The sequence below is a fragment of the Neovison vison genome, chromosome 12, assembly GCF_020171115.1.
Source record: "Neovison vison isolate M4711 chromosome 12, ASM_NN_V1, whole genome shotgun sequence".
NCBI classification, from domain to species: Eukaryota; Metazoa; Chordata; class Mammalia; order Carnivora; family Mustelidae; genus Neogale; species Neogale vison.
Window position 1 is genome coordinate 62,689,515 of NC_058102.1, and position 144,179 is coordinate 62,833,693.

General features: G+C 37.3%; 1 long non-coding RNA gene across 2 annotated transcripts; it reads left to right on the forward strand.

Moving 5' to 3' along the window:
- The first annotated feature begins 59,983 nt into the window (after nucleotides 1–59,983).
- On the forward strand, nucleotides 59,984–120,889 carry LOC122891686. Of its 2 annotated transcripts, none has more exons than XR_006381307.1 (3): nucleotides 59,984–60,018; nucleotides 116,648–116,801; nucleotides 120,850–120,889. It is a non-coding gene; the product is annotated as an uncharacterized LOC122891686 (long non-coding RNA). The 2 variants fall into 2 exon arrangements; XR_006381308.1 differs by lacking the exon at nucleotides 120,850–120,889 and adding an exon at nucleotides 117,546–117,587.
- Nucleotides 120,890–144,179: the final 23,290 nt, after the last annotated feature.

Consider the following 144,179-nt stretch of genomic DNA (forward strand, 5'->3'; position numbering starts at 1 on the left):
ACATAAGAGTATCCTGAAGTTAATCAGTATTCCATTTGGCAAAAGAGAAGCAGAATTGTGAACTACTCAAGGCCAAAAAGTACATAACAAATGTTGGAGATTTTTATCTTGAGATTCCTCTATTTAGTCCTGTGTACAATGCATATTTCTGCTGGTGATTACTCTCACTTGCGACATTGTAATTTACAGAATTGGGTATAAATTATGAAATAGGGAGAAAGAAAGAACTCAAAACTGTTAGGATCGCTTGAATTTTAATGATTTATTAGCATAAACACAAAGCTTGAATGTTAAATATGGCAAGCAAGTTGATTGATTTGAGGCACACTTCCAAAGGGGGAAAAATGTTACTTTTTCTCTCTCCCTCAGTTAACATCTGTTATATAGTAGAGATTCCGGGGAAGAAATGAGAGGGTCTGAGTGTGCACCATCCCTATGGAGGAAATAAGCTACGAGGGAATCAAGAACAGAGGTGCAAGGCTGACTCCAACATGGTGAGCAGAGCACAGATTTCGGCCCTTTTGAAGGAGAAAGTGGGGTGATTTTCTATGGCCCCTGCACTTGTTGTTGGTGGTGAGGTGTTGGAACTGGGAAGAATCTCCTTGGAGCCCAACAATGTGGAAGGAGAGAAGTGGTGAAAACCCTACATCTGAGAAGATGTCAGGAAAGGATCATCTGAAGGGTGAAAGATCAAGGCCTTGGTAGCAAACGTGGGGGCAGCTCAGGAAATGGCAGGGGATAAGCATGTTTGGCAGGACTAGTCAGAGGAAAATGTGTGAGTGGAGGGATCAGCAGTTAGAGAATCTCAGGCCTAAGCTGCATGTGGTGGTGTTTGGGGCCATTGACGTCAAAATTAAAGAAAACTTGTAAGTCTTGAGGTTCTTGAGGATCTGTCTGGGAACAGGAAACCCTGAGGAGAGGAGGAATAACAGGGGAGACCTATAGCTGGTTTACCAACAGCTTGCAGGTAGCACTGGATTGCTTACGGGGTGCCCGTAGACAAACCAGAACAAACATTACAAAAACAAGAGAGCAATAATTCTCCCATCAGTGTTCTCAAAGAAGTGTCCCCAACTCCATTATCATTCAAGCATCTCCATTACCATCACTTCATTCCTCACATCTGTCCTTATCACGAGCCTGTTTTTTGTCAATTCCTTCTGCCAAGCTCAGATTTAGGCCACAACCTCCCTTAACAGGGTTATTGCCACGCCTTCCAGTTGATACTCTTTAACTTGTTCTCTAACCTGCAGCCCAAGTAATCTTGTGAGAAAGCAAAACAGAGCCTACCATCCTCATTCATAATGTGCTTTGGTGGCTTCTGTTTTTTTCTATGGTTAAAGACGAAGGCCTCACCATGGCCTCCAAGCCCTGATGTGATCTGGCATCTCTGATCTTTTGTGCTTAGTGCTTTTCTCTCTTACCTCTCTGCCTCCTGCAATGTGTGCATTAATTGCTGTGGAACTGGCACAGGTTGGACTCAACTAGAGGACATGGAGAGCTTTGGCAAGAGGGAAGACCTTATAGAAATGCAGAGGGGAGCCTGGGTGGTTCAGTGGGTTAAGCCTCTGTCTTTAGCTCAGGTCATGATCTCAGGGTCCTGGGATTGAGCCCCACATCAGGCTCTCTGCTCAGTGGGGAGACTTCACCCCCACCCCTGCCTGCCTCTCTGCCTACTTGTGATCTCTCTCTGTCAAATAAATAAATAAAATATTAAAAAAGAAGAAGAAGAAGAAGAGGAGAGAAGAAAGAGGAGGAGGAGAGGAAGAGGAAGAAAGAAGAAGAGGAGGAGGAGGAGGAAGGAGAAGGAGAAGAAGAAGAAGAAGAAGAAGAAGAAGAAGAAGGGGAGGGGGAGGGGGAGGAGGAAGAGGAGGAGGAGGAGGAAGGAGAAGGAGAAGAAGAAGAAACAAGAAGAAAGAACAAGAACAAGAAGAGGAGTAGTGGCTGGCAGTACAACTGCCATGAGACCTGGGATCCCTGAGAGTGTGGCTCTTCACTGAAGCCCCATTTCCATGTCAGTTGTGATTGCCCGAGTTAGAGGCTGAAAATTCTGTGAGGCCCTTTGCCTGTTCCTAAAGATCATGGGATTCCTTTTTTTTTGACCCTGGTGATACTCTGCAGAGTAAAGGGTTGATCAGAGGTAGGGTCTGAGGTCCCTGGTGAATATTCATCAAAATTTGTTTTTCAGAAACCAGAGCTGCTCATGGCAGCATTCAGGTAAACGATGACCATTCAGCATTCTTTTTGGAGAGTTTGTGGGTGAACAAGTTTAATTCATCTGAACTTGGAAAGAAAGTGTAGTGTTTGAGGATTATCTGTCAAAGGTAATTGGATGGATTTCTTTATTGATTAAAATAACATGAGCTCGGGGTACCTGGGTGGCTCAGTGATTTAAGCCGCTGCCTTTGGCTCAGGTCATGATCTCAGGGTCCTGGGATTGAGTCCCGCATTGGGCTCTGTGCTCAGCAGGGAGCCTGCTTCCCTCTCACTCTCTCTGCCTGCCTCTCTGCCTACTTGTGATCTCTGTCAAATAAATAAATAAAATCTTAAAAAAAAAATAACATGAGCTGCTGTAATAGGAAAATATCTGTGGTTTAATACAATAGGAATATTTCTTGCTCACACAAAGAACTAATTGAATGTTTTTAGGTGGCTTTCCATGCAGTACCTCAGTGACTCAGGCCTATGGCTCTTCCATCCCCTCTAGACCTTGGAGTCTTGCAATTTCAGCCAGAAAATGGAGAGTGGTAGGAAGGCCTATTTGCAATTTAACCACTTCAGCCTGGAATTGACTCACCTTGGCCCACGTTCTATGGGTGAGGACCAGCCACATGGCCATATCTCAATACAAAGGGCCCTCGTTAATTGGATGTTTTCCATAAACAATGGAAAGGAGAACATTGGGAAAGGAGAACATGCATCTTTGGTAGAAAGCTGGCCATCTCTGCCACAGGCAGGGAGTGAAAGATTATGTCTCATATGTTGCTTTCTGTCCATAACCTTGCATATTGTTTTGTTTATCAGCACTTAGTACTAATATACTGGTGTATTTGTTGAATGGATCTAAAAACAGCTGAACTCTAACTGGAGGGGAGAGGTTTTAGGGTTTCCTTTATGACAAAGTTGGCTCCATACAGTCTTTAGCTACTGGAATGTTGAGCCTTTCCATTTTTCTCATTGTGATGATTGATGAGAATCTCATTGGCTTGGTATCTGCTTTGTCCTCCCATATTGACCCAAGTTCATTGACTCACAATATTTTGTAATCATCACACACATAGTTCAGGGGCATGGTAGAGATATTGTTTACAGATATGGATTTATCATGTGTGTGAATATTTTATAGGAGGAAGTAATGTTATTGAGTATATAGTCATATTTTCTCTTCTACATGGAAAAAGACAAGTTTATTTCTGTAATCCACCTCAGATACACAGAAAGAGTGTTAGCTAAAATGTTTCAGGTTGAAGTATAAGGGTATATAAGGGAAAATTCTCTATCCTACTAAGGAACAACTGTCTCCCAATGTGGGAGGCAGATCACAGAGTGTGACTGCAGTGTTTCTACGGGGAAGATTAGGAGAGCTGCTCTTGGTGGATGCAAAACCTGTTAGTTTATCCTCTGACTTTCATTGTTCCCCTTTCTCCAAAACATCCAGTTAGGTAGACAAAAACCTGGAGAAAGCACCTCTTTTGACACTAGTGTCAAGATGGACCAGCTCAAAGAACCATTTGCCTGTCTTTCTCTGACATTATTTTAGCTCTTCATATTTGAGCTATTGGAAGGACAGAGAAAAGCAATAAATCCCCTTAAGAAAAGCAGATAGATTTTTCTGTGACTCATGTTTGGGGACAGGGGAGGAGGAGGGAACAGAGTGTCTCCTATGAAGGAAAGTTAAGAAATACCAATTTGTGAATTGAAATTTTATTCAATCCTATATACCTGTCTAGAGTGGTAGTTTATTTTTTATTTTTTTAATTTGAATTCAATTAATTAACATATAGTATATTATTGGTTTCAGAGGTAGAGTTCAGTAATTCATCAGTTGTATATAACACCCAGTGTTCATTACATCATGGGCCCTCCTTAATGTCCATCACCCAGTTACCCCAGCCCCCCACCCACCTGCCCTCCAGCAACCTTCAGTTTCTTTCCTATACTTAAGAGTCTCTTTATGGTTTATCTCCCTCTCTGATTTCATCTTGTTTTGTTTTTCCCTTCCTTCCCCTATGATCCTTTGTTTTGTTTCTTAAATTCCACATATAAGTAAAATCATATAATTGTCTTTCTCTGATTGACTTATTTTGCTTAGCATAATGCCCTCCAGTCCATCCACGTCATTGCAATGTTTATAAAAGCAATATCCACAATAGCCAAACTATGGAAGGAGCCCAGATGTCCATCGACAAATGAATGGATAAAGAACACACACACACACACACATATGCACGCACGCACAGGAATATTACTCAGCCATCAAAAAAATTAAATCTTAAAAATGAAACAAAGTGGGATCAGGAGGGAGAAAAACTATAAGAGAATCCTAATCTCACAAAACGATCTGAGGGTTGCCGGGGGGAGGGAGGTAGGGAGAGGGTGGTGGGGTTATGGACACTGGGGAGGGTATGTGCTATGGTGAGTGCTGTGAAGTGTATAAGCCTGGTGATTCACAGACCTGTACCCCTGGGGCTAATAATACATTGTATGTTAATAAAAAATTAAAAATTTAAAAAATAAAAAATTAAAATAAATTAAATCTTACCATTTGCAATGATGTGGATGGAAGCAGGGACACATTTTAATGGCTGGTGCAGTTTCCAATAATGTTTTTCTGAGATATTTTTCTCAACCTAGAAACAGGTAAAAGGATCTTATCCTGATGTTGGGATCTGCTTTCACATTTAGCCCAGTCTTGCAGAGGTAGTATATTTGCTCTAAAATATATGGGCGAGCAGAACAAAAGATTATCCCTGAGATATAAAAATAGCAATATTAGGCTGTAAAGAAGAATGATTCTAAAAAAAAAAAAAAAAAGAAGAATGATTCTATGTGAACTCAAAGGCTAGATTTCTTGTGTGTGTGTGTGTGTGTGTTTTTAAAAATTTTATTTATTTGAGAAAAAGTGTACACATAAGCAGAGGTGGGGAGGAGTAGAAGGAGAGGGAGGAGCAGGTTCCCCATTAAGCAGGGAGCCCTAGGTAGGGCTCTCTTCGAGGACTCTGAGATCATGACCTGAGCTGAAGGTAGATACTCCACCTACTGAGCCACACAGAGCCCCCTCAAAGGCTATATTTTTCTACAAAGTGTAGGAAGTGTACTCTCTCCTGAGAGTAGGCCATTGGAGTGTTGTATGTACTCTGAGGATCTTATTATTCTATGGAACACAGAACTAGAGCCAAGTAGTAGGAATTAGCAATAGGCACATGTTTGTATTTAGTAATGGTTAAAAAATTGAGACATTGAACGTTGTCTCAGAATGGAATGGATTATCTTATGTTTTAGAGTTTTCCGCTATGCTGTACAATGGACAGGAATCAAATATTTGTGTTGGGATTTAAACTATATGACTTCTGAGAGGCTGAATATGCAAGCAGACAGTGGCCAGGCTACATGTAAAAACTGAATTCTGATTCATAGCCTGCAGCAACCAGCCCAGTAAACCAATCCATTATCTATAATGATGAACCCAGGAAGAAAGTCTGCTATCTGAAGGTCAATTTGTAGGAAATCAGACCACTCACTATCTTAAGCAATAATAACTCCTATAACAATCAATCCTCAAAAGCCAGGACTTGGTTAGTAATTGACAGCCTCCCTAAGTTTTGTCCCCTCTTCCATCTTAGGACCAACCAGAGAAAACAAACTGCGTACCCCTATCTAATCACATAGAATACTCAACTTCTAGTTAGCTCACTTATGGCTTCCCCAGGCCAACAGTTTCCAATCAGGGCCTATCTAGAAGTCTTCTCTTTTTTCTGTCAAGAAATTCTGCTACCCCTTTGACTGCATTTGGGTCTCTGCCAAAACACAAGTGATGATGGCTGTCTCCCTTGCTAGAGTAAGCTGAGAGATAGCTTTTTCTTGTTCTCATTTGGGTGGTCTTCATTTATTTTCAACCTTCTCATGATTTTCTGACATTTAGATTCTAAAAATGTAAATAAAGGAATCCCAGTGACAAATCAATGCACCAGGCTCTTTCCAACTTCTCAGTATTAGCATCACCGTTTTCAGGTTTTCAGGCTCACGGCCCAATTGCCCTTCTTATCCAATTCTAAATTTGTGCCCCCAAATCATCTAATAATTGCAACTAAAAAGCATTGCTTGTTTATTATGTTTTAGGCTTTGTGCTAAGCACATTATATAAATGAATTTATTCAGTATCCACTGAGTAGGTGCTGTTAGGAGTCCCACGTATCAGATGAGGACATTGAGACCAGAAGAGGCCAGATAATGAAATACTGGCTCGTGGACTTAGAACAAGTCTTTAAAATCTCAGAGTCCAGGCTCCTCACTTCTATGTTCTTTTCCCTCATTGTCATTTATTTGCCTTCTGTTGATTAAGTTTGTGTCAAGCTACTTATTTTATTCCCCATTCCACTCAGGTTAGGATGCATTATGTTTCATTCTTGAGTTCCTTCTTCTCAATCAAATCCAACCCTCGACTCCAAAATGGGCCTCTCCACTCAGCTGTTTTGTGAAAGAACTCTTCCCAGGGCAATACTTTGCCTCTATGTTCAGTGTTGTTGGGATGCATTCTTTTGCAGTGCTTGGTTGTTTAATTTACACTTGGTCCTCCTGCAGGCCCTCTGTTTCTCCTCTTTGTTGTCTCTTTTCATTAATTTGTGCTACATAGAAAGTAATAATAAAATAGGAAACCCTTTGTCAAGCATGGGGAATATTTTCATGAATCTACATTCAAAATTCTACATTCTAAATTCAGGCCTATTCCTGACAGTCAGCAATTGAGAACTTTGTATAACAGGTGCTGTGAAAGCATTTTACTAGCTCCTTTACCTGTGTGGGAGGAAAACAAAAAGTTGGCTTCCCTGTTAGCCAAGTTCATGTCTTTATCTTACTCATTGCCTGCGCTTAAACATTTTGGTACTCAACCAGGAAAAGAGTACACCGTGATGTACTCCGGCAGTCATAGCCTATTTTTTTTAATCTGGCATTTGCCCTTCCCATATATTCTAATCATAGTGTTTACATAAGCTGCACAGTCACATGTATTTATACATGGCCTCATATTCACCAAAATATCTGATTTATTTGTATATAGTTCTGTGAAACACAGAACTGCTCTCACAGATCCATGGATGCACACAGTCCTTGGAATGTAGGAGGAGGAGTGGCTAGTAAGTTGAGAGGATGCATGGTTTAGTAAAGGAAAAAGAGTGAGAGTGGGTCCAAAAAGCCTACTTCCCTTTCTTCTTTTAGAATTGAGCCCTCCTTTGGCTCGCATGTTTCATTGTCTTAACTTAATATCACATTCATTCTAGTCTATTTTGTATCAGCGTTCTCTGTATATCTCTTTCTCATTTATAGTTTTATAGGTCTCTGCTGTCCACCGTGATCACTGAGTGGTCACTGACCACTTGGAATGTGGCTTCTTGAACTGAATGTGTTGTAAGCCTCAGATACACTGGAAAACTTGATAAGAAAAATGTAAAATATCTCATTAATAATTTTTATAATTGAGCATATTGATAATACTTTTGATATGTGTATTTTAAAAATATATTATTCAAAATTTCACCTATTTCTATTTACATTTTAAATATAGCCACTAGATATATTAAAAGTCCATATTTGCTCTTAAGAACACATTAAAATCATTTGGAAGGGCTCTTTGAGGGCTTTCCAGAGGATGTGTTCTACTGACAGGGTGACACCATCATTAAGACCAACCCCCTAATTAATTAAAAAAAAAAGGAGTCCACATTTGCTTTCACTTGTGGCTGTCCATATATTTTGATTGGGTAGTGCTGTTACAGATGGCAGCGACTGTACAATTTTCAAACACAAAATGTTGCATCGTATTTCCAGGCAGTTGAAGGGAAATATTTGTTGAAATTGAGAAAGTAGATTGGGAGCTTGACAAAAATGAATGCCTGGGTGGCTCAGTGGGTTAAGCCTCTGCCTTCGGCTCAGGTCATGATCTCAGGACGCTGGGATCAAGCCCCGCATGGGGCTCTCTGCTCAGCAGGGAGCCTGCTTCCTCCTCTCTCTCTGCCTGCCTCTCTGCCTACTTGTGATCTCTCTCTCTCTCTGTCAAATAAGTAAATAAAATATTAAAAAAAAAAGAGTTTGGTTAATTCAGAGGGCTAAAATTTGCTGCCAGATGCTCAAAAATGTAGGTGTTATTAGACATACTGAAAACACAGAGGCAGGAGCCTCATTATAAACACATGTATGTGCTGCTGGAGGCATTCTTTTGATATTCAGTGCACATTTTTTGAGGCCCATTAGATGCCAGCTCCAGTTTAAACATTGATGATGCAAAATGATTCTGATAGTATACAGCAACAACCCTCCAGGAACTAGAGTGAGGGTAGAAATGCATCTAGGAGTACCTGGGTGGCTCAGTTGGTTAAGCATCTACCTCTGGCTCAGGTCATGATCCCGGGGTCCTGGGATTGAATCCTACATTGGGCTCCCTGCTCAGTGGGGAGCTTACTTCTCCCTTTCCCTCTGTAGCTCCCCCTGCTTGTGATCTCTCTCTCTCTCTCTGTCAAATATATAAGTAAAATCTTAAAAAAAAAAAAAAAAAGAGAAAGAGAGTGAGAGAAATGCATACAATTACTTTTCATTCGGTAAGGTACGTAGTCAGAGCAGATGATCTTTGCCATAAGGCCATATATAAAACCTAGGGCAGCCAAATGGCCATGAGATGAACATTCAGTCATGTGATTGGGAAGTGAGACCCCCGCAGAAGTTGTCCTGAAGTTCTTATCATTTGTTTGTCTTGGCACAGTTCCATGGGTAAAAGGCTTCAACAGAAGGGAGCTCTGAAAGCATTATCTACGCGAGTCTGTAACTAACTGTTTATCAGTAGCACTTCTGGCAACAGAAAATGTGTTAAGTGTGGATGACTGTGCAATTTCAGCATTGGCTAAACTGCTCCCTGCCTAACAACAGGAAAACAAGTACCGCTAAGATATACGAGGCATTCCCTCTGTATTCGTTACTGGGTTTATACTGCTTTGTTTGGGAGAAGAACCAGTTTCCAGGTTAAAGCAGGCAGGTCGGTGTCTGGTGAGTGATTGCTGTGCATGTAGGTAACCATACTTAGTGCCCCCTGTTGCATTTCCCAGTAGCGAAGATGATGTCCTCAGTTGTGTCCCAGGCAATGACTTTACCATTATCTCATTCATTGCTTGGGACACAACTGCCCTTTCTAAATGTAATCTTCCATTTGGTAACATTTCCAAAGTAGTGTGTAGGGAGCTTGTTCATGTGATACTCACTAAAGTCACACGGCTAACATTTCTCCCCACTTCATTTGGGAGAACTAGATAGAGACAAACACTTTGCTTTCTTTCAGAAGAGACATAAGACTGGCATCTGGACCACTTGTGGCTATTGAAGAGCCTCTATGGTCTCATGCTAAGGGTGCTGGCCCTCTGTGGTCTCATGTTATTGGCTGCATTGTCCCAGCAAATCAAACATTGCCTAAATTATGCTCACAAAGAGTTTTTCTTTGAATTCGTAGTCTGGAATTCTATAAAAATGTACTGTTATCCCTGTTTAACAAAAGAAGCAACTGAGACCCAGACACATGAGATAATGGTTTGTTTTTGCCCAGATAAATTGTGAATTTCTAATTTGATCTCTGGATTCTGACTATTAAAGCTAATGCCTTTATTTTATGCCATGCAACCACTCACTAATTGCAGGTGTAGGAGGGCTTGTTAGATGAAATCTTGACTCAAGTCAGTCAACCCTGACATTCATTTTCTTAGTGGCTGAGTATGTCATTTAACTTTCCGCAACTCCTTAAAACAGAGAAAATAAGTTGCTCCTTACAGTGAAGAATGCAACATTTAAAATAATTTCCTATTTTTAAAATAGAGAATATAATGGCTATATTATGTCCCTGAAAAAACTCAGATTTTCCTTTTTTTCAAGAAAACACACAAGCACACACACATCCTGCTATTTTAAACCTCCTAAAGATAGAATCTATATACTAGCAGGTTTTAAAAAACTAAAATGTTTACGTGTACCTACATAAATTATTCTGAAATAGTATATGAAGCACATGAGATTTCTCTAGAAAGCAAGCTATAAAACCTCTACAGAATTCTCATTCACCTTAAATGAGAATGGTTCCAAATAGTGAACTCTTGTCTCTGGTACCTTTCTAGTTTCTATTTTGGCTCCTTACTCTAGCTAGAATTTCTGTCCCAAACAACTCATAACTGTCTGACTCCGTCTTAGTAGAAAAGTAATGTACAACTCAGGTATCTTTAGTTAATAAGGCTTTATAATTAGAGTTTGCAATTAAATGAAATAATCACTAGATCAAAGATCTGGCCAAATAATCCATAAACATTTATTAAATTTTTAAAAATTTAAGGTCTGAGGTGATTAGCCTCTGGGAAACAAGGACATCTACATCATGGATCCTGCCCTCAAGTGGGTCAATGTGTTGTAGATGGAGAAAGACATGAAAACAAATACTATATGGTCAACATAAAAGGCATAGCTGAGAGGAAAGGTAGAAAATTGTGAAAGGAAGGTTGGGAGGGTTCATCATAGACTTCACAGGAATATCATGTAAACCATATTTTGAAAGATGATTATAAGAATGTCAAATAGGAAAAAAAATTGACAAAAGCACCAAGATTGAATATAATGTTTAGATTCAAAGGTATAAATTCTGTGAAGGACTTCTATTTGGGTAGGCTCAGTTTTTGCTTTTCTTCAAGTCTCCTCAATCTGTTTTTGATTAACAAATTGATAGTACAAAATATTTTGCAATATTTGACTGGAATTTTATATTGCTAAATTTGTTCCTATATTATCAATATAGGCTCATTATCATTTATTTGAGTTCATGTGATGTATAGCATTCCAAAACAGGGATTAGCTTTAATTAGGCATTCTTTATGATATTGCTGTTGAATTCGACAAAATACCTCCAGACAACCTCTTAAAAAGTAAATTTACTAGCAATACTTCAGTTAGAATGAATACCATCTTGGCACGTCTTAGGGTCTCTGAAGGAGGAGTATGCAAGGGGATATTTTGTAGGGTGTTTGAGGTCTGGTCTCATGTTCTTTTTTTTTTTTTAATTATTTATTAATTTTTTTAAGATTGTATTTTTTTTTATTTTGTTAGAGAGAGAGAGAGTGATAGATAGGCAGGGGGTGGGGGCAGGGAGATAAAGAGAAGCAGGCTCACCACTCAGTGGATCCCAGTATCATGACTTGAGCTGAAGGCAGACACTTCATGTGTACCCGACTGAACCACCCACCTACACACTCCTGGTCTCATGTTCTTTAAAGAAGAATCCTTTGAGACTGGAATCTGGTTGGGATTGGAAGAAGTCTGTCATATAATAGGCTGTATGAAAGATAGAAAAAGCTAAAGGAAAATGTCCAAACTCACCAAATCATAAGAAAATATGGAGTTTTTTCAGCAATGTACATGATCTTCCTTATGTACCACAAGTACAAGTAACTTGGAATAGTGTTCTGAAAATATCTTGGAATTCCTTATCATTAGAAACTGGTGAAATTTTTGGCTAGCTGAGCTAAAGAAATTGCAGTGATCCCGTCTTTTATAGATTTTTGGTTTTGTTTTTTCTTTTGTTACACAGGTTTTTCTTATTCTGCTTTGTTTATTCCTTGCTGTTTTAGTTTCAACATGGTCTGGCTGACATAGTCACTCCTTGAATCAGGGAACATATTAATATTACAGACAATTCTCAGGGTATAATTGCTTAAAGATCAAATTTTCATTGTGGGGTCTTAATCTGTGTTGAAATGCACCCATTACTCACAAATGGACGGATTTCCTTCCTGGGAAGTATTACAGCTCTGTTCCAGTTGATATTTCTAGTTTTGTTGTCTTTGTTCATTAAGGAAGGGATGTGTTTCATACTACTGTATTGGTATTTGAAGATATTTAAATATTGACAGTATGAAATACAGAGGACATTATCTATCTCTTCAAGTTAGCTAAATAGCATTGAAAACACCTATTCAGGAATATACACTGCTGCTAATTAGGCTAGATCGGAAGGTTCTAATCTAGTGGTCCTCAACTTTATCTGTAAATTAGAATCACCTTGGGAGGTCTGGAAGAAATCAGTGATTGCATCCCACCCCCTAAAGACTGATTTTTTTGGTCTGGGATGTGGCCTGGGCATTGGGATTTAAAAGCTCTCCAGGGGTGATTCTAACATGTAGCCATAGCTGAGGACCATGCTCTAACCAGACCCCAATACTCACTGGTTGTGAAACTACAACTGTTTTTACCTGAGGTCAGCACTGGAGTATTTACATACTCGGGTATAACTTGTTCTTCATTGATGAAATGAATGATATTCAAGACATGCTGATTGGCTAGAAATGTATAGCTGTCTCAGCCTTGCTCCAACAGGACTCAAGAATCTACTGGCCTGAGCTACCTGTACCCTGATTCTAAACTCCATCAACTCCATGTCCTAAGATCTTTGGAAGGTTGATCCAAACTAGAATACTAAATGACTTCTTCTGCCAGAGCATCTGTTTCTACCTAAATCTCTATGCAAGGGCTTGCTATCAAGTGTCAAAAAGGACAGAGGGCTGGGACTTTGTTGAGCATACAGAACAGTTTATATGATTGTGTTCATAGTTGCTTGCTAATAAATGTTGGTATGTGTTACCAGAGTTCAGTCTAAGACCCGCTTTCATTCTGACATACCTCCCAGTGGTGAGACGGCTAGGGAAAAACACAGTTCTCACCTCTGACCTTTGGAAATCTTTAAATCAGGTATGTATCCCCCGCAAAATCCTAATGGCTGTAAACAAGCAAATTAATTTAGGGAAGTTTGTAATATGTGTGTCTTTTTGATGGGAGTATTTCCAGGTCAATTTCCATCTACAACAGAATTCTTCATAAGCAATGAAGACACCACTGAACTAGAACTTCTCATGGGAGATATTAAAATCTACTTCAGCTGAGCTTTTATCAGATGTCATTTACACTATATACTAATGTTACCCAGTGATGTGATTATTAGGAAAAGTGTCTTATAAGTCTAACATAGAATCCTAGGCCTTCCATTTTGTTTACATAAGTTTATTAAGACATCATCTACATTGAGTGAATGCACACATTTTAATGGTACAATTCAACCAATATTGAAAAAATGAACACATCTGTGTAATTCACACCCTTATCAACATATATAGATAATTTCTATCACTCCAGAAGGTGTACTTGTGTCCCTTTCTATTTAATACCCTCCCCCCTACACACACCAAACAATCACTAATTCGTTAGTTTGACCTCATCTAGTACTTTATGTCAGTGGAATCATAAGGACACATTCTTTTGAGTCTCACTCCTTTTCCTTAGCATAAGGTTTTGGCAATTCATCCCATGTTCTTTTTTTTTTTTTTTTTTTTTTCCAATTTATTTATTTTCAGAAAAACAGTATTCATTATTTTTTCACCACACCCAGTGCTCCATGCAAGCTGTGCCCTCTATAATACCCACCACCTGGTACCCCAACCTCCCACCCCCCCACCACTTCAAACCCCTCAGATTGTTTTTCAGAGTCCATAGTCTCTCATGGTTCATCTCCCCTTCCAATTTACCCAAAAGCACATACCCTCCCCAATGTCCATAACCCTACCCCCCTTCTCCCAACCCCCCTCCCCCCAGCAACCCACAGTTTGTTTCGTGAGATTAAGAGTCACTTATGGTTTGTCTCCCTCCCTATCCCATCTTGTTTCATGGATTCTTCTCCTAGTTCTTTTTTTATTGTTGAGAGATTTATTGTTTTATTGTTGAGAAATATACCATAGAATAAATACCGCAGTTTGTTTATCTGTTCTCCTGCTGATGGATACTGAACTGTTTCCAGTTTGGGGCTATTATGACTAAAACTGCTATAAACATTCTTTATACAAGACTTTCCAAGGACATATGTTTTCGTTTCTCTTGAATAAATATCTATGAGCAGAATTGATGTGTCAGAGGGTGAATGTGTGTTTGTACCATTTAAACTTCCACTAGCAGTGTATGAGAGTACTAGTTGCTCCACATCCTTGTCCATATTTGTATTCCTTCTTTCGCCTTTTAGCCATTTTAATGGGTGAATAGTGGCCTGTCATTTGTCATTGTGGTTTTAATTTACATCTCCCTGATGACTTTTAGTGTTGGACACTGTTTTATGTGCTTATTGGACATTCGTGTACCTTCTTTTATGAGATGCCCTTTGCCTATTTTAAAATTGGGTTGTCTACCATTGTGTTATGAATCTTAGAAGTTTTTTATGCATTTTGAGTTCAAATCATTTGTCATTTGAGTTGTGAAAGTTTTTCCCAATCTGTGGCTTGATTATTTCTTTTCTTTTTCTTTTTTTTCAGGTTTCATGAAGATTTTTTTTTGTTATTGGATCTACAGATCAGTTTGAGAAGAACTGATATCTTGAACATATTGAATGCTTTTATCCAGTAATATAGCTCTCTATTTAGGTCATGTTTTTGTTGTTGTTTTGTTTTTACTGAAGTCGAGTTGACATATGATATCCTATTAGTTTCAGGTATATATTATAATGATTCAATATTTTTATACATTATGAAATGATCAAATGATAACTATTTTCTTAGGAGAGTTTTTTTTTATGAAAACAAGTTTTCAATTTTGATAACTAAGATTTAGCAATTTTTTTGTCTTATAGTTAGTGTTTTCTCAATCTTATATAAGAAATCTTTGCCTATCTCAAGGTTGGGAGATGTTCTCTTATATTTCTTCCAGAGTGTCTTAGTCTTAGATTCTACATTTGTGTCTATGAGCCCTTCTTGAAATAATTTTTGCATATGGCAACTTTCTTTTTCCCATTGTGTTAGTTTGGTGTTCTTGTTGAAAGTTATTTGATGGTATAGTTTGGGCTAGCCCTTCTCTTTTGCAAAGCAAGTTTAACAGTCATAAATTAATACAAGTCACCCCCTATTGTATTATTTTTTGATAATTCCTCCTCAGCAACAATTTACTGTTCTTCTTCTGAGTGATTCTGTAAGTTGTATTAAATATCTCCTAGAGCAATCCTCATTATTATATTTTCTCTTCTATTAAATCTGATTGCCTTTTTTTGCTTTACTTTATATTTTCAGAACATTATTAGTTAAATCTTTGATTTTTTTCTATTGCAAAAATCCTACTTTAAAACTTAAAGAGCTCTTTTTCTCAATTTTCCTCTTGAAAATCATGCTCATCTCCTATTTCACTGACCTAATAACTTCTTTTATTTCTCAGATGATGTCATGATTATTATTACCTGCATTGTTACCTTCATTATCAGTTTCCTACTAGCTACTTTAATTCCTGTTTTTTCATTTTCTTCACTATATTTATGTTGAATTTTCCCCTCAAATATTCAGTAATCCCAGGCTGTCTGTTAATTTGCATGAGACACTAAAAAGCTTAGTGGATGATTTCTGGGGAGGAGTAGGCTTGTATACTGGTCAGTTGGCTAGTTAGGTAAGTCATTAGAGGATCCCAAGTGTTAGGACCTGTAGGTCTTTATCTTTTTGTTTTCTTTGGGAAAGGACATTGCATTCTCCTGCCTGGAGACATCAGCCTAACTGTTGCCATTCTGGAGCCAGGTAGGAAGGGCTGGGGGAGTGATCCAGTGGTTGGGTATGCAGACTTAATTACCTATTTGTAGTATGGCCTCTCCTACAGACCCTTCTCTGCTGGAGCATAGGCTCTAGTTGTTGGATTATCCACAGAGCAAACCTTTGGTCTCTTGCTTTTCTTCTAGAAATTTTACATGTTTGGTTGCAGATCTAACTGCTGCTTATACAGATTTTGGAAAAATCACCCTGCTTTGTGCCATTTGCTTTTCCTTGCTTCCTATGGTATCTCATTATTGAGACATTCAGATTGTCACCTGAATTGTTCTGAGGTTCTGCAGGGACAGTCACTTGGCTTTTCATCAGTTTACACCTTTTATAGTCACTTAGGTTTGACTCTTCCTTGCTAAACCGTCTTTATATAAATGGTTTTATTATACATGTCTCCTTTGCATTGAAGATGGAACTAGTTTTATGTTTCCTGTTCTCATTATTTGGGAGCTAATTATTTGAGAGGAGAAAAAAATGTTTTTACTCTTCATTTTGAAACTGCACATCTAATTGGGTTTAAAAAGAAGAAAAAACACCCTCTCAAACAACAAAGATAATTACAAAAGAAGAGATGAAGACATACATTCCATTACATCATCTTTGTCAAGCAGCAGTACCACTAAAATATTTGCATCACATCTTACATGAAGGAAGAAGACTGTAACCCATCCACAGATGTCTGTATCCTCACCACAGAGGTGAGGATAAATAGGACTGCCATGTTTCTGATGTCATTGAATGACTGATTCATACAGTGAGCGTACTATGTTAAGGTCCTAACACAATAGAAGACAGTCGTACTCCTTTCTCTTTCTTGCATCAGATATTTTGTATCCCTGTTGCCACTTTTTTTTAAAGATTTTATTTATTTATTTGACAGAGAGAGATCACAAGTAGGCAGAGAGGCAGGCAGAGAGAGAGAGAGAGGGAAGCAGGCTCCCTGCTGAGCAGAGGGCCCGATGCGGGACTCGATCCTGGGAACTCGAGATCATGACCTGAGCCGAAGGCAGCGGCTCAACCCATTGAGCCACCCAGGTGCCCCCCCTGTTGCCATTTTTGTACTGTACCTTACATAGACAAACATTCATATCACCCTTACTTCCACAGCAGTAAGTAAGGTGTCAGGAAGGGCATTTCTTCTTGTACCTGTGTGCACTGAGGCAACCACTAGGGGAAATGCCTGGTGGCTTCCGAGATTTACTTTCTAACCCGGATTCCTTATTATGCCACATAGTGAAGTAATTCTGGAACTACTTCAGATATTTTTCTACTCTATTGGAGCCTTAGTATGTATTATCTTTCAACTATGCTATAAATCAGCTTAAATTAAAACTACTTTTATACTAGCAGTTAGATTTCACAATTTATAAAAGGGAAAGTATTTTATTTTACTTAAAGACTGCATTTATTTATTTACTTCCTTACTTATTTAAGTCTATTTATATGTCACAGAGAGCACGCAAGCAGGGGGAGCAGCAGGCAGAGGGAAAAGCAGCCTCCTCACTGAGCAAGCATTTCCCCCCCCCCATGCAGAACTCCATCTGAGGACCCTGGGGTCATGACCTCAGCTGAAGACAGAAGCTTAACCAATTGAGCCACCCAGGCACCCCTTAAAGACTGTATTTAAATGCTAGTTGGAAACTTGATGCAGTAACTTCTTATGAGAATAATAAGGATAACATTTTTATTTAGCAGTTGGCTCTATCCTTATCAGGTTGTTCACTAAAGAAATTCTGACTTCCAGAATTTCTTGAGATACCAACCTTGTCTCCGGCAAATGACAACAGGAACTGGGAGGAGGGCGGTGGGAGGGTAAGCCGATTGTCATTGGATACTTTCTGAAATGCTATCAAAGAGATGCAGCTGCAATCCTTTAGCATTGCTGCAAGCTTATGCTATATCATCAAGCTCTAATCAATCAAGACAGGAGATAAGGGACGCCTGGGTGGCTCAGTTGGTTGGACGACTGCCTTTGGCTCAGGGCGTGATCCTGGAGTCCTGGGATCGAGTCCCGCATCGGGCTCCCAGCTCCATGGGGAGTCTGCTTCGTTCTCTGACCTTCTCCTCGCTCGTGCTCTCTCTCACTGTCTCTCTCTCTCTCAAATAAATAAATAAAATCTTAAAAAAAAAAAAAAAAGACAGGAGATAAGCCTGGCATCGTGGGAAAAAAAAAACTAACGCAAAACCAAAAACTAACAAGACCAGTACCTTGTACAGCATTAAATGGTTTATTTCCGCCTGTCCCCCTCAAATGCATCTCCCTTCAATGCATCTCCCTTAAAACATTAGAAAGCAGAGTAGGGAGAACACCAGCATTTTCAAGGAGACATTGCAAATATGACTGTGAAGAGCCTATGCTCCAAAAAACAATTAGGTCAACCTAATTTTTCTTGCATGATGTAGGTTTTTAAAAAAAGACTCCTGCCAAAGAATGATTGAACTCACCTTAAAAAGCATATGAAATGGATCATTAATACACTATGTTTCTATAACCATAAACAAAAAAAAGGAATTAAGATTAGAAGTTGGATGATTTAAGATGAGGAAAAGCTACAACTAAAAGTAATTAAAATTAAGCTTGGTATGTCGTTAAAACCCACTGCCTACTATTTTAGATGATTTTTATGATAGATCATAAGAGTGATAAATGTATTTTGGAAAGAAAAATGACTCAATGATCATGATGCAGTTATAAAAACTTAGGAAACTTTTAGTTTAAGATGTTAGTATACCTAGCAGTTACTCAACAGTTCATGTGAAGTAACTGATTCAGTTTTCTAAGATTTAAAAAAAATTTTTTGAAAAATTTTGTTATAGTGTTAAGAGAAATTCAGTTATGGGATGTGGGGTAGCTCATTTGGTTGAGCGACTGCCTTCAGCTCAGGTCATGATCCCAGGATCCTGGGATCGAATCCTGCATCAGGCTCCCTCTCCTTCTGCAGCTCCCCCTGCTTGTGCTCTCTCTCTCTCTCAAATTAATAAATAAATATCTTTTTTTAAAAAAAGAGAATTTCAATTATCTTAATGTTTTGCTGTAAATTTTATGAAGGTTTTTGTATGTGACAGTACTTTAAGATACCAAATGATCTGTGTGGGGGAGTCATCATTCTGGTTCGTTAAAGGAATAAGAAATGCATATTGACTTGAAATCAAGTTTTAATTAAAGTATGACAAATTCATTTAATAGTTTTCCAATGTAGTATGCCCAGCCATTGAATTTTGAGGAATGAAAAATACACAGTAGCAAGAAATCAATACTAGCTATTATTAATACTATTATTTAACTGTGATATTTTTCTCTCCTTGGAAGTAATTCAGAGCTGTGACATGTAGTGTGTCCATCAGCATTGTTCATGACAGCAAATAAGAAAGAACAACTTTTTCATCTCCTCTGACACTGAAAATGGTCAAGAGCAGTGATTTAGAAGATATGTACAAAGAAATGAAGAATTCCATGAAAATTTAGAGACCATCTCTCAGTCAGTAATGTCTAAAATACTATAGTCTTGGGATGCTCAGTTGGTTAAGCATCTCCCTTTGGCTCAGGGCATAATCCCAGGGTCCTGGCATCGAGTGCTGTATCTGGCTCCTTCCTCAATGGGGAGCCTGCTTCTCCCTCTGCCTCTGCCTGCAGCTCCCCCTGCTTGTGCTAGCTCTGTCTCTTTGATAGATAGATAGAGAGAGAGAGAGATAGATAAAAATAATGCATTAAAAATAAAAACAGTAAAATTCTATAATCTTTATCCATTTAAGTGCTAAATAAAATACAACTAAATGCTTTCCAATGCTGAAATTTACCCTTATCATGTGCATTCTAATAAAGATACCCTAAAGAAGCATAACATGCTGGCTCTTTTATAAACTTGATCCCTAAGGAGAAATATCCTTCCTCCTTTTGAAGTTTTACCTTTCTACCAGTATGATTTTTTTTCATCTGTTTTGTAACATTGCCTCCATTAATTAGCTTCTTTTCCTGGTCATAGTCACATGTTCAGTCTTCTCTCATCCACTTTGAATTCTGATCCCTTATTTTCTTTTATTATGAAAATTCTTATAATGATATATTTGTTTTTGCTCCTGTTTTATTTCCACTCATTGTGAAACTCCTACATTCTTTTTTAAAAGATTTATGTATTTATTTTAGAGAGAGAGAGAGAGAGCAAGAGAGCAAGCACAAGCAGTGGGAGGTACAGAGGGGGAGAGAGGATCTCAAGCAGATTCCTCACTGAGCACAGAGCCTGATGTGGGGCTCGATCTCACGACCCTGAGATTGTGACCTGAACTGAAAGCAAGAGTTGGATGCTCAACTGACTGAGCCACCTGGGCAACCCAGAAACTCCTACATTCTTGATTTCTCCCCTCCATTATCCAGCAAAAACAGTCTCCTAAAAACTCCTACTTTTCTTTTCACCAAATCCAGTGACCACTCTGTGCCCTAATCATATTCTGATGTTTTGCAGAAGGCTGTATTTCCAAACAAAATTGAAATCCTACCCATGGAAAATCCCTTTCACAACCTACCTTCAAGCTTCTTTCTTGCACTGTCCCTGCACCATTTCAAAATCCTCCACTCTTCTGTGGTCTAGTCACTCCAGTCACCCCCTTGTACCCACACAGTCATGCCTTGCTATGCTACACCAGCCGTCTCTGACACTACCTTTTCTTCTTTCTTTCTCTCATATAATCCTGAAATTTTATTTTATTCATCTTTCAACTCCAATACCATTTTCCCCCAAAACCTAACTTTCTATCCTTCAATTCAGAATTTATGGGCTCTTCTTATACATATTAAATATTGTATTTTATTATAGTTCATCATGCATTTATTTATTCATCATGCTGGGTCAATAAGATATATAATGTCAAGAGCCCATACTTTGCTGGAGAAACAAAGCAAAGCAAAACACAACAAATGCTCCAAAAAGATTTTAAAATGCAGCCACGTACTCTTGTAAGGATAGTCACATTTGCTCTGGGAGCATGAAGGAGGGGATGACAAAATTTTCTGGTGAAACTGAGAAATGCTTTTTCAAAGAAGGAAGCATAAATTGAAGTTTGCCCAGCAGAAATATGTGAAAGTTTTTCCGGGGATTCCTTCATTTATTCAAAAAACACATAGCACTCAGGGTGCCTGGGTGGCTCAGTGGGTTAAGCCTCTGCCTTCGGCTCGGGTCATGATCTCAGGGTCTTGGGATCAAGTCCCGCATCGGGCTCTCTGCTGAGTGGGGAGCCTGCTTCCTCCTCTCTCTCTCTCTCTCTGCCTGCCTTTCTGCCTACTTGTGATCTCTCTCTGTCAAATAAATAAATAAATAAAATCTTTAAAAACAAAACAAAACAAAAAACACATAGCACTTAATATGTGTCAGGAATGGTGCTGAACACTTAAGATAAAACAAACAACAACAATAAACTCCACTATTGGTCTTTTCTTTTTTCTCCTGAACAAGACAAAAAACATCAACACCAAGAAAATGTTCTCCCATGCCTCAGTCAGGATAAATATATTTAGTGTCTGCTATAATGCTTTCATGTGCTAGAGTCCATGTGTTGGCATGTGGCAGTAGGCACTCAAAAATATCTGTTAAAGAATTGAGAAAATGAATAAATAATCTTTAGCCATAGCAGTGAATAGTCCAGTGGTGACTTTAGCCATATATTTGAACAATAAATATTTTGTAGAAAAAAAATAATAGCATGAACACAGCAAGTCTTAATCTAAGAACCTAAAAGTCCTAACCATAAGGATCAAGTAACCAAGCCTTGGTCTAGCCAGAAAAGGCCAAAAGAGGCAGGAGGGATCAAACAGAGTCCTAAAGAAAAAGCATGTGTTTATCATGTAAAGTGTAAAGAGTTCATTTAGAACCTAAGAATCACAAAAACTGTAGTATATTTTGGAAAAGGTTAAAAACTTGGCATGACTGGAGCATGGGTGGAATGTGTATGAAGATTTACTGAAGGTGAAATCTTGGTTGACATTGCTGTTGCCTATGGAGTCTGATTTCATATATGTGTGTGTGTGTGTATTTTTTTTTTAAAGAATTCATTTATTTATTTGACAAAGAGAGATCACAAGTAGGCAGAGAGGCAGGCAGAGAGAGAGAGAGAGGAGGAAGCAGGCTCCCTGCTGAGCAGAGAGCCTGATGCAGGGCTCGATCTCAGATCATGACCTGAGCCAAAAGGCAGAGACTTAACCCACTGAGCCACCAGGCACCCTGGAGTCTGACTTCTGAGCAGTTTTCTTTGTCCTCTTGCCTTAGAGCCCCAGATGCTAGTGAGTAAAGGTTTTAAGGATGGTATGAGATGCGTATTTAGAAAAGGTATGACTCTACTGTGCAGACTAGGTTGTAGACTGGAAAAGGAAAGGGATTCGGGGAAAAGAGGAGACTATTTTGCACTATTTATGGAAGAGGTATATGTAGCACAGCCTGGGGTGAAACCATTGCAAATGTATTTAGGAGATAAAATCAACAGGGCTGGCGTGGTTGGATGTGTGTGCTGAGGGCAAGGGAAATGACAAAAATGCCTTAATTATATGGATTATGGACCTGAATAGATGTTGGTACCACTATTGACATGGCATATAGGGAAAGGAATTGGTTGGAAAAGAGGATCTTGGGTTTTGTATTAGACATGTTGGTTTTGAGGTGGGGTTTTGTTTTTGTATTCTCAGAAAGAAGTCTGTAATTATCAAACTTCTTGATGGCAATATTTTAGGCTTAGAGTCTAGCATATAGTAGAGGCTCATAATACAAGCGTTCCCCTCCGTGCAATTTTTTGCACTGAGAGAACATTTCTTAGCCCTGGTGCTGAATTATGGTTACTCTACGTTGGGACTTAAATATTTCTTCTATTTTAAAATATCTTATTTTTATTATAAAATATTGGTACTTACAAGGGAATTTTCCTTTTGATTTTATTCTTGTTTTCCGTTTGTTTTGAGTGGTAAAAATAAGAAAATTAATTACCAAAACCTGTTATAATTAAGTTTAATCCAAAATTATGATTTAATGAAGTCCAATTAGTGAGGAAAAGAGAACCTTTTAGAAGTTGGGGTATGCTAATTAGGTATTTCATCTAGAGCTATTTTTACCACTTTCAATCTCTTTACTTATACCACAAATTCAGTAAGTGAGAAACAGAAATAATGTTGACTAAACAGCAAGATATTGTTCCTCTAAAGTAAGGCAGCAGAAGTTTCTCACATTATTGATTGTCTCTCTGGCAAGAATGCTAATATTTTACAGATCCAGAGCCCATAGCTTCCAGTGACGCAGTTTGAGGATACACAAATAAATCCATACTAAAGTCCAGGAAATAAGTGGCACAGAGGTATCTCCTGGTTGGCAAACAGCAAGGACGTTCTAATATTTGTTGCCAACAGTTAGTCACCTGACCCCTTTTATGGGCGGCTACCTGGTGACTGATGTCATGGCAATTGTGCATTACTGTTATTGACCATGTGTTTGGGAGCCACAGGACACAGAAACTGTACAGAATGCGGGAGGACTAAGTAAGACAGGTGGAGTGCTGGGCATGAGAAGAGGGACACGGGGTAGGATCGTCACATGGTTATATCTGAGGAAAGACTTGGACTGAGTATGTCAATTTCAGGAGCCATTGTTTAATAATACCATCTATGTGCATTCCATCCCTCATCTACTGTCCTGTAAAACGTTTTCTCATACTTTGGAGCAAGTCTGTCTGGCACAATTACCATTTCTTTCTCTAATGCCACAGGGAAAGGATTTTTTCCCTGTGCTGTGTGGAAGTATGTATATTGCCCATCCTCTTCTGCTTTCCCTTGTATTCTGGTGCTACACCACCCTGCTGCTCTTTATCAGAGGGAGAGATAGCTTTGACAAAGACAACCAGGATGATGAATGGAATTTAATTTATGCAACATTCGTGGAGGGTGAGTCCTCTGGGTAAATCACCATGGTAGCACTTCCTCCTTCCCCTCCATGATATGTTCTGCTTGGCTGACTCAACTGCCTCTGAGAAGCTTGGCACTTAAGGTTATATAAGCATGCACTGATGTTCAAATATTTATCACAGGAATGACCACATGAAAAGAGAAGGAAAACAAAAATGGAGTCTGAGGTAAATAGCTCCCAGATCAGCCAGAAGAAGCTGAAGAACTGAAAGGGATGTGGAGACCTAATTTGGAATTAGGGATTTACTCCCTGAGGTGATTAATAAAATGGATTTGAGCCCTGTGTTGAGTGCTGGGAGTGCTATTGATTGGCCTTTAGCCCAAATTGATTTCAGCCCCTTTCCTTTGCTACTCAATATAACGAGAGACAATTATTTTGTTTCATCTTAGAAAAAATATTAGTTTCTTCTCCTCAGAAAAAATTAGCTAGTTATTGCCACTTGACCTATATTTTTCTTTCTTACTGACATTTCCACTCATTCATATTGTAAATTGCTAACTATCTAGGAAGGTTTTACCAGTGATCAGAATCAGGGCAGGCAGCAAATGCCAACTAAAGAATTATTGAATCATTTGGGCCTTTCTGTGAGGTGAGTTAGGATAAAGAATCTGTTTTACTCATTTTATAAGAAGGAAATATTCTAGCTGTGTGACCAAACCCTTTGAAACCAACAAATAAATTAGCAAGGGGCTTTACTTTGAAATGAAAAATTTTAGTCTGTCTCATACTGTGTGCATTAATTTCCTTTATAAATAACATCACCAAAGAACCATCAATTCAGTGAAGAATTATAAATGTCTAAGTATGCTAATTTTCCTACGTTAACTGATTGGAAAGTATAGTGAACTTTATCATAATGCTCCAAACTACTTAGGCATATCAGCATTGATATTTGCACTGATAGAGAGGGGGAATAGTGCTTAGTAAACTTTAAATTTGGGAAACAACTTCAAGTCCTAGTTTAACTTTTAAATTCAGATCAGGTTTGTCCTGTCGATTTGGAGCCATTTTGCCTATTCATATAAAATGATATTTAGTTCACAAGACAAGAACGGGTATAAATAGATTACATTTTTGTATGAATTAAAATGATTAGGGGCACCTGGGTGGCTCAGTGGGTTAAGCCTCTGCCTTCAGCTCAGGTCATGATCTCAGGGTCCTGGGATGGAGCCCAGTATAGGGCTCTCTGCTCAGTCGGAAGCCTGCTTCTCTCTCTCTCTCTCTGCCTGCCTCTCTGCCTACTTGTGATCTCTGTCAAATAAATAAATAAAATAGTAAAAAAAAAATGATTATTCGCTCACTATACAAAATAATTTGACTGTTTTCAATTCATGGAAGATAAATGTTGGCTATCGTTTTACCGTTCTTTTCAATTTCTCATAAACACTCCTTATAAAGATGACATTTTCAGGGGGAGGCAGAAAAACGTCCACTTGCAAATAAATGAAAACAGGATGGTTATCATATACTTGACATCTTTTCACATGGTTAAAGAACTATGAGCAAAAAACAGGGACAAAACAGAAGACCGTTTCACTAAAAACAGAATTAGATACACGCAGGTTTAAATGGAGCAGGGTGTGTCTATTGTCGCCTGGTTCAGGCTGGTTTGTATCTCTTGCCTAGCCTACGATAATAAATTCCTTTTCTTTGGGCGGCGTGGCGGGGATCTGTATTTTATTTGTTTGTTTGTTTCAAGCTTTTATTTAAATTCCAGTTAACATGCAGTGGAATACTAGTTTCAGGTGTAGAGTTGAGTTGATTCATCCCTTACAACCAACACCAGGTGCTCATCAAGACAAGTGCCCCCCTCAGTCCCCATCGCGGGTTAGCCCACCCCCCATCCACCTCTCTGCAGCAACCCTCAGTTTGCTCTCTAGAGTGAAGAGTCTGTTTTATGGTCGGACTCTCTCTCCCTCTTTCTTCTTTTCCCCCTATGTTCATCGGTTTCATTTCTTAAATTCCAGTCTCTCCTTTCTCCCATCCACTCTCTCCCACAAGCTGGTGATTTTTTTTTTTTTTTGAACTGTAAATCAGATCTAATCGTGTTAATCCCCACTTTTCACTCCTTCAGTGACTCTCCATGGCACTTAGGATACAATTCAAACTTCATCCCTGCAGCTCTCTTCTTGGTAGAGGTATAACTGCTTCTCCACTTTTCTCTCTGGCCTCTCTCCTCTCTGGGCTCCAGCTGCCCTGATCTTCTCCACTCAGGGGAACACCCTATGCTCCATTCTCCTTAAGGCCTCATACAGCTGTTGGTTCCTTTGCTTGCTGTGATTCTGGAAGTCAGCCTGTCTTCCAAAGTTACCTTCTCCAAGAAGCCTTATGTGACCACCATTTCTTTTTTTTTTTTCTTTTTCTTTTTTTTTTTTATTTGACAGAGAGAGATCACAAGTAGGCAGAGAGGCAAGCAGAGAGAGGAGGAAGCAGGCTCCCTGCTGAGTAGAGAGCCCGATGCGGGACTCGATCCCAGGACCCTGAGATCATGACCTGAGCCAAAGGCAGCGGCTTAACCCACTGAGCCACCCAGGCGCCCGTGACCACCATTTCTGAGGCAAATTCATGCCTCCTTGTCCTTTCCATCCTTCCACTGCTATTACTTGGTACCAAGTAAGATTTTATAGCTCTTATTACAATTTTGTAATAATTACATGTATCTGTGTTTTTTTCTTTTCCACTAAACTGTACAATCTTAGAGGGCCTTGTACTGTCTTGATAGTGAGTGCTGAGGAAAAAAAGAGGAGATCAAGAGAGAGAGAGAAGTGGTAGAGCAGACAGGAAGCAAAGAGGAACCCACACAAAATAATTGGCCATATTTTTTGTGATATGTCTGATTCACTCAGGTATCAAAGTTTGCCGACAGAATACATCACAGATTTAAAGATAGCTTTAAAAGCCATCGAATGTATGTTCTTTGAATATCTTCTTAGCAATGGAAATATCAGAAATTAAAACAAGGGAAAAAAGATAAATAATGGTGGAAGGCACATTGAAACAGTTTGAAAGAATCCAACATTATGTATGCTTATCTGATTTAAATGTGCAAACGCTCAGGGTTCAGTCATCACTCACAATTCGGCTGACAGCAGAGTTCCCAAACATTGTCTGACCACCATCTGGATCCACACTTTCAATCACTCCCTGGAATTTCATTTAGTGCTTCTAGGCATTTCAGTGGGTTACTTACTCATTTCTGCAATTCCGATTTGAAATAAATTGTGGAATCTGATGAGCAGATCCTTTTAAAGGAATTTTCTCAGGGCAAACTAAGGGAAACGGTTGTGCCCTTTCTTCTTTTTTAAAACTCATGTGATAAATGCCCCATTGAATTTAGCATTATCATGTAACTATTTTGGCAAATGTATGCTGCGTTCTCAGACTCCACACAAATAACTCTTGGTTTAATGCCAATTCAGTGGATTTTTCATGGTAAGAAAGTTTAAAATGGAACTTGCTAATAAATATGCAGGCAGTTGCCCCTTTGGTTCTCACACTAAAATTTATCGTTATGAAACATCTAAAATAAGGGAGCAGATAACCATCTTACTTGATGAGAATATCTTACTTAATACTAAGTAGAAGATGTTGAATAATTTGATGGTGTTTGAATTCTTAAGTTATGACTTTAAAAAATCTTTTACTTGATTTAAAAATTTTTCTTTTTTGCAGTGCTAGAATCATTAGTCTTTAAGATCCTTTAAAAAGTTGGCCAAAATGACTTATGTATGTCCAAAGGGGAACTTCTGTTTTCTTACAAAGGATTATCTTTTCCACAGAAACCTCCTTCATTGTTCGCTCTTAAATTAGTAATTTTAAGTTTAGTTTGGTTGAATAATATGTTCTCCAGTGCTTGATTATGTTCTCAAAATGGGTCTTATTATTTTTTTTCTGGGATTCTCTCTTCCTCTATCCATCCTCTATTGCCATACTTGCCCCATAACAATACTGGGTTTAAATATATTTCTCATTTTAGTAACGTGTTGTATTTATGTCCTTGTGTTACCAATTTCCCACCCTCTTCAAACCTACTTGGCCACCAGTCTCTCAGCGAGAGTTGATAGTCAAACTCAGCTAACATTTAAGATCTTCAGTTTCTTTCATTGATTTGGCCTTTAGCTATACCTATCCACAAACCCCCAACTTTAGATCAATATAAGCAATCCCTTCTGCTTCTAAGATGCAGCTGGCAGCATTAGTGGAGAAAAGTCATGCAACTGTATGAACTGATGCCACTACAAATTTATGGCTTCCAATCTGAGTTGGCCCTGTACCGCAGGTCGATAATCCTTTTAACAACCTCTGGTCAGTTCCCAGGCTCATTACCTCAGCTAGCATTCCAAACTTGAACCACTCTTCTCATGCTTTTTCAGATCTCCTCAGCCATGACAAATGACCTTGCCTAACCACCTTAAAAGAAAAAAAAAAAAAAAAAAGATCAGTCCACAAACTTCTGGTTTTTTAAATTTTTCTGTCCTTAAGTACAATTTCTGTTTTGTGTCTGTCTTCTACAAAGGTGATAAAAACAAATCTCTGAGCAAAACAGCAAGTCCCACTGCCCTCCTTATTTTCTCCCTGGGTTGTGCCTATCTTGCGGGGGAGGGATGTGTATGAAAAAAAGAAGGGGTTCTGGTCACAGAGACATCTTCCTAGCTGTCTATCCCCCATTTGTTGACAAGTCATTGACACTGGTTTTTATACAGACATTCATTTCTTTGGAGTTAGAGGATCACACCACGGCTGCACAAATCTGACTCTTTTCCTTCCCCTTAGCCCAGATAAGCCTTTCTTCTCTTGGAGAGAGAGGATGAGGAGAAGGGCTATCACCCTTACTCTTTGCCAAAGTGTTTTAGTATCAGCCATGAATGCTTCCTTGCAGTTCTCCCGAAGAAGTAGGATTTTGACATTCAAAAGCCAGGCAGAAGCTCTCTCCTCTGCCATCCCTCCACTTTCTGCATTCACAGCAGAAACTCAAGTGTGCAGGATATTTAGTTTTTTAAAACTTGGATGTGTTTCAGTTAAAAAGTCATTCATTTATTCATTCATTCCTTCATTCATTTTTTAATTAACATGTAATGTATTATTTGCTTCAGGGGTACAGAATCATCAGTCTGTGAATCATCATCTGTGAATCATCAGTCTTACACAGTTCACAGCACTCACCATAGCACACACCCTCCCCATTGTCCACAACCCAGCCACCTTATCCCTCTCCTCAACTAGCAACCCTCAGTTTGTTTCCTGAGATTAAGCGTCTCTTATGGTTTGTCTCCCTCCAGATCCCATTTTGTTTCATTTTTTTCCCTACCCCCACGACCCTCTGCCCTGCCTCTCACTTCATATCAGAGAGATCATATGGTAATTGTCTTTCTCTGATTGACGTATTTCGCATAATACCCTCTAGTTCCAGCCATACTGTTGCAAATGGCAAGATTTCAAATTTTTGATGGCTACATAGTATTCCATTGTACATATATACCACATCTTCATTATTCATTCATCTGTTGATGGACATCTAGGTTCTTTCCATAATCTGGCTATTATGGACATTGCTGCTATAAATATTCAGGTGCACATGCCCCTTCAGATCACTACATTTGTATCTTTAGGGTAAATACCCAGTAGTGCGATTGGGTATAGGAAGAGCCACTGAAATTGAAATATATTAAGTTTCTGTGACTCTTCCTAGACTCTAGAGCTTGAATTATTAAATTTGGGTAAGTAAGGGAAAGGTGAAGAAAATTATATCACCTGGGTTAGTGGGCTGATGTGTATTTGTGCTATACCTCTCTGCAATTGTCTTTATATCGTGCTAATTTTTTAGAGTATCAGTACAATAATTTGTTTTGAAAGAACTTCAAATTTCTAGAGTAGTTGAAAGTATATAAGAACTCTTAGCTACCCCTCATGAGATTCCCCAAATGTTAACATTTAATATATTTGTTTCATTGCCCCCTTTTCAAAGAATACCTCCATTACCATTAGTCTTTTTTTTTTTTTAAGTATTTGAAAGCAAGTTGGAGACTTTACTCCTGAATATTACGATGTATTGTTTTTTCAAACATGGGCAGCCTCCTGTATAACCTCTGTGAAACCCTTCAAATGAAGAAGTCGTTGGTACAGTACTAACATGTGTCTAACCCATATGTCCCATTCATATTTCTCCAGCTGTTTCCTCACAGCATCCCATTCAGAAATGTATGTTGCATGAAGTTATTACATATCTTTAGGTTCCTCCAATTTTATAGGCATTTCTTTTTCTCCCATCTTTCCTACCCAGGAACTATGTTCTATCTATCACATGACATTCAGTTTGGGTCTCTCCAATGTTTCTTCATGACCAGACTAAGGGCAGTCTCTCTTGGCAGGAATATCACAGAAATGAGGCCTTGCTCCTCTCTTTGTATCACATCTGGAGGTACACGTGGGTGATGTTAACTTTCATTTGATCATGCTGGTGACTACCGGGTTTCTCCACTTCATATATTGATAGTAATCATAGTATTTCATGGGGGAAATATCCCAAGATTATGCCCATATCTTGTTGACATCGAAACTTCCCTGTCACCATTAAGCCTCTGTTGAAAAATTCTGTCCACATCAACAACCCAGTATCTAAATGTTGATTTTCCCTACCGTCTACATTTATTTGTTGGCATTCTAGAATAATTTCTCTTGGGATACCTGGGTGGCTCAGTTGGATAAGCTCCTGCCTTTGGCTTGGGTCATGATCCCAAGTCCCACATGGGGCTCCTTGTTTGGCGGGGAGCCTGCTTCTCCCTTTGCCTGCTCTGCCTACTGCTCCCTCTGCTTGTGCTGTCTCTCTGACAAGAGAATAAATAAAATCTTTTAAAAAACTAGGATAATTTCTCTTCTTATTTTTTTTAAATTTAATCAGCCTCATAATCTCATAGATTCCTGTTTGATTCACTAGTTTGTGATCTGTTACTGTCTTTATTCATGTTGACATTCAAATATATTCCAAATATGGTTCCTGTACAAGGTGACTCCTATGGCTTTTTGTTTGTTTTTTTGTTTGTTTTTGTTTTGGCATGCCTTGTTATTCTTTGAGAACTCTTTACTTTTTGTTCCAAAAAGATACTCCTGCCTTATCTTGTACATTCCCTGGCTGGATCCTGGAATCATTATTTCTCTGGAAGTACTGGTTCTAAGATCTGGGCTTGCAGTGTTTTCATTGCTAGTGGGTTACTATTGCTTCTCAGCCCTCTTAGCATATAAAGCTAGGGAATACAAGTATATAAGTGTGTGTGTGTGTGTGTGTATGTATGTGTATGTGTGTGTACATGTATGTGTATATATATGTATATATGTGTGTATATATATATATATATATATACTATTTCTCTGTCTCTAAATATGAGTTCATATGGGTACCTTTAATTTCCAGACAGCACTTAAGAGTTCCTTCTAGATTTCTTCCCTTATATGGAATTACATTTGTCATTTAGAAACCTCATTTTCCTTAATAATTCATTCAGTTTAATACATTTACCAAATCCTCCTGTCCTTTCCACCTCTAGGCATCCACTCCACATCCCCTGCCTCCTGAGATGTCAGCAGGCATACCGCCTCTGATGGAGACAGATCTGTCTTCTGCTTGGGTCCTCCTTTCCCATTTATCACTTCACATTGCCACAAGTCTTGATGAGTTCCTCTCTACCTTCCATGATGTTATGCAGCTAGCCTGCTTTGGGGAAGGGGAGGAAAGGGAAAGTGATAAGGAAAAGGCTCTTGTGGTAAACAAAATAAGACAATCAGAGAAAGACAATTATAAGATCTCACTGATATGTAGAATTTAAGAAACAAGACAAAGAATCATAGGGGAAGAGAGGAAAAAATGAAACAAGATAAAACCAGAGAGGGAGACAAACCATAAAAGACTTAGTCTTAGGGAACAAACTGAGAGTTGTTGGAGAGGGAGGGGATGAGGGAATGGGTAACTGGGTGATGGACATTGGGGAGGGATGTATTGTAATGAGCACGAGGTATTATATAAGACTGATGAATCACAGACCTGTACCCCTGAAAACAAATAATACATTATATGTTAATTAATTGAAATTAAATTTAAAAAGAAGGGAAGGTGCAGATGTATTTCAATTATTTTCTGGCAAGTTGTTTCCTGCCTTTTGAGACCTGAGGTTCTTGAAATTGAGGACAGAAGTTGGAATTATATCAACTATGTATTCCCTGTCTCTTATAAACTGCTTTACTTGTAGTAGATATCAGTAAATTATTGATGAATTCCTCTGAACTCATGCTCTTGGCTTACTGTAGATATTTCCATTAATTGCATTCATGATCGTCATCTAGAATATCTTGCTGATGACTGTCTTCTTTTGAATGTTGAGTTGATGAGCAAATCTTGGATCCAGATGTCTAGAGGAGCAAGGAAGACCATTATGGCAAAATGGAAGGATGGATGCTTCATATGGACTCCAAGCTCCTTTCATGTTTTCTTTGGTAAGAGTTACTTTTAGAGTCCCTTTGGGTCTCCTCCAATGAGGCATAAATGGCCAGCTTTAGTATAATCACATTCCTGATTCACTGATTTAGTTTGAAGACAGAGCCCCATTGTGTTCATTTTAAAGTACATCACAATAACTCTTTTACTTCTGCCTAATACTTAGGCTAGTGCTTGATAAGGAATAGATACCCAATAAATACTTATTGAAATAAATAAGTTATGCTGGTGTGTTCTAGAGTATTACTGATTTTTATCTATCTCACTATGAAAACTTGTGTTAAAGAACTTTAGTCAACATTTAATAAAGTGGCTGATTATCTCATTTGTATTATTCATACCCTTAGGATCCATTCTTTATTATAAATTCTAGATGTTTCTGTCTTGGGTAATTGATAAATGAACTTCTGTTTTTTGTTTCTTACCTCAAGTAGAGCAGTGCATTGGGGGAAGTTACTATGGATAATTGTCAGAGGAATAAATAAATCAGATGTTTTGGAAAGTGGTGGTGTTGAGGGGAAAAAAGAGCTCCAGCACTTGTGGTAAAGTAGATTGAAAAAAAAAAACCCTAAAATATTTACATTTTTTAAAAACTTTATTTGTTTGGCTTTAGTAAGTGAAAAAGAAGTTAGTTTTTATATGCAAATTATAGTCAATTTCAATAACTTGTATCATTAGTAGGATGATTATATTTTATACATGCTCTACCTACTTCTATCCATGGCAGGTATTACTAATCAATTGCGGCATTCTTCCTTTTTGATTTTGGACTATACCTCCAAAGTTTTCTTAATATAATGTTCCAGATAAAGACTAGCGATCCATTAGAACTGATACTTGAAAACTTTTGGTATGCCAGAAACAAGTAACACCTTGTTTCTGCCCACCAGGCTTGAATTTTTTCCCCATCGGATCTAGAATAAGTGTCACTAAAATCCCTGTATCCACCACATCTCATTCTCCTAAAATAGTTAAGTCTGCACTAATGTCAACTTTTTAATTTCTGAAGCTTCAAGGCTTGGAATGTTCTAGATAGCACAGCTTTGGTGTGTTAAAATATATATATATAATATATATACTTATATATGTTCTTTTTTATCATTGTCCATTCTTTTAATACCATCTGCAAAAACCCTACCATCCTGATTCAATATAAGGCTTTTCATATTTAATCATTCCAAATGTTGAGTTCTAATAGATCTTGACTAATGGTATTCATAGTAAATCTTATTTGTAAATGTGTCTTCTGACCATTGAGTTGATTATGCAGGTATAAATAAAAAAGATGTTTAAACATGCTATGTGGTTTCACTTTTTGCTTTGCCTTTCACTAGCATCTGGGAGCAATCAAACCAGCATGTGGCTGTGTAGAGGTAAAATGGGTTATGCATAGTCTCCCATTTTGCAATATTGTATAGGAATGATTCTTTCATTATTTATCATCTTGATCCAAGAGAAAACCAACTTCTCAGAAGTGACATTACTGCCTCTTGGACCATAATAAAAGTAGGTAATGTCACAAAAGATTTGTCCATTAAGGTCAGGCTGACCAATCATGAGTTAAAATCAGTTAGCTAAATTGTGTTACATGTTTGCTCAATTGAGCTTTTAGAACTTTTCATGTAGTAAGAGTTATTTTTTCCAACTAGAGGCCAGTTGTAATTAATAGCCAGAACACTGCTCCATATTAGAGTGATGAAGTAAATATAATGCCCTTCATCTACTTTAATCAAGGTTCATGGTGCTATGGAGGAGAGAGTTCCTCACAAGAACATCTGGCAGCCAGAGGGGTAATGTAGGTCGGCTTCAGATGTGAATGCTTGGAATTACTTAGTTGGAACAACACAATGTGTCAGCGTGAACCCACATAGAATCTGAACAGTTCCTGTTATGTGCAGGGAAACCAAATGACTGAGAACCACACGTTAGCCTCCATTTTATGGCTGGAATCCCAGAAATGCCAATGGTAACTGTCGGACGTTGACTGGAAAGATATGACCTATCCATTATGTTTGGGTTCCAAAGCCTCACTTGGTAGGTCTGGCACACTTAAAAATGTAATTTATGTATTGATGGGATTTTTTTTCTTTAAAACTAGGATAATACTGATGTTCAATTCGTTCTTGCTTTTATGAAAAACCAAGTAGTGAATATGGCTTTATATGTTTTTTTTTCATATACCAAAAGTAATTTGCCACAATAAGATTTTAATGATACTTGTTTTGATAGGTATTTTTCTAGCTAGCAGTTTAAGAGGAAAATGATGGCTTAGGATGCCATGCAGACCTTCTAAACACTCTGGGTATTTATTTGTTTGTGATTTCAGGTTACAGCAGAGGTCACCCATAACTGCCAGGCCTGGTTTACTCCTAATCCTGCATTGATCTGAGGAAATTAAAGAAAAAAAAAAATGTGAGGTGGAACAGGAAGAATTAGGTCATGGGTTTAAACTTTTAAAAAGTCAATATATGAGATTGATAAAGGCAGAGCTTATGGCTTTTGGGGACAGAAGTCTCAATAAAAACTTAGAGGGTCTCTTTGGATTCATTTTTTGTGTTGAACAAGATTGTCTTTGCTTATTTGCTGTTTAGTGTTTTCTTTTTGCTTTTTTTTCTCTTTTTCTGTTTCTTTTGGTTGTTTTTAGATTTTTTTTTTTGTCCTCACTGTTACCCATAAATTTTCCTTTGTTGCTGAGTCAGTATCGTTTTTAGCTATATAGAATAGAAATCTGATTATAGGGCCTTGCCAAGTAGAACTCATTTTTTTACATTTCAAAAGCAATCTGGAGTTAGGCGGCTCAGGATGGTAGGATAGCTTGAAGGACCCAGGTTCCTTTTTTTTCCATGCTACCATCCCTTGTGTGTGGCTTTATTCTGATATTCACAGATGCTTGCTCCTCCTCTAGGTATCACGTTCATGTTTCAGGCAGAAAGAAGGGGTAAGGTTGAGTAGAAAAGCCTGTGTTAACTGTGTATCTTCCTTTTAAAGGAGGAAAACAGCAGATCTTACAGAAGCCTTCCTGCTAGACTTCCTCTATGGGACAGGACTATGGTCCTAAGGCTGTCTTTGAAGGATGAACAGTTTTAATTTAGCACATTGCCATCCCAAAAAATATTATAATTCTATAGGTGGTGATGAAAGGGAAAAGAGAGATTACACAGGCAAGTAGCACCATCTGCCACGGTTGTTAACTACAGTCAGCTTCAGAACTCTCTTGTTTTTTTTTCCATCAAGGAAGTGGCTTATATGATGTTCCAAATTATAATAATCTCTTAGCCCAACCAAGTCATTCTGGATGCTTCCACAAGTTCTCTCTCTGAACCACAGATCTGATGAGGTCACCCTCATCGCCTTCAGGAAGCAATCTAGATTTCTTTAATGTAGGTTGCATGCTCTGACTCTGCTTCTCTTCCCACATACTTGCCCTGCTCCTCGCCTGTATGAACTCTGTGCACCAGGCCTTCTATACCCTGTGAACTGCTCTTCTGTGTTTCCTTGTATTTTCAAATGCTGCTTATTTGCTTGCATTATTTGTCCTTTGTGAGTCTATTGTTCATTAGGTACTTTTTTTTTTTTTTTTTCTTTTTGGGAAAGCCCTGCACCATTGTCGCCCCTGACATGTGGGCCTAGTTGGTTACGGCTTCCTCTGTCAGCCTACAGTGCTTTGAACATGAATCTGTTATGCTTTCTCTCACTCTTTTATAGTTGTTGGTCACTGCCACTCTACTGTGAGTTGAAAAGGGAACATCTCTTATTTACTCACCTCTTACTGGTATGATTAATGTAGTACCTGGCACAAGGTAAGCCCTCAATAACTACATCTCAGATGGTTGAATGAATCAACTAGTCAGCCATGCACAACAACGTTTTAAGGATCTCTGACTCCATTAAAAACCTTCTATCTGGGGCGCCTGGGTGGCTCAGTGGGCCTCTGCCTTTGGCTCAGTTCATGATCCCAGGGTCCTGGGATCGAGCCCCATGTCAGGCTCTCTGCTTGGCAGGGAGTCTGCTTTCTCCTCTCTCTGTCTGCCTCTCTGCCTACTTGTCATCTCTGTCTGTCAAATAAATAAATAAAATCTTAAAAAAAAAAAACAACAACCTTCTATCTCCATAGTTAAGATCAGAGTAGAATCTATTGTAAGTACTCTTCATGAATATGTTCACTTCCATGTAATTGTAATTCCTTACTATAATTTTTTTTCTACAGAGAAAACATTTTATATAAATACCATGTAATACTTTCAAGACTTATCCTTTAATTTTTTTTTCTAGCACATGTTTAGTGATGTAAGATAATATTAGGACCTGCATGTAGAACACGGAGAAGGCAGTCCAAGGCTGACCTCACTAATGCCTACAGAAATCCCAGGTTCACACACTACTAGGCTGGAGAACTGCATGGGTATTTGGTTTGCTTGCAGGAATTCTGAAATGAAGCCACAGAGATTGAGTAGAAATTCTGAAGTTGACTGTTCTATTTAGAGAAAGTCAAGTGTTTATTGGGTTTTCAGTAGGTAGCTGTTATTTACACACATTTTTAGATATTGATGTGAATTATGTTTTTAAGGAAGCATGCCCAGAATTATTAAAGTCTACCATGTCAGATACTGCTTTGAAATATTTTTACCTTCACTGTTCTGGAGAGCAGCTCATATGGGTTTTCTTCTTTATTTTTTATGTTCATTTCTAAAATTGCCTCTCAAAATATTTATCTCCATGTGCATTCATTTGTGTTTAGTTTGAGAAGTCCCATCTGTGTTTTCATTTACGGAATTGTATCTCTTATATTAGTTTAGGTAAGACAGTAATAATAATGAGTTCAGAGTTTCCGATTTTACCATTGGAGGCCGTGTTTGTGAGGAAGGAAGGAAGGCTGTATTCAGAGGAAGGAAACTACAAGGATTTGTTTCAAGGGAAGAAAATTCTGTATTGCAGATTCTCCAGTTTCTGGTGACCCTGGATGCATATGTGTCACACAGACTTTGAGATGTTTCCTGAGGAATGAAGTTTTGGTATGATGTGTTATTACTCAGTGTTCAAGTGTCTGTGAGTGGGATAATACTTCTGTCTGTGGCACTGAGCATAAACTTGACTTCAGAAGAGAATGTTGGGGGTGGGGCAGATAGAAACGTTCTCTTTCCTTCTCCGCACATGAGCAGTAAGTAGGACATGAGACTTGGAAAGGAAGAAGTAAGCAAAATGTGTTACGTTACTGCGACATAGCTTTGCCAGGCTTTGCAGTTGCTTTTTATTTCTTCTTTTAATACTTCAGTTCAGGTCACTCCAGTCAAATTGATCTTCTTTCCTCTAAACTCCTGTAGTCCTTGGTTTGTATCACAAATCTAATCCTTCTAATGGATTGCTTTATGTTGTTTTCTAGTTGTTTCAAACTTTGTCTTCTTGATGATATTGAATGTCAAAGACCGAACAAGGCTGGTTTCACAGTGGACCTCTTTTTTTGAATATATCCATTCATGGGAATGAGACAGAAATTATGTAATGATCTTTTTTTTTTTTTTTTTTTTTTTCCCAATTTATTTATTTTCAGAAAAACAGTATTCATTATTTTTTCACCACACCCAGTGCTCCATGCAAGCTGTGCCCTCTATAATACCCACCACCTGGTACCCCAACCTCCCACCCCCCGCCACTTCAAACCCCTCAGACTGTTTTTCAGAGTCCATAGTCTCTCATGGTTCACCTCCCCTTCCAATTTACCCAAATTCCCTACTCCTCTCTAATGCATAGTATTTCTGTAATTCTCACTTTCAAAATTTCCAAATGCTCATATATTTTACAGAAATAAAGATTGCGTTTCTTTTACAAACTTTATTATTTTTAAAGATTTTCTTTATTTATTTGACACAGAGAGAGAGAGAGAATGAGCTAGGGGGAGAAGCAGAGGCAGAGGGAGCTGAGCAGGGAACCTGATGTGGGGCTCGATCCAGAAACCCTGTGATCGTGACCTAAGCTGAAGGCAGACACTTAACTGACTGAGTCACCCAGGCTCAGCTTAACAAACTTTATCTTAAAGTTTAACAAACTTTATTGTTAACCGTTTTTGACAGAGGAACAGAAATTAGAGCTATTTGTCTTGGATTGTACAGCTAGTGTTAGAAATGCTGGAAGCTTCATTTTTCTTGACTTTCTAAGCTAACCCAAAACTAACATCAGCTTTGAGAGTTACATGAGTTCTCTTGAGTAGGTTTCAGACCAGCTATGGTGTCAATTCACTGCCAGGATTGACAGACATAGAAACCCCGTTGTGGTTGCTGCCAGACATGGTAGGATGAATACTTCCTGGTGAGAGGTTAAGGATGGCTGAGTGACATTCCATTTGTAAACAGATTTTTGGTGCTTGACTTATAAGTACACACATACACACACAACTTGAAAAGTAAACTAAATAAAATAATTCTCAAGTCAACAAATTACAAGAGAAACAATTGTTTTTTTCTAGTTTTCCTATCATGATACTCCACAAGAGGTATCCTGGCTTTCTGTAAAGTTCTGAGATTAAGGCTTTCTCTAGTCATTTATAAAACATGTAGTTGCAGTATTCATGGAAATACTAACAATTATCAATGCTATTGAAACACAGTACCAACAATTAGCTTACCACATATCATGATTTCAAACTAACAGGATTAAGAGTCCAAGGTAGAAAGACAAAAGCACTCAAAAATGTGTACTTGGTGACACCTTGAGTGGCTCAGTTGGTTAGGCGTCTCCCTTCAGCTCAGGTCATAATCCCAAAGTCCTGGGATCAAGCCCTATGTTGAGCTCCCTGCTCCGCAGGGAGCCTGCTTCTCCCTCTCCCTCTGCTCATCCCCCTGCTATTGCTTTCTCTCTCTTTTGAATAAATAAATAAATCTTAAAAAAAAATGTATACTGGGACGCCTGGGTGGCTCAGTTGGTTGGGCGGCTGCCTTCGGCTCGGGTCATGATCCCGGTGTTCTGGGATCGAGTCCCGCATCGGGCTCCTTGCTTGGCAGGGAGCCTGCTTCTCCCTCTGCCTCTGTCTGCCTGTGCTCGCGCTCTCTCTCCCTCTCTCTCTGACAAATAAATAAATAAAACCTTTAAAAAAAAATGTATACTTGGCCTTAAGAAATTACCAAACAGATAATAGTCATTCTAAGTTGAGTAATCTTGAAATAATCATTATTATTTGTGCACAATTATGGTCCTTTCTGAACATACACAGTATGACTTAATTATTTCTGACTTCTGGACTTCATAGCTTGAAGAGAATTTCTACAGATATTTTCATTTGCTTTGATCCTTACAGACTTGGGGAAGAGGTAGATCAAGTATTACTATCTCTATGTATGGATGGGGGAAAGACTTTCTCAAGATCAAGTAAGTGGAATTATTTTGTTTGTTTACTCTGAGATTTGCTCAATTTCCATCCTTCCACCTTCCTTAGTTTTCTATTCCGGATAGGAAGATTCCTCTTGTAGGTGAAGGTAGACATGTTTACATGTCTGTAATGTAAAGACATGTCTGTACATGTCTCTGCCTGTTATGTGTCTGTTCCATTGTTTATACTTTGATTATCGAATGCACATTTCCTATTTATGTCTTAATTTCCTCATTTGCCAAATGCGGATGATAAGAGTGCTTACCTCAGAGGTTTTCAGAAGAGGGTGTAACAGAAAATAACTTTTTGTCTCAGAATGCTTTCACAGGTTTAAAAGGCGTTGAAATTCCCCAGCTTGATTTGGGGTGGGGGGGGGATACTATCTATCAATATTCTATATTAAATATTAGAAGTTAAAACAGAAACTTTTTGAATGTCTATTTATATTTATTTAAAAATCACAATCATAAACCTACTAGTTAATGTAGACAACTTAAAAAATACTATATTTTTTGAAACAAAAGAATTTTATGTGAAGATCTGGCTGAGACTTGGTGAAATCTGTGGGAGGAGGCAGGGAGGCCTTGCCTTGGCTGTGATACTTTTAAACCTGCAAAGACAGAGATATCACCTACCAATTTGTCCATGTGATTCGGTGCACATCCAACTATACACATAAAGCAGGTGAAACCTGTAAATGGCATTTTATGACCTATTCACTCTACCAGTAAATCACGGGGAGGCCTTCCTTCCACACACTTCTGCTTTAATATCCTTTAACTGAATTTTAAATTATAATGGTGATTATAAATAAAAAAAATTACTGAGAAATGGTGCTTCTACAAATCCATAACACAAGGACTATGATAAGAATATTGAAATGAAAAACATTTTACTATAGTAAATTATACTTTAAAGAAGCTGACATAGGTACTGGTCTTTTCAGGACCTAATAAGAATGGCTTGTATTTATTTACTACGTGCCAAGTGCTGTTTTAAATACTTTTTGTGTTTGGCCTGCCTAGGTGACATAGTCAGTTAAGTGTTGGATTGGGCTCAGGTCTGAACTCAGGGTCCTGAGATGGAGCCTGTCTGGCTCTGTGCTCAGTGTGGAGTCTGTTCGCGTTTCTCTCTCCCTTTCTCTCTGCCACTCGCCACCGCCCCCCCAAATAAATAGATAAATCTTTAAAAACGAATAATTAAATACTTTTCATGTTTTAACCCATTTTAATCCTCATAGTAGCCCAATGAATTTGCTTTATAATTACCTTTATAATTCCTTTAATCTTTCTGTGGATCCTATGAGTTCCCTACTTCACAGGGTAACAAATATAAATAGTCTAGCAGATGTTCTAGCACAAAATAGATTCTTAACCAATGGTAATTAATATTATTCCCTGTTCCTTCCCTGTTTTTCAGTATAGAGCTCTCCAGACAGTAAGAGCTCATGAAAGCAATGCTTTGATAAACTCACGTTGAAACAGACTAGAAAAGAAGAGAAAATAATGTGCAGATTTTTTTCCCAACCTCTTTTTTTTTTTCCCCCTGCTTAGCTCTTGATTTCTTTTGGGTCCGTGTCCCTAGCATTGTGCTTATTTTCCCAACTCTTAGTGTAAACATATCTTGACATCTGTGTTGCACAATCACAAGTACTACAAAAAAAAAAAAAAATCCCTGCATTTATTTCATTTATAGAGACTAATCTTTCCTTTGAGAACATAATTGCTAACGTTTGGAATAATTCTTGAGAATTTCCGCAAAGCTGCTTATATTTAAAATATTTTTCAAAAACATATGTGCATGTTTGCTTAAGCATATGCTGTATTTTTCTTTATCAAAAGCTGTTGATTAATATTTACATAAATGTATCATGCAAAAAGATCACTCATTTTTCTGTGCTTCAGATATGCCTGGAAAAGATCATTTTGTTTTCCTTTGAGCATGTTAGCTATTGGCAGAAGGAAGGAAAAATCTGTTTGACTTCTGTGGATTTAGGGGCACATATTAGGGGGCAGCATACACCACTATCAGACTTAATTTAGGATGAGTTGATGTTGTTAAAAATACAAATCCTCAAAGAGTTTGTTTGGTATTTTGAGCTTTTTGAATGGCCAAAAATTGCACGCAGTTCTATTATCCATGCAAGAATGAAATATTGGGAGGATGCCTGGTGGCTCAGTTGGTTAAGCGTCTGCCTTTGGCTCAGGTTCTGATCCCAGGGTTCTGGGATCAAGCCTTGCGTTGGGCTTCCGGCTCGGAGGGGAGCCTGCTTCTCCCTCTCCTGCTCTTCCTGATTGTGCTCTCTCCCTCTCTGTCAAATAAATCAAATCTTTTAAAAGAAAAGAAATTACATATTAAAAAGTAGATGGATAGATGGGTAGATAGAATTAAATGAAGGATTTGGTTTGGTTTTAAGAGCTGGTATCTGATATTTTTCAGGTTCGGACCCCATTATCACTCATTCTTTCTCACTCATATAGTGGATATTATGTTTGTGCCTTTGCATTTTTTTGGTTCCCATCAAAATTAGAACCTTTGGAAAGTCTGTCTTAGATGAAATGCATTCTTTAAAGCTTTTCCCTACTCCTTTCACCTGATGTAATTACTCCTTTCTCTAAACTCCTAGATCTATTTCGGTACAATACTTTCATGACACTTCTTATATTATGTCTTACCACGCAATTATTTACTTGTTTGGTCCTTCCAGAATATGAGCCAAGTGTCTTCTCATCTTTAAATTAGCTACAGGGCCCAATGCAAAACTGTGCTTGTTGTAGAACATGAAAAAGATTTGCCCAATTCTTGGCTAATAATCTGGTAAAATTCAGATTGGTAAAAATTCAGATTCTTAAGCAATTCCCTGAGTAATTCTGATTCATTAAATATAGGTACAGGACCAGGAATCTGCCCTTTTAAAAGCTTTCCAAATGATTCTGATGATTAACTAAACCTGGGAAACATTTGAGAAACTAAATTAACCAAACAATTGGTTAAAAATTCATTTGTGTCTCCTGATTACTATTTGAAAAGGAATACTTCTCAGAAAGCCTAGGTCCTTTTTTTGTTTTAAGTTTTTATTTAAATAGGCTAGATTCTTAATGCGTTTGTTTATGAAGGAAAGCTTATTGAGAAGTTCTATGTAGGTAAATAGGATTTATAAGATGCTAACATCTTCACTATGAAGCTCTCTAAAACAAATGGTCTTTGTTTTGTTTTGTTTCTTGTGATGTTTATGAGATGGCATTTTTCCAGGATGGCATTTGACTAGTTTGTTGTCAGGGTCTGACTTGTGAAGGCAAAACTTCAAGGAGGAATGTTGAGGCTTGGGAGGAATGAGAACCAGCTTCGGTGGGGAGTGCGTGAAGACTGTTTCTCCGGGATCACACTTGCCCTGTGGAGCAGTGTGCACTCTGGAGTGAACTCTTATTTGGCAGAAAGGCCCACGGCCCTAGCTCTCTCCCTGACCTCCACATGGCAGTTTTAGGCTGCTGGCATGGGCTTTGCAGGGAGGGCCCATGATGTCCTGCCCTCAAAGTGATTACTGCGGGTTTTCTCTTGATGCTGCAGCCAGCTCTGGGAGGATGCTGAAAGCTCATACCTGCTGAGTGGGGTCCTGGCCCTGGCTTTCTTGGCTAATGGCATGAAGAAGAGGAATTTTTTTCTTTCATGTACAAATAAAAGTGTCCAGTAATTTAGGGCAACAATGGGAATTTCCTTTATAGACAAAGATTGCAAAAGAAAGCTCTAGGATTAATGAGTGTAAATGGTCTCCTAGCAGTAAATTTTCTGAGTATAACTTGTGTAATGTGTTTGGAACCAAATCTGTTGAGGAGAAGAGGCCATTTTAATTTAATTGGCCCTACTGTTAAGGATACTATTAATGAAACAGATGTCTTTTCCTCTGCTTTCCTGAATGTTTTGATAGCAAACAAAATTTCTTTTCTTTAATCAGAAATAAGGTAGTTAATATATGTTCAGGAATTGCCTGGCTCAATTTTCTAACAGTGTTACACTGATTATTTTTGTTAGACTTATCTTGTGTATGTGAAAAGGGGTTTCTGTTGGCGTGCTGTGATCTGAGCAGGATAGATCTCATCCTCCTCAAAGACTCCTAAGGAAAGGTAAATGGTCTGGAACCTATGGAAGTGTCTCCCGATTTAAGCTTGTATTTGGATATCCACAATATGCCCTCAGTAGTGATGAACTGACGTGGGGGAGGGGGAAAGGGCAGGAGCTTTAGTGGACAGTGGACCTGGGCTCATATCCTGAGTGACTTTGGGCAAGTCATTTCACTTGACTGGGACATAGTGCAGAAAGATGGTACTTAATTTTGGGGGTTATTTTGAAAATTCAACCCTATAATATTTGCAAAAATGTCTGACATATATTTTGAACCAAATGATAATACATAGCCCCTGTGCTAAGAAACTCACAAGAATGTGGGAAGATCAAGATGGAAAAATCCAACATGGGGTCGAGAGAAGACACTATGTGCTCAGAGTTATCAAGAATGGTAACAAGCAAGCTCATTTGATATAAGCAGAAAATAATCCTGGAACATCCAGGGTTCTGTATAAGTAAGGTATAGTGCTTTAACCCAGCTAAGAATTTAGAGCAAATAATCCTAACTTTCAAATGAAACATTTCTAGTACTTAAGTCAAAAGTAAAGTAGAAATAACAAGAGTCAGATTTTTAGAATAATAGAATATGTTATTTACTACAGAGGGGAAAAAAACCTCACTAATGCTTTAGATTTAGAGATGAGTTTTAGCTTCTCAGCAAATTCCAAATACTGAAACAAATTGTTTATCAAGCTTGTTTTACAATTTTTTGATAGCTTTGTCTAGTAACACCTCTGGAGTTTATAAGGGTATTTTGAATAGAGGGCTACCAATTCAGAAAACCCAGGACTCAAATGACCACATTTTGTCAATTAACAATGTGGCAGGGCCAGGACTAGGCTGTGGAGAGTGAGGCGAGGTCGTGCAAGTGCAGGGTTAGACCTTGTCTGTATTAAGCAAAAATCCCTCCAAGGGTTTCTAAGACCCAATTCCTGGAAGCTGTGAGTATGTTACCTTATATAGCAAAAGGGACTGCAAATGTAATTAGGTAAAGGACCTTGCTATGGGGAGAATTTATTGGCTTATCTGGGTGGGTCCAGTGTAATCAGAAGAGTCCTTAAAAGTGGAAGAGGGAGACAGGGTGCAGTACTGTATTATAAGAAGGTCTCAACCTACTCTTGCTGGTTTCAAAAATGGAGGAAAGGGCCATGTGTGAAAGAAACCAGGCAACCTCTGGAAGCTGGGAAAGGCAGAGAAGTTGATTCTCCCCTAGAACCTCCAGAAGGAATACATCCCTGTTGACACGTAATTTTTAGCCTAGTGAGATGTACTTCAGACTTCTAGTATACAGAAATGTAAGATAATTAATTGGTGGTGTTTTAAGCAACCAATATCAAGTTCCAGATAATATGTACAGAAGTCATAGAAAACTCATTCACTGATTTTATATAAGGTTTTGATATTTGGGCCAGCATGGGGTTTTTTGGCATTAGTTTGATTAAAGAAAAACCTTTATTTTTTTTTCTTACCTGAATTGTTGGTATTTTTGCACCCAAGGTGAGTGCCTCACTTGCTTCCCCCTCGTCTACTGGGACCAAGGATGCATCATTACTACATTATGAGTAATGTTAGTGCTGGCCTCATGTAGAAAAATGATCTGAAAATTTGCAGATCATGTCTCTTTTCATTTTGTCCAGCCTGAAGTATGTCTTCTCTTACCTGAGACTATGGTGAGGGTTTAACTTTGACTTTGACATGCTATCATAGAGGACTATTCGCAGCAACTGGCAGAGTATATATTGAAGAACTGTTCGTCTGTCTTTGTTTTCACTGGCGGTCTTAAAACCAAATAATCTGTGTTTTTTTTTTTTTTTTTTTTTTAAAGATTTTATTTATTTATTTGACAGAGAGAGATCACAAGTAGGCAGAGAGGCAGGCAGAGAGAGAGAGAGGAGGAAGCAGGCTCCCCGCTGAGCAGAGAGCCCTATGTGGGGCTCGATCCCAGGACCCTGAGATCATGACCCGAGCTGAAGGCAGAGGCTTAACCCACTGAGCCACCCAGGCGCCCCAATAATCTGTGTTTTTGACATTGAATTTTACAGCTCTATTCTGTCCCCTGTCTGAAGGTCTTTTTTTTTTTTTAAGATTTTATTTATTTATTTGACATACACAGAGAGATCACAAGTAGGCAAAGAAGCAGGCAGTGGGGAGCGAGGGGAGAAGCAGGCCCCCTGCTGAGCAGAGAGCCCAATGTGGGCCTCAATCCCAGGACTCTGGGATCATAACCTGAGCTGAAGGCAGGGGCTGAATCCCCTGAGCCCCCCAGGTACCCCTGAAGGTCTTTTAAAATGTAAGTCAGTTTCAATGATTTACTTACTTTATCTGGAAACAGTATCTTCTATTAGGGTGACCCTAACGTTCAATTCTAGACTTGTGTCATAAGCTGTTATCCTACAATTAGAGAAAGATCAAGCTCAGCTTTTTGTTGTTGTCTTTTTCCCCCTCCTGTTAGCGTAAGAGTATGTGGTACCACCGTCCAACACAAAAAGCAGCCTGCCTGGAGAACAACAGTGGAGCAGCAGTTTAACAACACGGACAATAATGGTACTGTTTATACAGTTAAGCATTACGCTTTTACATAGTCCTCAAAACAACTCTGCATGCATGTTTTATTATCCCTATTTCACACATGAGGAAACCAAGGCTCAGAGACATATTCATATATTAGAGCGGCTAACACTTAAATAGGACTTAATGGGTACCAGGCAATCTTTGAAGGGCTTATACATATATTGACACATGTACCCTCCTGTAACCCCAAAAGGCATTATTCCATTTTACAGATGATGAAGTAGAGGCATGAAAGGTCAAACAACTTTCCTAAGGGCATATGCCTTTTTTTTTTTTTTTAAAGATTTTGTTATTTATTTGACAGAGAGAAATCACAAGTAGGCAGAGAAAGGCAGACAAAGAAAGGCGGGGGAGGCAGGCTGACTGGAACTCAAAGTCGAGGCTTAGCCCACTGAGCCACCCAGGGGCCCTGGGCATATGCCTTTTAAATAGAGAAGATAACATGCTTAAAGTCATGCTGGTGGCAAAGAAATTGAAGAACAGAAAATCAAACAGATTCCTCTGATTTAAAAATGCTGTGCTCTTTTAACTATGCGAGTTGCCCCCTAGAACCTTAAACCAAACTGATCTAACTGGTCTTCTAACCTTGATGGGGGTCTTCCCCTTCTCTGCAGGAAATCCGAGATGGGGCTGGAGACAGCTCCCAGGGAGGGGTTTCCCACCCGGGACTCACAGCGAGGGATACGAGCTCCATACCTAGCAGGGCCCTCTGCCTGGGCCTCTCTTGTTTGCTCCTACTCCTAGCAATACACTCGCAAAGGGTAAACTGCTTTTCTCAGAGAGGATTTACAGTCCTGACATCGTGGCTTAGGCAAATCTTTATTGCCCTAGAACCTTGGGAAAGGTATTATCTGACCGGGGTGGGTAGTTGATAATGCTTTTACATCAATAGAACCTATCATAGTGTTAAAGTACAGTCTGTGGGATTTGTTTTATTCCACTTAGCAACATCTAGGAATAGCTTTAAAGGGACACTTCAAAATGAAGGTCCTTTTAAAAATTCAGGTATTGGGAATCTGAGGGGCTCAGTTGGTTAAGTGTCTGCTTTCGGCTGAGGTCATGATCCTGGAGTCCAGGGATTCAGTCCGGCATTCGGGCTCTCTGCTTGGTGGGGAGTCTGCTTCTCCCTCTGACCCTCCCCCCTCTCATACTCTCTTTCATTCTCTCTTAAATAAATAAATAAAATCTTAAAAAAAATCAGATATCTGCGGATATCTTCTACAGGTTGCATTCAAATACAAAAGGCTCTTTGAGTCTTAAGAAAAGAACTGAGGGGCACCTGGGTGGCTCAGTGGGTTAAGCCTCTGCCTTCAGCTCAGGTCATGGATCAAGTCCTGCATCGGACTCTCTGCTTGGCAGGGAGCCTGCTTTCCCCTCTCCCTCTCTGCCTACTTGTGATCTCTGTCAAATAAATAAATAAAATCTTAAAAAGAAAAGAAAAGAACTGATTAAATTTAGGTACTTTATTTCATGAGGTATTTTTAATCTTTCTATTCCTAGTTGGTTGTAACCTTAAGTTTATTTTGAAGGGTGCCTTGGAGGATTAAAACTTGTGTTGATATATATTGTAAATTCATATAAAGCTAACAATGACCATGACCTTTTCTCTGAAGGCAAACTCATCAATAACATAATCTGAGGCTGCATCCTTAAATTTACATATGTATCAAAAATTCACTCATTTGAATGGTTCTGTTTTTACACATTTAACATGAATTAATGAAGGGCAGAGAAGTATCAGTTTTATAGCTGAAAACCGTCATAATTCAAAGACTGAAGAAAACTCCTGAGCAGGCTTCCAAGGACCTGGTTTTTGTCTCTCCCATCACTAGCTATGAAATTGTATTTCTCTGGGTTTCAATTTCTTCTTTAAAATGCAGTTAATAAGATATAGCCTTCCTGCTTTACAGAGTAGTTTGAAGAATAAAGTGAGATTGTATAAAGACAATTTGAAGACAAAAAGTAAAGCATATTTACATAATTTAAACCAGTGATAGTGATAACTTTTTAAGATAACTATTTTCTAGGGACTAAATACAGTAGTTTCTTATTCACATTTAGTTGTGTCATAGTATGTATCATGGACTGTGCCACTGTATTTTTGATATATACTGAACAAGTGACTATAAAATGAAGAGCATCCGGCATCAGAATTGTTTGTTTTAAGAAGTGTTCTGAACTGACCTTCGTGGCCCTGGGTTTCTCCACACTCTGCAATGTCTCTTGGCTGTATTCTAGCCCCCTTATTCTTAGAGGTCCTTTTACCTCTCAAGGCTTTAGTTTTCTCATAAGTGAAAGAAATGGAGATAATACAAAATAATATCCAAAGCCCATTCTCGATCTATTCAGTCTTTTCTACTGCCTTAGATTTTAAAATTCTAACATCACTTTTGGTTATCAAGGAGCATATTAAAGAGTGAATGCATTATTATCTCTATAATTTTACTTAAAAATATAACAGGAAGATTGACTTGAACTCATGCATTTGAATGCACTGTTTCAGAAGACTCATGCACATATTTTAAATTTAGCATTACCAGTCTCATTAAACTCATGTTTAGTATTATTGCTTAAAAACTTTGAGTAAGGCACTTTGATAAATACTTTTTATACATTGTATTATATAACCCTAAAAATAGTCCTAAACGGAAAGTGTGACCATTACCTCTATTTTAGAGATGAGAAGATTGAAGCGGAGAAAAGTTAAATAAATTGTCAAGGTCATACAGTTGCTAAAGGTCATTTAGAGTTTGAATCCAGACCTTTGCTTTATATTCTGTCATGTAAGAGAATAAATTCCAGTTGGAGGTATTCTGTGAATTATCTAATGAAAGAGGCTTTCTTAGGTTAAGCAAATAGAACCCCTCTGTTTTAAGATACGAAGAGCTATCTTTGAACACCTGGATCTAAATTCCTCACCCAAAGATATGACTAATGAATGAATTTGGAAATCCTGACTTTGAAGTAGCAATGATGCCTTTTTTTCCCCCATAGTAGTCTTAGATCTTCCATATTAGCTTGAAAAAATTTTAACTGAATAGTTATAGTCAGATATTATTGTATGCAAGATAAAAAACTCTATTGTTGCTTTATATGCCGCGCTCAGCATGGGCTAGAAAAAAGCAGTTATGTAGCAAAGTTAGTAAAGTAGAAAAATCATGTGACATTTTCTTCTATGGCAAAATTAAGGATGAGGACAGGATATTAGGTTAATTCATTAAGTAAGGGCTCCATGTCACTTCACCCTGTAAGTTAAGGTAGATATACCAGAGTGAGTTATTCATACTAGTCAGTAGAGGAAGATGGTATAATAGTTATTATATTGCCATTTTTAATTTCATATTTTTCATAATTTCCTACAGTATTCTGATAGATAGAATCTGGTATAAGTAAATGTTTGTGACTTAAAAACTATAGAAGTGATATGAACTTAATTGTTATGGGGAGTTAAATGTAACATTTGAGTGGAATAAAAACAAAGTATTTCATGTGTAATTACAGATACGATTATAGAGAGCTAAAATAATTTCACAAGGAAGTTACAAAAAGATCCCCTTAATGTACAGTGTGATTACTGCAGCTAACAGTACTGTATTGTAGAACTGAAAGTTACTAAGAGTAGATCTTAAAGTTCTCATCACACATGCACACACACACAAAAGGGAACTGTGTGAGGTGATAAATTTGACAGTTAACCTTATTGTGGTAATCATTCTGCAATATATATGTACATTAAATATGTATACATATATAATTGTATCTCAATAAATCTAGAAAAAAGGTGTTTTGGGAAAAAGATTGCATTCAGAAGTACATTTTTTTCTTTATTCTGGTGTGGGTTCTGGCAATATGTGAGGGCTTTTCATACATAATCTGGACTTACCGGCTTTTTCTTTGAGGGTTACAAAGATTCATTTTATAGATGTGTGTGTGATCAGTATTAAAGTTTCAAGTTTCAGTAAACTTCAAGATGTATTGAAAAAGCAAAAGAAAAATATCCCTTTGCTACTTAATAACTTAAAAAAATAACCACATTCATCTTATGTTATCATAAGCTATTGACTACAAAGTACAGTGGCTATGGGGTGCTTGGTGACTAGCATGAGTTCCTTTCCCAATCTGGAAAATGGTTGCCCTTCTTTGTCCTTGAAATCAGTGATTAAATATATTTCAAATGGTAGGTCTTAGGCTATTAGTAGTATTTGTTTACTTTCTTTCTGTAAAGTGGGTGGCTGAGTGGCTCCATCAGTTAAGCATCTGACTCTTGATATCCACTCAGGTTGAGATCTTGGGGTCGTGGGATGGAGCTCTGTGCTGGTCTCCATGGTAAGCCTGGAGCCTGTTTGAGATTCTCTTTCTCCCTTTTCCTCTTTTCCTCTGCACTTGCATGCTCTCGCTCTCTAAAAAACCAACCAAACCAAACAAAAAAAAAATCCAAATTTCTTATGAAAATTGTAATTATTCTTGAAACAAATATTTAAGTGGAAGTGCCAGAATTTAGAGATGTACAAAAAGACATCAATTTGTTAAAGATGAAAGAAGAAGAAAGAACTAAAAAGTTTGAAACTATCCCTAAACAGGAGTTGGAAAAAGTTTTGAAAGTTTTGATGAAGTGAAAATGCTGCAGGTAGATTCCTTGATATGAAGAAGTTCATAATTTTTTTAACCAGTTGAAGAATTGTTCTCATTTTTATTATTTTCTTATTGTCTTATTTAATAAGATATTTTTAATATAATGTCCAGATAAATAATTTAAATGTGTTCTTGAATAACAGTGAAAATATAATTGTCATTTAAGAAACTCTAAACCTAAGTAACACAATTGCAACCATTTAAGCATTTGATTAACTGTTTGAAATAAATTTAAATTCTCCTCAGTCATCCTCTCTTCTCTTTAGTAAAGTTCCCTGATACCTTCTTCAACCCCCAAATGCAGCAAAACCGGTACTGTTAATGAACAACCCTTAGTGATGGTCAACAATGGACAATGACTCAGATTGCAGATTGTCTTGAAAAGAGGACTTTGTGACTTCTAGAACATCCTACAAAAATGTTGCGGGTTTTGGTTCTGGGAGATACCTGTGAAAGACACTCAAAGCAAGGACTAACAAATTTACCATATCCCAGTTTATACTACAACTTGAGCATTTTATTTTTCTTGAGTTTGTGCTTCTGTACAAAGCTATATGAGAGCAGTGATTCTCTAAATGAGGTCCAGGCCCCCAGAATTTCACTAAGATACTAAAATGCTATTAACGTGATCTTTCCCTTCCTCAACTGATTCTACTTCAGCTTTGAGTTAACTAAAAGTGGCATCCACAAAAGATGGTGTGTTAGGATGTTTTTAGTTTTAATGAAAATTTTTGAATCACTGGAAGTTTTTATGTCATGCAGAAGATAGGATTTTACTCAAGCATGCTTTTCAAATATAATTTTTCCAGAGTTTTTTTTTCCTCTTTTATTTCAACAAACAGAAACTCCCTTTCATATCTTTCTCCCCCAAGAGAGCTTCTTTGTATCAAGGATAAATTAATCCATTTCTTTCCTCTTGAAAAGTTGTTACAGTTTTTATGCTGCTCATTAACTTTTCATTAAGTCTATGCTTTTCATTCTGTTCAGTGTTTCTCATACTTCCTGGTTTTTATCAATACTCCAGGATGAAATATATGAGTAAATATATAAGTAAAATCTGCTTAGCTTTTCATTTACTGGATTAATCTAAGGATGACTAGAAATTAAGTACTGGAAGGTTTTAAGTCAGTATCCAAACAAAAGAAAACAAAACCCTCTAGTTTGGATGTTCATTCTCTTTGTAAGACTAGCTATCTCCCCCCATGTAAATTTCAATTATTTCTCCAGTTTCTATTAAACTGTGTGTTTTGCAAATCATGTCTTAAATTATGTTACTCTGCCAGTTTAAAAATGAGTTAGAATTTTTAAAACTCAACAATGCATATTATAGTATTAGCAAATTTGATTTATGACATGTAACAGAAAAAATGTTTGGAATATTATCTAGATCATGCTGCAAGATAATCTGTAACAAAGAAATTGGCATAGGCAAGGGACTTCTGAGAATGCTGAGGCATAGTCCTGCTCACACTTTGATTAAATCTCTTGGTCATACATGTTTTTTAGTCTTTTCATTAGTTATGAATTCCTCCTCTTTCTTATTTCATACTTTTTTATAAATTCACATTGTATCATATAGCACATAGCTCTTTTCATACAGTGCTTATTAATTCATACAGTGCTTATTGAATGAATGAATGAAGCTCTCAGTGGATATTTCAGGTTGATTTGTAGTGCTCCTCCCAACTTTTTTTTCCCCAAAGCAATCATGGAGCAAAGTCGTAGGAGCTTCCTCTGATCATTCATAAACATGTGCTTCCCTAAAATGTACTTAGTCAAGCAAGTACCTGGAACTCAAAAAAGACTCGAGCTCCAGGCTTTATTCCACTGAACACCGTGCCTCTCTGAGATTCCATTTCCTTTTCTGTAAAATGAGAAAAATAGTGCTGGGCCTGCTCTCCAAAGCTAAGCTCAAATGGAAAAGTTTGTTGTAAATTCTAAATTTCTTTATTATAAGTTTGAATTAAGGGAAGCATAATTTTCATGCTTGTTTGATCATCAGGAAAGGCTCACACAATAATTTCACACTCTTGATAAAAACCACAGTTTTCACCCTGTATACCTGTAACAATTTTCTATGAGCTATTGATTTTTAACAATTTAAGAAGTTTGAGCATCCTGTCCATCATGAAAGCAACATAGTGTTTTCAGATTTGCAAGGGAACATGCCCTATTTCAAATCCTGGTTTCAACAATTACTAGGCATAAGACCCTGGACAGGTTTCTTCATCTTGCTAAGCCTCTGTTTTCTTTAGAAAGGGGATGATAGTACTTAATTCTTAAGGTCCTTAGAGAATTAAATGAGCTGTATTTTTTTTAAAGATTTTATTCATTTATTTGACAGACAGAGATTACAAGTAGGCAGAGAGGCAGGCAGAGAGAGAGGGAGGAAGCAGGCTCCCCGCTGAGCAGAGAGCCCGATGTGGGACTCGATCCCAGGATCCTGAGACCATGACCTGAGCCGAAGGCAGAGGCCTCCAGTATACGGAAGACTGCTGGTGTCCGATGATGATGATGGTAACGCACAGTAAGAAGGAAGGCTACTGATTGTTAACACCTAACTCGGGCAATATAGTTATTAGGTTGATGTGAACAAATCAGTGAGATGTGGTGGAAAGATTTTACATGCCAAGTACACATAAATTAAGCAATGTATTCTTCTCAGAAAGACAACTTTCAACTTGAGCAAAAACATGAACAGAACTTTTTTTAATTTCTTTATAAATGATTTTGAAAATGTTAAGATTTTGTTCTTAATAATATAATATATAATGCTTAAGACATCTGTTTCAGATGCAGGTCAATACCACTTGTAGTCATTCCCAAATAAAATTAACCTAGAGAGGAAGGTGTTAATCTTTAAAAAATTGCAGTAACTGGGGAGTGACATCATGAACAGAGTATCTCATTCCTATGGTCAAAGGTTATCTTTTTTTTTCCCTCTCTGGAGATTTTCATAATGCTTAAACATTTATAAACTAACCCAATATAATTTTTCTCAAATATGGGCAACATTTACTCATTTGGGAACAAGCAATCTTCTGGCTCTTGTCTTTGTTTTCTTATTTGCCGGTCTTTGGGAGGATTTTAACAGTCATTAGTGTGACAGTGACAGGGTAGAAAGGAAACATGAGATCAAAACTAAAATCAGTTTGATAGTCTCGTATATCAACCTTACAATGTGAGTTACCAGAAGGTTCTTGTAAGAAAGTATAGAAACCCCAAAACGTTTCTGGCAAATTCCACAGCTGTGAAGGAGGTATTTTCACAGGGGGTGTGTTGGGAAAAGAAATAGATTAGGGGGGCTTATGAAACTCTGGGGGTGATTTTCCAGATTATATCATCCTCTCCAATACTGAGAACCTCAGGGTTAGAAAGAGAAAGAAACAGAGAGAACAAGAGAGCAAGTGAGAAAGAGACAGACTTGTGGGTTCTGGGGGCATGATTTTCCTGCAAGCACCCTCTTATGAAGTCAGTCTCTTCCATAATAAACCACAGGATTTTCTGAAGCAGAACCATGCTAAGCCCGAGCAAGTGGTGAAAAAGCGCTCCAGAGGAATGAACGGGGGAAAGCAGGAGACAATCCACAGTGTAACGCAACCCACGGAGCCGGCCAACTGTGCTCCATAGATGTGTGCCGATAGTGCTGAATGACGGATCTGCAGCTTGAAGGAGAAGAGAGAGAGAGACTAGAGAAGAGGAACTAACACATTTTGGAGGGAAGGGACACGGAGCCAGGGAGGCATACAAATTGGTGATATAACCATAAAAGTGTAGTAACGCAGCATTGTAGGAAAGCAGTGGGAGGAGGGAATCCATAAATCTCTGGCAAAGGCATACCAGCAAACATGGGGCGGAAAAAAAGGCAAACTGATGGAAACAGATTGAGATTCAGATTTAGCCATCTGGGATCAAAAAATGATCTGGAGCATATTATGAAAGGAGGTGTAGGTCATAGTTTAGGGCACAATTACTAGAAGGCAATTGGAATTAGTTGTAATTCTTGGTTTCAGTGTTTAGTAAGTTTATGTATTGTTTTTCCACAAAACATAATTAAATAGTAAGTCCTTTTTCTTACAGTTAAAAAGTTTAATATTAAAGTTAACAATTCTGTCAGGCAGCAGAGTACCCTCTATTTTCCTCTCTGTATCTACGTCCTGTTGTAGTGTTTCTGAATCCAGGATTTCAACGAATGTTTGCTGAATTGAACTACACGGAAAAAAGAATTTCTAAGCTTTTCCCCCCTCTCTACCTTCGGGATCTCTGTGACTTTTAATATTCCCAGATGCTGGCTAGCTCACTCAGCGCTGGGGGTCAGACGCTGGGTCAGATGCTCAATGTGGGAAGTTACATAGTTTGGAACCTTGGAATGTGTTGTTTATGCTAATGAACACACAGCTATCTTCTCCCACACAGTGAGATTGCCTTTCAACCTTCAATTAGCGCTCGTCCCAGCCCTGCTTTTTACGTTTTTCAAGTCTCTGGATACACCCTGAGCTCAACTTTGGAGGCCTCGGGAGCCCTAAGTAGGAGTCAGTGAAGTTTGTTTTTTGTTTTAAACTCTGTTCTCCATTTTCTACTTATCTAAAACCAAGCACAATGTTTTCTCTAGTCCCTATCTCTTAGATAGGTTCACCTGCTTGCCAACAATAAATTATCGGAGCCGGTAAACAATATCCCTATTTAGCTTCCTCTCATGTGTTTGTCTGTTTTCTATCAGTCAAAGAGGCGTCATGTTGCAGACAGGTGGACATTGTCACACGGCGCTTTTACCTTTTAATGCTAGGGGGGCTGCTATAGGAACATTGAAGAGATTGTGCTTGTAAAATTATTTACACAAATAATTTAGAAGAATTTTAAGAGTCTGTTAACAAAGGCTATGAATTAAACTAGCAAATATTAAGTGTACTTATGTTTGGCAGGGTGGGTCTTCACTATTACATTCTTTCTTGGGGAGTAGGATTGTTTTTATTATAGTCTCTCAAGAGACGTTTAGGTAGCAACTGTGCACTAAGTTCTGAGCTAAGGAGTAGAGATTAAAAAATGAAAAGAGTAATTCAGAAGATCTCTTCCACAGGCTCCCTCATCCAAGTAAAGCCATCTTAGTTTTATATAAGTATTTTACTTTTCTTTCAGTTACAAGGAATAAATTGTATATACTTCTATCCATGGATGTCTAGATCCAATTCTCTACTCAGGAACTTTGTTCCTGTTTTTGCCTGATTCTTGCCTCATAAATTTCCCTTCTTTGTTGCATATCTATTAGCTAACATGCTGTAATATCTCACTTTTAGAAAACTTGTTTTAGACTACTCGTCTTGTTCGACTTTATGTATTGTGGAAAGGTGATTTTTCAAAAAAAAGTAAAAGCGTGGTTCTCCTACAAATACAAACAGAATAAACATTAAAGGTTTTAGTGAACTTATTTTTAATTTAATTTTAAGAATTGGTAAGCTACTACAAGCAGTTAAAGAAGAATCCAACCACCTCATACCCATTAGGATGATTACTTTAAAAAAGAAAGAAAGAAAAAAAGAAAGAAAGAAAGTGAGAAAAGAAAAAAGAAAACCCAGTGTTGGTGAGGATGGAGGGAAATTGGAATCACTGTGCTCTGTTGGTAAGGATGTAAATGGTGCAGCCTCTACATGAAACAGTTAGGTGATTCCTCAAGAAAATAAAAATAGAATTACCATATGATCCAGCAATCTTACTTCTGGGTCTATTCCCAAAAGGACTGAAGTCAGAGTCTTGAGGAGATATCTGTACATATATTTTATAGCAGCATTATTATAATAGCCAAAAGGTAGAAGCAACTCAAATAACCTTTGATGGATGAATGAATAAACAAAATGTGGTATATACCTACAATGCACTATTATTCAGCCTTAAAAAGGAAGGAAGCCCTGACACCGGCTACCACATGGATGCACCTTGAAGACATTATGCCAAGTGAAAGAAGGCAGTCATGAAAAGACAAATACTGTGTTGTTCCACTTATATGAGGTAAATCATAGCAACAGAAGGTGGGAGGGTTGTTGCCAGGGCTGGAGGTGGTGATAGGAGAGGAATAGGGCATTCTTGTTTAAGGGGTGCAGAGTTTCAGTTTTGCAAGAGGAAGGCAGTTTTGGAGACCGATGGTGGTGACTCACAGAAGTGTGAAGGTACTTATTAACACTACTGAACTCTACACTTGAAAATGATTCAGATGGCAAATTTTTGTCTTCTGTGCATTTTACCACAATTAAGAATACATTTTAAAATATTAAGAAAGAACTCAAAGAACAAACTATTTATAGATTAGAAACGTTTTAATGTGCAAATGGAGGCAGAGAGGGAGGGAAGTTGATAGAGCCCGTAGGGGACAGAATTCCTTTGCATGTCCACAGACAAGGATCACTTTGCCTTGCCATCAGTTGGCTACAGTTTACAAGGTTATAAAATAGCCCCCATAGAATCAGAAGTAGACAGCCTAGAAGAGTATGCTCTAAGCATCGCACGGTTTTCCACTGAAGCACCATAGTCTTCTCTACAAACTAAAGTCTTAGAATCAAAGACAGTTGCTGTCTTTCCTATCTATGGTGGACTAAAAATGACCATGAATTAGTTTCAACTCCTTCCTTCAAGAGATGGAGCCTGTTTCTCCAGCCCCTTTAATCTGACCTGTCCTTGTCTTTTGTTTTGAACTAATATGTGGCAGAAGTGACATCATGCCACTTCTGGATATGAATCCCTGAAAGGCCTAACAGCTATTCCTCTTGCTGTCTTGGAAAGCTGCTGCCATGTGAGTAAGCCTGAGCAAGGTTTCCAGAGAGGCCCCATGGACTACACAGAACAGCCAGCCCACAGAGTTGTGAACTAACAAATCACTTTTAAACCACCAAGTTTCGGAGAGGTTGTTACAAAGCAAATGTTAACTATCATTTCAGTAAATAGCACCTCATTTTTTCCAGTTGTTCATGTTCCAAACCTTAGACTTGCCCTTACTATTCTTTCTTTTTTCAAGTTTTTATTTAAATTTCCAGTTAGTTAACATATAGTGTAATATTAGTTTTAGCTGTACAATTTAGTGATTCAACACTTCCATACATCACCTGGTGCTCATCACAAGTGACCTCCTTAACCCCCATCAACTATTTAGCCCATCCCCCCACCCGCCTCCTCTCTGGTAGCCATCAGTATGTCCTGTAGAGTTAAGAATCTGTTTCTTGACAGTTTACGTCTCTCTTTTATCCCCTGTAATCATTTGTTTTATTTTTTAAATTCCACATATGAGTGAAATCACAAGGTATTTGTCTATCTCTGACTGACTTATTTCACTTAGCATAATGCTCTCTAGCTCCATCCAAGTCATTGCAAATGGCTAGATATCATTCTTTTTGACAGTTGAGTAATATTCCAGTGTGTGTGTGTGTGTATACACATATGGAATATATAAATATATAATATATCTAAATTGCAGGCATGTATATTTATCACATCTTCTTTATTCATTAGTAGATGGATATTTTGGCTCTTTCCATAATTTGGCTGTTATTGATAATGCTGCTGTAAACATAGAGGTGTATGAATCCCTTCAAATTAGTATTTCTGTATTCTTTGGGTGAAAAGCCTAGTAGATCTACTCTTTTAGCAACTTTCAAATGTACAGTTATAGTATTACTAACTATAGTCACCAGGCTGTATATTATATCCCCAGAACTTATTTATTTTATAGCTGAAAATTGGTACTTTTTGGCTCTTTTCACCCCTTTTCCTAACGCTATCCCACCTCACTTCTGCCTCTGACAACAACCAGTCTGTTCTCTGTATCTGTGAGTTCAGTTTTTACTTTATTTTATGTATTATTTTATTTTAGAGGTTCCACATGTAAGTGAGATTATACAGTATTTGTCTTTCTCTGTCTGACTTATTTCACTTAGTGTAATGCCCTTCAGGTCCATCCAGATTTTTGCAAATGGCAAAGATTTTTCTTTCTCTTTTATGTCCAAGTAGTATTGTACTGTATATGTGTGTGTATGTGTATCACATTTTTTTTACCTATTTATTTATTCATCCATCAGTGGACACTTAGGATGATTCTGTATCTTGGCTATTGTAAATTATACTGCAGTGAACATGGGGTGTAGATATTTTTTCAAGTAGGAGAAATACTGAGAAGTGAAATCGATGGATTGTATCGTAGTCCTATTTTTAGATTTTTGAGGAACCCCCATGCAATTTTCCACAGTAGCTGCACCAGTTTACATTCCCACCACAGCATATGAAGATTCCCCTTTCCCCACATCCTTGCCAACCCTTGTTATTTCTTATCTTTTTGATAATAGTCCTATTCTGACAGGTATGAGATGGTAGCGCATTGTGACTTTGATTTGCATTTCCCTGATGATTAGTGATAGTAAGCACATTTTCATATACCTGTTGGTTGTCTGTATGTCTTCTTTGGAAAATTGTGTATTTAGTTCCTCTACTGTTTTTAAATCGGTTTTGTTGTCATTGCTGTTGAGCTGTATGAATTCTTTATATATTTCGGATACTAACCCCTTATCGGATATATGATTTGCAAATATTTTCTCTCATTCAGTAGGTTGCCTTTTCATTTTATTGATGGCTTTATTTGCTATGCAGGAACCTTTTGGTTTGATGCAGTCCCACTTGTTTATTTTTACCTTTGTTGCCTTTGCTTTTAGTATCAAATCTAAACAATCACCCCGAAGATCAGTGTTGTGAAGCTTACTGCCTATGTTTTCCACAAGGAGTTTTATGGTTTCAGGTCTTTTATCCAAGCTTTTAATCTATTTGGAGTTAATTTTTATATATGTTGTTAGGAGAGTGGTCTAAATGTAGTCTTTTGTACATCGCTGTCCAATTGTCTCAACACCATTTTTTGAAGGGATTGTCCTTCTTGCCTCCTTTGTCATAAATTTGTTGACCATATCTGTGTGGATTTATTTCTGGGCTCTCTACTCAGTTCCATTGATCTATGTATCTGTTTTTTTGCCAGTAACTACCCTGTACCCCTGGAAGCCTGCAGAAGCTTTTCCAAGGGCTATGCTAACATGGAGTTTAAAGGTAATCAATATCCTCATTCTCAACTTACAAATGGACTCTTTGCAGAAATTCGTGAAAAAGCCTGTGAGTTCTTTCATGACAGAGTACAAGCTTTCTCCTCTGACCTCCTTCCCATTCACAGCCTCCTTTCTCCTTTCTTATAAAGACATACCACTCACACATCCTCAATTAGTGTGTTGTCCTGGGATATAAAACCCAACTCAGGAACAAAACGCTATTAGACTTATTGGGGTGTAAATGACTCTGGTGACAGGTACATGCAGCTCCTTTTGCAAGATGTGGCAGTTTCTAATTCTTTGCTTTCCCCAGTCCTGCCCTCCACCAAAACCTTTAAACAAATAAGCAAAGAATAAATGGAGATCCTACTCAAAGTGTTATTAACTGATAGATCTATATGATTTTTGTCATTTTACTCATAGAGCGCTCAAACACTTGACATGGCTCTTAAAAAATTCTTCCATCCCCAACTACTTTTTTTTACTGTAACATATTTAAGATGTATAATGTAATTTACTTATTACCAAAATATCAATATTAATTTGGAGAACAATCATGTCCTTTGTTATTTCTTTTTTTTTAAGATTTTATTTATTTATTTGACAGATAGAGATTACAAGTAGGCAGAGAGGCAGATAGAGAGGAGGAAGCAGGCTCCCCACAGAGCAGAGAGCCCAAAGTGAGGCTCAATCCCAAGACCCTAGGATCATGACCTGAGCTGAAAGCAGAGGCTTTAACCCACTGAGCCACCTAGGTGCCCCTCCTTTGTTATTTCTTTAAACTACAGTGCTTGGCAGTACTCAAGAAATGAGATTAAGAGAAATCAGTTTTTCCCTGTAGCAATCAGGGAACTCAAGACTAATAGTGTGGGAATATTTTATTTTAGGAAATTAATGGGAAGGGAAGAAGGACAATTGACAGGATAATCAAATTTAGCCAGTTTTCTTTGTAAAATAGTTATATATAGAATGATACATAGAAAATTGATAGCTAATTAAAAAATCAGTATCTAAATGACAGTTTTAAATTTTTTTTATTGAAAAACTACTTATGAAATGATTAGAATAAAATGTATGAGCTTCTGGAACTCTAAAGGACAGGGCCTCTATAACTATCTATCATACAAGATAAAAGGAGACATTGGCTATAAATATTCCACATAAGTTGAATGCAAAACTATTAGCTTCCATCACTGAACAATTCTATTTTAATATATCTTATTGGTATCAAGGGCATTCACAAGCCTTGGTTATTTGTGTCAGGGATGGCATGTGAGGTGATTCTCAGTGGAATAGTGATGGTTGCCAAACTTGGGGTCTTGGAAAAATTGTAAATGAGCGATATTTATTTTCAATATTCTCAACATTCCTTTTAAATACCTTTCCTCAGGCAAAGCAGGGCAATTACTTCTTGTCCCTCAAACTCCCCTTTACTCCGTGCAATTGATTTCTGGTTAGATGTTGAGGTAAGGAAACTGATTATTGAAAATTCATCAGGCTATCTTAACTTATCCTCCGAAGAAAAGTATTTTAGCTTGGAGCCAATGGATGCTACTAGTGAGTTTATAAAACTTCTTTATGATCTTTCTCTGTATTAATTTTGTGAAACCAAGTCAATAGCTTTCATTTAATACTGTGATACAATATATTTTAAGGGTCACTGATCTGAATTGTTGCACTTGTGTATTTCTTCTTTGTAGTCATCTTTACTGCACTATACATGTAATAAAATTCATTAATGAGAGTTGTGCTCTAATTTACATGTAATAAAATTCATCAGTGAGAGTTAACAAGTATAATGACCACCAAAATAAGATGGGGAACATTTATATTGCCCCAAAAAGTTCCTTCATGCCCTTTTGCAGTCAGTCTCCTCTCTCTCTTCTGTCCCTTGGAAACAATGATCTACTTTCTGATGCTGTGGTTTTGTCTTTTGTTGATGGTTATGTAAATGGAAACATATTGACTGCAGTCTTTTGTGTCTGGCTTCTTTCACTCAACTTTTTGGAGATTCATCTGTGTTGTTACATATATCAGTAGTAGTTTGGTTATTCTTATTGCTGAGTAGTATTCTATTCTGTGGATATTTGCCTATTAATGGACTTTTGGGTTGTTTCCAATTTGTAGCTATTATGAATAAAACTGCTATGAACACTTGTATGCAGGTCTTTGCATGGATATGTGTTTCCATTTTTCTGAAGTGAAATTGTAAGTGTATGTGTAACTTTATAAGAAACTTTCAAATCGCTTTTCTTTATTTTTTTTTTTTCATTTAAAAGGAGGACTTTCTTAGACTAAGAGAAGCTTTTTAAAGAATGTATGATAGAGAAATTGGGGGGAGGGGATCTTTACCTCATCGCTTCCACTGAGCAAACTTCCTCTACCAAGGTCATGATCTAAACAAACATGCAAATGTAGACAATAGGGAACCTGGTACCCTACCAATAGAGGCTGCCAATACAATTTTGAAGGGTTGCCAACAGGCGTCTCTGGAGATAAAATTAGTGAGATTCCATGTATGGAAGACTAGCCAGAAAGCAATAGAAGGGAATTAGTTATATAAGATTTGCTTAGGAATAACAGAACATTGGGAAGAAGTGAGGATTTATTGTTCAAGGAAATATAATTTTATTATAATATCTAATCTTTCTATTTATAGCCAAATAGAAATATTCATGTCTTAGTCCAAAATTTGGCAAAATGAACTGAAGAACACAGCATAGTAAATTTTAACAAATAATTCACCTATCAGATAAAAGATATTGGTAATGAAATAATTATCCACTTAGTTGGTCTCTTCAATATTTTAATGTTGTTGAGATTTTGAAGGAGACTTATCATAAAGCATGTTCTCTGACAAGCTGCTATTTTTACTTTTTTTTTTTTAAGATTTTATTTATTTATTTGACAGAGAGAGATCACAAGGAGGCAGAGAGAGAGAGAGAGGAAAGCAGTCCCAATGCGGGACTCGATCCCAGGACCCTGAGATCATGACCTGAGCCGAAGGCAGCGGCTTAACCCACTAAGCCACCCAGGCACCCCTATTTTTACTTTTTTAATCATTTGAAGTGAGTCCTTTGGCTGCTTCACCATAAACCATCTTCAATCACCTGTTCAATCTTTTAAAACATGATTAAGGAAGGAGCATATAGAATGGAATGTTTTTCTGAAGCCTTGAAATAGTAAAGAATATCAATCTATACAGTAATTATTTCTCTGTTTAAATTTGCTACTTATTCCCTGAATTATTCTTACCACTAAGGAGTACTAATGAGAGGCTAGCAGTCCATAGAAGAAAATGGTCATGATCTAGTTAGGCATATTCCTGGGGTTTTCCCTAGGTGGATTTGCCCCTGATTTTATTTTTTAAAACTCCACATATGTTTATTTTAGGCTTCATGAATCTGATGGGAGTGGTCAGACGGCATTTGGCAGCAGGAAAATGTTTTGGCTTAAGCAAGCTACTGCTCTGGTCTACCTCTATGCAGTTTCTCTTCTTAGGGACTCTGGAGGCCTATTCCAAGTTTCTTTCCATTGAGTCTGTCCTGGCGCCATCAGGATGAGTTAATGCTGTGGATCATGGCCTTCCGTATGAGAATGAGATGTTGTGCCTCGCAGAATCCTCAGCTCCTTCATCTATTTAACATTTACACTTTGGTTCTCATCTCAAGTTCATGCAACTACTATACATAAGTGAATCTCCTAGGAAGATGTGCATATACATACATGTATATATAAAGCCTTTCCAAGGGGCTGTGCTCCCAAGGGTTGCAAGTTACCTTAGGAGTAGGAGTAGTTATAACGTTAATGTAAATAAGAGTTATTTTAGCCTCCCCTGGGTCCTGTGTTCCTCACCCCCATAGGAATAATATCTAAGGTTGGTAGCTGTGTGAATCTTAGAAATATGTGAGTACGGCTATTGGAAATAAATATCTACAAAAGATGTTTTTCAAGGTTGCTATTCAAAGCCTCATGCTGTTCCCCTTGCACAAATTTGCTACTGCTCCAAAGCTAAAACTTGAGACTCCTTTCAGTTTAAAGCCAATATGTGAAACCTAGCTGGTTCTACATCTTTTCCCTTGCCTTCAGGAAGGCCAACAACACCTGCTTCCCTCTTCCCATGGAAGAAATAACTAAATGAAAGAAAGCACAGCTAATGTACATACTTAAGTCTTCTAAACAGGTCACCTGAAATGATGTCCCATTTCACCTCAACATAATGAGACAGCAGAGGAGGCCCTGTTGATGTTTGTTTAGAGATTTCCTTTGTTGGCTGTATAACTAAGATTTTCTTTAAATAAAGGGTCACAGAGGGACAGTGGGTCATAAACTACGTGCATTTCTTGAACTACATAATGTTTTACCGATTGAATTACATGTAGAGATTTATTGAAACTGTGGTTTAACACTCCTTTTAAAGTCTTTTATCACTGGGATATATCAATGAAACAAATGAGCTAAAACACTTTTAGAGTTTGATCGTTTACCTATGTAATGGGGTAGGGGCAAATGAGAGCAGTGGGGAGGGCTGGAGCATTAATGGACGGTATGCCATGTAGAGGGGAGGATTGACTAATAGCATCCTTACTATTTTGATTAACAGGCTGGCATGAAGAGTCACTGCATAATTCTAGGCAGGCACCGTTCACATTTTGGTCATTATGGATTTCTATATTTATAATGGCATTTTTCTAGCAGATGTGAGTACATTGTCTTGAGACAGTGTCAGCATCGTCTAATTTTTGCGAAGATGCTTTTGGGTCAGTGGAAAGATTGCCTGATTATTATTAGAGAATCCTGCTACAACTACACTAGGTAACTTGGACAAAATACAATATTCCCGAACCTTAGATTCCTCATTCATAAAATGTTTAAAAAAAATACACTTAAATGTAAGAATTGCTTTGGTACATGAGAGTATGTATGGAAAGTGCCCAGCCCAGCAGCTATAAATGGAAAGTATTATTATTATATATAATACTGTAACACTCTGATATTTTTTTTTTAGCTTATGAACTGGTATTTTTTATGCTGACTTTACAGAGTTTTAGAAGATAAGCCTGTTTGTGATTTGCACACAACTACTAATTGAAATCTAATGAAAAACACTAATGGTAGTTTAGAAGAGAATTTTTCCAATGTGGACTTTTCCTTTCCATTATGAGATACTGAATTTCCAAATATAATTATTAAATCCATGCCTGAGTTTCAGATATGTTCTTCTATACTCAGCTAATTAAAAATTCTATAATGGGGGTGCCTGTGTGGCTCAATGGGTTAAGTGCCTGCCTTCAGCTCAGGTCATGATCCCCAAGTCCCAGAATCAAGCCCCGCGTCTGACTCCCTGCTCAGTGGGGAGTCTGCTTCTCCCTCTGCCACTCATCCCTCTCTCATGCTCTCTAGTACTCTCTCTCTAAAATAAATAAATAAAACCTTTTAAAAAATGCTATAATGTTATAACAGTTACATGTTGTCTTTATTGTATTAGGAAGGATACTTTCATATCAATATTACTATGATCACTAGCATCTTGGGGTTAGAGCACATTTATATAATCTGTAGAAATTAATTTTCTCTAAATTGAACATGTTTTTTTACTGATACAGATTGCCTATAAAAGATTGCTTGGTTGGTAGGACAATAAAGGAAATAGTTTCTTCAGTTATCCCAGCCCTACCCAGCCTTGTGGCATTTGCGTACCAGGTGATTCCCCCCGCACCCCGCCCCCCAGCCCTCATTCCTGGCCACACATGATGGGGCCACAGTGAAATGTGATGCAGCTAAGACAACCAGATTCATTCTCTTGGTCAATTAAACTCAGAGCCCCAGAGACTGAATTAGACAGCAATGGACCTTCAACCTCTAAATTAAAGAGATAGGGACACTTGAAGGCTGTTTTGATGGAGAAACCAAAATAACTGCATTGTAGAAGTTAGTCTAAAAGTAGAGAAGTTGCAAGAAGGATGGAAAACTGTCTTAAGAGTTTTTCATTTTTAATCAAAATGTAAATATATTTCTTCATTTGGGTACTCTCCAGATACCCTTGAATCTCTCTCCTAAATTCTCCTTTCCCTTGAGCTGATTTGAGTGGATTTCTATTAGTTTCAGCTAAAAGATCCTTAAAACTCTTGCCTTGTCGCTCAAAGGAGTTCAGGTGGTATGACAAGATTTTGTCTTTTGTGAGCCACGGCCCTTCTAATGAAACACACACATGCATCTTCCCAGATCAATTTCAAGAGATTCATTGGAGGTGAGAATCACTCTTCTCTTATTTTGTTTATTAATGACACAGATTACATTTTCTAGATGAAAACTCAGTAAAAAATTTTCTAGTCCTTTCTGGATCTTCATAATGTGGAAATTGGAAGACCATTAATAACCATTTTTAGACATTTTATTTTTTATATTTAAAATTTATTTATTTATTTATTTATTTATTTATTTGACAGACAGAGATCACAGGTAGGCAGAGACGCTGGCAGAGAGAGAGGATGCGGGACTCAATCCCAGAACCCTGGGATCATGACCTGAGCCAAAAGCAGAGGCTTTAACCCACTGAGCCACCCAGGCGCCCCCATTTTTAGCCATTTTAAACACTTGATTCTAATTTCTACTGGATAAGGGACTGGAGAATAGGTTGCTGGTGCCATTTGTCTGAAATCACTAGAATGGTGATTTAATGTGGCAATCATTTTTTTTTTTAAGATTTATTTATTTTAGAGAGAGAAAGAGTTCAGGGAAAGGGGTAAGGGAGAGGGAAAGAGAGAATCTCAAGCAGACTCTGCACTGAGCAAGGAGCCCAACATGGGGCTTAATCTCAGGATCCCAAAGTTGTCACCTGAGCCTAAATCAAGAGTTGGGTGCTCAACTGACTGAGCCACCCAGGCACCCCATGTAGCAATCTTTGTAAGGTACATGATAAAGCTTCATAACTTTGCTGAGTAGGAATACTAGAAAAAAGAATATCTATATCATTTCCCTAGGAACTGAACTTTAAGAAATAATAATTCTCTTCTGGCTTACATTATATTTTGTGGGATTCAGTATAATTTTTTTCTTTAATAATTAATGAAGCAACTGGTCAGTAATTTAACAAAGAACATTCCATCCCCATATGGACCTTACATTACTATCCTTGCAGGAAATTTTCTAAGGTTAAAAACCTCTAAGGAATAATAAATAATAAATATTAATAAAATGAGAGGCCTCTTTTTATAACAAAATCTTAGACAGTGGAAGGAAGCCATAGCCTGGAAATATAGAACAGATCTTGCCATTTGAAATTCAAACTGAAAACTACAGGCTACCATAAATAGTGTAAGATGGTCCTTTTATTGTGTACTGTTTTTGATCAAATTCATATATGATAAGGCCGTCCACTGGATGATCTTTTGATTATACCCTGCCTGTTGATCTCATTTATCCCCTGCAAAAAGAATTACAAATTGTGCATGTGGCGGTCATTCAATCTATGACTAAATGCAGCTACTTCTAGGGAAGAGAGCAGTTGCTTGACATCGCCACACAAATTTGCGGTGGCAAGGAGAAGCCTCAGATTATCCAACTGAAAGAGCCAAATAGTGGATTCTTGTGGTTTGGGATATTTAGTATGCACTAACTTTATCTCTACAGAACAGCCTCATCTGGTTGGGGTCATTTTCCTATCATTTTCTAGTCACCCTTATGGTAATGGGATTTTACGGACTTCAGGACACCAGTCAAAGTTCATAAATTATATTTTAAGACTTAGAATTTTCTTGCCTTCACAAAAAAAGGAAAATGGGAATTTGAAGGAAAAAAAGCAAAGTTTTCTCGTTACAAAGATTAGTGAAAGATGAATAAATGTATAGAATGCTTTGGGGAGGTAAAAATATAACCGATTCAGCAATATTATAAAGGGGAATACATTGAAGACAGAAACAAGCATGATACAATTAAAAGGAGAGGGATTCTGTGTGCTTCATCAAATTGTATTCTGTCACATACAATTGTATCCCATTATCACATAGTATCATTGGATTAATTAAAAGTATTTCAGTAACCTAGACTTGTTAATTTACCCTGCAATGTATTACCATTTTAGTCACTTGAGAATTAAACATTAACCTTATAGAGGGATTTTAATGAAAGGCAATGCTCTGTTTTCTGAAAGTAGAGGAACTCCCACTTCTGTAACGAGAACCCTGTCATCTGGAAGTCCTGGCTAACCTTCAATAAAGACCAGGAAAAAGATCAGCTACAGTGAACCCAGTACTTGTTTATGGGCAATGCTTCTTCAAGCTATTGGTTTCAGTTTGTCTATTTGAGCAGCTTAATCAACACTCTCAACTCTTGTTTGAAACTGTAATAGCAAAACATTGTACAGAGTGTAAAAGAAAGCATAAGTTTATATTATATGTAGTTTCAGTGAGCAAAGGTAAATTATCCAGGCATGACTTTAGTCTACTAGTCCAAACCAACAGGCAGAAAAAGCAATAATTGTCAAGGTGAAAGAAAAAGATAAGTTGTTGATTTATTCAAGGTCATTGAGTAGGTTTGTAGTTAAGGTTATTCTTTTATCTCTGCCTCTGCTTCTCCAAGATTTCTACTCTGATTACTCATCACCATAAAGCCACCCCCTACTGGACCTCACCCTACAGTTGAGCAATCTTTGTCCTTTCCGTCATTATAGGACATTATAATTTGCTACTCGATGTATTAAGAGGTCAGTTTAGTTTTTCTAGATGTACAGATGTATTTAATTAATTAAATTTTCTAGATGTACAGGTGTATTTCATAAGTAAGTGCCTTCTTTGTGATAATTACTGGAATGGAAAATATATTGAATTACAATGATAAAAGATGTAGATTTATAAAAGTTGGTAAGGATAAGGGGAAGAGAATATAATTCTGATTTTTAAAAATCTGAGAAATAAGGAAAGAAAGGAGAGAAAGCAGGAGAGCAGCAAAGCAAGCACAAAGTCATGCAAAAGAGTGAAAACAAATTTATCTTGCTGGCTAAAAATTAACAGGTATCATAAACCCACTGACAATTTTTTTTTGATAATGTATCAGCTCAAGCCCAATAAAAGTAGTTGGTCATGTCATGCTTCTGCTTTATTTTTCCTTTTTTATCCTTTTATGTAATGCCATTCTTCATTGTGATGGTGTTACCTATAGTTAAAAAAATTTATGGCTAAATAAACTAATTGATGTTAACAACCATTTTGTCATGGGAAGGCTGAGGACTGTAAATAAACATCAAAAGAGGCAATTGTTCTTTAGATGACGTCTGTTTATAATAGGCAAGAATTATGCAATGCATTTCAAATAGAAAATGTTTTATTACCATCATTCCATGTTACCTGAGTTACATACATTAGTAGTATAAAGTTAGATATTTGGGGAGTAGTCTGAGCTTTGAATAAAAGAAAAACACAATTGTTAATCTGGTTTTTTAAAAGAGTTTATTTATTTATTTGACAGAGAGAGAGAGAGATCACAAGTAGGCAGAGAGTCAGGCAGAGAGAGAAAGGAGGAAGCAGGCTCCCCGCTGAGAAGAGAGACCATGACCTGAGCTGAAGGCAGAGGCTTAACCCACTGAGCCACCCAGGTGCCTCCATTAATCTGTTTCCAAAGACATCAATCCATGTTTGACTGTTGTCAAAAAGTCAACACAAATGCAGGCATAACCAGGATTCAGAACAAAACAGTTGAAAAAAATATATATATATATAGGGTACCTGGGTGGCTCAGTCAATTAAGTATCTGCCTTTGGCTCAGGTCATGATCTCAGGGTCCTGGGATCAAGGTCCACATGGGACTCCCTATTCAGCAGGGAGCCTGCTTCTCCCTCCCCATCTGTCTGCAGCTCCTCCTGCTTGCGCTCTCTTTCTGTCAAATAAATAAATAAAATATTTAAAAATGTATATGTGTGTGTATAAAAATATATATACATATAGATAATTTAAATTTATATAAATATAACATATACACATATATAAAATAATGCTAATATATAGTAGTATGCTAAATGATGTGCCTATTACTGTTCTATATACCTGTAATCAGAGAATTATATAGAAAAATTTTATGATCACTTCCAATTTGAGTATGACATCGCTAAAATTTTTAATGACATATTTGCTTATTTTTTTGATTGCCTTGCCAGAAAATTGGCTTATTTAATATTTAATTTTTAGCTTGAGTCTGTATCATTGAGCATAGCATTTCGAGAAAGTTTTGTTAAGGAAAGAATATAAATTTTTAATTTTCAATATGGTATGTGTAATAGGGACTAGTAGGCAATTAAGTTTGCAGTAGGAAGCGAGAATATTTTAGAAACTAAATTTTTTTAGTGAATAGTAAGAACAGGCAGAAGTAACCACTGTATTTAAAACTACCTATTTCATTGGTGATTGTGACATTTAATTGTTTTCCTAATCCAGTCACAAACGCACAACTTCTTCTTATTTTTTATTGAGTATATATTTTATGTACTAACTTTTCTTTGTCATTTAAAAACTTTTTTAATTATAGTAACACCTTTATTATCACTTAATGAAATATTTCATACAAATTAATTTTCAAGGCAGTAAAGGAGGCAGCAAATAATAAACATTGTGACCATTTAAGTTATCATTCTTTCTAAAATATATTGCACACACAGTACCCTGCTAAAAGGATAATCTGAGAAAATGTAACTTTTTCATGTGGACTAACATGATTATGAACATGCAATGAAATATTCCTATTGTCCTTTTACTTTTGGATTTTCATTTAACTTTTCAGTTTTATGAATTTTATGTCATATCCACATAGATATTCCATTGAGGGTGGGGATCAGTGATATAAAGTCAGTGATAAATGTTTATGAGTATTATGTTATGGGCTGAATTAAATCCACCCCAAAGTTATGTGTTGAAAATTTGTTTTATTTTTAGTCACTCAAAATGTAATTTTATTTGGAAATTGAGTCTTTAAAGAGGTAGCTAAAAATGAAGTAAGTTAAAGAAGTAAGTACAATGGGGGCGCCTGGGTGGCTCAGTGGGTTGGGCCGCTGCCTTCGGCTCAGGTCATGATCTCAGTGTCCTGGGATCGAGTCCCGCATCCGGCTCTCTGCTCAGCAGGGAGCCTGCTTCCTCCTCTCTCTCTCTCTGCCTGCCTCTCTGCCTACTTGTGATCTCTCTCTGTCAAATAAATAAATAAAATCTTTAAAAAAAAAAAAAAAAGAAGTAAGTACAATGAGGTCATTAGGGTAGGCCCTGGTGTAATATGATGGGTGTTCTTATAAGAAGAAGGGGTTTGGATATAGTCATGTGCAGAGGGAAGATGTTGTGGAGGTGTAGGGAGAAGTTGGTCATCTATAAGCCAAGAGGAAGGGCCTTAGATGAAGCCAACCATGCCGATGCCCTGAGCTCAGATTTTTAGCCTCCAGGTCTATGATTAAATAGATTTCTGGTTGTTTAACCACCCAGTCTGCAGTATTTTGTTATGGCATCCCTAGCAAGCTGGTACGTGATAATACCATGGTGCCCTGTGGGAGAAGAAAATGTGCCAACGTAAGACTACGTTTTTATTATTCTTTTTTTCCTAAATTTTTACTTAAATTCGAGTTAACGTATAGTGTAATGTTGGTTTCAGGGTTGAATTTAGTGATTCATCACTTGCATACAACACCCAGCCTTCATAAGTGACCTTATTATTCCCCATCACCCATTTAGCCCATCCCTCACCCACCTCCCTCCGTCAACCCTGTTTGTTCTCTGTTGCTAAGAGTCTTTTATAGGAGCAGCAACTGGATAGTTCAGTCGGTTAAGTGCCTGCCTTCAGCTCGGGTCATGATCCCAGGGTCCTGGGATTGAACCCCACATTGGGTCCCTGCTCAGCGGGGAGTCTGCTTCTCCTCCCACGCCCCCTGCTTGTGTTCCCTCTCTCGTTGTGTCTCTGTCTGTCAAAAAAATAAATGAAATCTTAAAAAAAAAAAAAAAGAAAAGAGTCTCTTATGGGGGATACCAGGGGGCTCAGCCGGTTAAAGTGGTCAACTCTTGATTTTGGCTCAGGTCATGATTCCAGGGTTGTAAGATCGAGCCCTGTTGGGCTCCAAGCTGGGCGTAGAAGCTGCTTAAGATTCTCTCTCCTGCACCCTCTCAAATAAATAAATAAATAAACAAATAAATTCCACTTGACCTTAAGGATTTGAGATTATATTTACCTCTATAAAACATAATCTAAAATTATTAGAGGAAAGACAAAATCTTCTCTCTTTAGTCTTTAAATAAACTCTCTAAGAAGCTACCAGCAGTCCTTCTCATAATATGAATGTAGAACTTCCATTTGCCCAGTTATGTCTTCCAAAAAACTGACTGCATAAAGTCTTGATTTAAACGAGACCATCAGTGTTTTAAATAACTTTCTATTGACAAATGATAAATTAGCTGGTACAACAAATCCCTACTTGCCAATAGTTGCTTGTCCAGATTTCTGGTTATGGTAATTAGTGTTTGCACAGTAATTATGCAACATGATTGTGCAGCACTGATCCATTTTTCTATATATCGTATTTCATTTAAGCCTCACAGCTACCTGAAAATAAAGTGTTTTTTTTTTTAAGATTTTTATTTATTCAACACACAGAGAGAGAAATCACAAGTAGACAGAGAGGCAGGCAGAGAGAGAGGAAGAAGCAGGCTCCCCGCTGAGCAGAGAGCCGATGTGGGATTCGATCCCAGGACCCTGAGATCATGATCTGAGCTGAAGGCAGCGGCTTAACCCACTGAGCCACCCAGGCGTCCCCTGATAAAGAATTAATCACCACTCTTCTTTGACAGAGGGAGAAATAATATTTGACAAAGTCACAAGGGTAATCTAGCAAAAAGCCTTAACTAGTACCCCGCTCCTCCAACTCCAGTTACCATTATCTTTCCATTGGAGAGAGGTCAAAAGATAATTTGAATTGTAGAAAGTAAAACAACCACAATGGTTTTGAGAGCTTAAAGGCAAAAATGAGACATTTCACCGACTGAGCCACCCAGGTGCCCCTCAAGTGGAATTTTTATTGTGGACAATGCTTAGTTTAGATTTTATTTATTTTCTTGGGACATTAGTCTTAGCTGTGCCTCAAATGTGAGTCCGTCGCATGGTTGTACCTATTTTCCTTTTTATAAGTTATACTTCAGGCAACAGTTTGAAAATTAGAGAAATTATCTCTGAATTATAGGAGCAGTTATACCAGAACTCCCTGCCATTGCTTTCAAGTGTGCTGATGGGTGTAAGACACCTAATGCCAGTCTCACAGTGGGAGCAACCTGGTGGTGGTCAGGACACCTAGCTTAGGTGCCAGATTTGTCTCAGGGGCACCATTATTCAGTCCTACTTGAAAGGTCCATATGGTATTTTCAAAACAGGTACAGTCTTTACTTTTAAACCAGTTGCTGTTCTACTAAGTTTTCTACTCAACACCTCAAATTTTGGGTGCCTGTGCGGCTCAGTGGTCTAAAGGCTCTGCCTTCGCTCAGGTCATGTTCCCAGGGTCTGGGATGGAGCCCCATCTCGAGCCCCGCATCCAGCTCTCCGCTCGGTGGAGAGCCTGCTTTCCACCCCCCACCATCTGCCTGCCTCTCTGCCTGCTTGTGATCTCTGTCTGTCAAATAAATTAATAAAATCTTTAAAAACAAACAAACAAACACCTCTACTTTTCCATTTCCATGCCCCACCTAATTTTTTAAAAAAGATTTTATTTATTTATATGAGAGAGAGCTCACGTGCATGCTCATGGGCAGGGGGGAGGGGCAAGCAGGCTCCCCTCTACCCCCTGAGCAGGGAGCCGGATGTGGGACTCGATCCGAGGACTCTGGAATCATGACCTGAGCCCAAAGCAGACCCTTAACAGAATGATCCACCCAGGCACCCCATACCCTACCTAATTTTATAACTTCACATGTTAATCAAAGACCGAATGAACACAGACTTAATGAGATGAGACACTAGCCCTTTTCAAAGGCCAAAACTTTTGAAATGATATTAGTCTATACAGAAACAAAAGGCCTCTGCTTGTTCGTTCAAGTTGAGAGCATAATTTCACAGCAAAAAGCATTACTTTGGTGATACTCAGATTTGAGTTCTGATATCTGTTTTAGAATCTGAAATAGGAGGAATAATCAGTACCTTGGTTTTGTGGGGATTTTCTTTTTGATAATAAAATATATGTCACATAAAATTCATCATTTTAATCATATCCTTTTTACTAGTAAGTTCTGTTTTTATTCTCAAATGTCCTGTATTGTTAAGGAAACCACCTTTATCTAAATGACAAATAAAATCTGTATTCTAATCCAGTTAAGTCCCAGGCCAGTGCTCCCATAATGGACAATTTTCCTTGTTTTGTGCTCAGAGGAGACTCGCAGAATCATACAGAGATTCTCAGCTGCAATCACTGTATTCAGAACTCAGCCAATAAATTGCTCCATGCTCCAAACAGATGTTTCCCTTTTAGGTTAATGCACCACTGTGGACCATTTTTCCTTCCCTAGAGGAATATCAGCATGGCCATAAACTAGAAAGCTTCTTTTCAGCATCCAAGAACATACCCAGGAGTGGCAAAAGAAGTAGCCAGACGTGAAGGTGGAGAAGCGGGGATAAATTTCTTCATGAAATGCTCCCCTTATTTTCATTTTTCCTTCCCTCACCCAACTTTCTGTGTCAGAGATCACCTAAGGTATTCTAGAATTGCCTCTTTTAATTTTTATTCTAAAAATGCTTATTGGATGATTTTTTTTAAACATGTTTTGGTACAATGACATTTGAGACTAGGGCAAGGACACCCTCCAAACTGCTGTTTGTAGCAAAACACACCCTGGACAGATTCCCCCTTAAACTGTGCTAGAATAGAGACGTTTCAGATGATCAAAATGAGGGAAATGAGGTCAGTCTTAAAAACTTAGGTTTTTCATGGCAGTGAAAGTGACACTTATTAAGAGACTATAATTCTCTGAAAAATGAGAAGAAAAAATGACTTGCTCTTTCATGGAAAGAGCAAAATGCCAAAAACTTTCTTTTCTTCCTTGATGGTATTTCATTTTCCATGAAGGATTAGACTATTCCTTCTTTATGTAGAAAATAAGTTATAACATGTACAAATGTAAGTTCCTTTTTTTGGATGATAGCTTTATTTTTTGTAGACTGTGAAAGTACAGTTTATAGGCACAGTTTTTTCCCTCCCAGGTGATATTGCCATAGATACACCTCAAAAATTCATGTCTCTACCTCTACTCAGTAGACTGGAATGAAAGCTTTATATGCCTGTGAGAATGGGGGAGGGTAGAAGGAGGAATATAGAAAATGCTGAAGACATTTTATAATTTGCTAAAGTACAACCCTGAGTACATTATTTAAAAAAACCAAACCAAAACCAAAACAAAAACAAAAATGTCACTTATATCTCTAGAAAACTTTCCCCATATTGAAATATCAAAAAGGATTTATAAGAATTTTAATAATTGCTGTAGTAAAAATGTAATGTTTTGGACTTTTCCTTTTGCTTGGTAATTGAACTACTATACTCTTATTTTTGGGTCAACTGAAGGAAAGTTTCCAAACTTCTTATTCAACTTGTGTTAAGTTTTCTTAATGCCACCTAAATTCAAGACTTTTGGTTTATTTGCAGATACTTAATATACCTGATGACTGAAAACTCAGTTTAAATTGTTAGTGAGCAAAAATGAATAGAATTCAGGGGTTCAGTAATGCAGAAATTATTTTTTCTTTCCATTAAAATTTTTTTCTTTAATCACACACTCAATAAGGTTTATATAGGGATCTATATAGAGTCTGGCACAAGCAGTGTCATAGAACTGAATTGGCAGGATAGAGTGAGGTTTCTAAAACTGCAGTATTTTTGCTCAAGCAACTGCCTTAAAAGGATAATTGTGTTATTAAAGTCATATAATTCCATATGTATTAGACTTGTTTTAATCTTACTTTTTCTATTCATGTCTTCTGCCCCTTTTTTGACATGATTATCTGTTTTGTGTGTGTTAAGTTTGAGGAGTTTGTTATAGATCTTGGATATCTGCCCTTTGTCTCTAGTGTCATTTGCAAGTATCTTCTCCCATTCCGTGGGTTGTTTCTTTGTTTTGTTGACTGTTTCCTTTGCTGTGCAGAAGCGTTTGATCTTGAAGAAGTTCCAAAAGTTTATTTTCGCTCTTGTTTCCTTTGCCTTTGGAGACATATCTTGAAAGAAGTTGGTGTGGCCAATGTCAAAGAGGTTATTGCCTATGTTCTCCTCTAGGATTTTGATGGATTCCTGACTCATGTTGAGGTCTTTAATCCATTTTGAGTTAATCTTTGTGTATGGTGTAAGAGAATGGTCAAGTTTCATTCTCCTGTACTTTGCTGTCCAATTTTCCTAACACCATTTATTGAAGAGACTTTTTTCTACTGTATATTTTTTCCTGCTTTGTTGAAGATTATTTGACCATAGCGTTGAGGGTCCATATCTGGGCTGACTACTCTGTTCTACTGGTCTATGTGTCTGTTTTTGCACCAGTACCATGCTGTCTTGGTGATCACAGCTTTGTAGTAAAGTTTGAAATCAGGCAACGTGATGTCCCCAGTTTTGTTTTTCTTTTTCAACAGTTCCTTAGCAATTTGGGGTCTTTTCTGGTTCCATACAAATTTTAGGATTGTTTGTTCTAGCTCTTTGAAAAATTCTGGTGGAATTTTGGAAGGCATCTATGCCCACCACTATACCACCAATGCACTGGTGGAATTTTGATAGGGATGGTGTTGAAAGTATAGATTGCTCTAGGTGGTATAGCTATTTTAACAGTGTTTATTGTTGAAATGAGCATGGAATGCTCTTCCATCTTTTTGTGTCATCTTCCATTTCTTTCATGAGTGTTCTGTAGTTCCTCGAGTACAGATCATTTACCTCTTTGGTTAGTTTTATTCCCAGGTATTTTATGGTTCTTGGTGCTATAGTAAATGGAATCGATTCTCTCATTTTCCTTTCTGTATTTTCATTGTTAGTGCATTAGAAAGCAACCGATTGCTATACATTGATTTTGTATCCTGCCACATTACTGAATTGCTGTATGAGTTCTAGTATTTTGGTGGTGGAGTCTTTTGGGTTTTCCATATAAAGTATCATGTCATCTGTGAAGAGAGAGAGTTTGATTCTTCTTTGTCAATTTGAATACCTTTTATTTTTTTTTGTTGTCTGATTGCTGTTGCTAGGATTTCTAGTGCTATGTTGAACAACAGTGGTGAGAATGGACATCCTTGTCATGTTCCTGCTCTCAAAGGGAAGGCTGTCAGCTTTTCCCCATTGAAGATGATATTCGCTGTGGGTTTTTCATAAATAGATTTTATGAAGTTGAGGAATGTTCCCTCTGTCCCTAATCTTTGAACAGACACTTCTCCAAAGAAGACATACAAATGGCTAACAGACACATGAAAAAATGTTCATCATCATTAGCCATCAGGGAGATTCAAATCAAAACCACATTCAGATACCACCTTACACCAGTTAGAATGAATAAAATTAATAAGGCAGTAAACAACAAGTGTTGGAAAGGATGTGGAAAAAAGGGAACCCTCTTACACTGTTGGTGGGAATGCAAGTTGGTGGAGCCACTTTGGAAAACAGTGTGGAGATTCCTTAAGAAATTAAAAATAGAGCTACCTTATGATCCTGCAATTGCACTACTGGGTATTTACCCCAATGATATAGAGGTAGTGAAAAGAAAGGAATCTGTACCCCAATGTTCATAGCAACAATGGCCACAGTTGCCAAACTGTCTAAAGAACCAAGATGCCCTTCAATAGACGAATGGATTAAGAAGATGTGGTCCATATATACAATGGAGTATTATGCCTCCATCAGAAATGATGAATACCCAACTTTTGTATCAACATGGACGGGACTGGAAGAGATTATGCTGAGTGAAATAAGTCAAGCAGAGAGAGTCAATTATCATATGGTTTCCTTTATTTGTGGAGAATAAGGAATAACATGGAGGACATTGGGTGAAGGACAGGAGAAGTGGGTTGGGGGAAATTGGAGGGGGAGACAAACCATGAGAGAATGTGGACTCTGAGAAACAAATTGAGGGTTTTGGAAGGGAGAGGGCTTGGGAGGTCAAGTAAGCCTGGTGTTAGGTATTATGGAGGGCACATATTGCAAAGAGCACTGGGTGTAGTGCTTAAACAATGAATTTTGGAACACTGAAAGAAAAATAAAACTAAAAATTTTTTTTAAAATCTTACTTTTTCTAAAATGCTACCACCTCTTTTTAAATCTACTAATAAGTATAAGCTAGATACCTATCAGTCAGGGGCACCTACATGGCTCTGCCAGTTAAACATTTCAGCTCCTGATTTCAGCTCAGGTCATGATCTCAACATCCTGGGATCTAGCACCTGGTAGGTCTCCATGGTCAGTAGGAAGTCTGCTTGAGATTCTCTCTCTCCCTCTGCCCTGCCCCTGCTCACTTGCATGCTCTCTCTCTCTCTTGAAAATAAATAAATAAATATTTTTAAAGAAAAAATTTACATTTGAAATCATAGACTAGAGGTGAGTCAGAGAAAAGTGAGATGGATCATTGGAATCATCTAGATAATCAAAAGAATAATGATAATCATCTAAATAATCAAAAGAATCATCTAGATAATCAACAGTTTTCCATTGATGAATCAGTCCATTGATCAGTTATTTAGTCTATTAATATATACACTGAGCAAATATTTACATTGCCTTCTATGTGTCAGGTCTGATGCTGAGTGTACGAGGCAAACAAGTACTACTGTTGCTTTCAACTATTTTGTGCAAGGCTCTGCACCAAACACCATTTACATTCTCTCCTCTAAGCTTCATAACTGTATTGTAAAGGAAGGATTCATGTGCATTTTGTAGATGAGGATCCTGAGGTTTGCCCAAATAGCCCAGCTAATAGATGTGTAAGCCATGATAATATGAAATCTATCTGACTCTAAACTATGTTAAAATTTATGAGCCAGAAGAGGCCTTAGAAATCATCTTTTAACTTCAAAACTTGGTTTCTGTTTCCATCTGCTTTTTTCTCATTTTCTTTTTCCTTTTTTTTTTTTTTTAAAGATTTTATTTATTTATTTGACAGAGATCACAAGTAGGCAGAGAGGCAGACAGAGAGAGAGGAGGAAGCAGGCTCCCCGCTGAGCAGAGAGCCCGATGTGGGGCTTGATCCCAGAACCCTGGGATCATGACCCGAGCTGAAGGCAAAGGCCCCAACCCACTGAGCCACTCAGGCGCCCCTTTTTCTCATTTTATAAATGAGTGAATTACTAAGCCTTTTGGATAAGTGTCTTTAGAAAGGCAGTACCAGGGGTGCCTCTGTGGCTCAGTGCGTTAAGGCTCTGTCTTCGGCTCAGGTCATGATCTCAAGGTCCTGGGATCGAGTTCTGCATTGGGCTCTCTGCTCAGCAGGGAGCCTGCTTCCTTCTCTCTCTCTCTTTGCCTGCCTCTCTGCCTATCTGTGATCTCTGTCTGTCAAATAAATAAGTAAAATCTTTAAAAAAAAAAAAGGGAAAATAAAAAGAAAGAAAGGCAGTACCATGAAGGTTAACAATACAGGCTCTGCACTTGGCTTTTGAATCAAATTCCTATGTCAAGGAGCTGGGCAAAGCTTACTCTTTATTTGTTTCCTTCCTGTTTCATAAAAGGAGAGCATTAACAAAGCCTACTTCTGTCAAATGGGAATAATAATTGAGCATGGAATAAATAACTTAATTCAATACTAGTTGAGAGCACACACTTTGGAGTTAGGCTGCTGGGGTTTTAATTCCGAGCTTTATCATAGTTAGGTGGGTAACCTTGTCTAGGTTACTTTACTCTGAGTGTTAATGTGTCAGTGTATTGCTAGGAATATAGGGCTATATGTGTTAGTTATTATGTATGAACACTTAATTAAAAATTTTTGTTCTTCAAATTTCTTTTAATTTTTAAAGATTTATTTATTTATTAGAGAGAGAGAGGGCGAGGGGAGAGAAAACATGAGCAGGGGGAGAGGCCCAGGGAGAGGGAGAAGCAGATTCCCTGCTGAGCAGGGAGTCCAAAACGGGGCTCAATCCCAGAGTCCTGCGATCGCATCCTGAGCTGAAGGCAGACACTTAACTGACTGAGCCACCCAGGTGCCTCCATCAGCTTTTTGAAAATTTTAATATGTAATGTCTGTTTTCCAGTTCAGGTCACAGAGATTAACCTTTTTTATTCTCTTAGTTTCCTGTGTCAGTACTTTCATATGTTTTAATATTGCCATACTAGGTTGATTTGTAATCACCTCTTACATAAACTTTGTAATACCCTGGTCTCCCTAACTTGAGTTTTTCTTCCCCTGACTTCATTCAACATACTACTGTCAAATTATTCTTCTCAAACACTACTTTCATCATTTATAAACTAAACAGAACTACACAGATGAGTCATGCTTTTCCATATAACATACTTGCCTTTTCTTTTACCTCTGCTTTGAATTTCCTTCTCCCTAATTCTGCTTGGCCATATCATATTTCTCTCTTACAGATTACATTCGTCCAATGCCACCTTCTTAAAGAAGCACTTGGATACTTTTTTCTCTCATCTCTGTATCTCTCTCTCGACCTCTCTAATGGTAGAGATAAAACTCTCATGTTTGTGTTATTCTCATGGGAATCAGGAGAGTTTTAAATGGCTGAAGTAATAAGAATTGTAATAAAAACTGGCTTTGTTTAGCAAAACATCTTGAAAGTGATTTTTTTGCCTTTGCATGTGTTCAGATTTTGTTTGCTTCTTTGTTTCAAATTTTTATTTAAATTCTAGTGAAGGAACAGTCAGTTAAGAGTCCGATTCTTGGTTTCAGCTCAAGTTGTGGTCTCGGGTTGTGAGATCAAGCCCGGCATCCAGCCCCATGCTCAGTGAGGAGTCTGCGTGGGATTCTCTCTCTCTGCCCCTATGCCCCTCTCTCTCTCTCTCTCTCTCTAAAGCAAATAAGTAAATTAAATCAAATTCCAGTTAGTTAACATACTGTGTAATATTAGTTTCAGGAGTAGAATTTAGTGATTTATCACTTACATACACATCCAGTGCTCATCACAACCAGTGCCCTCCTTAATCCACATCACCTATTTAGTCCATCTGCGCATCTGCCCTCCAACAAGCATCAGTTTGTCTCTGTAGTTAAGAGTCTGTTTTATGGTTTGCCTCTCTCTCTTTATTTTGTTTTGTTTTGTTTTGTTTTATTTTATTTTTTACAAAGACCTAAGAGCTTGTCAGGGATGAAACCAAGAGGTAACTAAATTAGAATTTATAAGCATGTGTTGGGATTTGTGGGACTTTAGAGCAAATGTGCTGGGAGGTAAGGGTGAGGAAGGGAAGTTACAGGAGAGAAAAGGGCTTCATGATATCATGAATATCCAGATCCCTAGTAGAAGAGATGAGGATGGATTTGAAGGAGGAGAGAAGATAGTGATTGAAAGACTTTAAAACAAAATCAGTATACAAAAATCCATTTCATTTCTATGCTTAATAATGAAGTGTCAAAAAGAGAATTAAGAAAACAACCCCATTTACAATTGCATCAAAAAGAATAAAATATCTTAGAGTAAATTTAACAAGGAGGTAAAGGGCCTATACACTGGAAACTATAAGACATTTCTGAGAGTAGTTGAAGAAGTCACAAATAAGTGGAAGAATTGGAAGAAATGAATTGGAAGAATATTGTTAAAATGTCTCTATTACTCAAAACAATCCACAGACTGAGTGCAATCCCCATCAAAATTTCAATCTCATTTTTCACAGAAATAGAACAATCTAAAATTTGCGTGGAACTACAAGAAGACCCCCAATAGCCAGCGCAATCTTGAGAAAGAAGAACAAAACTGTAGTGCACCATGCATCCTGATTTCAAACCTTACTGCAAAACTGTATTAATCAAAATGATATGGTATTGGTCTAAAAAGATACACATAGATCAATGGAACAGAATAAAGAGACGAGAAATGAACCCTTGCATATACAGTCAGTTAATGACAAAAGAGCTGAGAATATACAGTAGGGAAAAGATTGTCTCTTCAATAAATGGTGCAGGGAAAACTGGACAGCTACATACAAAAGAATTACACTGAACAACTGTCTTACACCATACTCAAAACCTATTAAAGACTTCAATGCAAGACCTGAAATCATAAAACTCCTGGAAGAGAATATAGATATTGAACTCTTTGACTTTGGTCTTGGTTATGTTTGGTTTGTTTGTTTTTTGGATTTGGCAACAAAAGTAAAAACAAGTGAGGCTACCTCAAACTAAAAAATATTCTGCACTGCAAAGGAATTTTCATCAACAAAATGAAAATATGACCCACTGGACAGGAAAAAATTTTTGCAGATCATTATATCTGATAATGGGTTAATATCCAAAATATATGAAAAACTAATTATTACTCCATAACAAATCAAAGCCAATCCAATTAAAAAATGGTTAGAGGAGGGTGCCTGGGTGGCTCAGTGGGTTAAACCTCTGCCTTCGGCTTAGGTCATGATCCCAGGGTCCTGGGATCAAGTCCTGGATAGGGCTCTCTGCTCAGCAGGGAGCCTACTTCCTCCTCTCTCTCTTCCTACCTCTCTGTCTACTTGTGATCTCTCTCTCTCTCTCTGTCAAATAAATAAATAAAATCTTTAAAAAAATTTTAAAAATGGGTAGAGGTTCTGAATGGACACTTTTCCAAGAAAGATATACAGATAGCCAACAGTTACATGAAAAATTGCTCAATATTAGTAATCATGAGGGAATTGCAAATCAAAACCACAATGAGATATCACCCCATACCTGTTAAACAATGATTATAAAAAAGATAGAAATAAGAAATAATTATAACTGGTGCAGCCACTATGAAAAACAGTATGGAGTTTCCTCAAAAAATTAAAACTAGAATTTACCATATAATCCAGTAATTCCACTTCTGAGTATTTATCTGAAGAAAACAAAAACACTAACTTGAAAAGGTATCTGCACCTCCATGGTCATTGCAGCATTATTTACAATAACCAAGACATGGAAACAACCAAAATGTCCATCAGATAAACAGAAAAAGAAAATGTGTGTGTGTGCATGCATACCCTCACTGGAATCTTATTCAGTTATAAAAAAGAATGAAATCTTGCCATCAGTGACAACATGGATGGACCTTGTGGGCATTATGCAAATGAAATAAATCAGGAAAAGAAAAACACTGTATGGTATCACTTATATGTGGAACCTAAAAAGCCAAAACCAAAACGAGGCTCATAAATATGCGGAACAGCTTGGTGGTTGTCAGAGGTGTAGGGGGGGGTAGGCAAAATGGGTTAAGGGTGTGAAAAGGTACAAACTTCTAGTTATAAATATGTCATGGGGACGTAATGTATAGTCTGGCGACTATAGTTAATAATACTGTAATGAGTATTTGAAAGTTGCTAAGAGTGTGAATTTTGGAAGTTATCACAAGAGAAATAAATTTTTGTAACTATGTATGGATGATTGGTGTTAACTAGACTTCTTGTAGTAATCACTTCAAAATGTTTATAAATATTGAATCATTATCTTATACATCGGAAACTCATAAATGTTATGTGTCAATTATACTTCATTTTTAAGAAAGTAAAAAAAAAAATAAATAAATAAAATAGAGACTTTTAAGACCAGGCTATGTGATATTCAAGTTACTGTGTGTGCTCTAGTGTCTCATTATTAACACCTTAAATATTCAGGAAATACCTGTTCTTCATTGTAACAATTAAAGTCCTAGAAAGAAAGAGATGGCTACACAAACTTGGTAAGCAAGGAGTTTAAGAAAGATATTCTATCAAGAGGTGTGGACAGGGAAAGCAGGAAGTAATAGTGCAGTTGCCTAGGACTAAATTGGTAAAGAGAGGAAATAAATAAGAGAAGGAACCCAGTGAGAGTATCTCTGCTTGGCCGGTCACTTGATAGAAGATGTGGGAGAGAAGTGGAGTCAACATACAGAGAACCACCAGGAAAGAAGAAAGAGAAATAAAATGTTTTACCTCCCTTTACCCTTATGCACTGATCTCATTGGCATCTTCCATTGGCTAAAACCAACGGCAAGCCATGGGGCATGGGAGACAATTGAGCAAAATATACATGGCAGCCTCAGGTTACAGGGCAAAGTAGTTAAGATAGAGTCATTCGGAGGTGCAAACAGAAAATATCCAGCACATAGAAATTGTGTGAGCTTAAAGAAAAGGAAGGACATTCTATGTTTGGGTCATACAATAGAGAGAACAGCATCAGAGTCAAGGATATTGAGAACCTGGCCAAAGCTAGAATCAGAAGTAACTAGGCACAGAGTCAATCATCCATCAAGAGAGGCTCACTAAATTTCATTCTTAATTATTTAATTTTATCCTTAAGATTTCACTTATTTATTTTAGAGAGAGGGAGGGAGAGAGAGAGAAGGAGCAGGGAGAGAAGTAGAGAGAAGGGAGAAGGCAGGGGAAAGTCTCCAGCACACTCCGCGCTCAGCTCCAGCCAGGGCCTCTATCTCGTGACCTGAGCCCAAACCAGGAGTCTGATACTTAACTGACTTGATCTCAAAAGGCATTGTGACTCAGCTAAAATATGTTACATGACTATTTGCACACATATCCTGCCTTCTCTACTTGACTGTAAATCTCTCTGAAGTTAAGGAATATGTATATTGTCCATCGTTGTTTCGTCCCACAGCTCCTGAGACAATGCTTTTATATGGTTTGTGTTCCATAATTATATGGTGACTGCATGAATAAATAAATGCAATTCTCCCTCTTGGAAAGATCCCAAGGCATGCAGATTCTTTCAGTGTCCCTAATATACTGTTGCAACCTACCTTTTCAAATATAATCTAATTCCACTCTATGTACTTGATTATTTTTCACTTGAATGTGCCATAGTTTTTTTTTTTTTTGTTTTTTTTTTTAATATCTCTCTGTCTTTGCTCGTTTGGTTTCTACCCACTGACTACAAACAGCATATACGCGTCTACACTCCGCTCAGGATTAATTTTGAGGCAAATCCACCACTTGACCTCTGTAGCTGTTTCTGAATGCCACTAATAGTTGATATCTTTACTAGTCTTATGGAATTAGACCACTTTCATTTGTCAGTTGAAAAAATTTCAACTCAGATGGGCTAAGGGGATTCACTTACTTCAGGTCTCTAGCTGACTTATCTTAACTCTGTTTTCTCCATACCACACCACTTCTTAGTGCTCTGTGTTTGTGCCTTGGTTTCCTGACTTAATATTCTTTAACTGCTTAGATGGTGTCTTATACAGCTTTGTCTAATCCACAAAAGGCCTATCTCAGGCATGCAGTATGTATACCAGTATTTTCTGGTTGGCTAATCAGTTCAGTAAGAGTTTTTTTAAGATAAGATACTAAGGAAAAGTGTGAATTGCCTTCAAAGTCTCTAAAAATGTCTTTTCATGGGACAGTGGGCATCCCACTCACCTATCCCCAAGCTGCTGAGATTGGTTTTAAGATTGCTAATTGATCAGATGTATTACTCACTAATCTAGGTCCTCAGATGAAAACAAAACACTTAAGATATAGGATTAACAAAGATTGGGTCTGTTTGTGTGACAAGTTGGCAGAAGATAATGATTTCCTTCTAGGTAACTGAATTAGGAAGACAGAGTACAGCTAAATTCTGTTGCCAGATTTGGATAGTGTATTTCTCCCAGTCTGATGATTTCCAGTCATGTATCCCTAGATCACTAAGTAGTTCATACCTTTAATATTTCCCCCAAAGCTAATGAACTGCATATGTTTTTCCAAGATAAGTCTGTATGGCCTAACTTAAATATCAGATTTCTGTTAAGTCAGTGTGGTATTAATTTTGCACCCCTGTACTTTGATTGGTAAAATAGAGAGATTAATTATTACATAAAGCATCTATTTTGTAGCAGTGGTTAAAAAAAATAAGGTGTGGAGGGGGCAGTGTTCTTGGTGGATGAAGATTTTGAGAAACACCGCCTTGTGTTTCTTATAAAGTTTGTAGAATGTTTAAACCAAAGAAGACCTTAGAATAATTTGATCCAATTCTTTCTTTTCTCAGACAAACTGGAAAGGAGACTTTCTTACCTTGATTTATATAGAGGTAATGCTAGATTTAGTGTCTAGGTTTCTAACTTATCCTTTGTATTACTCCATTCCCCTCTAGAGGTTATTTTAATGTAAGTGTTGGTGTCTAAAATTTCATGACTCCAAAGAGCCATGTTGTGTGAGTGAGCTAGGTGGTTTAAGACTTGGATCTATGCCAGCTTGATTTAGCGTCACATTAACACTCCATGGTTGGTAAGACCAGTATGTCTAGGTTCTTGTGTTTGGCACACAGGGTAGGTAAACTTCTGTAGTGTTGTAGAGATGGAAGCAAATATCACTGAGCTGGCCATGGTCCCACAAACACAGTTTAATTATGCTAATCTATTTAGAGAGACAATATCCACCTCCCCTGAGTTGTCACTGCTTTTTAAAACTATGATAGTCCTTCTGATTCCCTAGTGAATTTCTGCCTAATACTATAATTATGATCATTACCAGGACAGCTTACATTTTTTTCTGTTTGAATTTCTAGTACATTTTAATAATATATAGGACTGTAATTTATATCAAGTGGTTTACAAAATTCTGTTCTGTCAATAGCTAGTTGAACACCTAAGTTCAATATTAAATCCTTGATATCTTCCATAATTTTATACAGAAAAACATTCAATAAGCTGTAGCTAATATGTGCGAATGAACATGGTTGGGGAATTGCTAGAAAAGGCTGGAAAAGGGAGTTCTTTATCATGTTATATAATTCAGAGTCAAAAGAAACACCATGTTCTTCCTGAGATGAAAACCTCCTGTTAGTTTTCATCACATTTACCTGATTTCTGCTAAAATGTAATACACATTGAGTAAGACCAGAGCCTATTTTAATTCTTTTAGATTTATGCTTCTATTTCTACAGTTCATATTCGAAGAAGAAAAAAAAAAAACAGGAAATAGAAGTAGTTTGAGTCCTAAACAGTCTGAAAGGAAATGGCAAAGCTACACAATTCCATATTTCATGGTTTAGACAAAAGAAAACATTTGGTTTTTTAATAATATCTTCCTAAGAATATTTACACAGTCAATTTAACATTATATCAGTTTATGCCCTTTGTATGTTTTAGATAACATTGTTGAATTTCCTTTGACTTAACACGAGGGGGACTTGCCAATGTGGTGAGCCTGTGCAGGCAGGCACTCCCTCCTTTACCCCAACAAAAGCCATTTATTAAGCAGCTGTTATTACTTTACAAAAGGTTTTTCAACACTGTGTGCTTTGCCTTCACCCCTCAGTTAGTTTTGAGGAAAACCACATTCCTTAGATTCTCTTCTCTTAACTCTCATTATGCCAACACAGAATGTTTAGAGCGCGTTGTTTTGAAAAATTGGGCAAAACCATAATATAAACATAATTTGCAATTTTTGTGGCTACCTCCAAAACTTGTGTTGCTATTGGATACAGAAAATCTATAAATCTGAAAACAAAGGGCACTTTGTTCAAAGTCATGCTCTTTAGATTGCTTTCTGTAGATCTCAGAAAACGGAAAACCCCAAACAACTTTGGTGACCTGAATCTAAGTCTGCCAGTTTTCTCATTCAAAGTGGGTAAATGGTCCCCTTTTCAACAATTGGATATTGTTTGGGTCAGATAAACTATTGCGGAGAAGCAATAGATCACCTGTCTCACCTGTGGACCAGTGCCAAAAGGTGTTTGCCCTCGAGTCCAAGGGGTCATAAATCAAATCCCTTTTGTATCTTGTTTTTTTGGTACCTAACACTCAGCACAGAATGAAATTTTTTTTTTGTGAGTCAGGGCAAGTTGGGGAAAACATATGAACGTGTATATAGTACCTGATAGCCTATTATTTTTACTCACAGATCTTATGGACCTAAGTTAGTTTTATTCAAAATATTTTAATGTTCATTATACTAATGTTCATTATACTTCAAACTCCCTCTCACAGTAAAAATACGTGTTGTAGTGTCTATGGTCCATGTGTGATTTTGAAGAATGTATATACAACATATACTCATGAATTTGCAAATGATTTCATGTTGAAAGATTTGGAAAGGAATTATTTTAAACAGGGATTGCATTTCTGCACAGAACAGACATTATGCATACTTATTTGGGTTGTCAGAACAGACTTCCAAACCTCATTGAACTTGGGACTATGGCTGCAGAGTGGTTGAATATTGTAAATTAACTACATTTATTCTCTGAGAAAACAGATTCTAGGTTACAAACAACTGAGGCGTAAGCACTATGTCTGCAGAAGGAACAGGACCTCTTGTTTCTGTCTTCCTTTCACCGGACTCATTAAGGGGACCGAAATTGTTGGGGGCTCCAGGACTACTAGGGAAGGGACAGGAGGCTGCATGGTCAGACTTTGTGATCATGGCCAGCCGAAGTTTAGTGGATTTTAAGGGGAAATGATTTCCAGGCCAAAGCAACTGTCAAACTTTGATGAAGTAGGATTTCCTTGCCAAAATGCTTATTAGCCAATTGACATATTGGATGTGTAGGATCCTATTACCTAGGAAACAGTATGAAAAAAAACTTAAGCTATTGTCACAGAGTCTCTTTCTATTTATATCTTTTATTTTCATGCTTGTAGTACAGTGCATAGAACATAAGGCATGAAGTGGTTACAGGAAACCCAAACCAAACACTGAGCCACCACCACCAGGAGGGCATTAATGCGTAATGGGTAATACAAAAAGTATCTTGTAGTTTCTGACTCAGTCTATTGGTGGTCTCCTCTCTACCCAAGATGACTCCCAATCAGGTTTCTCTTCTCACTGAAGGGAATAGAATACATTATCCTTAGAACAGGGATGGTCAGCAGAAGCCGTGTGTGGAGAACGGAAAAAAAAAAAAAAACAAAAAACAAAAAACTTCTATGTTGTTTGTGGGAAAGAAAAGATTACCTAGAGTGTGGAGCAGGGCTGTACCATTGAGTTAACTGCAGAAAAGTCACTTCAAGATAATGAGTAATGATATAAAAAAGCAAAGACTTTTTGTAAAACATTTAAGAGGTAAAGCATCCTTTATAATTGATATGTAGAAATGTGTATATAAAGTTAACTTTAACCAGATAGGGGTTGGAGCACCTGGGTGGCTCAGTTGGTTAAGCATCTGCCTTTAGCTCAGGTCATGATCTCAGGGTCCTGGGATGGAGCCCCTCATTGAGCTCTTTGTTCAGCGGAGAGTCTGCTTCTCCCTCTCACTTTCCTTCTGTGCTCTCTCCCTACCTTTTCTCTCAAATAAATAAATCTTTCAACAAACAAACAAAGAAACAAAAACCAGGTTGGAGTTCCTCTTAAAGTAGTAAAGGTCCTGAAAAAGAATATGTTATTCCAGTAGATACCAACAAAAGAAAAGAATTGCACAGGACACACAGAGGATGATCACCAGACAAGAACAGCAGAAGAAAATCCTGTGAAAGTGACCCAGAGAACATTTGCTTCATCACTCTGGCTAAAGGCTTTCACTGGTTCCCTACGTGGGGATGAATGGAAAATGTATGCCAGAGCTCCCCTGGGGATTACAGTATGTATTTGTGTTTAAGTTAATAAATTTCCATCTTTTTCTTTTCTTTCCTTTTTTTTTTTTAAAGATTTTATTTATTTGAGGGAGAGAGAGACCACAAGCAGGGGAGAGGGGAAGGAGCAGAGAGAGAGGGAGAAGCAGACTCCTTGCTGAGCAGACAGCCTGATGTAGGGCTCCATCCCAGGATCCTGAGAACATGACCTGAGCCGAAGACAAGACATTTAACCAACTGAGCCACCCAGCTGCCACAATTTCAGGACTTTTCATCCATTCTCACTAATCCTTTCTTCATAAATCCTAGAAATATGGGCTCCTGAGGAAATTGATACCTGAACTATTCTGCCTCTTTGTGTCTATTATGGTTAGGATTTTAAATAGGAAAAACCAGGTGTGTGGAACTCATCTAGAGTTTTGCTCTCACAAAATTTGGATTTGGCAGTCTGTGTTAACACAGTACATGTGTCTACTACCTTCAAGTCTGAGTTACTGACTCTTGATTATTTTCCTATTACTGTAATAACCAGATCCCTTTATGGGACTAAACTGACATAGCTTTTATGGTAAATCTGAAGTTGTGATTATTTCTTCCCCTTTTCTACCTGGGTTTCTATAGGTGCTATTATTCACATAATTCAGCTATATCCTCAACTTATCCAGATTCATCTGAACATTGTAGGAATGAAGACTATTTAGGTCTGAATATACAAACTTGTACTACTCAGGGGGATGCCTGCAGATACAATTAAAGAAATATTAACTGGTAGAGATCTTAGAAAAAGGCAGACTGAGAAAGACAAAACCACAGGATTTCACTGTTACGTGAAATTTAAAAAACAAACAAATTAATGAACAAAAAGCAGAATCAGACCTGTAAGTACAAACTGCTGGTTGCCAGAGGGAAAAGAATGGAGCATGAACAGAATGGAAGAAGGCAAGTGGGAGATATAGGCCTCCAGTTATGGAAGGAATAAGTCACAAGAATAAAAGGCACAGCATAGGGAAAATAGTCAATGCTACTTCATAGTGTTGTATGTTGACAGATGGCAGCTACATTTGCAGTGAGTAGAACATAATCGATAGAGAAATTGAATCATTAGTTTGTACATCTGAAACAAATGTAACATTGTGTGTCAACCATACCAAAATTAAAAAAACATTGGCTTTTATTCTATGGTCTCTTTGAATAAGTTTTCTTCTAACTTTTCTCCTGCATTATTTCTTCATTTATGTCAAGGGAAATTAAGTAAGTAATTAATTTCAGAGAGAGAGAGAGAGAGAGAGAATGAGTGTAGGGAGGAGGAGCAGAAGGAGAGGAGAGGGAGTCTTAAGCAGACCCTTTGCTGAGTGCGGAGTCCGATCTCATTACCCTGAGCCGAAACCAAGAGTCGGACTCTAAACTGGCTGCACTACGCAGGCACCCCAAGAGAAATTTATTTTTAAGATACTTCAAGAGAAAAGTGTATTTTCTTTGCTCTGAATTGCCAAGTGGGAATAGCAGGAGGCACTTTTACTAAATAGCACTGGACATAAATTCAGAAGGGAACATTGTATGTGATAGCAGGTTACTCACAAGGATTGTACACCTGCTGTCTCTGAACAATCTAAACTCCGTAATGTTTTTCTGATTACTCACCCTTATAAAACTACTTTTACCTGTGTCACAATCAGTGTTCACAGAATGAGAGTAAGAATGATAATACTAGGCAAGGCGATTGTTCTCAAATATTTTTGTTTCAGGAATACTTTAGGGATGCCTGGGTGGCTCAGTTAGTTAAGCATCTGCCTTCAGCTCAGGATGTAGTCCTGCCTCAGGCTCCTTGCTCAGAGGGGAGCCAGATTTTGCTTCTGCTTGTGTGCCCTTCCCTCCCCCTCTCTCTTTCTCTCAGATAAATAAATAAAATTTTTAAAAAAAGGAATATGCTTCCAAAAATTATTAAGAACCTCAAGAACTTTTATTTATGCAGATGATACCTATCAATATTAACTGAATTAGAAGTTCTTATTAAGAATTTTTAAAATATTGTAGGGCTGCTTGGGTCACTCATTCAGTTAAGCATCTGGCTCTTGACCTCAGCTCGGGTCTTAATCTGAGAGTTGTCAGTTCAAGCTCCATGTTGGGCTCCATGCTGGGCATGGAGCCTAATTAAAAAAAAAAAAATTAAATATTGTAGCTTCTTTTAAAATTAATAAAATAACATCAATGAAATAATTTTTGAAAATAATTATATGTTCTTCATGATTTTTGCAAATTTCATTAATGTCTGGCTCAGAAGACAGTTGATTCTCTCATGTCTGCTTTGCATTTGGTCTTTTTCATATGTTGCTTTGGTTGAAGTATATAAAGAATCCAGCTTCACACTGATATCTAGCTTGAAAAGGGAAGAGTATTTTAGTAACACTTTCAGATAATTGTGAGCATTCTTTGATATTATACCAAAACTGAATAATTCATAGTTTCTTAAAGTTCAGTTGCAATGTGGGATCCAAAAACATATTAACAAACTTTATGTACTCTATACATTATAATTCGTTGATCTCTCTTGCATGTTTGCCCATGATTGATTTTGTAAGATGATAGAGTTGTCATTTGGAACCTCCAGATTCACTGAGTTAATGTAGTCCTCCTAAATGTTGACATATTTCATGATGTAATATAAAAATTACTTTTGTTAAAATAACAATGAGTTCATTTGAAAGTATTAAGAACTGCCCAACACATGGTGGCAAATGTGTCTTCAAAATTCTATTTTTTTTTTACTCAGAAACAATTTTTTTTTAAATTGGCAACAAGTCTGCAAAGTCTGTATTCCTTGAACTGATGGGCTTACTTCTTTGATTTTGAGGAAATTATTGGACAAATGGTTAACCCTGTTCATGATAGCTTCTCTGCTCATCATTCTTTGAAGTAAAAGTAGTGTTCCATGGGAACAAGGCAGCTCCTTCTGTTTGCAACTCCAAAAAAGATGCGTGTGCTATTACTTGGGAACAATCTCATTGGAAAGTTCATTATATGGCAGAAGTGCTTTATTTGTACTATTATGTCACATAGAATATAAAAAAGTGTCATGGTTTAAGAAAACTGACACGGTTGGTTTTGTTTCAGAAAAGAAAATTTTTTTAGGGGCGCCTGGGTGGCTCAGTGGGTTAATCCTCTGCCTTTGGCTCAGGTCATGGTCTCAGGGTCCGAACCCTCCATCGGGCTCTCTGCTCAGCAGGGAGTCTGCTTCCCCCTCTCTCTCTGCCTGCCTCTCTGCCTACTTGTGATCTCTCTCTTTCTGTCAAATAAATAAAATAAAATCTTTAAAAAAAAAAAGGAAAAGAAATTTTTAAAAAAAGATTTTATTTATTTATTTGAGAGAGAGAACAGGAGGGGAGGAGTGGAGGGAGATCATGACCTGAGATGAAGTCAGATGCTTAACTCACTGAGCCCTTCAGGGACCCTTGTTTCATAAAGGAAATTCTTAATGGAAACCATTGTTTTAAAAAACTACAAGTGTGTAGAGGTGGTGTTTAGTGCAATGGCCTCAGTGTAGAGACTCTAGAAGTTTTGCCCGCCTTTGCTGATGTATCATCAGTACAAATGTCAACAAAGTGAAAGAGGCAAATAACACTTGGTTGTAATTATAAAAATAATTTTGACCCCCATACATAGAATATCTGCAGAAGATACTCTATGGACCACCACACCAAAACAGTATGTTGATTCCACCTACTATTTAAAAACTCTCAAAGATAAAATACTAACTCATACCGTTGGTTTAAAACACACACACTTTTTTTTTCTATTCCTAATAGTTAGTTTAGCCAATTTGAAATTATTCATTTTTAGTAATAGTGACATTTACTTAATACTACATATTATGGCTAAAATGGCAAAACATAACCAAAAATAGCATAGGAGAAAGCATACATATCAAAAGAAAAACTTAGCTCTAGAAAACTTTTTTTCATATATCACATATTGTATATGTAGTCTTTGCATTGGAAATTAGCTTTTTTTTTTTTTTAAAGATTTTATTTATTTATTTGATAGGCAGAGATCCCAAGTAGGCAGAGAGGCAGGCAGAGAGAGAGGAGGAAGCAGGTTCCCCGCTGAGCAGAGAGCCCGACTTGGGGCTTGATCCCAGAACCCTGGGATCATGACCTAAGCCGAAGGCAGAGGCTTTAACCCACTGAGCCACCCAGGTGCCCCGGAAATTAGCTTTTTATTTCCCCTTTACATACATTCATTTTCATCATGTTTACTTACGACATTTAATTACTAAGGATTTTTGAAAGTCATTAAAAACATGAGTTCATGTCAGTAAATGGTAATCCTTTTAAGACTAAACAAAATGTATAACTTGTACTTTATTATACTCACAGTAGGTGGGAGACTCAAGGAATATTTTCCCATTCTGGGAACTGTAGTCAGAATCTATGTTTTTCTTAAAGAAAGAAATTCTCTGTATAAAAGATAGTAAAAACTGGGCTTCTGTTCTGAATTTGCAAATTGTCCTTTCCTGACACAGATATGAACTGCTACTATCTTAAATCTTGTGCTCTTAAAGGAAGTTGTGCCCGCTCACTCTCTTCCTTTCTTTACTCTTGTCCCTACACATATAAATTCAGTCTGTGCATGCTTTCCACCAGCTTCTACACATTTTTCAGAATACTAGGGACAAACAATGGACTAGATTACTGAAAAGATGGAGAACGTTGGTATAGTAGTTGTAAGTTCTGCAAATGCTAAGCAATAGCCCAACATAGGAGAATGCAATCTTCCCAGAATCAGGTTTATTTTAGATGAGGACAATCTTAGTAAAATCTGGTAAGTTAACAAAAATAAAACCTTCTGGTTACTTCAGATAAAGTGGAAGGAAAACAAGCTCTTTCGACTTCCTCTTATTTTAAGGAAAAGTCACAGGGGAATCATTTGACTTTGCAACTTTGATATATACTTAGACGAATTTTCAGTACTTCGCATATTTTCATCCTAAAACCTTCAATCATTGTTAAGGAGTTTCTAGTGACCACACACAGTATACATGTAGAGAAATCTACTTAGACGTGTTTAAAACACTAATAATTGATATAATATTTATATTTTAGAATGTCTTTAGCTACCTGAGAATCTCATTAGAAACCTGGGCTAGGATATAAAACCCTTTGGGCAGATTTCATCAAGTAGAGCTGATAACCCTTTGTTTCTTTTGCTGACCCCAGCAATATGCAGCATTGTCAGCTGCCAAAGCACAACCCAGCCGTGGGCCGATGGAAAACACCAGCCAAGAAATTCACCTAGAATCCAGCTAACAGTGGGCATCACCTTTCACACAAAGGCATCAGGAGACGCTTAGTTCTAGGGGCAAACTGCCCCTACTCTGTCATATAGAGAATGATAGTGGCCGACAACACCGTTGGCAGCCTTTATCTTTCCAAGTGATGGGAAACTTTGTATTCATTTTTGTCTTTTTGGAGCTACTCAAAAAATAGTTTGTGAAATTGTCATCAAGAGCATGGTATTATAGACAAGTAATTCCCTGTTAGATAAACAGCTTCACAGTGGACAGTCTCTCCTCAAGAGTTACCTTCCTAAATATTTCACCTGACACTGGTCTCTTGCTTTTACTACCTTACATAATCGTGTCTGCATCCCGTCTTTCCTCACATATGGCATTCCTCTCCCCATCTAGAGGGGGAAATAAAGAAAAATGTTCCCTTGCAAAATTCTTTTGCTCTCTCGCTTTTTCTGTGTGAGATGGCGACTGACCAGCTGTCAGCAGAGGCTGCTTGGTGCTTCAGAAATGTCTATCAGCAGAACACATTCCAGCCTGTGTGCCAGGGTAAATTAAAAGAGAAGCCAGCTGGGTAATTACTGGTTCTAGTAAGGAGACACGAGTCCACCTTGGAACTCCCTTTTCTCTCTCTGCCCATCTACCTCTTTTCTTTGTACCTTCCTTCTTGTATCAATTCCTTCACCTTTCTAGGGCTCGTGCCCCTGAACTCGGAAGCAACCAATTATTACTATGTGAATTATGATGGTCCAGTGCAATTCCTAACTGGCAAGGAAGATTTAGAACCTTCTTCTTATCCCAAGAGCATTAATTTTCAAACACTGCTTTGGTGTGTAGAACAAGATCATCTGGGATTTTTGCAGGTCCTAGGTGAGGCAGGGGATCTTCATTTGTATAAATATAACGTAGTTTGGAGAAAAGTGATCCTGAGACTAACTCAGAAAAATTTAAAAACTATTTCCACTCCCTTCCCAGGGCATCATCTAACCCTAGGGTAGGGTAAAGAGAAGTTGGAAAAGCTGTCTGGGGAATCTGATGCAGCAGCCCTTCTCCTTGACAACTGTTATCTCTAGAACAGGAGGTCCCAATCCTGGCTTTACCATACAGTCATTTAAGGGGGTGTTTTTTTGTTTTTTAAACGCAAATAAATGATCATATCCACCCCCCAAAGATTCTGATTTACAAGGCATTGGTATAAAACAAAACAAAACAAAACAAAAAACTCCCCAAGTGACTTTAATATTAGATCTAGAGCAAAGGTTCTCGAAGTTTTGTCCCCAGAATCACCATCACCTGAGAACATGTTGGGAAAATTCAGACCTTCTGAGTTGGGAATTCCAGGGATTGGAACCCAAGTCAGTTGTTAAAGGAGGCTTCCTGGTGATTCTCATGCATTCTAAAGTTTGAGAACTACTGCTCTAGACCAAGCTTCAAATGCAGACTTGAGATACTCTTCTACTGATTCATCAATCAGCTCTGTTTTCCTTCTCCTCCATATTAGTTTTTTTTTGCACACAAAGAATCCAAATAACATAACAAATAACCAAATAACGTAAAGTTTTATTTGCTAGAGAAGAACATTTAATACATGACAGTGAGATAGAAGAATCGAAAACCCCCAGATATGTAGGGTCCAGTAGCCTGACTGCTCATTGCTATATCACTTTCAAGTCAATATTCTTCTAAAACACGTGTGAGAAAGGCAATACATTAAGCAGCCTTCTAAAAGCAGTGAGTTCCTTTTGAATTCAGGTTCTAAAGTTTCATAAACAAAGTAGTTGCTTTCGAGGGACATTTATGTAATAAGATATTTTATGTAAGATTCTCAGAGTTTTACAAGTATTGAATTATTTCTGCCACAACATTTCAGGTAGGCATGGCTTCAATATGAAGAAGTAAAGCAAAGAGGGGAAAGACGTAATAATTTGCCCAAGACGACACAGCTGTAAAGTTCCTGAGCCTGAGGCAACTGGGTGGCTCAGTGGGTTAAAACCTCTGCCTTCAGCTCAGGTCATGATCCCAGGGTCCTGGCATCAAGCCCCCCCATCGGGCTCTCTGCTCAGCAGGGAGCCTGCTTCTCTCTCTCTCTCTCTCTGCCTGCCTCTCTGCCTACTTGTGATCTCTATCTATCAAGTAAATAAAAAAAAAAATCTTGGGGAAAAAAAAAAAAAAAGACCTGAGCCTGTGCTCTTCACTACTACACTATTTGGGTGGGTGGGGGGTGGAAATCACAGCTGCTGATTCGTTTTTTAACATCTTGAAACTTTATTTTCTTCAGAACCACTTTTTCTTCATGACCTCAATTTTTCTTCCTCTTCCACTAGTGTCTCTTTTTTTTGCATTTGTTTGTAATTCCTTTGTTATTAGTTGGGGGAAACATTTTATATCACTTCTGTCTATGACTTGCAATGTGATTTTTCTTTTTAATCAGTTGGGAAAAGTAACTGAAAAAAAAAAATCTGCCCTTTCAATCACAGGATGTTTTGAGTCCTTTGCTCTAACTAAGTTGAGATATTTGACTAAATAAAAAGAGGTGAACATAATTCACTTTCAAATTTTCCAAGGCAACATTAGCGGCTTCCTCTGCTTCTTTTGAGAAAGATGAATTTGGCTATTTGAAGGAAATCCCCACCAAATTTAATCCCTTTCCCAGGATTTGTTTTTCATATTATTTATCACATTGATAGGTTCCTACGTATTATGGGTTTGGCAAAGATTTACATGGGAGGGCTAGAAAACTAATCTCTTGATACTTCTGTGTCAAAACGGCAGAGAAATCCAACCTGTCAGGTGTCAAAAGAAGTCTACACCTTATAAATTCTTCCTCTAGCTTTGTAAACCTAGTGCCTTTGAATAAACATTCAGTTTTCTCATTTGTGATGAACAGTGTGGTGGTTTCTTATACCACAGCCTGCATTTTTCAGAAAAAGGAAGATTGAGAACAAGGGAGAGCAAGAGAAAAGTGTTTTATTTTAATCCAAAAGTGAAAACATCACAATTATATTATATATTGAAAGATTAAAATGAACCAGAAAAATCTAATGAATAATAGGATTTATGTATGCTTCTTTCATACAGGATTGAGGACGGAGAAACCTATTCGGACTTACTAAGAGCTGACTGATGTAAAAACCTATGCTTCCAACCTCTCTCTCTTTGTCCCTTTAGGGTTTAATTTCTTTTTACCTCTAGGCATGCGTGAGTGTCTGCAAGGCACTTTAGTGTTGGGGACTAAGTTGGTTGGAGGGCCCACCTTTTGGACAGATTCTCAGGAATTCACTACCCTCTCTTCTGGGTTCAATCCCAAGCTATTTGTGACGAGTCACTTGTACATCTTGGTACAATTGAAAGTGCACCCGTTCTGGAAGGTTTATCGGCTTGTGTGTAAATCCTGACTGACAACTACTTGCTGTGTGACTTCAGGAGACTACTTAATTCTTCAAACATTCTTCACTTGTGAAAATAAAATACAAACACCTACTTTATAAGATTGTTACGGCTAGTCTATGATTAATAACAGCAGCAGCAGCAAAAAAAAAAAAAAAAAAAGAAAGAAAGAAAAGAGAGAGAGAGATAGAGAGAGAGCGTCACAACAGCCAAACCCTATTCTGAAATGCTCATCATTATAATAGCTCAATAAATACGAAGGGAAAGTTTTCCTCTTTAACTTCCGCAACTGCCAACAGGAGAGTCCAGATATTTTGAAACCACTCACAAGCATGAAGTTGAACAGAAATCAAAATGGCTGCATTAATGCTCCAGCGAAGCTCCATCTTCAAGTAACCTTCTTCCTCTCTTCCTAAGCCCTCCTTTCCTCCCTTCTTGCCCTTTTGTTTCAGGAACCCGGTACCACCATGACAAAGGAGGCTGGTAGCACGTACACGTTTCCTTCGAAAGCAGCTAGATCCTGTATTTCCTTATGAAACCCCCCAGTGCCTTCCTCTGGGGAGCCTGCTGCAGCCTCCCTTGCCTGGCAAAGCAATAAAACTATTGTTCGTCTGCGTCCCAAACTCTGTCTTCACGTTATAGTTTGGCTCTGAAACACGGAGGTTGGGTTTTTGACAATCTGGCCATGTCATAGAAAGTTTTCTAAATAATCAGCTATTAAAGATCAATCTCTGAACCTCTGAGCTGGGTAAGGTTCTCGTTTTCCCCTGAATATGTGTTTTTGCAACCTCTCAATTTTCTAACAGAGTTAGGCAAATTTCTCAAAGGACCGATCTGACCTTAAATCATGAAAATCTGGGGTTCTGTCCTCTTTTAAGTGTGTTTCAGTTTGACATTGGCTGTGCTTTGGGCTAGATCCATGCTTCTCAAGGCAATGTGTGACTACATGCCGGTCCTCAGTGAATGCAAATGGCCAAAGGCCTGCACATGGCTAGGAACTCTAATTGAGTTTTATAATATGTAAAATTTTCTGGGTACTATCAACATTTCATCAGCAGTTGAACAATCTGGTTTTTATCAATTCAGAAACACAGCTTATCTGTACACAGCCAGGAAGCGAGCGGAATATCTCCAAAAAAAAAAAAAAATTATACTTTCAGATTAATTCTCTCTTGGAAAACAAAAATAACAGGAGTTAGTAATTTATGGCCGAGGAATGCAAATGCAAGAGAATCAGCCTTTTGGGGGAGAAGTAAAAGGATATTCATTTTATTTTGTTCATTAACTTAACTGTAAAATGGCCCTTGATAAGGTCAGGTCTGGAACAGGCTTTTCCTAGACATGCTTTACATTCACCATAATAAAAAAGAGTATTGAAAATATTTTTTATTCTGTTCTTTTCAGTAGTTATTCTATTGTTTTGAAGTGTTGAATGTTAGATATTACCACACATCTGCAAGTGCAGAGTATAGAAGATGAGTACTTAGATCAGCCAAAAAGTCGGCAGTGCACCCTGATGACCCACATCTGTTCTCCGCTTTGAGCCAATCCCACATAATGTGAATGAGTCAGAGAAAAACATGCTGGTTCAGTCAACAGCAGCTCTTTTTCTTCATTTTAGTAATGACTGGGACTTAGAACTGGAAATGGCTTAAAAATATGTATCTAGTCCTTTCCCTGCCTGAAGGCAAGCATATGGTAGAGAGTATTTTCATCATAAACCATCCCCTACAAAAGAAAGTTTACAACTTCCTTGAACACATTCAAGTGTCTAGCATCCACACGTTGTCATTTATCCATTGTCTCTCTCTCTCTCTTTTTTTTTTTGGCCACTTTTATATTGTGACTGCTGAAACTTCCACTTCCTTAACTATGCCTTGTTCCCAGAAGACAGGGACTGCCACTCTTCCTTCCCAGTGGCTTAATAGGGTCACTGGCTAGGGGATCTCAGAGAGCATGACATTTAAAAAAAATCATGGTGGTGTGTTTGTGGTAAAAAAACGATATAGCTCATATTAGCAGTCCTTTATCTCTTTACAGAAACATTTCATGTCTGCTCTTGTGTCCTCCTTATGTGTCCATGTTCGGTGTTACGTCCTCCTCGTGTGCTATTTTATGAGTGTGTGGGAAAAAGCAGTACACGGTGGAGAGTAACCGAGAGTGCTGTGCATTTTTCCTGCTCCCCAGAACTAACAGAACACTTTGCTAGAGTTGGGGTTCCTAGATGTGACAGAATCCCACAGTGTAGGAGTTTTATAGCCTAGGGAAGGATGCCTCCAACACCTTTCCTAAGGGTGGAAGTACAACCCTGAAGTCATTTGCTTGTCTTCCTGCAGAAGACTGTCTTCTTTTAGAAGGCTTTAAATTCTTTAGTGAAGGGAAAAAAAAAGAAAGAAGATGATGACAAATGTGGCTATAATAAGAGCATATAGAGAAAAGGAAGGAGTTTCCCACGATGCAACACGGTTTCTGAATTTGGTAATGCACTTGCATTAACAAACACACTCAACATGACAAATGTGAAAATAATGATACTTGTTTGGGGGTGAGAAGTTTGGTCTGTCAGTTTTTCCTGTGTTTTTGGTTTCTTGTGTTCAGTGTGTTTCTCACCTGTCTTGACTCAATTATGGGAAGGACTAATGGAAAATAAAGACTAGATTGAAAAAGACGCCAGTATACCAAGAAAAGTATTTGCTCAGATCAGATTCCATTCTCATGAGCAAATACCCTGAAGCCTTCGTTTCTTTGCCATTGAGCCTAAAAGTACCTGATGTCACAAGAATAAAGTAACTCATTCGTGTTTAAAGATACTCAGCTTCCATTTTATTATTACTCCTAGATACAATTCTTGGTAAAGTGAGATAAATGAATTATGCTTTTGCATTTTTCAAGTGACAGATTTAATTCAGTCTTAAACTAAACATGAACTTATTGACCTTTTTGACCAAAACTTCCAGGAGGTATAAATGACTTCAGGTATGGCTGATTTAGATATTTGTTTTCGTGATTGTGGCTTTATTGTCCTGATTTGAGTCACATAACCATCCCTGGGAATTTCAGTGGTTATGGAATAATCTGAATGAGCCCAGCTCCCCTTGTCCCAATCAGCTCAATATGGTGATGGCAGTTGGTAACCTGGGTAGAATGAGGAATCTGCCAGGTGAGATCCCTGGACTAAGAGACCTACAAGCCTTTTATCCTTTCATCTGTGAGAAGGGTTAACCACAGAGCTCAGGAACCACTTCTACTAGAGTGTAAGGCAGAAACAATCTCCTCAACAAACCATTACGTCTGGTCTCACATGTGGTTCTGGGTCCTAAAATTCTTGTTGCATCACACATGTCTCTTTCTTGGTGCCTATGCCAAGGCTATTGAACCTCTCTTTATCTGTAGCTACCTTGCAAGACCCATGAATTTTCCATTTAGTCCATGTGGGAGCTTTCCTTATGCAGGCAGGCCTAGCTCTGGGCTACCATATAAGATTAACCTCAGGCAGGTAATTAATTTCCCATAGGAAACTCAAAACACTCTAACCAGAAGAAAGGAAGCCAGGAAGAAAAGGAAAGATGTCAGTGTCAGTACATATTAAAAATATGGTGTGATACAATTATCAAAGCCAATGTATTTTTATTATTTTTTAAAGTATAGTTGACATGTAATATTATATTAGTTTCAGGTGTATGACATAGTAATTCAAGAATTATATATATTGTGCAGTGCTCACCATGATAAATGCAGTTACCATCTGTCACCATACAAAGTTATTACAATAATATTGATTCTATTCCTTATGCCGTACTTTTCATCCCTGTGACTTACTTATTTTATAACTGGAAGTTTTTACCTCTTAATTCCCTTCACCTGTTTCTTATCCCTTCATCTACAACCTCTTTGGTAACCACCAGCTTGTTCTCTGTATTTATGAGTGTATTTTTGTTGTTGTTGTTGTTGTTGTTGTTGTTTTAGACTCTACACGGAAGTGAAATGATACAGTACTTTTTTCTGTATGACTTATTTTTTTTTTTAGTGTTTTATTCTTTTTTTTTTTCCAATTTATTTATTTTCAGAAAAACAGTATTCATTATTTTTTCACCACACCCAGTGCTCCATGCAAGCTGTGCCCTCTATAATACCCACCACCTGGTACCCCAACCTCCCACCCCCCCTCTGTATGACTTATTTCACTTAGTGTAATATTCTTCAGATCCATCCATGTGGTGAATGGCAAGATTTAGTTCTTTTTTATGGTTGAGTAGTGTTGATTGTATATATATACTACATCTCATCCATTCATCTATTGATGGACACTTAGGTTGCTTCCATGTCTTGTAAACAATGCTGCAGTAAACATAGGAATTCATATATCTTTTCAAATTAGTGTTTTCATTTTCTTTGGCTAAATACCCAGAAGTGGAATTACTGGATTATGGTATTTCTATTTTTAATTTTTGGAGGAAACTCCATAGTATTTTCCATACTGGCTGCACAAATTTATATTCCCATTAACAGTACACAAGAGTTCCCTTTTCTCCGCATCCATAACAAAACTTATTTCTTGTCTCTTAAAAAAAAATAATTACTGAAGTATAGTTGACATATAATTTGTTAGTTTCAGGTGTATAGCATAGTGATTTGGCAATTCTGTACATTACCCAATGCTCACCATGATTGAGTATAGTTACCATCTGTCACGATACAGTGTTATTGCTCTATCATTGACTATATTTCCTATGCTGTACTTTTCATCCCCATGACTTACTTATTTTACAACTGGAAATTTGTATTTCTTAATCCCCTTCATCTATTTCGTTCAACCACCATTCCCCTCCCTTCTGGCAACAACCAATTTATTCTTTGTATTTATTAGTGTATTTCTGGATTTTGCTTGTTTGTTTTTTAGATTCTACATATAAGTGAAATCATATGGAATTTGTCTTTCTCCTTTGGACTTGTATCATTAGCATAGTATCTCCTAGGCCCATCCATGTTGCCACAGATAGCAAGATCTCATTCTTTTATAGACATGAGGGTTCCCTTTTCTTCATATCCTTGCCACCACTTCTTACTTTTTATTTTTTGATGCTAGCTATTCTAACTAGTGTGAGGTGATATCTTATTGTGGTTTTGATTTGCATTTCCCTGGTGATTAGTGATGGTGAACATCTTTTAATGTGTCTGTTGACCATATCTATGTAGTCTTTGGAAAAATATCTATTTAGGTCTTCTGCCAATTTTTAAATTATTTTTTGTTTTTTTGATGTTAAGTTGTATGATTTCTTTATTTATGTTAGATATTAACCCCTTATCTGATATATCATTTGCAAGTATATTCTCCCATTCAGTAGGTTGACTTTTTATTTTGTTGATGGTTTCCTTTGTTGTGCCAATCTTTATAGTTTGATAGAGTCCCAATTGTTTATTTTTTGTTTTGTTTTCCTTATCTGAGGAGACAGATCTGGAAAAATATTGCTAAGACTAATGTCAAAGAGATTGCTGGCTGTGTTTTCTTTTAGAAGTTTTATGGCTTCAGGTCCTACATTTTTATTTTATTTTGGTGGTTTGAGTCCAGTTTTATTCTTTTGCAAGTAGCTCTCCAGTTTTCCCACTACCATTAACTGAAGAAATTTTTTTCCTATTGTATATTATTGCCTTCTTTGTCACAGATTGACCATATAAGTATAGATCTATTTTGGACTCTATTCTCTTCCATTGATTTAGGTTTCTTTTTTTTTTTTTTTCCCATTAGTACCATACTGTTTGATTACTACAGTTTTGTAGTATAGTTTGAAATCTGGAATTATGATTCTTCCAGCTTTTCTCTCTTAATTTTGCTTTGGCTATGTGCGGTCTTTTGTGGTTCCATACAAATTTTAGGTTTATTTATTTTAGTTCTGTGAAAAATACTATTTTGATAGGTATTGCATTAAATCTGTAGATTGCTTTGGGTAGTATGGACATTTTAATAATATTAATTCCTCCAGTTCATGAGCATGGTATATCTTTCCCTTTATTTCCAGTTGTGATAATTTTTAAAATTTTATGTTGGATGGCAAAAGTGAAAGTTTTTTGTATATAGAGGTATTTGTGACTAGGGGAACTTTTTGTTATATGTATAAAATTCTTTTCAAAAATATTTATTTAGCTAGAAGTTAATCTTTTTAGGTTTGAATATACTTTTGCCGATTTGACCTATGTTTATTGTTTCTATTGTGTACTAGGCAGTGTTTTCCAGAGAAACACAGTCAACAGAATGTGTATATATATAGAAAGAAATTTATTTTAAGGAACTAACTCAGACAGTTATAGAGGCTAATAAGTCCAGAATTTGCAGAGTGGGCTAGCAGGCTAGCGACCCAGAGGAGAATCGATATTACAATCCAAGTTCAAAGACTGTCTTCTGCGGAATTCTTCTTGTCCCTGACAGAGGTCAGTCATTTGTTCTATTCAGGTTGTCATTTGATTAGATCGAGCCCACCTGCTTTACAGAGGGCAAACAGCTTTACTCAAGTTCATCAATTTAAATGTTAATCTTATCCAAAAATAGCCTTACAGAAACATTCAGAATAATGTGTGATCAAAAATCTGGGAACTGTGGCCCGGACTGGTTGACAAATAAATTTAATTATCACATATTGTAAAGTACTGTGATACCGCAAATTAGGTTCTATGAATTTGTGGTTATGCTCATGATTCAATGATTTGCACATTTTTTTTTGAAATTTTATGTTAGATTTTGTGACTATGAAATGTCCCTGTTCATACTTCCCTATATGAGAAATAGAAGACATGTATTTGTTGTACAGATGAAGTGAATTCAGATTAGTATTGTTAAAAGAATTCATTGAAAATATTAGGTGATCTTTGGAGATTATTAAGAGAAAAACTGGGATTTATAAAACCAATATTTAGAATATTTTTTTAAACAGAAAGTCTAGAATATGTTTTAAGAGCAAAAATTGTTCAGTTCAGTAACTTTTTCCCTAAAGCTGGAAATATTAATGGCATTGACAATGACCAGGGAAAAGTGTTTCATGTTTCTAAGGAATAGCAGCCTAAGAAAAGGAAAAGATAAGCCTTACGGGTCCCATGATGGTTTGATAATGGCCAACTAAGCCTATTCATTCATCAAGTACAGGACATAATGCCCCTTTACACGCTCATTCACATCACTCCCACTTCCTGCATTTTTTCAGCAGGAAAATTTGCTATCTGAATCAATATTTGCTGTTCTCAATATATTTCCTTCCAGAATTCTGGAACTAAAACAATTTGTCCCTTGATAACTTGGAATCGGTCCCAGGTTTGTTTGTTTTTATTTATATGTGTATGTGTGTGTGTGTGTGTTCATTGTTTTCTTTAAAAGTGCCTATTCAATTTGTGAACCCTCACTAAAGAGTAATGGAACGTGCAGAGAATTCAGATGCAAATAAGCCTGGTTGATGTGCAATGTTGTGAGAAGTGCATTTGCTCTTAACACGGTGGGCACCAAAATTTTGACTGTGGTAGTTTGCTTGTCCATATATCTATTTACAAGAATATTTGGGAAGGCCTTGTAATTCTTTAGGGAAACTGTGAAAGTCTTAGCTTAAAATGGCTGAACCCATGCAGTGGGATGGAAATGACATTTATTTTAAATGAGGTGTTAACTTAAGCATGATGATATACAACAGGGAAATGGTTCAGATATTGATTCTCATTCAGTCTTAATTTTAGAATGGGTAGAATTTCCTTAGCCCATGTCACTAAGAGAAATGTCTTTGTTGTCATTCAGATGCAGTTTGCACCCCCAACATAACTCCTGGTTCTTACATTGCCATTTCTAAGTACAAACTCATGCTGTTCTAGATTAAGATGATGGAGTCAACTCGTGCTTGTCAGCCTGCCCTCTGCCTCTCACAAAATTTACCTCAAGAATGACTGTCCATTTTCTTACTAAGAAGGGTTCATTTCTCGATTATCCTTAAAAAAAAAAACAAAAAACAAACAAAAAAACAAAAAAACCTCTGTTCTTATAGCATATTATCCTGGGGCTACCTCTTCTTTGACAGACCCCATACAACATTGTTTCTCAATTCTGTGCTTTATGGATGCCTTCTGAACCACTACCTTCTCACTAACTGTGATACTGTATTTTGACACCAATTCTCTGACACTCCAATTAAACTGAATTAGTATTCGATTCTAACACTAACTACCTAGAGTTGGTACTGACCGCACAAGTTAAAGTTCTTCGTTATACTGCCTCCACTTCAGACATCTCCCATAAGTTTGGGTGTCTTCAAACTACCCTCACTCCTGTCTGGCTGGCTAAAACTTAAGGGCTTCCCGTAACCCCTTCAGGTTTGATAATTTTTAGAACAACTCACTGAACTCACTGAAGGTGCTATACTTATTACAACTTCATTATAAAGGTTAAAGGTCAGGAACAACCAAGTGAAAGGATGATTGGGCAAAGCATTGGGCAAAGGTAGAATGCAGAGCTTCCATGTTGTCTTCTTCTGGAAACTGGGTACATCATTTCCACCACATCAGTGTGTTCACCTACCAGGAACCTCCACAGAGTCTCAGTCCCCAACGTTTTTATTGGTGTTTCATTACAGAAGCATAAGTGATTGAATGAATCATTGGCCATGTAACTGAAATCAATTTCCAGCCTCTCTCCCCTTCCCACAGGTTGAGTTGGCCCAAAGTTCTAATGTTTTAATCACACAGTTGGTCATTCTGGTGACCATTCTCCATCTTGAAGGTATTCAGGACCTACCATGAGTTAGCTTATTAGCATAACAAAGGCACCCCTGTCACTCAGGAAATTCCAAGGATTTTTGGAGCTCAGGTCAGGTAAGAGGGGCAAAGACCAAATGTAGATACAGATAGAGATATTGATTTTTAGCATACCATAAATAGATTCTTCCCATTTCTGATCTCTATATGTGACATGATTAGGAAAAGTTATATTGGTTCACTTTTGGTGAGGAAATTCGGCCTGGCTTCCAGGCTAAAGATGGTTCTCCCATTAGGTCGAAATATGGATGACATGAAATTTCTGCTGAAGTGACTAAATATTGTTCCGTCATAGGTCAGGGACTACCTGTTTAACCCTTTCACAATCTAATTTCATGTGCGATATAAAAGTACTTTTAAAAAATTAAGTATTTATGTTTCCTTCTAGGATTTTCATATTTCCACTAACTAAAGGTAAAGTCTCAAATCAAATTCAAATCAATATTTGAATATTTATTGATCCCCTATTATTTGTGAGACACTTCAGATGCACATTAAAACAAAAAACTAAGTCCCTTTTCTAGTTCTTTTCTCTAGTTCTTAAATAGAAGTTTAAGAGCTGAGTGATAATATATGTCAGTGGTTTCCAAACGTCATTCTTTTCCAAGCAGAGCAACTCTTGTTAAAAAAGTACTAAAACCCTCCATCGACCCTCCATCGAACCTCAGGAGTTGGAACACTGCACATAAACACAGACACACACACACACACACACACACACATCACCAATACAAGCCATATTATGAAGGATTTGCAAGGCGAAACATGACTGGCTAAAATAAGTAGAATAGATGAAGTGTTCTGAGAGCAGAGGAATGAAAGTTCACAGGAAGCTGAAGTCCCTGTGAAGGGTTAGAGAGTTGAGTAGAATGAAGAGCCTGTGTGGGAGGAATAAGAGAAACAAAAGAAGTAAGGAAGTGGAGTCTATTCTTTGAGACACCATAGCTCATCCTCTGTTTTAGCTGGAGCATCAGGTATATGCAGATGAGCAACAATTTATGGAGCTCTGTTCTATCTGCTCAGGAAAGAGGGGAAAAGGAAGTTTTTAAGATGATGACTTATAGTATGAACTGGGACAGATGAGGCCTTCAGGCTGGATAATTATTTCAAAAGCATTTGAAAGTGTTTAGGCAGATAATAAAGATTCCAACCAGGAGCGATACCAGGAATGGGGAAAGAGGGACAGGGACGTAGTTAACTTTGAAAAGGACATTGCCACAGGACTTGGCAAGTGGAAATGAAGAAGAATTTTGGATGGAAGTCCCAGAAGCTTGAGCAAAGTAGAAAATCACAATTGACTGAGATCAGACAAAAACATCTTCAGGCAAAATGGAGTCTATTAAAATGTGGGAGGCTCTTTTCTTTCTTTCTTTTTTGTTTTTTGTTTGTTTGTTTGTTTGTTTGTTTGCAGCAGTGTTTTCAGGTTTACATGTTACTTGGAGAGAATTACAGGGATTGGTTAATTGTTCACCTGTGCATTTAAGTTTGTGAGAATGTATGATGACTTGAGAATGTATTGTAACAGTCATCTGGTCTTTTAGTTAATGTATTAATGTTTAATATAAAAATATTTTACTTGATGTCAGTGTTACACACGGAAACAGACGTGACATTTGCAGTATGAAAGAAGCTTGTCTTTTTTGTCCAGTACCTTGTGGCGTGCTTAGAGCATTAAAGCAACATCTGGACAATACTTGCTTTATAAAACCAATTAGGTAAGCAAACATTGACTGTAATGGCATTTTAACAGCTTAAAAGCATATTTCAAAATAAAACAGGAAGGCCATTCTTGTTTGAAGGTAAACATTTTCAAGATGAACATTAATTCAAACACTGCACTGAAACTCCCCAGGCTGAACTCTTTCGCACATGGCTCCACAGTTGGCTACTGTGCCACACCCCTCTCAAGAGGCTGTCCACAGGAAGCCATTGACTCAGATACTTGGTCAAACACCTTTTTCAAGTCATTTGCCATTTTTTTTTCAAAAGCAAAAATGTTTTGTGGGTAGACCCATGGATGCATGAAACCACCTTTAGTCTGTGGGTTCTTTCCGTTGCAATCTGAAGAAATTGAACAGTCGGGTTTATGTATGGTTAATTACTAGAGGCTTAAGGTTAATTACCATGTTTTCATGCCATTCATTCCCATCACAAAGAGCTCTGCTGGTTGGTTTACTACATCCACCCAGGAGTCAGCAATGGGCCAAGTAGAATGGGACTAAGTGAGGGACAGACACCGGGATCCCTGGACATTTCTGATTATTTTTATTCTCAAGGGCATTTTTTTTTTTTGAAGATACTAGAAACTAATGTTCCTTCTACCATTTCTTTCTAGAACAGTTTGAGATCATCACTTACATACATACTGTGTGTTTGATGACTAAAGGACACTTTTCTAACTTTTAGAATTTGGATTTTTTTTTAAGTTCTTATTTAGAATTGAAAGCTTGTAATAACTGATATGATATTTCTGAGTAACTTGATGAAATTAAGCACAAAGTTGATTTCTCTCTGAATACTTTCCTACTGGCTTCTCTCTACAAATGTCACAGCTATTGTCCTCTGTTCTTTATCTGTGAAATCATAACTTCCTTTATAGTACTGCCTGGGTGGCTCAGTCCACTAAGCATCAACCTTTGGCTCAGGTCATGATCCAAGGGTCCTGGGATCCAGCCCTGCACTGGGCCCTGCATCGGGCTCCCTACTCAATGGGGAATCTGCTTCTCCCTCTGCCTCTGCTGCTCCCCCTGCTCATACTCTCTCTTTCTCTGTCTCATTTAAAAAAAAAAAAAGAAAAACTTCCTTTATAAATACCCAGTAGTCTCCCTGTAAATATTCAGTGTGTGGAATAAGAGACTGAAATTTTGTGATGGTTTATGGTAAAGCAGAAAAGCATTACATTCTAGGAAATGTAAAACATGTCTCATATATATATGTATATATACACATATATATTAATATGATATGGTATAAAATGATATGATAGGTATGTGATTATCTATATAGGCATAGGTATATGTAAAATGAGGAATCATTGACTACCATTCTTTGATATATTAGGAACAATGTTGACAGTGGTTCAAAGTCAGGAGACCTGAGGCTGGCTCCACATCTGTGTGATCTTTAAGTGTCTATACCTCATATTTGGATCTTGATTCCTTTTTTTTTTTTTTTAAAGATTTTATTTATTTGACAGAGAGAGATCACAAGTAGGCAGAGGCAGGCAGAGAGAGAGAGGAGGAAGCAGGCTCCCCGCTGAGCAGAGAGCCCGATGTGGGACTCAATCCCAGGACCCTGAGATCATGACCTGAGCCGAAGGCAGCGGCTTAACCCACTGAGCCACCCAGGCGCCCTCTTGATTCCTTTTAAATAGATAGATTTATATTTTTGATCATTGATACTAATGCTCATGTGCTACCATTCTTAATGACATATATTCGGAAGCCAGGTAAAGATTGAGAGTTAAACACTTTTCCATCTGTTCAAAGTCATCCTATGTGGTATCTCCCTCATGGGATGGGGGCCCCAAAATGTGGGGTGAACCCACTGCGTGGAAACCAGAGGCATGAGTGGTGAAAGAATTCAACAGAGACAGAATAAAGGAGATCGAAGTTTACTGAATACCTTGCAAGGGAGCAGAGGGCAGGACAACAGAGCAGAGACTGTCTGCCACAAGGCCATGGGTGGAGACTGTATTGAAAGGGGGAAGATGAGGACATATGGGGACTTACGGAATTATCTCTTTTTTTTTTGGTAACTGTGCCTGGTTGCAAGTAGGCCATTGTCTGGCTATGGCCTATGGCTATTTTGAGGTGGGTCTCCTGTTGGGCCTGTCTGCATTCAGCTCTGAGGCTGCTGTGGGCCATTTCTACATTCCATCACTCAAGCCTATTGCCCAAAAGTGGCCTCTACCATACACACTTAATAGGAGTAACTCTGGAAAACACAACTGCTAGCCTGTAGTTTTTTGTTTTGTTTTGTTTTGTTTTTTCCTGAAGCCCATTAGAAGTTGCACGATGGGGATGTCTGGGTGGCTCAGTTGGTTAAGTAGCCCACTCTTGATTTTGGTTCAGGTCATCATCTCAGGGTTGTGAGATAGATGGAGCCCTGTGTCGGGCTCTGTGCTAGGCATGTTGCCTGCTTAAGAGTCTCTCTCTCCCTCTCTTTACTCTGTGCACCCATCACCCTCTAGTCCCTTGCTTGCACATGCACTCTCTCTCTTTCTCTCTCCAAAAAAAGAAAAAAGAAAAAAAAAGAAGAAGAAGTTGCATGACTGAGAAGAAAGTTTAGAAGTTATAGAGGTGCCCTCTGCCCCCAGCTACAACAGGGTTAATTTGCTTTTTTGAAGTGAAAAATTACTTTATTCACTTAAGCACAAATCTTTTTCTCATTCTTTCTCATCCTTTATTTTCCAATTTGTAATCACTGTCACCTTGAGCACTGATATACCCTGAAAATTCAACAAAATGAGCAGTAATCAATAGTTAAATAAGCAAAGTAGGAATAAAGGAGAAGACAGAGCAAAAGGGAAGGAATGCAAGAGAAGATGTCTGGTTGAGGTTAATTTCAATATTAGAGATTTGGTATGAATTGCTACCCTGGTTCATAGGATCTAGTTGCTGTGGTATTACACTTTTTTTTTTTTTTTGGCAGCAGTCTAATGAAAATGATGATGATAATAGTAACAAATCCACCTTTCCTGAGAAAACGTTTATACTGGCGTAAAAAAAAAATTCCATAGTTTGTATAAAGTTGTTTTAAAAAATGGTAAACTTTTTCCAAAAAAGGAAAGTATGTATCTATAAAAATCTCAGAACATTTCTAATGTAACCAGACATTAAAATGTTTGCTTAAAACAAGGTCTATCAAAATGATTCACAAAACAAAACATTGGAAACTTACTCTGCAACAGTTTATTTGAAATTCTCTTCTCTTTCTGGTGAAGTCGAGACTTGAACAAGCTAATACAGACTACCTGAAAATTAATATCACCTGGGTGATGAAATTTTCTTTTTCTCTGAAATTATCTGGTCTTTTTGGTTTATTATTCCTCTGATATTTGAATTGTGGAATCACAAGAGGATCTCAGGGCACAAAAGTGTCAGTTTTTGTTGTTGTTCTGCTCTTGATATAGAATTATTTTAATTCCAGTGTAGTAAAACTAGTATTATATTAGTTTCAGGTATATAATTTTGAGTGCTTAGTGGCTTTAAAAAATAAGAGTAAGAATCATTTTGCTAATTTTTGCCTCTTAGTAGCAATATGAAATTTGCTGACTAAAGTAGATTAGTAATAACTTTCCTTTTAGGCATTATTTATTTTTAAACTTTAAGAAGGCACACAAGTAATACATAAATACATCTGTGGTGAGTGTTAAGTAATCAAAGATCATAGAATGGGAATCAAAAGAGCTTCATGTATTGGGTTTAGTTTGAGTAGTACTTTGAAAGATGGTGTATTTTGACAGATGAAAGATGAGGGAATAGAGTGAGTAAAGATCTAGTGTCTTAAAAAGTTGAGTATGTATTCATGGAATGGGAAGTCCTTTGGTCTGGCTGGCTGTAAGGTGTGTGAAGAGATGTAGTCAAGATTGGGAAAGTTGCTTTAGGCCAGATCCTAGATGGCCTAAAATGTCAGACTAAGGAGTTTGAATTTATTCTTTCAGAAATAGTTTCTCAACAAAAGATTCTGAGTATGTGGACAGAAGAATGATGATGTAAGCCATGTTGCAGAGCTGGATCTTAATGATGCCACCCAATTGCTATCCTTATTCTTTCTAGACATTTGTGAAATTTAAGGTAGAGATTGAAAGCATATGTAACAAAGATATTGAATTTATCGACTAATACAAAAGCAAACACTCTTGTCAAGAAATATTATCCAGAAGCCAGCTAATCACCTAAATCTTCCCTCCTGACTAGAGATAACCATTGTTTTTTGTGGTTATCTTTTTTTCTTTCTTTATATTTCTTTATATTCTCTTTCTATATATAGTAAATATATACTTATACATATTTTACTTTATATTTTATATATCTACCTGTATATTACTAAGAAACAAGGGTGCCTGGGTGGCTCAGTTGGTTAAGCATCCTTGACTCTTGGTTTCGGCTCTGGTCATGATCTCAGGGTCCTGAGGTCAAGCCCCATATCAGTGTCTGAGCTCAGTGCAGAATCTGCTTATCCCTCTCCCTCTGCTCCTCCTCCATCTCATAACCATCTCATAAATAAGTATATCTTAAAAAAAATTTTTAAAAATAGATTACTAAGAAATATAGTTTAGTATTGTCAGTTTTGTTTGTGACCACTCTGTCCTACTAAAGTATAGAGTGTGGGAAGGGGGAGTCTGTCTCGATGTTATCCATTTGCCCAAAAAATAAAAAAATGTAAAACATTTTAATCACTATATCTAATTGTAATAGAAAATAAATCACTGAAAGCAACGTGAGAAGTATTTCAAAGCCAATCTAAAATAAAGAATGGTAACAGGAAAACAGGAAACTGGCTGGAACAGGATTTAGTAATAATTCAAGATGTGACTTAGGACTCTCAAGTCCCAGCTCTGGAATGATTGCCTTTCTCTGCATGTAATTTCAGACCATTTAGTGAGGATTTCTGGGCTTTGTTTTTATCTACAAAATGTTAATAGTATAGACTAATTTATTTGATTCCAGGGGAGGCTCAGCCCCTCCTCAGAGCTCATAAGTAAGCCATATATATTAATGGAGAAAGGTTGATTCTATTTGTCATACTAACTGATCTGGCTAAAAAACACTATAATTAGATCACAAACTTTGTTTGATCATATAGGAAAAATGAAACTTCTACAGTAGTTACAGTAGTTACAGGGCATATGTTCATGCCCTGAGAGATTTTCTCTACGTCCTTAAAATCCTAATTATTAATTGTATAAATTCTCCATTCCAAATGTTTCCTCCCCAAGAGTCATAGTTCAAGTAAACATGACATTTAAATTTGCTTATACTTGGGGCACCTGAGTGGCTCAGTTGGTTAAGCATCTGCCTTCAGCTCAGGTCATGATCTCAGGGTCTTGGGATCGAGTCCCACATCAGGATCTCTGCTCAGTGGGGAATCTGCTTCTCCCTCTCCCTCTACCGACCCGCCCCCACCACTCATGTGCATGTGCTCTCTCTCTCTCTCTCTAACAAAAAAGTGAATCTTTTAAAAAATAAATTGGCTTATAATTCATAATTAGTCATAGTTACTGTGATAGCAACCATGATTGTAACTGCTACAATGTAGAAAGTCTAGGTTATTAAGAAAGATGGGAATTAACCATGAAAAGAGCATGATTTCAAGATGATACCTAATTTCCTTTTTCATCTTGGCTTTACAAATTGGTCTTACCTTATTTTGTTATGTAAAAATAAATTAAATGAAATTTTAAAATTCCATGACAACGCACAATAAAAGTCCTTAAATAAGACCCTAGCCAACATATCCATTGTGAATTTGTCCATCACAATTGCCTGGTAAGACTTAAAAAGAATTGTCTCCAAAGTATGTGGATTATAACATTAGTATCCACTGGTTTTAGTTCTAAGAGCCTATCAGATAGGATAATAAGATAACTTAAATGCTATGGTTCCAACTTGTTTAATGTACCTGGAGATTAATTTCAAATCTTTGTTGGCACTTACTATGATTCTTACCATATAGCTTTGAAGTGCATAAAATATAATCTCCTGCCTTAGTTAGTTTAGAAAACTTTTGGAAGATAAAAAATTAAGTAATATTCAAAACATCACAGAAATAAAAGAGCATTTTTTTTGGTAGGTTTCTTCTGTCTTTCCATATTTATTAAGAAAGTTCTTTAGTCTTAGGCCCTTATCCCTGAGACTGGTACAGGGCTTCCCTGGGCACATTTTTAAGTGTATGATGGTTGTTATTCCTTATGGCAATTGATATCATTTTACCTTTATTTGGACCAATGTGTATTATATAAAAGTCATATCAAATCTTTGAGCTCAGTTCTACTTTAGATTTCAAGTCATAGAATAACAAGATTTAGAAAGTATTATATGTCAGATCTTCCTAAGAAGATCTGAAATCAGATTTACAGGAATCGGTGTAATAGAACAACTAATATTATCCACATTTTATTTAACAATAGCTTATTTTTAAAAACCATGTATTATGATACTGTCTTAGGGATGCTTAGTGGGCTGTTTTTCCTTAGGTTCTTCATAAATTGTGGATTAAAAATTTTGAAACCTCTTTAGTCTTCTCTTTACTAGTTGGAATAGATTCTTCTATAATATCTCTAAAATATTTTTTTGAATATTTTAGAGATATTATATATAACTTTTTTCATAGTTATGTGGATTTTAAAATCATGCCCTTGGAACAACCTCAGGGAATAATGAAAATGAAAATCAAACTTTCACCAGTAACTTGTAATCACTCTCCATTGTAAAATCATTAATAGCATCTTCTAATAAATCTCTTGCGATCTTGAGAGCAGATTGGCTTTTCCACTTGGGGCAGATGTCGGCCAGACAGATAGGTTTTGCAGTGGTCCTTTGAAACCAGCAAACTTGTAACCAGAACTAGCGTGTTTTTCCAGGTCAGATGGCTGCTGTCAGAAGTCAGCTCAAATATCTCTATTGGCTTCAAGTCTTTAAAAAGTTAAAAGGTTTCACTTATTCTTATATATTTATCTAAGGATATTTTTCCTCCCCAGAATATAGAGGAAGTTGCAATTTGGTTTAATTTGCAAATGTAAGTTTGGATAATTTATCCATAATTTCAATTAAAAAAAAAAAAAGAGACGGGAACAGTGTTCTATTATTTCCAGATCTCTGTGTCAAGGGATATCACAGTATGTTGACCTCATGTGAAGACATATAAATATGTAAGCTTTTCTTTTAGTGTGATTAAATTCTGTTTAGGAGTCCTGCCATAATATTTGTGTTAGTATTATTTTTAACAAGTAGAGATTAAGAAAGTAATCACAGTTTCTAGTAAAAAAGTTTGAGTCTGAGAAATAGAAGTACTTTTTTTTTTTAACTACCTTGAGTTCAAATCGCAAAGACATTCCCAAAATGGTCATGTGCCTGATTTTACAGTAAACTAAGCTGTCTTTTGAGTTCTCTGAGATAATGTAATGGTGATATAAACCCACAAAATAATGTCTTTTTCAAGGTACCTCTTTTTATGGTGACTAATAAAGGTAGTACAATTAAAATGTTTACTGGAGTTCTGAGAAAGATTGTAGTGGAATTTATGGGCAGTTTTGTGCTTTCTTCTTAATTACCTTTGACTCCCCATGTAACAAATTCAGAGGAAATGAAGAGAAGACTGGGAATCTGTTAGAAGAATCTCAAAATGTCATGCTGCTTGTACTTCCCAGAAGCACCAACAAGTGGCAACAACGCTTCCATGTGTTACATATTCTTTGTAAATTAGACATTATTTTCACATGTAGTTCAGGGAAAAAAAATATGTAAGAGAAAATGAAACTATCTTCCTAGTTCTTATTAAAGTCAGAGTACTGAATTGAAACAATTCTTTTCTCCCTCCCTCTCCTCCTCCGTCTTCCGTGATTTTTCAGGTGCCCACGTGATTTTTCAGGTGCCCACGGAAAGCCTGATGATAATATGCAGTGTGGAGAGTTCACGTGGAGCTGGAGGGATGGAGGTTGCAGAGAGGATGGGGCAGGAGAGGGCAAGACCATGGGAATATACCTACACTCAATTTTTTAGCAGGTGAGTTTTCAGAAAGGCTTTGCTGATATTAGTTTTCATGCTTTTGGAAAGTGACTGTTTATCCAACCCCAGATATTTTAGGTACACTGGAAACCCCACTGGAAGCACATATCATTCTGTGTTTGCAACATCAGACTCCCCTGCCTGCTGGGTGGCAGTTCTTTCATACTCTTGTGTCCAAATGGCGGGAGTCACTTTTTCCCAGATGGCGTTTCCCAAGACTGCAAGCTCCTTTTCCAGGACCCACTGTCTCAGGCAGGAACACTCAACAGCTACTGGGTTCTGTTCCCTGGATGAATTGGTTAGCCTCCTGTTGCTTTTATGTAACTTGAAAGACGGATCCAATTTCAGTGGTGTAAATAATTACATTGCCACTACTTCATGTTATGTTATCTCCAATAATGAAGGCTTGGGTGGAGAAACTAGTTCCATTCAGTGCTCTAAGAAGAATGCTAGCTTAACATCAGAGTGACTACAGAATATGTAAGATTCTGGAACGGACTCATTAAAGTTAAACTGTATTTTCTGTGCCTTGATTAAACACAGTGAAGGGTGACAGTTTTAATAAAAATGTTAATTCTCTGGACATGGGTGGAGCAATGGGAAAAAAATGAAAATTGTTATATGGGTTGTTAAAAAAATAAAAAAGAAAAGAAAAGGCTCATATGTCGAGGGTCCTAAGAATTTTAAAAGTTGCTGAAACTTGTTGCATAATTATCTAAATTCTTGCCTCTACCCCACCAGGTTACCCCCGTGGTGGTAGTTTTGGGGACTGGAGACTCAGGAAAGGAGGTTGAGAGGATTAGGGAATGTAAGTTCTGTCACTGAATTATCCTGTTTTACTTCTTAGTTATTTAAATTGCCTAAGTCTTTCTCTGATATCTATCTTCTTTCGTTTGTGGAGAGATTTCCTTTCCAGCAACTAATATGTTCTTTCTGGATCATGTTGTTTATTATAAATACCTAAAAACCACAAATCATTCCATGGCTGTTTAGACATATGGGTAGTCTGAGCAGACTTGAAGCTCTCCTACAATACTGTATTTCCCCTTTTTATCACATTTATGTGAGTCTGTTGTAATGATTCTTTCCTGCTAAGGCTGGGTACCATGTGTCTTGTCTTGCTCACTCATACATCATAGAGCCTATAAGATCACTCGGCAATAATACATTTCTGTTTAATGAACAAACAACTGAATGAGAAAGTGATTGAATGTGTAACTAACGCGCGTGCGCGCGCACGAGAGCTCAGGATAAGTACAGCCTTTAAGTGCCTGCAACTCATTATTGTGTTGTTGGGAAATTTTTTAATATTGTTTTTGCTTAAATCTAGTGGCTTCTACACAGAATCTCAGAGTTTCTCCTTTGCAAAATTTACATTGAGTAAATTGGAGTTTTTTCGGGGGGGGCATTATTATTAAAGAGTGTGGCAGATTTCATTTTTCAATATATCTTATCCCTGTGTTTTGCTTACAGTGTGACATTGAGAGGTGAGTTCTATATTCCCACCACTGAGTATGGATGGGCTAGCCTAGGGGACTGACTTCTAAGGGATAGGAGCACTAGAAGTAACTGAGCAAATTCTCTGAGACTAGATCATGAAAGGTGAAACTGCCTCCACCTGACTCTCTTCTCTCTCTGTTGAGACATTTGTTTTTTGGAACTTGGCCACCATGCTGTGAGAAAGCCCAGGCGATGTGGCTAGGCCTTAAGACAGTGTTCTTTTTTTTTTTTTTTAAGATTTTATTTGTTTATTTGACAGACAGATCACAAGTAGGCAGAGAGGCAGGCAGAGAGAGGAGGCAGAAGGCTCCCTGCCAAGCAGAGAGCCTGAGGTGGGGCTAGATCCCAGGACCCTGGGATCAGGACCTGAGCCAAAGGCAGAGGCTTTAACCCACTGAGCCACCCAGGTGCCCCTTAAGACAGTGTTCAAATCAGCACTCCCAGCAAAGGTCTCAGCCTACAGCCAAATGTCCACGACTGGCCATGTGACTGAAGGTGTCTACGGATGATTTCAGCCCCTTGGAGCCTTCCAACCAAGGTCTCAGATGTTGCAGAGCAGAGAAAAGCCATCCTGCCCTAGACTGTTTGACTCCCATGACCATATTAAATGGTTCTTTTGCTACCATATTTGGGGTAATTTTTTAATCCAGGCATATAATGGAATGTAGATTTAGCTTTCACTTTTGTTTTACTTGTTGAGATGATTTATTGAGATCTAATTAACATATCCTAAAACCCACCATCTTAAAATATACGTTTCAGTGGCTGTAGTATGTTTACAAGTTTGTATAGGCAACACCATAATCAAATTCCATAACATTTTCATCACCCTAAAGAAAAACTCCATACTTGTTAGCAGCAGTCTCTCCTTTTTCTTCCTACTCCCCAGCCTGTGGCAACCATTAATGTATTTTTTTGTCTCTATGAATTTGCCTATTCTGGACATTTCATATAAATGGAATCATATAATATGTGTCTGGTTTCTTTCACTTTGAGTAGTCTTTTCAAAGTTCATCCATGTTGTGTCATGCATCAGCCCTTCATTCCTTTGAATAACATTCTGTTCTATGAATATGCAGTATTTTGTTTATCCATTAATCTGTTGATGGACATTTGGGTTGTGTCTCCTTTCTGGCTGTTGCAAATAATGCTGCCATGAATATATGTATGTGCAAGAAATTTTTGTTTGAAAATATGTTTGTTTGAAAATCTGTTATCTAGGATATGTAAGAGGAATGGTAACTTTATGTTTAAATTTTTGAGGAGCTGTTAAATTTTTTTCCAGAATGGTTGTACTAATTTACATTCCCACCAGTCAATGTAAGTTTCTCCATGTCTTCATCCATACTTGTTATTTTCTATTATTATTATTATTATTATTATTGTCATCCATGTGTATGTGAAGAGGTATCTCACTATGGTTTTGGTTTGCATTTCCCTAATTATTTAGAGAGGTTCAGCATCTTTTCATGTGCTTTTTAGCCATTTGTCCATCTTCTTTTTTTAAAGATTTTATTTATTTATTTGAGAGAGAGTGAGCAAGAGTGGCAGCATGAGCTGGGGTGGAGGACAGAGAAGAAGGGGTAGGGAGGGGAGGGGAGGGTCAGAGGGAGAGCAAGCAGCAGTCTTCTTGCTGGACACTGGCTCAGTCCCAGGACCCTGAGATCCTGACCTGAGCCACAGGCTAAACCAACTGAGCCACTCAGGCACGCTACCCTCCCCCCTCACCCTGCCAATTTGTCCTTCTTCTTAAGAGAAATGTCTTTTTAAATCCTTTGCCCATTTTTAAGTTGGGTTGTCTTTTTATGTTGAGTTGTATAGGCACTTATATATTCTGGATAGTAGATCCTTTGATACACAAAAGTTCTTAATTTTGGTAAAGTCTGATTTATCTGTTTTTCTTTGTTCTTTGGGTGTCAAATCTAAAAAGCCATTGCCTAACCCAATATTGTAAAGCTTTTCTGCTGTGTTTTCTTCTACAAGTTTTCTCTCTTACATTGAAGTCATTAATCCATTTTGAATTAATTTTTTTATATAGTGTGAGTTTATGGTGTCCAAATTCATTCTTTTGCATGTGACATTCTGGTGGTCTCATCACCATTTGCTGAAAAGACTATACTTTCTCTGTTAAGTTATCTTGGCCCTCTTATTGAAAATCTATTGACCAGAGGTTAAGGGTTTATTTTGGGACTCTCCATTCTGTTTCACTGATCTATACGTCTGTCTATCTTTATGCCAGTACCATGATGTATTATTGATGTTGTAATAAGTCTTAAAATTGTAAAGTGTGAGTTCTCCAACTTTGTTCTTTCTTAACGTTGTTTTGGTTATTTTGAAACCTTTGCATTTCCTTCTAAATCTTAGAATCAGCTTGTCAATTTCTGCAAAAAAAAAAGAATTTTTATAAGAATTGCATTGAAACTGTAGATCAGTTTGGAAAGTTCTGCCATCTTAACAATATCATCTTCCAATCTATATGCTTAGAGCACATTTTTACTTATTCAGGTCTTTTTAAAAAAACATTTACTTATTTATTATTTGTCAGAGAGAGAGAGAGAAAGAAAGAAAGCACAAAGAGGAAGAATGGCAGGCAGAGGGAGAAACAGCATGCCCACTGAACAAGGAGCCTGATGTGGGACTTGATCGGAGGACCCTGGGATCATGACCTGAGCCAAAGGCAGACGCTTAACTAACAGACTGAGCCACCCAGGTATCTCTATTCAGGTCTTCTAAAAAAATTTTAAGCAATGTTTTGTAGATTTCAGTGTACAAATCTTGAACTTTATAGGCTAAATTTATTCATAAGTATTTTATCATTTGAGGCTATTGTGAATGGAATTATTTTATTAATTTCATTTTTGGATAATTTCTACCAGTATACAGAAATGCAACTAATTTTTATATATCAGTCTGTAACCTGTAAACTTGGTGAACCTGCTGACTAACATTTTCTTTTGTGACTTGCTTAGAATTGTTCATACAGAAGATGATGTCATCTTTAAATGGAGTCTTTTACTTCTTCCATTTTAATCTGGATGTATTTGATTTCATTTTCTTGTCCAATTGCCCAGCTAGAACTTCTAGTACAGCATCAATTAAAAATGGTGAAAGCAGTCAGTTCATCTTGTTCTCAATCTTAGGGAAGGAGGACCTTCAGTTATTCATCATTACGTATAATATTAGATGCGATTTTTTCACAGATGGACTTTGTCAAATTAAGGAAATTCCCTTCTATTCCTAATTTGTTGAGTGCTTATGTCATGAAAAGGTGTGGGATTTTGTCTAATGCTTTTTTCTTTGTCTATTGAGATAATCATGTATTTTTTTGCCTTCATTCAATTAATGTGGTGTATTACAATGATTGATTTTCATATGTTGAACCTTGTATTCCTAGGATAAATCCCACTGGGTCATGTTCTATAATCCTTTATATATGCTGCTGTATTTGGTTTCCCAGTGTTTTATTGAGGCTTTTTATATTTACATTCATAACATATACTAGTCTCTAGTTTTCTTATATCTTTGTGTGGTTTTGGTATTGAGATGATACTGGCCTCATAGCATGACTTAGGAACTCTTCCCTCCTATTTTGGGGAAAGTTTGAGAAGGATTAGAAAATAACATTTGACTCTAGGTGCCTTAAAGTGTTGTTAGAAAAAACAAAACTGAGGTGGTATATAAGCTATGTGTATTTGTTTCCTGTGGAAGCTGTAACAAATGACCATAACCTGGGAGGCTTAAAAAAAAAAAAAATGTATTGTCTTACACAAATCAACCTGCTGGTAGGGCTGCACAACCTCTGGCGGACTCTAGGGGAGAATCCATGCCTTGCCTCTGATGGCCGTTGGCATTCCTGATGTGGGGCTGCCTCACTCCAGTCTTTGCCTCTGTGATCACATTGCCACCTTTTCTGTTTGTCTCCAATCTCCTTCTGCCTTTCTCTTATAAGGACATTTGTCATTGGATTTAGCAACTGAATGAATATTCCAGGATGATATCTTCATCTGAAGATCCTTAATTTAGTTATATCTGCAAAGACTCTTTTTCCACATAGCATTCACAGATTCTAGGAATTAGGACATGGACAGACCTTTTGAGGGATGACCATTCAACTCACTACACTATTTAAGAGTATTTTGGGAACTGTAAAATGATATTATATATAATGATATCATTATAATACATAGGATATTAATATAATACTATAACTGTGTATATGCAAATGTGTGGATTTTCTATTAAAGGAAGATTCCAAAGTAATTAATATGGATAATATAAATAGTTCTAAAATTATTCTGTTTCTTTTTTGACTTTTCTGTCCCTTTCTATTTCCCCTCTCACATCTTCAGTCCCTCATAATATAGTTGGGAATTCAATTGAGGGTTTAATTCTTCATTTTTTTCTTATTCAAATCAAATTTTTTAACATTTGTTTATTTTTGTAATTCAAGAACAATACAGTCTAATTATTATGTTTTTTAAAATCAAGTATTACAGAAGTGTATACAGTAAAAAGCAAAAGTCCATCCTTCGACCAGCACACACATTACCTTCCCCACCATTTGACTATGGTGCCAACATTCGACCTGGTGTGCTTCTGGAGGAAGCCAGTTTGGTGAATATTCTTCCAGGCCTTCACAACTTTTCTGTCTTGGTCATTCATGTAAATGGTTATATAGTGCTCCAGCGTGTGGATAAACCCATGTTTAAATATTTTATTGTAATGGGCATTTAAATTATAGTCAGTTTAATAAGATTAATCATCTCTAATATAGATTTGGTCAATTCTTTTTTCTTCTGTGATTAACAGAATTGTATACTTTGTCCAGTGTTCTACTGGGTTGTTTCATTTTTCTTATAGATTGATGTCTTTGAATTGGGGATATAAATTTATAGAGAAATACAGTATAAATTCTAAATTTGAATTCTAATTCTGTCACTATTTCTGCACACTGCTTTCCTATTAAGTTTGAGAATAAAAATTTAGAAGTACTTTCAACTTAAAAGAAAAAAAGTACTTTCAACTTAATTATGACCCCTTTAATGAATGACACTATATTGTAGGTGTATCAATATACATTTGTCATTGTGATAGATGAAATATCTATTCTGGATACCTTGATAATTTACCTCATCACAAATAAATGTAAAGAGGCAGTTTCATGAAGTAATTAATAGCACAGTCTTGGTAGCAGATGAACCTGAGTGTTCTCCTGAGTCCTGTGGTCTTGAGCAAGTTATTGTATCTCTTAAACATTTTTATTTTGCTGCCTCTAAAATGGGTGTAATTATCAATTTCAAGAGGTGGTTATGGGTATTTGATGAGGTGAACTGTGAATGGAATTGTGCATAGTGCAGAGCACATAGCATGGATGTAAAAATGGTAGCTATTATAGTATTGTATTTGGTAAATGGTGATAATAAAATCTGCAGAGTTGGCTATAATTTTCAGTTTTCAAAGAGCACAATTCACAGTTGTCTGTTCATCTAATCTCAGAAAAGGAGATTTGACAGGTCTGCAATTTAAATCTTCAAGTCCAAATCAGCTCTATCTCATAACTGTAGTCTACTTCAGCCATATTTGTATCTAACTTGATGATCCCCAGAAAGAAATATTCTTGTCACTAGGTTGGTACCAAATCCTGTCCCGGTCTCTTGTGCTAATGGTTGGACTAAAGCCATGATCCAGTACCCAACTGGCTAGGTAGCAATATCCAAGTGCTACCAAGGATATTCTAGATTTCAATTCAGGACGTGAAGGAAGAGCCTGGGAATCTGCTATTTTTAAAAAGCTCTGTAACTGATTCTGGTGAGCAGTTCCTTTTGGAAACCACTGTGATAAATTAACAGGTGGAACCTCTCTCCTCCCAATGTATACTCTTCTCCTTCCTGTTGCAGTACCTGACTGCTAAACCTGATTAGTGGAGGTAAGCCCAGGAAATTAAAAGGACTGCCATGGGAAGCAGCCTGAAAGGAAAACCGAGAGAGCACTTGTCCCTATCTATCTTTTATTCCCTTCTCATTAGGATTTTATTCCCCAACAAACTGTGTTCAGTAAGTCCTTTCTGACCTTTAAAAAATAGAATAACTTTTTCTTCTCTTTGGCAGTGATATGTATGGAGGAATAGGTAAGGGAGAAGAGCTCCAAACTTTTTAGGGTTTGGGGGGTTTTTTTTTGTTTGTTTTTAAAGATTTTAAAAGAGACAAAGAAGAGAGAAAGAGCGAGCACAAGCAGGGGTAACAGCAGTCAGAGGGAGAAGGAGGCTCCCTGCTGAGCAAGGAGCTCAGTAATGGGGCTTGATCCCAGGACCCTGAGATCATGACCTGAGCCGAAGGCAGAGGCTTAATGGACTGAGCCACCCAGGCGTCCCTTCTGAGGGGTTTTGTTTAACTACCCAGTTTAACAAAGTGCATAGCCTTTGATCCAATTTAGGAAAATGAAACAGAATTAAACTAAAATCTCTCCCTCCTGTGCGCACGTGCACAGAGAAAACAGTCCCCACTCGGAACAGTCCAGTCTTACTGGGCCTGTGAAGTTTTACGTGCTTATCTAAGGCTGACTTATTCTCAGGCTGCTGCCAGGGATTTAGCATTTGGAACCACGATGGGAACCACACCTATGACCACTGTGGGACAAATTGTTGGCCAGAGAATGACACTGGAAATTGTGACTGATTAGTCAGATAAAGCATTTGAGGTAACATAGAGTTTCCTCTGGAGCAGACACTGATAGAGGGACTTGACGTATATTAACTCATTTAATTCTCATAATAACATATAAGATAGATCAACGGGATATCATTTTTGAAATCTGTGAAAGCTATGGGAACTAAGAGAAGAGAAATACATGAAAAGAATACAGAAGTCCATTGAGATCAAATATTTTAAAAACATAATGCATATAATGAACCATATCTTAAAATTTTCTTGGGGGCATCTGGGTGGCTCAGCATGTTAAGCCTCTGCCTTCGGCTTGGGTCATGATCTCAAGGTCCTGGGATCGAGCCCTGCATGGGACTATCTGCTCCACGGGGAGCCTGCTTCCCCTCTCTCTCTGCCTGTCTCTCTACCTACTTGTGATCTCTCTCTTTCTCTGTCAAATAAATTAATTAAATCTTAAAATTTTCTCATTAGCTTTTTGAAAAATACTTAAGTACCTGAGGAGGTTCTTCAGTCAGATAAATGAAGCACTTAGAAAGAAGTAGAATTTAAAAGAAGAAGAATAATATGTTTAATTTATAGATACAGATGGAAGGGAGGCAAAATAATTTTCCTTCTACCCTACTAGGTTCTTAGGTAAAACCCCTTTAATAAAAAGATTAACAGGAGAAAAACAAGCAAAAATGTTATAATTTATATGCCTGCTCAATACAGGGGAGATACCCAGGGAAAATAATTAACTACCTGAAGTGATCTAAACCACCATCTTCAATATTGTCTCCAGTTAAAGTCAAAAGACATTGGAGGCAGGTGGGTGGACAAGGCCGGTTCTGGGAGGTTATCAGGAAAAACATAATAAACAATCATTTAGTTGTTATGCAGATTTAAGTCTTAATGCCTCCTGCATTGATAAGAGCTTCTGGAAAATCAACCTTCTTTCCATAGAGAGAAAGAGATACGCTTACAATTGGAGATTTCCCTTTTAAATGTCAATGTTTCTTACAAACTCCGAGGAAAGTTGTTTCTTAAAAATAACCAGTTTAAAATAATCCATATGCCATAGAGGCATACTTTGGGATGGTGTATTCTGCTTCTCTTCACAGATTTGAAGATGTTTAGTTAAGTTTTTAATGGAGACCAAACATTGTTTAAAGACCCCATAAAATTGTTTAAATTCGCTAAATTGTGAGTAGAATGTTTTGTGTAAAAATGAATTCATAGCCTTAATTAATCAAGCAATGGCATCGAAAACCAAAGAAAACCTCTGAATAAATTTTCTGTTTTATAAACTACATTCTTGGGCGTCCAAAACCTCACATTTAACAAAAGTGGGAAAGACATAAAACTGTGATGAAGTACCAAAGCTCCTAACCTCTTTCCCTTGAGGAAATGTTGTAGGAAGAATGTTTTACGCAATCAGTGCAGAAAAGCAAATAAATGTCACTTACTCACATGGAGTGTTACAATAGTCACCCCGCCTTCCACCCAGCTTGAAATGGCAGAGCCTGGCCTCTTGCTTCCCCAGAGCCTAGAGACTTCTTACCTTTGTCGTTACTGGTTTGTTGTTACTTCTTACTTTTTGTTACTGATCTGTGGTGGCACTCAAGTCAATTTGTCTCTCAAGCCTAAAACCACTCCTTAGTATTTGGTACTCCAAATTGTAAGGACCTATTTAGCCAGAGCACTTCCATCCCTTAAACAATAACCTTGTTGTTTAACCCTTAAACTGTCCCTGTTCCCCTTCCCCCAGGGGACTTACTTAAAAACAAGTCCCCGGAAACCAGTCCCAGGTAACAAAGCCCAAATACAAGGATGGGTCAGGCCAGGTGGAGATATCCGATCAGTAGGGGGGTGCATACTGTCTCCCTAGTTACTAAGGAGTATGGACCCCACCCTTTGGGAGCCTTTTGGGCGCCAAATCTGACCACGATAATAGGCTAGGTCAAATGTCTACTATGGGGTGAATTGTAATTCAATTGGTCACCTATGTGTGACCTAGCATGACTGAGGAGCTTCCTCTGTGTGTTACAATCTCATTGGCCACCTGTGCGTGGCCAGGCACAACCACATGGCCTTTGCCCTTAAAAGCTAGTCTGTGAAACAGAGAGAGGTCGCCCTCTCTGTAAGAGGTGCGGCCCCGAACGTTAGGTTTGATTCTTGATGCTTGGTGCAAAATAAGCTTTGCTTGACCTTTGCTTTGTATCAATCTCGGTCCTTTAATCACAGCCCCATTATTGGGGGACCTAACACAAATCTTACACAAAATGTGCTTAAAGCCCACAAACTTATAATCAAGTATTATAGTAGAAGTATACTATGCAGGGGCACCTGGGTGGCTCAGTGGGTTAATTAAGCCTCTGCCTTCCGCTCAGGTCATGATCCCAGGGTCCTGGGAACGAGCCCCACCCCAGGCTCTCTGCTCAGCAGGGAGCCTGCTTCCACCTCTCTCTCTGTCTACCTCTACTTGTGATCTCTGCCTGTCAAATAAGTAAATAAAGTCTTAGAAAAAAAGTATATTATGCAGGCTTTTGAAATTCTAGCACAAAGTTAAAAAAAAAAAAAAACCCTAAGTAACAGAAATAAGTTTAGTTGCAAAGATTGCATTTCCCTTATCCTTATAAAAATACACATAAGACTAATTTTTAAAACATGAACTATGAATATTTTCATCTTTTTTTATAAGTGTATTTTTTTAAAAGATTTTATTTATTTATTTGACAGAGAGAGAGGGTGAGGAGGAAGAGGGAGAAGCAGACTCCCCACGGAGCAGGGGCCTGGTATAGGACTTGATCCCAGACACCAGGATCATGACCCGAGCCGAAGGCAGACACTCAACGGCTGAGCACCCAGGTGCCCTATCTTCATTTTTTAAATTAAGTTGTGCCTTGTGGAAGAAAGGATGCTTATGACTACTAACGTGGAGGCTATATAGTGTTTGCAGACCAGCTTTCACATTATGACCAGGTCAGTGTATTAAATTGCAATTTTCTTGTAGGAAACATGGTCAAATATGGGCAATTTAATATGGTTCAATCTACTAAGTAATCTCATGCTTACTAGTACCTCTAAAAAGAAATTTCAAAATTGTTATAATTAATTAGTTTTCAAGCTGAATTTGTAGTTCTAGATTATCTTTAGAGAGCTTTTTCTAAGAGAGGGAGAGAGGCAGACGAAGAGGGAGAGAGGGCAAAGGAGAGAGAGAGACTCTTAAGCAGAATTCATACCCAGCACTAAGCCCAATGCAGGTCTCAATCTCACAACCTTGAGATCATGACCTGAACCTAAATCAAGAGTTGGGTGCTTAACTGACTGAGCCATACAGGTGCCCTAAAGAACACTGGAAGTTGCACCAGATTTATTGTTACAATTGGGAGATTAAAATGGCAGGATGACATCTTCTGGAAGCTTATATGGCCCAAGAAATTGAATTTAAAAAATCGCTCTTCCACTTATTCATTGTAAACTTGTAAGTCTGTCTCTCTATTAATTAGGGTTGGATATAGCTGTGAGTGTTAGAAAAGTGGCTTAAACAAAACAGAGCTTTGTTGTGTTCCCATAAGATGAAGTACAGGGCTAAGGGCGCAGGGCTGTGGAACAGCTCCACCACCGCCGGGAACCATGGCTTCTTTGACACCGCCATTCTGCCACCCACAGTAAATGATTACCAACTCACGAGTCAAGAAGGCTCCTTAGACTCCAGGCATCAATAGATGGAAGGAGGAAGAGGAGGGAGGAAGGGTATGCCCACTGACTTTACAGAATATGCCCATCCTACTGTGTTTATATCCCGCTGGCCAGTGTTCAATCACATGCTGCACTATGCTTCAATTTGGGAGGTGGAGTCTTTATTCTGGGCCGTCATGTACCCAGCTAAAATTAAAAAGTTCTATTAAGGATGAAGATACTATATTGGGAAGCATAACAGGCATTTAGGTTTAGGTTCATAGATGTGTTTCATGAGAATGTTCAGTCTCCTGCAGTCTGTCAAATTTTGTAAAGAAAAAGATATACAGCTTTTGACAGATTCCCAAGTTCCCCATCATGCAAAAATGTTTAAGAATCAATGTCTCGCATATAATTTTAAGTTCTAGTCAGTTTTACATAAGTAACGTACAAGTGATGTCTATTTCTCATTATGCCTTACAAACTGTGTTACTGTCAATAGTAAATACACCTAAGTTCATATTAGGTACAAAAAGTATTATATGAAAGATATAAAGCAGAATTAAAAAAAAATTTTAAGTCTGGGAAGTGAAGAAATATCTCTAACCCTTGGAAGAATATGTAAAGAAAAGGTGAATTGTTTTGTTTCTTGCTTATCAACTGTTATGACAGTGGAGCTGCTTTTTGTCTCTTACAATTTGTAATCTTGGAATTTAACTGAATATTTAGTAATCAAAGAAAAACAAATTAAAAGAACAAAGCACTATTTATTTACTTTTTAAATCAACAAAATAAAGGAAAACGGTAACAACTCTAATTTCTTATGGCAGAATATAATAAGATCATTTTGCAAGACGGTTTGAGAATATGTATAACATAGACAAACATTTTGATTAAGAGGATTTGTCCCATGGAATTAATGCAAAAAATATATAGAAGAATATATTCATTGCAGCATTTATTTGTTTATTAGCAGTTTCAAATTGTAAACTACCCAAATATCCAACTATAGAAAAATATTTTTGCAAATCATCATATACCAGCAAGGGAAGCATCTATAACTCTCCCAAGTGACAATTCTGACACTTTTGTGAACAGCATTGGAAATTATCACATTCTATTAAATTAAAAAGACACAATAGAGAATTATACCCCAAAACTTAACCATTGACTTTTGAAAAAACACGAGGGTTAGGAATGCTGACCCCCATGCAGTCGAAAATCCATATATGACCACTGACTCTCCAAAAACTTACCTATAGCCTGCTGTTGACCAGAAGCCCTACCAATAATATTAACAATCAATTAGCAGTATTACATAGTGTATTCTTACAATAAAGTAAGCCAGGAAAAAAATGTTATTTTAAAAATCACAAGGAAGAAAAAATACATTTACACTTCTGTACTGTAAAAAAATCTATATGTTATTAGAGCTGGGGGGTTTGAACCCATTTGTCCAAAGGTCAGCCATATAAACAATAGCTATATAGAAACATAACAAAGTGAAAGGCTACATTAATTTTTTTCCCTACATTTTAATTTAATGGAGTAGAGTATCTTTAAATTGATTGGATTAGATACACACATACTTTCAGACCGCTAATGGAGGATCCCTAAATGTGCACCAGATGTGTCTTCAAGGAATCTTACATAGTTTCATATAATATCTGTACAACAAATAAAACTACATCAAAGGGAGCATTGGGCAACCTAGTTGAACTGGGTTCACAGAATGCCATGAGGTAGATTAACTTCAGTGTTCTAGTCTGTTGTAGAAGTCTTAATCCTGTGATATTCTAGGCAGGTGTTCTGGAATTCATCCATGTTTGGATTATCATTTTGTACCCTGACCCTCTCCACCCTTCCCATATGATATTACTCAAATCAAAGTGTTGATAATAAGTACTTTAATTATTATGATTATTAAGGCTTTCAATTGAAATATTTTTTCAGTGAAAAAACTTTTTTTATTCCAACGTTATAGGTAATGCCACTGTTAATTTAGTCAAAGCCTGGTTTTAGTTGAAGCTGGAGGCTATGTGATCACAAATGTTAGAAAATGAAAAGAAAGTGCAAAATCTTTGACTCCAAAAGAATAGTAACGCTGTGATGAAGAGGCTTCAGATATCAATTTAAGTTTCTTAAACAGAAGAAAAACACACAAAAAATTTTTTCATGTATATATAATCATAATAGCCCTTTCTATGTTTGCCCATCATTCTGACACTCACTCCCCCCCCAATTTTTTTTATTGTGGTAAAATACATATAAACATATAATTTGTCTTCTTAACCATTTTTAAGTGTACAGATTAGTGGAAGAAGAAGATTACCAAGGAACTTCATTTCTACATACACATAAAGAAACTGCACTGGGAAGATTTTCTATGACCTTAATACCTCGATAATTTACTCAGCAATTGGTTTAAACTAGAGAATGATGTCAAAAGGAATAAATCTGTAAGTTCCCAAATATTAGAATGGCATTTCCCTCCTTTCATGTTGTAAACTTTCCAGAAAGTTTTCTCCAATTCTTTATTCAAACTACTAGGCAAATCCCCTAGGAGCAGTCATCCTAACTATTACTAACCCTTTCCACAAGAGCAAAGGCAGAGTTGAACCTTTTTCAACCACATCATCTAATATTTATGTGCCAACAATGTGCGAAACATTGTGTTAAGAGCTTTTGTACCCAAAACCGCAATTACAGCAGGAGCCCTCTGATGGAGGCGGCACCACTCATATTTTACAGTTGAGGAATCGGATCCTCTGAGATATGAGGAGGTTTGGCGCGGGCATGGTGGGACGAGATCACAGTCCCAATCTTTGGTCTCCATGTCCAGGGCTGGTTCTGCCCACCCCAGCTACCACCCCACCTGCCTGCAGCATCTCTCAAACAGATCCACATCGGCTGACTCCCAAAATGCCACACAAAGGAGAATATGTCATTTTTTTTTAAATCTCTTCTTCACTTTTAATTTTTTGGCATTTGTCACTTAAAAAAAGTCAACCCTGAGGTTTGGAGGTGGTTCCGTCTTCATATTTATAGTTTAGACATAAGTCTTTTCCAGATCATACCTTTGGTTCTAGGAGATTTTTTTCCCCCCTTACTTGATTGTGGGTTTGCTTAGCTAAAGAGCTAGTCTGTAGTAGATAGGTGTAGGTGTAGCATATAGAGAATAGGAATCTGTGTCTGTATTCATATTTCTAGATCTATCCTGATACTGGTCTAGATGCAGGTATACAGGGTAGAGTATAGTACTGATAAAGGGCCCAGGTGCCCACACTTAGACTGCAGTTCCTCGGATTCTAAAAAGATCAAACTCCTAGGTCTATGAGGATTCTTGAGGATCTTAAATTAGTTGAAGAAAACTGGAGTTTTCAATAGTTCAGTATGCATCTATAAACACACACACACACACACACACACACACACGCTTTGTTATCAGGGACCCTTAGCATATGGATCATTCAGAATAACTGACACTTGTAGTGAGCTAAGGGTTGGCTGTTTTTAAAAATAGCTTTTCTCTCCCTTCCCGTCCCCTTCCCTTTCTCTTTCCCTTCCCCTTCCTTACCCTTTTCTCTTACCCTTCCCTTCCCTTCCCTTCCCTTTCACCATTTTGGACAAAAGTCTAGAATATGCTGCATATTCCTTGTGTTCTTTTTTTTAAGAGACTGTAGTTGTCTGTTGGTGAGCTAAACATACCTCCTGCTCACTCACTTAATCCTCACTCCCAACCCATGAGGTAGGTACTATCACCATCATTTGACAAAAGAAACCAAGGCCTAAAGAAGTCAAGAAACTTGGTCAAGTTCTCATAAGTAGTAGGGGGTAGTGAAGCCAGAAACCCCGGTCCTTTGACAATCTTACCCAAACTTGTTCAGTCACCTCATTGAACTGTCTCTTTGAATAATTTGTTTTGTGATGATTCTGCCTTCTAAAATTCAATACCGAATTGAACTACATCATGATTGAGTGGGACCATCTGGCCCAAGAATACAGTACTACAATAACATAATATCTGTAATACATGCATTGTAGTATTAGTCTTGAGCCACTGAATGATCACAAGGGGTGCCTGGGTGGTGCAGTCAGTTAAATGACTAACTTAGTTTCGGCTCAGGCTGTGTTTTCAGGGTCTTGAGATTGAGCCCTTCTTCGAGCCCTCTGTTGAGCCTCATATCGGGCTCTGCACTCAACATGGAGTTTGCTTCAGACTCTGTCTTCTCCTCTGCTTCCCCTACATACTAGAGCCCCCTCCCCAAATAATAGCCCCCAATAAATAAATAAATAAATCTTTATTTTTTATTTTTATTTCTAAATAAGGCAGCTGACAGAGGGAGAACCAGACTGCCTTCTGAGCAAGGACCTTGACATGGGACTCGATCCCAGGATCCTGGGATCATGACCTGAGCAGAAGGCAGACACTTAACCAACTGAGCCACCCAGGTGCCCCAATAAATAAATCTTTTTTTTTTTTAAAGACTTTATTTATTTATTTGACAGGCAGAGATCACAAGTAGGCAGAGAGGCAGGCAGAGAGAGAGAAGGAACCAGGCTCCCCGCTGAGCAGAGAGCCCGATGTGGGGCTTGATCCTAGGACCCTGGGATCATGACCTGAGCTGAAGACAGAGGCTTTAACCCACTGAGCCACCCAGGCACGCACCCCCCCCCCCAATAAATAAATCTTTAAAGAAACAAACAACCAAAAAAAAAAAAAACCCACAAAGTGTTACCATTTATACTTATAATTCAATGGTCCGTGACTATAACCCTATGGGTTTCATGCCAATTTTTTCCTTTTGCATGTCCTCTTTCACTGAGTAGGCAGCCTTTTGTGGTCAAACATGTGGTTACAGAGTGAGAAGTATTCAGTTCCAGCTCTGACATGCAGGAGCAGTGGGATCTCCTTTTCTTCATCTGTAAAATGGGTGTGTATCGCCTACTCTGAAGAGGATGAAAGGAGACCAAGTAGCTAAGTATCTAACACGGCGACTGGCTGCAGTCAGTTCTCCACCAATGGCACTCTATTATTATAGCATATCACTGCTGTCAGGTGGTTAACCATAATTTCTCGCTGCTATCAGTGTTCCTGTTATATCTGGCTCTTGCACTAATTTGTAGAGTCTAATCTCTTGGGCTTTGAAAACAGTTCCTGTATTGGTAACATAGCAAAATGGACTTGTGCAAGATATTGGCACTGAGAAGAGGGTGCAAAGTCAAGCCAGGAACAAAACAGGGGTGGAAATGCTGAGAAAACATGGACAACATTCCAAAGCCACAGTGCATGTATTTGAAACAGAATCAGAGACGTGACTGGGGCCAGATATTGGGGTAGCGCAAGAGATACCAATGGGAGAGCCAAACTCCGCGGCTCCGTCTGGGGTCACAGGCTGACAGGAGCCAAGCAGAAGATAAAGCACAGGGGCTCAGGGAAGACAGGCCTGACTTGGAGTACTTGTAGCCAGCCGTTGATTGTGCTAACACTCCTTTTGAAGGCCTGGAGCTTTTCCACAAGGACAGTTGGATCTTTTTGTATAGGTGCAACTCTCCAAGAGGAGCATCTCTTAATCAGAATGTAAATTTTTTAGTTTCAAAGTTAAGGTGCGTAGACACTGAGTGAAGGTTTAGAGAATATTTCTTTAAATAATGAGCAGGAATTTCAATGTGCACATTTTTTTTGACTGACATAGAACTCTTATTTACCACTAGGTTTTTGACTAAGTAATAGATCGATGAATTTTCCTGACCCCATTGATGTATGCATAGGGTTGCCAGGCAAGGTATAGGATACAAAGATAAATTTTAAGTTCAGATAAACAATGAATAATTTTTTAGAATAAATATGTTCCAAATACTGCATGGGACATACCTATGTTAAGATATTATTCATTATTTATGTCAGATTAAAATTTAATTGGGTATCTTTGTTTTTGCTCAACCTGAAAACCATGTATACAACTGATTATAGTACCATGAAGGGTAGTTAATAATTACAGAGAACTTCCAGAAACAGTGATATACTTTAATGTACACCATTTTACCTCTTACAACAACTGATAAACTAGATACACCTATTGTTCTCTAAACCGATGGTTACCAGAGGGAAGGTGGGAGGGGAGATGGGTGAAGTAGGTGATGGGAATGAAGGAGGGCACTTACTGTGATGAGCACTGGGCTGATGTAAGGAAGTGTTGAATCCCTATATCATACGCCTGAAACTAACATAACGCTGTATGTTAACTAACTGGAGTTTAAAGAAAAACCTAAAAAAAACAAAAACAAAAACCCAAAACTATTGTTCTCCTATTACCAGTCTTAAAACTAAGGCTTGAAAGATTCATTTCTAAAAGTCTGCAAATGGCAGAGCTAGAACTCAAACTTCTGTCTGACTTCAGGGCCTTATCTAACACATATATCTTTTTATTAATTTAAATACACACACATAATCTGAGTCTGTGGCTCAGGCAAATCCACATGTCCTGGCCTTCTGTAATATTTCAGTATTTGGGTGCTGGCTACAATCATTATAAGTTAGCCCTAGGATATATTCCTAAAATGCAACCTTTTCATGTCTGTGTTTTCTTTAATCAAAAGGGAGAGCCAATTTCTGCCTGTTCAGGTTCAGACAGGGGTGTGTTACTGCGCTTTTGCAGCCGCTGTTGGCCTTCCTACAGTCGGAGACCGCGTTCAGGTGACTCAAACAAGTCTTCTCATCCCTCTGTGCCGATGGGCCTGCAATACCTTCTATCAGCAATTTCACTTTCTCATTCATTTTTGTGACTTCCCTGGCCTTGGAAATTCTGCTGGGCAAATATAAATTTAATGTGGGTGGATTGCTCACTTTCCAGGAGCTAATTGTTGGCAATTCTCCCTTGCCATTAAATATTAAGTACTACAGGTAGGTGAAGCTAATAAAACCACTTAAGAAAATGGATGTCGTGTTATCATACCCGGTGATGGATGTCTAAAGCTATGTTGGGGCCGCAGACTTCCATGTGTTTTGGAGTTTGGGGATTTTTGCCCATTTATCACCACTAACCTTATTTAAATGGTTACTTAATCACTGGAAACGGAACTGCCACAATCTTCATTGATTTTTGGAGCGTGTATTATCAAGGACTGGAATTAAAAACTGTAATTTATATCCCCATCAATTCTTCTGTTGTTATTGATTTCTACTGGGAAAACAGTCTGGAGGCATTTACTATTAACATGACTAAAGCAATTATATAAAAGGCTTTCAAATAATGTCCAGCAAATATATTGTTTGTTGCATTTAACATTAAGGATTTATGGCAATTCAGGACCTCATTATCATTAAATGAGATATCATTATCCCAGGAGATGCCTTAGGGAAACATCAGTTTTAAAATACTTTTTAAAAAGTGGTGTTAGCTAATTCCTCTTAAAAAAAAAAAAAAGCAGGAGAAAAACGTAACTTTACTAAAACAGCCCTGTGCCTTTGATATATTATGATATGATATATTTATGAGTATTATATATTATGAGTACAAATGAGTATTCGGGTCTGTTCATACCAAACCAATCTGTATTTCATTTATCATTTTATTGCTATTTGCCTATCTTTAAATATACCACAAGAGAAAAATCAGGATTTTCCTTTTTGAGCTCTAGTTTCATATTTAAAAATATATGTACTGAAGCATATTTTCAACTAATTAAGTCTTGTATAGAAACACTCAAGTGATTCACTGGGTTTTTTATTTTTTGTCTGGCTCTTTGGGTTTTAAGACTCTACAGGCACAGCTTGCATTTACTGTGATAAACTTTGGCAAGAAGCAACTATCCCTCATGTGACATCAAAGTGTTTGAAGGGAAATGAGTGTATGGGTTCCTTTGAAGCAAAAATCAGACTGGACCTGAAACGGCGATTGGGAAATCTTCAAAACGAGCCATCAAAGTATAGAAGCTGGGGTTTCATGATGAAAGAAAAATAATTTCTCAAATTCTTCAGGTACCAAGTAAATAAAAGCATATTGAATCCGGTAGGCATGATTATCATCAAACATCATAGAGCAGTTTACAAGCTTCTCCGAGGTCATCACTTGCATTCTCAAATTCTTCAGGTACCAAGTAAATAAAAAGCATCTTGAAACTGGTAGGCATGATTATCATCAAACATCATAGAGCAGTTTACAAGCTTCTCTGAAGTCATCACTTGCATTCTTTTTATAGTGCGGTTTTTAAACTTGCAAGACAATGGTGTTTGTATAGGAAGCACATGACGTGAAATTTCATCAGGTTAACTTGACACAATCCACTACAAAGAAGTACTTTCTCATGATCAGTGTTTAAAAAGTGTAAAGAAAAAAATCTACCAACGGGTAGCAACATCAGAAAACTGAGGATAACAAAAAGGAACCGCAGTTACAAGTCCCTGGCAGGGTCCGAGTAGTGTTAGTGTGTTCTGAGAGCTTACTGTCTTTTCTAACTCCCCTGTCTTCTGTTTTAAACAATGCCATTGTAAAATTGCAAACTGAGGGAATGTATCACCTGCCATGAGCTTTTTTTTCCCGATGCATTATTTTTTTTTCAAGTTTTTATCTAAATTCCAGTTAGTTAACATACAGTGTAGTGTTAGTGTCAGGGAATGCAATTTTTTTAATGAATAAGCATGAACTCACAAAGTGTGTTTTATTTCACGCTGGAATTAACACCCACAAATTGTATATGAAGAGGATAAATACTTATACATCTTTAATCCTAAATATTTTTATCGTCTTTCTGTGTTCATGCAGTTAGAGTAAATTTTCTTTAAGATTTAAAAAAAAATGTATCTATATTATACACACACACACACACGTATAGTTTAAGATGGCCATTAGAAAATCTTTTTAAAAAATCTCTTATTGAGGGAAATTTCAAATATATACACAAGGAAAGAATTGTATAATGAACCCAGTATTCTCTTGGTCAGCTTGACCACTTGTCAGTATGTTACTGATTGTTTCCTCTGTCACTGTCAATACTCATCTTCTCTCCACCTCCATTATGTTCTGCCCTTGAAATTATATTGTTTCTTCTGTAAACATTTTATTTCTTTAATAATTCTATTATCACACTATAAAAATAGAATTAATTTGCTAGGATTGTCCAATGTCTAATTCATTTTTTTCCAGTTTGTTTATTTGAAATAGGACCAAATAAAGTCCATATACTGTGTTGTGTTAGTATGTCTTTTTAGTTTCCCGAGTGTATTTTCTGGCATAAAAATGGTCATGCACATATATTTTTACACAGTGACCTTTGCCTTACTCTTAAGGTAGTTAAAATGAAATACAATTTTTTAATTAATATTTTATCTCTGTAATACCAAGTAAAACAGTAAGTTGAATGGTCAGTTTTATATCTGAGCCTAAGGATCATTTGCTTAAAAAAAATTCAGGTTTATTTATTTCCTCTTTGTTCAAATATTTTCTTATGATATAAGAATAACTGGTAAATATAAATTTATGTGTTGACATATTCAAAGTATTTTTTTACATTTATACTATCTTTTTAAGAAAAAAAAATTTTTTTTTTAAATTTATTTGAGAGAGAGAGCATGAGAGGCGGGAAGGTCAGAGGGAGAAGCAGACTCCCCATGGAGCTGGGAGCCTGCTGCGGGACTCGATCCCGGGACTCCGGGACCGTGACCCGAGCCGAAGGCGGTTGCTTAACCAACTGAGCCACCCAGGCGCCCCAATACTATCTTTTTTTAAATTGAAGCATAGTTGACATACAATGTTACATTAGTTTCAGGTGTACTGTCTTTTTAAAAAAATTTAATTTAATTTTTTTTCAGTGTTCCAAGTTTTGATATTGATATTTTTAAAAAATAAACTTAAGGTTAAAATACTCAATTAACCATAATCTGTTTCTCTTGATACACTATGCCATAGTACTCACACATTTTCTCTGACTTATCAAGATCTTTAATTTGGTTTGTGGTTTATCTTGATTATGAATTAAGATTCTTTCTCTGAACCATGGAGATTGAAAATAAAGCTATCAGAAGATATTTATGTACATCAGCTAGACATAATTTATATTATTAATTATAACTGGAACATAGTTTTTAGAACTTGGTTAAAACAAAATAACCCACTAGTTATTTACTTTTGTTAAAAAATCATCATTTATACTTGGTTCTGTTCTAGATATGCATTTAATTTTAGTATATGTGCTGCCGAAGCGAGCACTAGATATGCATTTAATTTTAAGCTACCTTTTGATTGAGTAATTTCTACTCACAGGGAATGAGTTAGAATCTTTTTTTCTCTCTCTTTGAATTACATAATTCACTTATCTAGGGCATGAATTATGAAGATGGGATTTAAAAGGTGAAAGATTTATACAATCTCAAGGGAAACCAGAGTGTTGAAGATGGGATTTAAGAGTACCCTCTATTAATGATGCCTTCTTATTGGCTAATGAACATGAAGAGTGAGAATTGGAAGTAGATAATATTACTCTTATTATTGCTTAATGGGCACCTCGTTTACTTAGACCAATAGAGATTTTGTTACAGAATGTGTTCAATAATGCAAACTACTTTTCTCTTTTCTGAATAAACATGTTCTCTTAAATTATCCCATTTCTCTAAAAAATAAATATGTTTTGCCTTTGTAAAGGAAATGAATTACATCTTCAGCTGAATTTTCTAATGTGTTTAGTGATTAAAGTTGCTTTCATAAATATATTTCCTGTTAAAATTCTGAATAGCAAATAATAAACAGAGAAAATAGTGGTTCATGCTATCACTATGCCTTCTTCATATAACAGTAGGTTTTTAAACAAAGTTCCTGTGGACAGCGGTAGATCTTTTATTCTAGGAATTTGGCTAATACTTATAAGGCACATGATATGTTCTAGGCATATTTATAAACACCTTTTATGCATTAATCTAATCCTTCTGACAACCTTAGCAGGAAGTTACTATAATTATAATCTCCATTTTATAGATGAGAAAACTGAGGGATAGAAAGCTTTAGTGATGTATAGGCAGTCACAAAACTAGTTCGCACCAAGGCAGTCTGGCTCCAGAGATTTACTTTTATGTAGGACACCACACAACATAAGAAACAGAAAGCCATTAGTGGTTGTCTGGGATTGGTGAGAGGGTTGACTGCAAGATGAAATGAAGGAGTCAATTCTTTGGTATAGTGGAAATATCTTGTACCTTAGTTGTGCCATACCAAGCAACATAAGCTTAGATGTAAAAACTCATCAAATGTACATGTAAGATAGGTACAGTTTATTATATGTTAATTATACCTTAATAAAGGTAATTTGTAAAAAAGTATCAAGACTCATTTTATGGTCCACTGTTTAGTAAATTTTGGCAATTTACTTGTGCCTTGTTTTCTATGTGACCTAATTGATATATAGGCTCTTTGGTGCACCAAGGTGGCTCTGTCAGTTAAACTTAATCTGTCTCTTGGTTTTGGCTCAGGTCATGATCTCAGGGTTATAAGATTGAGCCCCCTCTGACCCTGGGGTTTGCACGGGATGTGGAGTCTGCTTAAGATTTTCTCTCTCCCTCTGTCCACCCCCGCCAAATATAACCCTTAAAAGTTACCAAATACAGAGCCCTTCGAAATGCAATAGAATACTTAGCACAGTCTACCATGTGGTGGATCATAAAGTGGGTGTGTGAGTACAGATTAGCTTTGGGTCTTCTATACTCCATACTGATTTTCTTGGCTTGTTCTGTCACAACAAAGGGAGCTATACCAAACAGGTCATGATTTTGTTTCTCTTTTGTATTCTCTTTTGTCCATATATTTTCTCAATTTCTTATTAGATGCATACAGATTTTTTTAGCATTGCCACTGGGGTGATCTCTTAATCATTAAGAATCCCTCATGATTTCTGGTCATGCTTTTTGTTTTAAAATTTATATTAACATGGCTACATCATCTTAGTTGACATTTGCATGACATATCTTTTTCTGGCCTTGTGTTTCAGCCTTTTAGTGTCCTATATTTTATAAGGACATGCGCTTATAATTGGTTTTGTTTCTGTTTTTTCATATTATGGGAATATTTCATTAGTTTGTATTTAGTAACGTATGTATTTGTGTTTACATTTACTATCTTGCTATTATTTTTTAAAATTTCGTTCCATCTAAGTTCTTTTCTCCCTTATTGTCTTCTTTTTGGATAGTTTTTTAAATTATTTCTTCTCTACTTCTTGTTAATTTTATATTGTGTTAACTATCATTTTGCTGTTTACATCAAGATTACAATATGCATACCTTAATACAGTCTGGTTACAAAATATAACTTTTACCATCCCCCAGTCATGCCAGGAATTTAAACCATTTAAATTACATTTTATCTTTTCTATTTTTTATGTATTATCATTGTAATTTCAGTTCTACATACATATTTAAACCTAAGGGAAATTATTATTTTGTTCGTTCAGTATTAATTTATACATATACTTTAGATATATATATATCTCTATATATCCTTATATAGAGATATATATATATCTCTATATAGAGATATAGAGATATATAGAGATAATAGAGATATAGATATATATATAGATATATATAGAGATATAGAGATATATATAGATAACTCTATAACTTCAATATAGAGATATATAGAGATATATATATATCTAAAGTATAAATATATCTCTATTTATAGAGATATATATACATAAAGTATGTATATAAAGTATATATATGAGTATAAAGTGTATATATACAAGTATATATATAGAGAGAGATATCTAAAGTGTGTGTGTGTATATATATATAAAGTATATATATAAAGTAATATGTAAGTATATATATCCATATATGCATATAAGGATATATATAGATATACTTTATACTTTATACTGTATACTTTATACATATACTTATTCTTTCCATTGTTATTTATTCCTTACTCTGAAGTCATTTTGACCTCACTTTTCTGGGACCAATTTTCTTTTGCCAAAGAAATCCCTTTAGTATTTTCTTTAGTGCTGGTGTCTGGCCATACATTTTCTAGAGTTTAGTTTTTCTGAAAAAGTCTTTATTTTGCCTTCATTTTGGATTGATATTTTCCCCTACTGTCTATAACATTCTAGGTGGCAGATATTTACTCTGGATACTTTAAAGGTGTCTTATTGTTGCTTTCTGTCTTTCCTCATGTCTGTTAAAAATTCACTTGTTGGTCTTACTGTTTCTCTTTTTTTAATAATGCATCTCCCCCACATTTCTCAATCTCCTAATCTCTGGGTACTTTCAAAAGTTCCCTTTGTTTTTGACTTTCAGCAGTTTGACTGTGATGTGCATAGGTTTCACATTTCTTGTATTCATCCTAGTATGCAGAGGGCTTCATGAATCTGTACCTTGATGACTTTCATCAACTATTTTCTCTGCAAATACCATTTCTTCTTGATTCTTTTTCTCTTCTCGTCCAGAACTCTAATTACATGTCTAACATGTATTATTTTTCTTCTATACATTTCTAGATTTTTAATCTTTACCCTTTTGTGCTTCACTATGAAAATTTTTATTGCTCTGTATTTCAGTTCACCAACTACTGTTGTTCTCTGTCTAATCTAATCTGTCATTTGTCCCTTTTATCAACTTCACAAATTTAGGTGTTGTATTTTGCATTTCTAGAAATTTTGTTTGACTTTCTTTTCAGGACATTAAACTGTGGTGAAATTTTTCATATTTTTATTTCTTCATCTTTCTCTTTATTTTCTTGAACATATCAGTCATGATATTTTAATGTCCTTATTTGATAATTTCCCTATCTGGATAACCTGTGGATCTCTTTTTATTGACTATTTTTTCTCTTGGTACTTGGTATGTAGTCCTGTTTTTTGGTATGTCTGGTATTTTTTAATTTAATGTCTGACATTATATATGAAAAACTGTAGAGGCTTCTTCATATCATCTTCCTCAAAGATCAGAAAGAATATGAGCTGATTCTTTTAATCAAATCAGAAATTAAATTCCAGGCTGGATTGTACTTTTTCTAAGGCCTTCTTCTAGATTTCTCTCATTCATGTTCCCAAGATTTAGTTCCCAAGGAACTCCCATTAGAACCCAGAATGCTCACCAGCACCTTTATCTTCTGGTATGTCAGAAACTTGAATGCCTGTCTTCAAGTAGAGCTGTTAGACAGCCAAATCCCCTCTCTGCTTTTCTTTTTCTTTTTCTTTCTTTTTTTTTTTTTTTTAAGATTTTATTTATTTATTTGACAGAGAGAGATCACAAGTAGGCATAGAGGCAGGCAGAGAGAGAGAGGAGGAAGCAGGATCCCTGCTGGGCAGAGAGCCCAATGCGGGACTCGATCCCAGAACCCTGAGATCATGACCTGAGCCGAAGGCAGTGGCTTAACCCACTGAGCCACCCAGGCACCCTCTTTTTCTTTTTTTAAATATTTTATTTATTTATTTGACAGACAGAGATCACAAGTAGGCAGAGAGGCAGGCAGAGAGAGAGGAAGGGAAGCAGGCTCCATGCTGAGCAGAGAGCCCAATGAGGGGCTCAATCCCAGGATGCTGGGATCATGACCTGAGCTGAAGGCAGAAGCTTTAACCCATTGAGCCACTCAGGCACCCCCTCTCTCTGCTTTTCAAAGACATTCTGCTTGGCTCTCAGGTTCTTTTCCCCACATAGCTGCAGAAATCAATGTCATGAGGGGGAAGCCAGCAGAGTGTGGATGTTGTTTTCTGTCCCTTCTTTCTGGCTAGAATCCTAGCTCCTCAAGTCTCTAATTTATGACTTTCCAGCCTCATGGGATGATCAGAAGTTCTGTTGGGTTTTCTACCTCTTAGCAAGGCCATCTGCTTGGCTTTATTCCTGGACCCCCAGCCTCTTGCTCTATGCTCAGAACTGGCAAATGCATGAAGGAAACAAAACAAAGCAAAACAGAAAAGAATACTGCAACATGTCCATTTGCCTTTGGAGCTGTTTCCCCCCTCTTAGCACCTTTTTTACTTTCATGCCCTGGTTGCCAGACTTATTCTTTTGTTCACCTTTTCTATATGTCTTCAACAGAGGCTTATCTCTTTCAAGATATTCCAAAATGCCCATTATGAATCTTTGTATCCCAGGTGTAACAACATCAAAATCACAAACAATTCAGCACCTTCAAGAAGCAATATATGGGAACAATAATAGTAGGAGATTTATAATTCACTCACATGGCAAAATGGAAAAAAAATAATTGAGTGTATTCAATCTAATTAACAGAATTAATTAAATAGAACTAATAGATGTACATTTAATTCTATTTAATAATTACAGAAAATGTTTCTCTTCAAGTCTCTATGGGTTGTTTCCCAAAATTATGTAGATAAGTGCAAGGAGAATCTCAATATATCTTAAAAACTAATAACATTATAGATAATATTCTCAGACTATATTGCAATAAAAGTAGAAATTTATAACAAATATTGAGATAAAGTTACAATCTGAAGTACTAAATTCTTTTTCAACTCTAAGAGGAAATCTAGGCCAAAATTTCATAGCTGGAAAGTGCAAGTAAGACTTTAGATAAAAAAATATTTGGTATATAAAAAG